The sequence below is a fragment of the Cyprinus carpio genome, chromosome A5 (genome assembly GCF_018340385.1).
Source record: "Cyprinus carpio isolate SPL01 chromosome A5, ASM1834038v1, whole genome shotgun sequence".
Classification (NCBI taxonomy): domain Eukaryota; kingdom Metazoa; phylum Chordata; class Actinopteri; order Cypriniformes; family Cyprinidae; genus Cyprinus; species Cyprinus carpio.
This window is the reverse complement of record NC_056576.1, coordinates 33,780,548-33,902,443: the sequence shown is the minus strand read 5'-3', so window position 1 is coordinate 33,902,443 and position 121,896 is coordinate 33,780,548. Positions and strand designations below refer to the sequence as shown.

At 38.3% G+C, this 121,896-nt stretch overlaps 4 protein-coding genes and 1 long non-coding RNA gene across 12 annotated transcripts; 3 read left to right on the top strand and 2 right to left on the bottom strand.

Annotated features, from left to right (window-relative positions):
• Positions 1-1,217: 1,217 nt before the first annotated feature.
• LOC109088001 (serine/threonine-protein phosphatase 2A 65 kDa regulatory subunit A alpha isoform) lies at positions 1,218-15,391 on the top strand. The gene is made up of 15 exons (XM_042756998.1): positions 1,218-1,376; positions 2,311-2,401; positions 2,520-2,620; positions 2,720-2,952; positions 4,202-4,349; positions 4,570-4,725; positions 5,870-5,984; positions 6,989-7,059; positions 8,015-8,149; positions 12,620-12,793; positions 13,008-13,068; positions 13,250-13,408; positions 13,806-13,962; positions 14,057-14,148; positions 14,349-15,391. The coding sequence occupies exons 1-15, from the start codon at positions 1,299-1,301 to the stop codon at positions 14,363-14,365; spliced, it is 1,788 nt and encodes a 595-aa protein (XP_042612932.1). The 5' UTR covers positions 1,218-1,298; the 3' UTR covers positions 14,366-15,391.
• A 1,909-nt stretch (positions 15,392-17,300) lies between these two features.
• On the bottom strand, positions 17,301-44,812 carry LOC109081286 (serine/threonine-protein kinase SIK2-like). Its single transcript, XM_042756997.1, has 15 exons — positions 44,406-44,812; positions 42,744-42,860; positions 41,766-41,829; positions 38,152-38,313; positions 32,326-32,450; positions 31,385-31,508; positions 30,994-31,220; positions 30,171-30,323; positions 29,648-29,811; positions 25,467-25,678; positions 23,938-24,201; positions 22,143-22,306; positions 21,849-21,968; positions 20,283-20,377; positions 17,301-20,185 (listed from the first exon to the last, which is right to left on the bottom strand). Exons 1-15 carry the CDS (start codon positions 44,541-44,543, stop codon positions 19,750-19,752), a joined length of 2,565 nt encoding a protein of 854 aa, XP_042612931.1. The 5' UTR covers positions 44,544-44,812; the 3' UTR covers positions 17,301-19,749.
• Positions 44,813-46,259: 1,447 nt separating this feature from the next.
• Positions 46,260-63,842, bottom strand: LOC109087945 (layilin-like). Of its 8 annotated transcripts, none has more exons than XM_042756989.1 (11): positions 62,836-63,842; positions 60,097-60,170; positions 53,436-53,495; positions 50,806-51,411; positions 50,337-50,354; positions 49,410-49,707; positions 49,177-49,334; positions 48,672-48,716; positions 47,756-47,842; positions 46,970-47,072; positions 46,260-46,883 (listed from the first exon to the last, which is right to left on the bottom strand). In XM_042756989.1, the coding sequence occupies exons 4-11, from the start codon at positions 50,879-50,881 to the stop codon at positions 46,532-46,534; spliced, it is 1,137 nt and encodes a 378-aa protein (XP_042612923.1). In that variant the 5' UTR covers positions 50,882-51,411; positions 53,436-53,495; positions 60,097-60,170; positions 62,836-63,842; the 3' UTR covers positions 46,260-46,531. The 8 variants fall into 8 exon arrangements, with proteins under 8 accessions (XP_042612923.1, XP_042612925.1, XP_042612928.1 ...); XM_042756991.1 differs by having other exon boundaries at positions 60,097-60,165; XM_042756994.1 differs by lacking the exon at positions 50,337-50,354.
• A 165-nt stretch (positions 63,843-64,007) lies between these two features.
• Positions 64,008-65,468, top strand: btg4 (B-cell translocation gene 4). The gene is made up of 4 exons (XM_019102155.2): positions 64,008-64,375; positions 64,448-64,585; positions 64,698-64,947; positions 65,052-65,468. The coding sequence occupies exons 1-4, from the start codon at positions 64,203-64,205 to the stop codon at positions 65,253-65,255; spliced, it is 765 nt and encodes a 254-aa protein (XP_018957700.1). The 5' UTR covers positions 64,008-64,202; the 3' UTR covers positions 65,256-65,468.
• Positions 65,469-67,251: 1,783 nt separating this feature from the next.
• On the top strand, positions 67,252-69,439 carry LOC122141918. The gene is made up of 2 exons (XR_006158205.1): positions 67,252-67,333; positions 68,894-69,439. It is a non-coding gene; the product is annotated as an uncharacterized LOC122141918 (long non-coding RNA).
• Positions 69,440-121,896: the final 52,457 nt, after the last annotated feature.

The window sequence follows — 121,896 nt, the reverse complement described above, 5'->3', positions numbered from 1 at the left end:
TAAAACGCAAACTAACAAAAGCAGGCCTAGTATGAATAATGGATGTCAGTGTGTTTTAATTGAACACAAATTAGCAACTGAATGCAGAACAGATGGTACAAGACATTTTCTGTGCATATTAAATAACGATTTTCACAGTTCTCATGACCCTATTTCTTCCAAAGTGGGTTTGATTCTTATTATATCTTGTGTTATTTAAGCATTTGCTTGTAGAAATCAAGTTTTCAAATTATGCGTGTAGGGATTGTAATGCACATCAAGAAAAGAAAGACTCTTATTTCAGTTTCACTGATATATATTGTAGTTTTTGTTAATATTTTGAATTAGATTTTATTTTTTATTATAATTTTACTTTTTATTAGTTATTATTTATAATTTTTATAACCATTTGGTATGTTTTTTTTGTTTAATAATAATAATAATAATAATAATAATAATAATAATAATAACAACAGCTCGTGTCATAATAATATTCAATTTATATTTATTTTTAACCGATAATAATAATAATAATAAAATAATAATAATAAAGAGAACAAACAAATGACACACATAATCTTAAACTATGCATAACTACTGAAATAACATCATTCTGGGTCATTCATGACACTGGAAATCAAAGGTCAAGTTGGGTGCAGTGCATCATGGGATACAGCATTTCTTATAGTGTGCAACTCTGGTTACATACTGGATGTTTTAGCAGATGTAAAATAGGTGCATACTGAGCACACTGCTCAGCATACTATTACTGCAGAATAGTAAGTGGTATAATCCTAATTCATTATTTACAAAAAAATTTATAGGAAATGCTTCCTCAACATACTTTCAGCAATAGTGAAACATCAATTATGTATAAATAAAATTTAAAAAAAAAAAACACACAAAAAAACTTTTAATTAAAAATAATGTAAATATAAAGGAAATTGGACCAGGTGTAGAAGTAGGCTACTTGTTTTTCTAGTATTTAGCCCTATGTATATGTTATTAGTCTAGTACCTTGTTAGTGAATCACTCTATTTTGCAGAACATGATTTGTGTTTGTGAATGTCTAGCTGTCTCATTTTCCTATAAGAAGAAGAAGTGTTTGTGAAAGGATTTAAGCTGCCGTTAAAACCAAAAGAATAATAATAAGAAGAAGTGCTGGTGAATAAAGTGACTACAGTCAGTGTGCTGGGCTGCTGGGGTGCGCGCGCATCTCGAGCTCGTGCTCGTGCACTGTTGTTTGTTTGCTGGGGCTGGGCGCAGTGAGAAGAGAAACCCCGTAGCAGGAACTAGCTAAGCAGCCGTTAGCATCCAAGATGGCGGGAGCAGACAGCGACGACTCTCTTTACCCTATTGCCGTGCTAATTGACGAATTAAGAAACGAAGATGTTCAGGTAAACAAAATACTTATTTTAACACCAAGTTTTAGTTTGAGAAATAGACTCGAACGCGTAGAGGCTTGACTGGACAGCAGTAGCTAGCAGCAACCAGTAATGTGGGCCTGTCCAAGTTTAGCCAGCCGGCTAGCAGCGAGAAGACAATTCAGTAATCAAGACACTATATGATCATATATCAAATTCAAAGACAGATAAAGCCACAGACGTGTCGTTTAGCTCACCCAAATGTATTATTAGGTGTGTGTAAAATAACTCTGTTTCGTGTGTAAATACAGTGTGACGCAGAGCAGTTTGTGCGGTTGCTAACACGGCTAACGTTAGTTCTGTGATTTACTGGTATGTCATTGAGCCGCTTAATTACTTAAACAGAGAATCACAATATTTCATTACAAGACGTTTTAAAGCACAGACTAAGTATGACTCAAATATTGAATAGTTTGCAATGTGAACACATTAACGACACACTGACACAGTTTATGTCATTTAAGCGAAAAGCTCATGCAGCAAACGGTAGCGACGAGAAGATAATTCAGTGACACTTCAGATTTATTAGTTATCTTAATTCATATTTAATATATTAAATGTCTATTATATATTTTGTTTAAATTTGAAAAATACACCAATTGGTGATTATTAGCTACAGTCACTATAAGGTGATCTCATACCCCTCTCGTTAAAAACAAAAACAGGGCTGTGCTGCTAATTATAAGACTGGATTCAAGGAATATGAATGAATGGTTTAGTTTTTTTGTCTCAATGGATTGAAAATGTCATTATTCCTTTGGTCTGTCAGCTATCAAACCATCATTTTAGAGTTTATATGTTATAAACATGGATTACTTATACGTTTGGTCCCTCATCAAGTCGGCTGCTTTGCTGTCAAATATAGTGAGACTCTCCTCTTATAGATTTCTTGCTCCTTTCCCTGTAGCTGCGATTGAACAGCATTAAGAAACTGTCCACCATCGCCTTAGCTCTGGGCGTCGAAAGAACACGCACGGAACTTCTGCCTTTCCTCACAGGTAAGCTTATTTTTTTGCTGGCTTATTTCCTATCCAAAATGATTATAACAGATTTGTTTTAGGTGTAGTAAACTGTTCTTGTGCATAACTCTCAATTTCTCATTTTCTGATCGATCAGATACCATCTATGATGAGGATGAAGTACTGCTTGCTCTTGCTGAACAACTGGGGAACTTCACCATGCTGGTTGGAGGACCTGAATATGTGCACTGTCTCCTTGTAAGCTTTTTGACTTGATTTCATACTGAAATTGACTGAATTAAATAATTCTGAGTTTGAATTTGTTTGCTTGTTGACTTGTGTGTTTGTGTTTTTCAGCCCCCTTTGGAGAGTTTGGCTACGGTTGAAGAGACAGTGGTGCGAGACAAGGCAGTGGAGTCCCTGCGGAAGATATCCCATGAGCACTCTCCAGTGGACCTGGAGGTACACTTTGAGCCTCTGGTGAAGCGTTTGGCCAGTGGTGACTGGTTCACATCACGTACCTCTGCCTGTGGACTCTTCAGTGTCTGCTACCCACGAGTTTCCAGTACAGTCAAAGCTGAGATCCGCCAGTAAGTTTAACATATTAATGAAAAGTGTTTTGCTATAAAACTAAATTTTTATTTTGGAAACAGTGATACAATTAAAACAGGATTGTTCACACCAAGAGCACACCGAGAAAGCACTTGAATAAATTAACAAAACAGATTACACTCACTTAACCATTGCTTTTTTTTTTCTTAAAGCCTATATGAATTCCAAATTAACAGTTTTGTTTTTATGGAATATATTGCAGTATTTATTACTGTCTGACTTACCTGTGCACATCTTTTTTTTTTTTTTTTCTTTTTTCTTGTGTCTGTAATCTTTAATCAAACATTCTGCTGAATATGTAAATGTAGTAATAATTTTTTTTAAACACTAATATAATACAGTCACTTAATTTAAATCAGAATAAATTAAAAAATGACAATTAAATAAATGCTGGCATTTAAATAATATAGCTGTTGTAATATATGGTGCTAGATAGGTGGGTGAATCTTAAAGGTAATTTTTAGTAATTACCTTAAACCACAAAAGTGATTCTCATTACTGTTAATTCTGGCAAATATACAAATGTGCTAATAGTTTTTACTGTGTTGTAGTAAAAAGATTAATGTAATGCAATCACTTTATTTAAAAAAACAGAAATAAAAACATATGCAGTGCAAGAAATACTTCCATTAAAATCTTAAGTTTTGATATTTTTTCTTTTGCATTACAGTGATGAGAATTTGGAGTGAAATGTGCTTAGGTGTCATGAAAATAATGTCACAATGAAAAAAAGCTGCTAAAGCAGGCATAATTAACTAAGTGAACTAAATGTATTGCTTTTGATTTCGGAGAAAAACATGATCTGGGCATGTTTTAACAGATTTCATAACATTCACACCAGTATAAATGTATATCAAATGCATTTACACTTTTCACATCACTTTGTTTTCTCGATGTGGCATATTTTTTGTATTAACAATATCAGCAGCTGTAAAACAGGGTTCCAGCTGGCTTATATCGTATTAAGTTTTATACAGAATGTATAACACATTCTGACGTCAGACAGATTTTTGTCTATGGTGTGAATGTGTTCATAGGAATGTATTGCTTAAATGTATTATTTACTGTGCCTGTTATTTACTCTGTGTGAATAACTATTTAGATTAAGCGTAATTATAGTTACAGAGTGTTAATGTTAAAATAACAAATGGAAAGGAAAATCACTACTTCATCGTCTTCATTTTCCGTTTAATTGGAAACGTTAACACATGTATCATCTCTCCTCAGGCACTTCCGTACCCTCTGTTCTGATGATACTCCCATGGTGCGCCGTGCAGCCGCCTCCAAGCTGGGTGAATTTGCCAAAGTGTTGGAGCTGGAGTATGTCAAGAGTGACATCATCTCTCTCTTCACTGCACTGGCATCTGATGAACAGGTCTGGTTTCAGTAATACTCGCTAAAATATACACACTCTAATTCCATCATTACTCAAACCACAGCATAAAGGCTCTGAGCACACGTTGCATGGCAAGACCATTGGAGGCTTGAAAGGTTTTCATTGTGTTTATGTAACTCAGTGCTGGAGTAAGAATTGAATGGTAAAAATCAAAGTGTTTTCCTCTGACATCTGAATGCAAACATTTACATCACTGTAGGACTCTGTTCGTCTCCTGGCTGTGGAGGCCGGCGTCAGTATTGCCACTCTGTTGCCTCAAGAGGATCTGGAAGCACTGGTAATGCCCACTCTGCGCCAGGCAGCAGAAGACAAATCCTGGAGGGTCCGCTACATGGTTGCAGACAAATTCTCTGATGTAAGCCAAAAGCAAATCATGCGTGAACTTAATTATATGTAATTGAATTTTATTGGAAAATCCTAGTGTTTTTTAACAGAATTCCATTTTCATGCAGCTGGGTGGCTCCCACCCATAATTCTCCTCATGGGCATAACTAAATTACAGTTTAAGTTCCGGGTTGGTAGGATTTTGAAAAGTATCTTATGCTCACCAAGACTAATATTGTTAAATATTATTTCAATTGAAAATACCTCTATTCCATTTTATTATCTCTTTTTTTAAATGTGAATTGTGTCTGTGATGGCAAATCTGAATGTTGAACATCATGCATTTTGGTGCTCAAAAAACATTTCTTATCACAGCTAAAAATGGTTTTGCTTTTTAATATCTTTGTGAAAAATATATACATATCTGCAGTCTGTTGAAGCGACTGCTACTCCATGTGTGTGTGTGCCTTACAAGTATTGCGGGCACACACTGCGATCAGCAAATTCGTGTGACAAGGTGACAAGCTTCAATCTCATATTATAAGCTTGGCTTAAAATAATGAACTTGTCAGACTGATAAAAAAAAAAACTACTAAATGTTGTGTGGTTCATGAATGTTGTTTCAGCAGTGGCAGAGCTCTACCACTGAATAGCGCTGGAGCAGTCACTTCTGTGTGATGTGAATTTGTGCATCCTTTAACTTTGTTTTATAGTGCTGATGTTATATAAGCTACCTGGAAACCTCTTCCCTGCTTAGGATCACAGTTTCAGGATGCCACCTCATAAGCGTTCACTGGTCTTTATAATCCTGCTGTGATGCACACTGCTCATTGTTGTGCATCTTGACCTTAATGCAGTTCCTTTGAATATTATTTTGTCATGTCATGGGGATGATTTTGGATTATCCTGAGCCACTTGATATGTTAGATATTTTAAAGGAAACAATGCAGTTATAAACACCTAGCAAAATCCTGGGTTAAAAAGCAATGAGCACAGGCAATTTGACCTGCTTTAGAAATGAGAATGTACCGCATCTCATGAACGGTGCTAGAATAGCCTTGATTGTATCCTAGCATGCACCGGAAGTGCCTTTGTCCTTGAGTCTGCAGGAAACGCTGAAGTGCTACTGTGAAATGGAAATGTGAAGTGACATGCTTGTCTCTGCGAATTTACAGCTGCAGAAGGCTGTGGGTCCAGAAATCACAAAGAATGACCTAGTGCCAGCCTTCCAGAATCTTCTGAAAGACTGTGAGGCTGAGGTTCGCGCTGCTGCTGCAAATAAAGTCAAAGGTGAGAGAAGACGCCAAATCAGCCATGTAATATGTGAAAATACCTCTGCAAATTTGCATAATAGGTATTAATAGGCTAATCGTAGTTAAGATATTTTCAGTAAAATAAGCTGCACAAGTCGCAGGGGTCCGAATTACATTGTTGAGAGAAAAAAACTGATAAAATGCACAAATGTATAAGTCACATTTTATTACATTCAAAAATAATGTGAAATACTGGTAAAAATGTTTTAAACGTATTTTAGTTCCCCTCACTTCACAAGAAATCATCTAAATTGAATGGACACTCAGAATAGAAATTAGAAATATAAATATAGAACATGAATTCTAGTGACGTTTTTATAAACACCAAGCCTAAACATATTTGTTTAAAGTAAAACTGAAACTACCAGTTGGAAATGTGCTGTACAAATAAACTTGGACTCACATTTCTCTCATTTATAGCACAAATTCAAATGTGTGCACTTTGCACATTAGGGTGGGGCCGAAAGACGATGTCATCGTCCAACGCCAATGGCTGACAGACATCACGATGTTGAGCCGGCATCGTGATTCTTTTGACAGTGCCTTGCCACCCATAATTGATTGTTTGCTTCAGCTGCACTACCAAGGGCTGAAATGCTCCAGAAAAGCTCTTTTCATGCTGAGCAAATCAAAATGACCACAGCTGATCACAGTTGGAAGTCAAATGGCTTTGTGTAGCATTGAGAAGATGATTAGCTACACTGATTGAGTTTACAAGTCCTTTTTTTTCCAACTCAGTGATTCTTTTTTTTTTTTTTTTTTTTTCTCTGACATGTTGGAGTTGCAAGCTTCATTTCAGGCTTGATTAGGTTTCACAAAAAAGGGACATGTTGTGAAAAATACTGTAATTTATATACATATTTAGAATTTGCTGTAATTGCCTCTTTCAGTTTTTTGTGTAGTCATTTGCCTTGCTTAAGGAATAAAATATTTAATGTTTGTATTGTGATGACTCTCATTGATCATTTTTCTTGTCCTTAGAATTCTGTGAAAATTTGCCAGAGGACAGTAGAGAGACGATCATCATGACACACATTCTCCCCTGTGTTAAGGTAAAAGCACTTGTCAGCATCTCTGCAATCTGTCCCATTTCAGACTGATCACTTGTGCATCATTGTTCCAGTGCTCATCACATTTAATTGGCGCACAGTTCCAATCCTGGTTCAGTTACTGGCAGATAACTCTCGAGTCAGCATCTGTTCTCTAAGCGTCTAAGACTTAAACAAGATCAGATTAACAGCGTGTCATTGTGTCTGTGCTCTGACCTACTGCCTGCAGCAAAACTAGAATACTTTTCTGCTCTGGATCGCTTTTACTGTATATCAGTCACTGTTTTCTTCTGTGCTTTAAGAAGCATAGTGTTCTGGTGAAAATGCCTGAAACCTCTGTTATCCAGGTTATCTTAGTAGCTAATATATATATTTTTAAAATTGTTTTTGGACATGTCCAACAAAATACCCGTGATGGCCATCAGCATAGATACAAATAAAGAGTTAAAAACAAACTTAAAACAGTAAATCAGTACCAAAACGCAGTCCTTCCCACTGATAGCCAAAAAAGATCTGCCAGTGTTACATTTAAACTTACCATTGTATCCCTACCACTTTTACAGTCACATGGTCTATGTAGTAATCCTCTCTGGTAGGATCAGTAGCAAAATACTCAAGATCCAGTATATACTGATACTAGGGCTGTGCAAATAATCAAATGTGATTTTCATGCACATCTCGTCAGTAAAGCCGGTTCTGTGATTAGTAGTAAATCTCCAGCATGTGCTTTCAGATGGAGCGGCATTTAATACACAGAGCCGTAGTTCACTGACAAGCTATAAATGCAATATCGCGTTCATAATCGCAGGCGAGTCATTGTCGATTATTTGCCCAGCCCTAACTGATACCAGTGAGATCTCACGGTTCATGTAGACTTCAGGTATTACACTTGATTATTTGAGTTGTATTGAAGCATTGATATTCATTGACAATGTGTTTTTTGTTCCTCTGTCAATAGGAACTTGTCTCAGACACTAATCAGCATGTGAAGTCTGCTCTGGCATCAGTCATTATGGGTCTCTCCACCATTTTAGGCAAAGACAACACCATTGAGCACCTGCTTCCCCTTTTCCTGGCCCAGCTCAAAGATGAGGTAAGCCTGCTGTGTTTGTGTGTGTGTGTGAGACAGAGAGAGACAGACAGCACAGGTCTGGCTGAGGTAATTTGCGTCATGTTCCAGTCACAGATGATACTTCTGTGCAACTGCTCACTTTGATCCTGTCGAGGTGAGGCATTGCTAATGCTAGCCTTTTAGTGGAAAGCAGAAAGCATTGAAGTGAGAGATGAATGGATGAGTGCGGCACTATCTCACGTCTCATCTCTTTATTTACTGGGTTTTTTTGTTGCTTGCTGCTGTCTGTATTGCGATCGCTTTTCTTTAAGCTGCTTGGGAGAAGTCTTTGAACATTGTCAGTCACACAGACTACGCGAACTAAATAGAACAAAGCCACCTGGACTGCAGCGTGCATTGATCCATGTTTTAAGACAGGAAGCAGTTTTCTAATCTGTGTTAGTTCTTGCGCTGTTGCTCTGCAAAAAAAAAAAAAAAAATCATGACATATAATTGTCAGCTTGTGAATTCTGATGAAAACTAATTTTGATGCTGTGCAATAATACATTAGTATTTCAGGGGTCAAAATTAATTTTTTCCTTGGTAGCACTGGTGCTCCAAACTTCAAGAAGTTAGGTGCACTAACAACAATTTAGGAGCACCCTCTGAATATTAAGGAGCATCACAACTGCCAGTTGAACAAAAGGGCTGGCAACATCCTAATGATTAAAAGCTTCAACAATTGAACCTGATCCTGAATTCTTTGCCACACACTTGGCCCCTGCCTTGTTAGTGATGCATCGATCTTTCATAGCCAATTCTGATTGCTGATGTTTTAGAAGCGAGTAAGTTGATTCTGATAGAGCAAGAGAAAAATGAGTACATGAGCAAGCTGTTTAAATCCGCTATTACGGTCAGCAACCTTTTTATCACCTCCATTACCAGAAAAATGAGTACATGAGCAAGCTGTTTATTTCCGCTATTACGGTCTGTATCTGTAGCCATTTAAAACAGGCAACCACAGCATTTTAATCATGATCCAAACTAGGGATGTAAATTTTCGATCATTTCCATGATCGATCGCCATTTAAATTAACGATTAATTAATCGATTAATCATTAACCTTAATGCTGCAAAATACATCTATTGCAGCGGCACGCAGTCACCGGTATGACAGCATGTGCAAAAGCCACTCAAAAAAAAAAAACACTTTCTCACTTGAATTAAAGGGGTTTTAGTCTGAATAAAATGCTAGTAGCAGGAGTATAAAATGAATAGATGTGATTTAGATCATTTGATAAAATCAAGAGAGCGCTCCATATGTTTGAGATCATTTTACTTTGTTGACTTTTCTATCCTAGCACGGAGACCGCTGAACGTGCCTCTTTAAATGGTTTCGTGGTGCTCGTTGTTGTATTTTAAAACATTATGGCATTTAAAATAAAATCATCCCAAACATGGGCCTAACTGTGACGCCTGTGGCTGTGCTGCGCAGTCAGAGAGCCACTTCCATTGGCGCTGCTGCAGCAAAACACACTGCTCACATCAAACATTTTTATCGGAGTATTATGACCAGTCCTTAATTTGATCCTGCTGGATCCTGTTCCGGAAAATGTCAGATTTAGAATTTTTGCGTTCCGGTAGGCCTAGTTGTTTTTAAAAATTCAGCATTTACAATGCATTAGATTGTGACAGTGCATGCATACCAGAGGTGCGAGCGCGTTTGGATGTATTTGGAGGTTATTGCTCACGTCTCATTCAGCACCTATCCAAATGTTTCCATATTCGCAATGTATTTGAATGTTAAACTATTTATAATGTAAACTAGGCTTGTACTTTACTTGCATTTGCATATAGACGGAAAAGATCATCCTCTTCACGTAAGAAAAAAACGTCCTTGGCATAACACCCAGTATACTATTACTGTCTATTTAAACTGACCAGTGTAACCTTTTATATGTTTGGTTGACTGTATTTCATTTTGATAATGAACTGCAATGTAAGTTGGAATTGCTAGAATACGTGCACGTGAGGCGCCAGCCCGATCGAAACAGCTGAGACATAAACAACAAAAAAACTTTTTGGCGTAAGATATAATCCACAAAAGTGTTTACTTTCATTTGTGCACACTCACAATAAAAACAGAAGATTTGTTGTCATCCTTTTTTTTTTTTTTTTTTTTACATGAACTTATGGAGTGCTGCCACACTTCTGTTTTATATTCGTTATCTTAATTATTTAAGTCAGATATATATATATTTTTTTTTTTTTTTAAACAAATTGTTATTTTTATGTTAGGCCCATTACTTATAGGCTATAAATTTTCCTTAAAGCATCCCATTTTGTCCCAGGGCTTGAAAACCTGTGCCCTAGGCTAGTTAGGTCCATGCAGAAACTTGTGAACGATGCTCGGCGTCACCGTTTAGTGACATCAGTGAATGCTCCGGGAAAATGTATTGTCTGTGTTGGTCACAGCACCTTTAAATTCCTGTTTTGAATCCAGCATTTATTTATTTACAAATTATAAGCTCTGATTATGACAAGTGTGGTATAAAAGCTTTGTTTATTAGAGGAATAATTTGTTAGCTGGAAAATGTTACATCGCGACCATGCTTTTGGATGCATTCCAGCCCATGGCCTACATTTACGGGCCTTTGTTCTGGTTTGTTGGTTGGTCACGAATTTCCACAAATTAAATAATATTTAGGCATCGTTTCTTTTCCTGAATCCTCACCGTCTAACCCTCTAATTTCGCAGGTTTATTTTATTATCTTTCACTTTTAATCACTGTTTTCGCATCTCTTACTGTGGTAAACATGCGGGAAAGCAAATTAAAGATTTCATGAATTAAGAATTCGTTCGATTTATTAATTTGTTCCCTTATTTCAGTTAAATCATGGGTTAAGGAACAAATTAATGAAACATGAACCGTTGCCACAAATTAATAAGTCATAGGAACGAATTAACAAGTTGATAGCCTTTCTGTCCTGTGTCCCGCAGCCCTGCAAAGCGCACAATATGAAACAATTATCTGGGGAAATGACTGTTACTACATTTCTATTGCTTTCCATGTTGAAGAACTTTGTTGTTTCTATTTTAATGTACTTTTAAAGTTTAAATCACATTAAAAGCTTAATTTGTACATTTATGAATAAATGTTGATGCGTTTATATACCGACCGTCACTCACAGCCGCTCGCACGTGTTTTGCGCATGAGTTGCACACAGCCCAAAAACAGGTTAATCGACCATGATTGCTTTAATTGATTGCATCTCTTATTGACAATTAATCGATCATTGATTAATCGTTGACATCCCTAATCCAAACAAAGATGCTGCATACATGAGCAGTTTCAGATGTAAAATGGTCTGACTTTAGCTTTGTGAAATTATGCTACATAAAACATCTGCACTATGCAAAAACAGCAGGTCTGAATGAAAATGAAGATTCACTCTCTGACAGCAGGTGGCGCTTATGGAACAGCAGCGATAGAGCGTTTCCTTGCTGCACTGCTTTGTTCTTTATATATGCAATATACGGAGGCAAGATGAGAAGAAAATGTCTTTTTAACTTTTCACAAGTCAGTTCCCTTCAGAATACATTCATTTAAACCTTCACCACCAATTCAGTATTTTCAGGACTTTCTATATTTCGCACATAGTGAACAGTGAGCTTGTTCTGCCTGCTACAGTATTTTCTTCTTTTTGCATCCATCTTCAGCGTCTCGGCCCTCTGTTAACGGCCGTTTACAGACTTCATAGTATTTCCACACAAATGTCATTTTGGCAGATGATTTCAATGCAGTTTGTGCAAGTCCAGAACAGAGATCGGCTGAATTAAAACACAAACCGTTCGGTTCCAAGTTAGCTCCCCGTCACGTGACCGACTGCAGCAAAAGGGAGTGATTGACACTAACATAATGAATCTAAGATACGCGTTAAAGTTAATAGCGGACCAGTCACTGTATCGGCTCACAGCAGGCACATACTGTGTAGTAATTCGGGAACGTTTCGCAGAGAAATGAAGACAGGTAGCACCACAACAATCAGGTGCATGTTCGCAGTTTTGAGCTCTGTATTTAATGGTTAACATTTTTGCTGACTGCATTGCATTAGTTTAATGAATCATTTGAACCTTTTGGTGAATCATTTTGAATCAATTACAAATAATCTGCAATTTTATTTGTTGGGAAAATGGAATAAGTTGTAGTATTTTTAGTATTATTTATATACTGTTATAGTATTTATTGTTTGTATTTTAGGTTTTTTTAATTTTACTTAATTTTAGTAATGTGCATTTATCATTTTAAGTTTTCATTTATCTTTTTCTTTAGCGTAAATTTTTGCTTTAGTATTTTATTTAGCTTGAAAATTTCTGCATCTAATATTTTTTTTTTTTCCAATAAAACAACATATTTTTGGTAGTCTTAGTTACTAATGGCATTCAATTGTATTGGTTATTATTTAGCATGTTGTCTCTTATGTTAAAATTTTTGTCATGTCCTTCCTGTAGTGTCCAGAGGTTCGCCTCAACATCATCTCTAACTTAGACTGCGTGAACGAGGTGATTGGAATCCGCCAGCTTTCCCAGTCTTTGCTTCCAGCTATTGTTGAGCTGGCTGAGGATGCCAAATGGCGAGTGCGACTGGCAATCATTGAGTACATGCCCCTTCTGGCTGGACAGCTGGTGAGTCCCGATCGTCAGTGTTCTAGAATGCTTTATCCTGAAATAGGGTTCGGAATGTTCCATTGATCAGTTCTTATTCTTCAGTCTCTCTTAACAGTTTAAAGCATTTAACTAATCATCCTGTTAGTTTATTGCTGCCTTGGCGTCTTGGGTCGTGTAAGCTAATCGAACTGATAAGAGGTATCCTTTTTTTCTCTCTTTCTCATACTTCCAGGGTGTAGAGTTCTTTGACGAGAAGCTCAATTCTCTGTGTATGGCGTGGCTCGTCGATCATGGTAGGTTACTTTTAAGGAAAGCTCATAATTTCGTTTTAAAATGGTCAAAATGTAACAAAAATAGAAATAGCTGTTATACTGTGTTGGAGTCTGTCAGGAAACTAAAACTTTGGTCTCTGTGATCTTCAGTATATGCCATCAGAGAGGCAGCCACCTGTACTTTGGTCTCTGTGATCTTCAGTATATGCCATCAGAGAGGCAGCCACCTGTAACCTGATGAAGCTGGTGGAGAAGTTTGGAGCAGAGTGGGCACAGAACACCATTGTTCCCAAAGTGCTGGGCATGGCTAATGACCCCAACTACCTGCACAGGATGACTACCCTCTTCTGCATTAATGTGAGTCAGAGCTTATCAGCTTTAACAAACAGCCGCTGAGTCACAGAGGAATGTATGGGGCTGCCGCTGATGCACTAGGTGGAAAAGCGCAGTTTGACAAACATTTTGACCTTAAAATATATTAAAATCTGTCTCGTATACTCTTTGTAGAATGATGCATCATCCATGAAATAGTATTTGGCTGCTATCAGTTTTCACGATATTAGATTTAGGGGAAAAAATAATCAAAACAATTAATTTTTACACGATATTACACTACAACTTTACATTTTTACCATAACCATAAACAATTACAATAATAATACAATCTAAAAAAATAAAAAGGGAAAAAAGGGAAAAAATAATCAAAACAATTAATTTTTAACCCCTGAAGTAGCACTGATGTCCCTGTAGTTTTCAAGATGTCGTGTGTGGACAGGAGATTACCACCAAACACATGCTCCCTGTAGTTTTCAAGATGTCTTATTTTAGATGTCCAATGAAAAGTAGCCAGGTAGCCAATGTACGCTTCAATGTGGCCAAATCTCTTCAGAAGATTGGACCTGTGCTGGACAGCAAGTATGTGTTCATCTGCATTTATATAATACTCACATTTCTCTTAATGTGACTCACTTTAGCATTATGTCTCTCATTTTGTATTTTTTGATTATAGCTGTCTGCAGACAGAGGTGAAACCAGTGCTGGAGAAACTGGCATCAGATCAAGACATGGATGTGAAATATTTCGCCCAAGAGGCCATCAGTGGTGAGTTCTGCAACTGCTGCTCTTGAGTGTTGTGCAACTAGTGACGCAAACCAAAAAGCTACCATCATTCTTAAATACCTGCATCGGTGCAAACTGATGACTCACAATTATGTAACACTTAAGTTAAAAAAACAAAAGACTTAAATGTGTTTAATTTAATGTGAAATGTTCTAACATTTCTTTTTGCTCTCTTCCTACAGTTCTTTCCCTGGCCTAATGTACCTTCTTTGCTGAACGCAAGACCCATCTCTCAAGTTGACCTCCATTGTATTTATTGACATCTAGGATCGTCCACTGGACTGTTTATGGAAAAACAATGTGCTCTGTTCCCTCTCAGTAAGAAATGTTTTAGGGATACTTGGCTTCCCAAGTGTTTTGTTCAACTCTTCACCAAACAAACCATCTTGCTCTTTATTCTCACCCCCAATCTTCCCGCTGAGCCCTCTTGCTCTGTTTATCATCACTTGCTAAACCTCAGCCTGGGGTCACATTTAGATGGTGTTTTACTATCTGTGTAACAATATAATGAAGCATCATAGGTTTAGAAAAATAGAGATGTTTGGAGGCATCAGTTGTCCAGATTTAACATCAGTCATCTGATCTGATGGACTGAATCACCTTTGCTCTTAGAGCTGATTTTAAGAATTGACCCATGCATGCGCATAAGCGTGACAGAGGGCCGAATCACTACTGCACCTATCATTTGATTACTGTTCCTGTGCTCTGTCTTACACTGATTGTTGTTGAACCAAGACCCCATAAAGCACTAGGCTCTGATACTGTTCCTCTATTTTCAAAGTGCTTATCCTCTTAAAGGGACCATGACAGATTTCCATCTGCTTCCTGTAACTGTTATAACCGAGGATGGGCATTCCAAAACGGCCCATTTTATCTTCAGAAGGCAAGTGTCTCCATTCTGTGCCATTGACAGTGTTGCACATTTTCTCTTTTTGTTGTGTCCTTTATAATGAATGCATCTGCATGCCTCTTGCACACAGGTTCCATAGATGGTCAGTATATTGAGAAGCTCATTAATTGCAGGGCATCTTAAACTCCCTTCATTAACACATTGCTTTTGCCTGTGATGTTGACTCTCCGATTCTTCTTCAGCTTTAGAGTGCAGTCAGTATAGTAGTATCTTCTGTGTAATGAGTGTCATTAGAATGTGCTTTGGGTTTTATATGAATATGGTCACATTGCCCTTGATGGAAGGGAACTCAATAAAGAACGTTATATAACCCCATTTCACCGTGTGTGGACCTTCTGTAATCCATCAGGTCATATACAGCAGAACGCAATATAGCATGAGGATGTCTAAGCTGGGAGTGGATTTTATTGAAGGAGGCATATCATGAGAAATCAAATTTTCGTCATCTTTGGAAATGAGTTTTTGCAGTAGGTTTTCGTAGTGCACTCAACTCTCAGAACTCAAAACTTCTTTCCTGTCCAGAGGGGAAAAACCTAAACTGCAAAAACTAAACTAAACTGCAAAAGCGACTGGTTGAATTTCTGAAAATGACTCATGTAATTGATTAAAGCAGCTTTTTTGTAATTTCTGTATCTTTTTTTTTTTCCAGCAAGGATGCATTACGCTGGTCAAAATGAACAGTAACAACATAATACGAAGTGCTGTTGTCTTAAAATTGGATTGAATAAATGTGTATCATGGTTTTCACAATAATATTAAGCAGAACAACATATTTAAAAAATTTGTATGAAAAACTTCTTATAAAAAAATCATATTAAATACAATCATATATACAACAAATACACCAAAAACATTTACAAATTTAATAATTTAATATTTTTCAGTATTTCAATGGCAGTGTGAAAGTATATCTATAATGTTTTTAATATTAAGGAGAATTTCCACATACACATGCAAGGTCTAACAGCCTGAGAGAGCCGTCATGGCTTTGAGTGTTTGTTCGACAAGGCTGTTTTCTCTGGAGTCTGAATGGTGGAGCTGCTGCTGTCGTGCCTGCTGATGAACAGTTTACAGCTGGAACATCACGACTCACCTTTTGAGTGTTAGTGCCATTCTGCCCAGATTAATCATCAGGGGAAATTAACCAGCTTTACGCAACACTCCTGTTCATTCAGCAGCTCATTTCACACACAGTGTCTGTTCCCGGGTTTACATGATTTGTGCAAAATTTCTCCATCTTATATTACAATCTAAACCGGTGAAAACATGCCTGCATCATATGACTTAACAGCTTTTTCGTTCTAGGTTCTAAGCTCCAGTTAATGGTATAGTTCACCCAAAAATAAATATTCTGTAATTTTCTCACCCTCATGTAGAGTTTCTTCTGTTGGGCACAAAAGATATTTTTAGGAACGTGGTGACCAAAGAGTTTATGGTAGTCACTGAAAAAAAAAGGTCAGTGGCTACCATAAACGTTTGTTCACCACATTCTTCAAAATATCTTCTTTTGTGTTCAACAGAAAAAAGAAACTCATACAGGTTTGGAACAACTTGGAGAGAAAATAATGACGGAATTTTCATTTTTGAGTGAACTATCTCTTTAAGATCGATCGTGTGACATGCTGACAAGAAATTAAAATACAAGAAACATAAAACTTAATTTTGTTTAATCATTGCTATGACAAAACACATTCGTTATTTGCCTCACACTGAATTTGCAGACAGCAACAGACAGTTCTTCAGTTCTCACTGAAGATTTGCCGCCACTTACTGCTGGTTTTAGTTTTTTATAGTTAATACTTTAGTCTTGTGGTAAGATAATTCTTAATTGCATGAAATTAATGATATCATATGGATTCTGTATGGAGATGTCCATCTATGCTTTACAGACTTAATTCTCAAATTGACCAAAATGTATGGATAACATATTAAAGTTTGGAAAAAATTGTATGAAATCATTTCACTGTGCATTATTATTATTATTATTTTTTTTTTTAAAGATTTGTATAATTTCCAAACCCCTGCCATGATCATGTAACAAAATGAGGGTGAGTAAATGATGACTTTATAAAGAATTTTCATTGTTGCATAAATTATCCCTTAAAACACTGTATTTATGTCTCAAAATTCTATTAAGCAATGGAAGGCCATTATCTTTCTGTGTGTACAGTCAGAACTGAGGTGATGTGATGCGAGACATTTATGAACAAAAATGTCACAAACGTCAAGGAGCATGATCTTTATTTCCCTTTGTGCAAGGAACTCAGCATTTTCAACTGAATATAACAAAATTCATATTGTGATTACATACTGGGAAACATTTTAGCACTGAAAAACAGCTATAACAAAACAGTTCACTTTTCAATGTCGGTATTAATATCAAATCAATAGTCAATAAGGATCTGACTACAAATTCTAAATAGTCACAATAAGATCTTTTTCCTTCAAAGGCATAAAATGACAACACTCACTATCGACACCCAGTTTGAACATCGGAACTAATACTCTAGATATTGCTATATTTTTAAATGGCATATACTAGGACCATGACAACTAGCCTATCTCATGTAGCTGGATGGTTCCAGAACAATCCACATAGTGGACTTCAAAATAGAACCTAAATGGAGACTTTGGTTCAAGGTATCTGTCAAAAGAGGGTGCTTCATACTGCATTTCCAAACAGGAAGTTTTACTTGAAGAATTAAATCTAAAAACAGACATTCTTCAAAAAGGAACAAGAAGAATTGAAAGGCACAACACTTAAGTATCTAAAAAATCAGCTGAACTTCGGTTTTGATTAGTAGTGCACGCTGTGTGAGATCATTGTATGCTTTATACTGTCGATTCTGATTGGTTTAAACCACGTAATGTTTACAGTGGCTCTAAAAGCAAACGTACTGTCAGAAAAACCATGTACTGTAACCTTGTTCATTTCTACTTCTCCAATCCACTCTGAGAAGTCTGAAGTAGGTAGTGTGATTTTGAGGTCGAAACTCTGAATGAACTCTGTTAACTTTAACACGTTGTTTGGTCTTACTGTGTGCAACCATCAGTGCATATTATTCCACAGATGATTTTTTTTATAATCTTTTATCACTGCTCTGCCCGAAACAACTTTACTTTGACTGCTGACATCATCTAGGTCGTGTCCGTTAATGTTTACCAATAGTCAAACAGCTGTTGCAATGTTGTAACACTTTATAATAGTGCTGCAGGAGCCCCAAAACCCAGATTCATCATCACAAAGTCAAAGCATACATTATAACATAAAACAGATCAGTAATACTCCACTCGTGATTTTTTAAGCTTTTACATGTCTTTAAAAAGGTGGGTGCTAACAAGTGGCAGAATGGGACGACAGAGGCTGTCGGGACATTAAACATCACATCGAACATGAAAGATAATCTTTTACAGCCTTGTTGTGCTTATACTTTTACAAACTATTGTAACTCAAATTTTCCAGCTTTATTTTAGATGTTGGGTAAAGAACGAGAGTTAAATTATGATGACGTTTATAGCCTACTTTTAGCTTTTTGCTTCTGGTGATCGTATTCAGGCTGCAAATTTCACAAATGTTATGTTCTTTATTTAACAAAACGTGCAAAAATCTAAGTCTTTTGCTGGTCACAGCGTATTATATGTAATAATCCAAAATCGAATGTAAAAATCTTATTGGCTCTTGTCGAGAGAACCAGGGTGATGCCAATGCTGCATTCACATCATGTCGAATTACTAGATGACAACCTGTGCCGGAACTGTTCACATCCTGAATTATATGTTTCTATGGCAACACTATTAACGCCGAAATGAATCTGTGTAATTTAGTAATCGATAGACAACACCACAATACATAAAATGCCTTATTAATCAACTTTGTTTATTTAGTGGGACATTAGATGCATTTAGCTGTGCTAGCCACATTAAACGGTACTGTATGTTTTTTTTTTTTTTTTTTTTTTGATTATCCTTGCACTATCAAGACATTAACAATTAGTCAATTATAGGAATATTATTAATTATATTAATTATTCATTACTAAACAGAAATATTATGTTCAACTAAATATTACTGCTTAACCATTTTACTGCTGAAGTCGCTGCCATTTTAACTGTTTTTGTGTGATGTTGCAGAGGTCAGGTGGTACAAGTCAGAATCTTTTTATTACGGTAATTCTGACATGGTGTGAATGCACCATAACTTCCGGGTTGGTTTGCAAAATGACATCCTATTGGCAGCACTTTAGATAAATATTTACACATTTCTGTTAACTATCTATTATTTAAAATCACACAATATTAACTGAATCCTTGAGTAGCTACTGATCATTAAATGATGAAACAAACTACTTAAAAAGCACTGAAACTCATAGAACTCTAAAGTATTATACAGGAAAAGTAATATTGCTTTAATACTGATTTTTATACTCTATGGTAGCTGCACTACATTTCATCTGTGCTTACCGAGAAAGAAAAAAAAAGACATTTCAGGTCACAAGCACATCTCACAAACATCTCTGAAAATGAAGTTGTAATGTTCTACCACAGAATCAAGTAAACGTCTGTAGGTTTATAAGATTTGACACAAACCATGGTGTCTTGTTCGTCCCTGAGGGCGTTTTTTTTTTCACCACATCTTATGCCTGAGAGCCAGCCTCAGAGTGCTTTATTTCATGTTTAGTTTACGAGTACACAGCCTTGTGGGGCCTCTACGGTCTCCATCATCTCGCAGTCCAGGAAGGGGGCTTCAGGTGCGGGTTGGGCTGAAAGGCTTTCTGCTTTGCCCGGTGGGAGAGGCGGCTGAGTAGGACTCCACGCGTATAGGGGCTCTGTAGGGAGGGATGGGGTGTAGTTTGTGCGATTGTCTGGTAGCGGAGACCAGTCTGGGAAGCGGGCTGACTTGGGGCTGTATGTCAGGGACAAAGTGCAGGGCTCCAGAAAAGGGGTTAGGTTTTGGGTCCGTGTAAAGGGAGGGCTGGACAAGGGACTGGTGCTGTTCTGGGGGTCTCTGCTGTCCTGGAGAGGGGGGTAAGCATCCTCTGCCAGCTGCATCTGGTGGAAGTAAGCCTGTACCTGAGACTGCTTCTGGAGATACAGCCTTTTCTGCTGCAGTCTGTGCATAGAATTACAAATGAACAGATGTGTCATAACTGAAATTCTTCAGGACAACTTCGGGATATCCATGCATTATGAAGGCAGTTGTTCCTGACCTGTGCTCCTGGAGTTGTTGTTCTAAAGTGCGTGGTGCAGCCTCTTTACAAAACATCTGTCCACTTCCAAGACCACTTGCCAACTGACTGGCCCTCTGAAAAAAAGATAAAAACAACCCATAATCCATTTTGCTGGTCTTGCAGCACGTTATCAGAGTTGCCCTGAAACCTTCCACCTCCCCCAGCTCCACTTGTCTAGATCTGTTATGAGATTTATGTGTGCTTATTAATGCAGTAGCAACATATCTTACATACTCACAGCAGCGTGTCTGTGTATCTGGTGGCAGTAGCATGTCCATATTGCATATTGCATATTTGCTGCTTACTTTTTACATACTCAAACCTGCATAAACTAATCTGGACTTGCAAAGAAATTCACACATTATAGATGGGATTTTCATTGAGGATTATAGGTTATTATGTAATGCTATTTTGGCAGAAATACTATATTTTTTAATTGTTTTGTGATATTTGGGTCAATGATTTGACACTTATTCTTTTGTCTGGATCGGTTCCTTTTTACTGATAGAATAAATTAATACATTCAATGGCTTGAATACACCTTTTCTGTGATTTTTTTTTTTTTGAGGTGTGTAGAGACAAAAATGTAAGGGTGATTCAACTGTGCTGATACTATAATGAAAAAAAAAAAAAAAAAAACAACAGTGAAAAGAATGAAATTATTTAGTTTGACAGTTTTATATTATTATTCCGTTATATGTTAACAAATCTGCTTCTCTGCTGCTTATAAATATTTCAAAATTGTTTATCCTCATAATCATGTGGTCTAACCAACAGGCAGAATCAAGAAGATGAAAAGGAACAGGAAATGAGGCTCTTAAAAATCAGGTAATTTGAGCTTTTCATGATAAGGCAAGATTACTTCAGGTTGTAAAATGTTGTGTGACTCACCAAAAACATAAAAAATACCCTATATCTTGAAAAATCTATTTACAACAATAACTGTATACATATATATGTATGTTTGAATATATTTGTGGTATATGGAGAATATTACACTTTACTTGGTTACACCAAATGACATTTTTAGAATCATTCAAGTTTAACGTCTCTGCTTCCTCCGCAAACTGAGAAGAGCTAGAGCCCCGTCCCCCATCATGTGCACCTTCTACAGAGGCACCATCGAGAGCATCCTGACAGGCTGCATCACTGTGTGGTATGGCGCCTGCAACACGTCCTGCCGGAAGACTCTTCAACGCACAGTGAGAGCAGCTGAGAAGATCATTGGTGTCTCTCTCCCTTCCCTCCAGGACATTTACGGAACCCGTCTCTCTCGCAAAGCCCTCTGCATTGCAGGTGATCCCACACACCCATCACACAGCTTCTTCAGTCTGCTGCCATCAGTCTCCAGGCCAGGACCAGCAGACTGAAGGACAGCTTCATTCATCAGGCTGTCAGAAAGCTGAACTCGCTCCCGAATTTGCCCCCCACTCCCTATTCTGCCCCAGAATATTTCTAAAAGCTTGTCATGTCTGATTTAAACTAGATTTGTAAAAGTTTTTTCTTTTTCTTTATTGTGCTAAATCTTATTTGTAATTGACCCACCTGTAGTCGCTGAACGAGGTACTGTGTCTCCAAACTCTGTCTCCTGGATAGCAGATAAGGGTGCATTTTACCAGTGAATGTCGACGTATCTTTTCCACTTAGAAACTGGCGTCCTTCTCCCTGAAATTTAGAATTTGGTTTCATATCAGCCAAGTCAAATAATAAAAAATTGAGACAAAACCACTCTTTTCAGTATTCTCATACCTATTTTATTTCATATTCAAAGGCAAAATACCAATGCATAAAATGTAAAAAACAAAACAAAACTGAGAACAGCACAATTAGCTATCTGACCTGATGGCTGAACGGGTGGTGAGGCTCTTGGAGCTCTTGGGGACTGATGGTGTGTTTGCCGCCTCCCCCTCCACCATCTCCTAACACTATCTGGGCTTTGTTCAGCTCCAGGAAGCCCTTGGTCCTGGCAATGTTCTGGAGGTGCTGTCTGAATGCCACTAAACCTGTTGGGTTCAATAAATACAACAGACTTTAGAGTCAGATGAACTGGTGGAGATATTCCTGTGACTGCTGCAGGGGTGGTCTGACTCATAGTCTTGACTACTGCTATAATTGGTACAGGAGTGAATCATTGTGATTATTTTCAGCCTTTAAAAGTAGTCATTGTTCGTAAAAGGTCAGATATCATTCAGAATGAGTTTATATTTTTATTTTTATTTTTATCTGCTTACAATAAATCTTCCAAAACACTGATAATGACATGTAAATACATGCCTGCAAGTGATTAAAGCGGTGGTCACGCTAGGTTTTGTGCTCCATTCACATACATGGGAGAACGGATACGGTAGCAGATTTTGTGTCATTTGTTGCATATTATACTACAGAGCTGTTGAATGCTTGAATCCGATTGGTTGACAAACAATTATTTTCAGGGAAACGCACCGGCTAAATTAGTTTCAGGCAGGTCTTGACCACATCACATGTCCATATCACTTCAAGAAATTATTTCAGTTATTTCAAAACCCACAAGGACAAATTCTGTTTTATTATGTACAGAAAGCACATACTCTCTTTCTCCTGTTCTCTCCCATATAAACGCAGACACATATAGTAGTAAAGACACATAATTTGCACAGAAACATGTTGTCAGACCTGCTCTGATTTTATCATTAAAATAGTTTAGCCATTTAAAAGCTGCATGACATTTTTTACTAGCGAGGTATAACAGTGCTGTTCTTGAAGCAGATGAACTTACAGTTTAGCTATTAGTATAGAGGCGCTGCTGCTGAACACTGTTGAGAGACGCACAGACTCAGAGATGTAATTTACACATGCTTAATCTCTCTCTCTCTCTCTAATAACTTCATTATTAACTGCATTAGACTGCTATCAACGGCTCAAGCCTCCTTTACTAGGTCTAAAATGATGTTTAGGAATTAGCAACAGATGCATGGGATGAGATGAGTAGAAATTAGAACGCGGATGAGTGTTTTAAGGACAAAAACCTGATGAATGTCTTGAAATACACCACCTGAAAAATGTCTTGAGGTGTGGTAACCGTAATATAAGTAGAATAATTTACTCCGGTCCATGGAATTATTAGAAAATGACCTGTGCATTTCTATAGTGAAAAGACATTAAACAAATACATGTACAAATACAAATACAATTTTCACCTAATGACCTGTGGGCATAATACAGTGACAAAATACATTTTTAGTCATATCAAAACAGTAGTCATGTGCATGGGTAAATTTTACCCGCTGGCGGTTTTAGGTATACAACAACCCCTAGCAGTTAAAGTGTTTTATCTAAAAAATTTTAACAACGGGGGATTGCAAATAACAAAGTTTTAGTAAAACTCAGTGACTGAGAGACTTGGATATTTTATTGAAAATCTGTTACGTACATTTGAAAAACAGCCATGGGTAAAATTTACCCCGTGGTGGTTCTAGTGTTAAAATATCTTATTTTGTGTCCAACAGAAGAAAGAAACTCAGATTTGTTCAAAGTCATTTCACATGCAGAAATGTAGTGTCCACCCCTTGACACAAAGTTTGAGAGAAAGGTGATTGACTTGACGAAAAACAGAGATGAAAAATGATGTGCACAAGACAACACAAATCATCCTGACCTTGAGTGAGAGATGTGTCTGAAGCCCTTCGCCCCTCTCTGAAACTGACTAGTGAGTGATTATGAGCGTCCTGCCCCTCTGTGTTGAGTGGCTGAAGGGTGGGCTCAGGGGGCTTCATGCTGAGGAAGACTGGAGCTGCGGAGCTGACAGGTGTACTGCTTAATGCTTCCTTTAGAGCTGGATTCTCTTCAGGCAAGCTGAAGTCACTTTGAGTCGAACCCATGCTGTACTCTGAGTCCATGCTCTCGAGAGATGGGTTCAGACCTGCAGAGAGGAGTCAAATGGAAGTAAAAACTGAGTTGGGTGAATACATAAATCTTAGTAACCGAGAACTTTAAGAACGGCAACATAATGCATGGTTTACATTACAATGTAAAACAATAATTCAAGTCTTCCTGACCGCATTCTAGTCCAGACATAAACATAAACACATCTGTTTACCCATGAATTCTCTGAATATGCACTTTACTGTACTGACTACACTTGTTTTAATCAATGGATAAATTAAGCTTGCATTTCTTTGTCTTTTCTTTTTATCTGTTTTTCTTTTTCATTTTGTCTTCTTTTCTTTCTCTTTATTATGTTAAGCACTTTGAATTCCCATTGTGAAGGAAATATTTAGGCAATGCTTTATAAATAAACTTGCATTGACGTAAGTGACATGACACAAACTGTCTACTAAAAAAACCTCACTGTCTGTTAATGTCAGTGGGAAAATGACCATAAGCAGTTTAGCTAGGATGCAATGTTTTTATCCAGAAGTTCATGTGAAATATTCCTCCAGAAAATATAAGGCCGATACAAATGCAGATCCTGTGTTTGAATCCTCATTTTTATTGCATTTGGTAGTATATATATTATACATATTATAAATACTAATATATATATATATATACATATATATATAGAGAGAGAGAGAGAGAGAGAGAGAGAGAGCATTTTATCATTTGTGAATAACTGACACAATGCACTGTCAATGACATTGCAATTAATGCACTGCCAAACACAGTACTGTTCAAAAGTTTGGGGTCAGTAATATTTATGTAAAGAAATTAATACTTTAATTCAATAAGGATTCATTAAATTGATCAAAAGTGTCAGTAAAGACTTAAAAAATCTTAAAAAAAATTCAAATAAATGCTGTTATTCTGAAAAAAAAATTAAACAGCACAACTGTTTTAAACACTGACAATAATCAAAAATGAGCAGCAAATCAGCATATTCGAATGATTTCTGACACTGAAGACTGAAGTAATGGCTGCAGCTTGGCCATCACATGAATAAATTACATTTTATAATATATAATTATAAAATGTTATTTTAAATTGAAATTGTTTTCACAATATTATTTTTTTTTTGTATTTCCATGAATTTTTGGTTCTGTATAGTGATCAAACAAATGCAGTCTCAGTAAGCATAAGAAACTTTCACAGAAATTAAAAAAATCTTACAGACCAAACTTTTAAATAGCGTCTTAAAAACTATAATAGCGTGACCTCACCACACACATTATGAAATGCAGTACTAACCTGTGGTGGGCAGCACAGTAGGTTGGTTGGTGACCTCAGACAGCGTATGGCGGCGCTGACTGAAGCGAGCTGTATGAAAAGCGGCGAGGGGCACAGCATGCTCTTCCTCTGCCTCAATGCCCTCATCAATGGACGTCTCCATAACGTTGCCAGGTAGTGAGCCACTGACTTTGCGAACAACGGCTGGAAGTAGTTCCACCAATAAGCAACCAACCACATAAAAAAAAAAAAAAAAAAAAAAACGTTGGCGAAACTATTTTGGGCTGAAACAGCTCAGCAGTCTTCGGAACATTTTCACTTTGCTTTTTACAGATTCTGACAAGTGAAATCAAAGCTGAAACTGGATGTAACAACTAGATATTCCCAAAGAGGCAGACAAGAATGCTTTGAAATTGATATAAAGTGAAGATTATAAGTGAATAATTTAAACATTCAACATTAAATGTCCATGCATAGCTTCCTTTTTTACCAAAAGATCTATCTGTTGCTACTTCCATTACATCTCAACTTTAAATGTCTGTCTTCCCTTCAAGCAAAGAACACAGTGTATTAGTAATATAGACAACTTTTTTTTGATACTTTTATGGTTCTTTTTTGAGTTTGAAAACCATGGTGACTTTCATTCCATGATAACTTGATAGCAAAAACTTTCATTCCATGTCCTGCATACAGATTCAAAAATCTACTTTCGTGTTGGAAATAATAACAAATCAAGTTTGGAACATTATTATTAATCTAATTTTCATGTAGTCTCATTGGGTCTCATACCTATTACTTTGATAATAATAATTAAATAAAAAGTGTACAGTATTTCTATAAATGGCCAGTATCCTTCAAAATCATTACTAAATGTTCTTATTTTACTTAAATATCAACAAATACAATATATTTGTAGAACAAATATACATTATATGGACAGTTATTCCATTCTACACTTTTGCTCATAAAAATGATCCTCTTTTTTGTAACACTACAATAAGGTTTTCATTGTGAAGAACCTTTAAACGCCAAACTTGAAACTTTTCAATGTACAAAAGATTCTTAAAATTATTAAAATGTTCTTTACACTTAGAAACAACATGCTTCTTTTAAGAAACGTTCACTAAAGCATTGTTTTGGGAACCCACATATTTTTCTTTCTTTCTTTGACATCACTGCAAAAACACCCTTTTGGAACCTTTATTTTTAACAGTGAAGACCATGTCTGTGTCATCTGTTTTTTCATTTATGAGAAATTATGTAATTTTGTTCTGTTAAATGCCCACAGGCGACCCGCAGCTTTCCTGAATTACAATAAGCCAATTGAAATAAGTTTATGAGAGCGTGACCTCAGCATGTTTAAAGAGATCCCTAGATTGCCATCTGTTCAGCTCCACAGGTGCTGAGGCTCAGTGAATGACTTATCACGCGTCCCTTTCTTTATAAACAAACATTTACATTTATTCATTTGGCAGACGGTTTAACAACAGCTTGCAGCCCATTTAAGGACTACTTTTAAAAGTGTGTTTATTCCCTGGGAATCAAGCTCTTGACCTTGCTATTGCAAGCACCAACTGAACAGAAAACACCTGTTGGAGGGCAAATTGGTGTGTATACGGCAGAGTCCCCACCGAATGAGTCAACACTGCATGTCAATTAAAGAACAGTAGCTATGGAGATTGCCTTGCAACAGCCAAGGTGACAAATGTTGTAGTTACACTTCTCACAAGTGGAGTGAACACCCAGCACTGATCACATGGGTGGCCCATCACTGGCACATCAGGGGCATTTACAAACACAGGGCCATGCTGATGTGTAACAGCAGGTCGAAAACCTGACATGCTGGCGTTACTGTAACAACAGGCTGCAAATAACAGGGTGTGTTTTCCCGTGTTCAACAAGGGTGTGCAGCATGAGCAATGTTTCATATCATGGTATGGGTATATTACATAATAGTTCGTTTTGCTGGAAATTTGTAGAAATCTTAATGAAAATAGTTTATATATTAAATAATCATAATAACAATAATTAAATAATTAATTTTATTTAATTTTTACTGTTCTTCTGTCGTAGATTTCTTTCAGCTCTATTCTACTGGTTTTTATTTATTTATTTATTTTTATTTTGATATTTTCTAACAATTCTAATAATCTGTTGTACTTATATATATTTGTGTATATTTTGAAGTATATTCTGTATGTTTGTTTATTATTTATTCATTGATATATAATTTTCCTGTATCTTTGTTATCTCACTGATATAGTGCCCTATATATATTTATTTTCAATTTTTATCCTAATTATTGATTTATTCATTTTTATTTATTATTATTTGTATCTTTTTTTCATACTGGGGTAATTGCTGATTGTTTGTCTTCGATATGTCATGTTTAAACGATGTTAAAACAATAAAAATTTGATAACAAAAAAACTTTACAGTAGCTATAATTGAGAGCTATCAATTTTAACATTTATTAGACTTTAAAAAATAACTTAGTGAACTTAAAACTGTCTTCACATAAACCCATTATAATAAATGTCATATTTAGCTACCTGTGCCCTACAGCAAGTAGGAAATATACATAAATTAAATAAAGCTATGAAACACTAAACTCTAAATTAAATATAGATGAATCCTTAAAGCTCTTTTTTCTTTTGTTCTTTGATTAACAGACATCACAGCAGCTGGTTATTAGGTTATTTTTTGACTGCTTTAAGAGCTGCTGCTGCTGAACATGACGCAGATCTGACACGCATCATATTTTCTCACAAATCTTTATGTTTTGTGACCCACTTCAGCTCTTAAAGTCTCTACTAATGAGCTGACAGCTTGAATCAGGTGTGTTAGATGAGTGAGACAGTGCTGGGCTGCTCCAGGAGAGTTTCTGAAAACCATGCATGCACAGTTTTAAGGCAGCTTTACTTGCCTTTTTTGGTAACTTCATCACTTAACTGATGACATAACTATGACATGGATGCTCATAGTTTCATCTGTGCTTTAATATGATATAGCGCTTTAATATAATACAACGCGCACCACTGTATTTTTGTGTCCAGTTGTAGAGCATGTGCTACGAGCACAGCATAACGGCTGACAGGACAGGAAAATTGGTTTTTACTGACATATGGCCTGACAACATCTCATCTTAGCACAGTTCACTGTTGTCCTACTAAATCTCCTCGTCACCTGTACTTTTTCTGTGCTCGTTTGACTTGCGCCTGGAGCTGAGGTGAAGTTGGACTGTGCCTCTGAAAAGTCTCCTGTTTGATGTGTTTGTAAAGACGTTATGCATCTAAATAAATGCAATTCTTGTCAAAAAAAAAGAGAAAAAGACAGAAACAGCAGTTGTGAGTGGGGTGGCCAACACTTGCTCCACCCCTTCGTTAATTGCTTAAATATTTGTAATGCATTAAACTGAAAAAATTAATCCTATGGATTATATAATTCATTAAAATATAACAGCCACAAACACACACACACACACACACACACACACACACACATATATATACTACATTAGTTCATGGTACATGGTTCATCAAAAATGTGCACTAGGATTTAGGTGAACTCAAAGCTATTAGACTAAAAGCCTCGTAATTGACATCAGTCTTTATATTTTCACATTTCTCTACTGCTCTAAGTGCAAAGCACTTTGATAGCCACGCAAACTTCCACTGTAGAAAAAAGTACAGCAAAATCTCTGCAGGCTGACATATTACTGGTGTCATGCAGAACATAATGTCATATCACCCAGTCCCAGATATAATATATATTCCCTTGTCTCTGTCTGAGTCATTCATTTATGAATGAGTAGCAATAAGTTGAGAAATCTACACTGACGCAAAGCACCAATGGTGACACCAAGCACTGAAATCATAAAGAGCGTTTTTTTATTATTTAATATATACCCAGGTGTTATTTTAGGAGGCTGAAGTGCTGCTGATATACTGCGGGTGAGTAATGAAGAAGAGATCAGGCTGACACGCAGGCAGAGGAACTTCACACGCTGCAGACAAAAGCTCTTATTGCCGTCATACAGCACGCCAATGAGTAACGCTGCTATTTAAAACACGCAGGCAGAGCTTACGAAATATAGCCTCAAACCCAAAAAGAGGATGAGAGATTTCTCTCTGTGCCATAACAATCTATTTAATAACCTTTTCTTGCTCTTTGTTTTGCTGCTCACTTCATCTGAAACATAACTGACCTTGGGAGTGGCCACGTCTTCCTCCATGAGTGTCTGATCTGGGGAAGCAGGGGTTTGTGGGAAGGTAAATGTGTCTGTGGTGGACTGCAACAGAACAGGTGAACGCAGGTGACGTGCTGCCTGCGGCGGGACGCCTGCTTGGGAGGGAACCGCAATGGTCTGTAACAAGAACATGAAGGCATATACCAATAAGCACAATGGTAATAATATCATAGAATTGCAGCTATCATGGCTGTACCTTGGTACTGTTTTAAGTTTTCATAGTCACAGACTTTGTACCATGGTGTTACCATCTGATACTGTTAGAATATGTTGATGAGTCCATAAAAAGCATCCTTAAAGGTCTCAACAATACACCAAAATAGAAAAAGCTTGTTTCTGTGGTTTACGGTCGCAAGCGGTTAAACTGGATGGAAGGATGGCTGGATTACAGATTTTGTTCCTCATGATTCCAATATTTACATTTTTATACCAACGCCATTTCAATATGTCTGGGTAGACTTCACAGATGGGGTTACCTTGACAACAGTCTGCTCAGCGATGGTGCTAGGGCGGCGCTGGCTGGCGTGCAAACGCTGTTCCACAGGGAAACTGCTGCGATGCGCTTTCAACCGCTCCACAAGCAGGTAGTAGATAGCAGCAAAATGGTTATAGCTTTTGTTCTGAAGAGACTGTGACAGGAAAAGCCAGAGTTTTTGAAGAACAAGACAGAAAAGGAAAAAGAACTCTGTCAAATGGCATATTTCTATCAGTATGTTTTGAAAATATTCTGAAGGGCTGTTGTTTGAAATAATCTAATATGCAAATCAGAGGAGAAATCATTTTAGGAAACCCAAACCATTACTAGAGTTCAGAATTGACTAATGAATGTGATTTATACAAGTTTTGTGACAAAACATAAAGAATAATACTATTTTTAATAGTAATTATAAATGTTTATTGCTTTTGTTTTTTACTAAAATATGTAAATATTGCCCAAAATAACACTTAAAACTAATATAAATATATATTAATTTATACATATTATTTTTCACATCTCAAAAGATTTTTAAATGTAGGCTTTCTGAGTAAATTAAAGAATTTTGGGAAATGAGTGATCTTTCACAGAAACAAAATTCCATAGGCGGCTATTGTAAACATTAATTATTACTATCATTTAAAGTATGGAATCATACAGAATTTCTTACAATTTCATTCCAGTTCAGTTTCATTTCAATTGTACTTGCTTTCATTCTCATTTTAATTACAGTTCTACATCCCGTTTGCAACCTTAATTCAAATTCAGTTTAGATGCAAGAAACACATTCTAAATCCTGGCCAAGTAAAAGCTGCTCAACTGACCTCAATGGTCTTCTGCTGGTCGATGCCCAGGCTGTGCATGAGTCGGAGCACCTGCTCACTGTGTTCACCCAAGCCTAATTTGCTCTTACATGCCAGACCCTGTCTATACAGCACGGGCCGCTGGGACGGGACCTCCTGCACCATCCAGCGATGTTCTTTGATCTGACTCAGGGACAAACGCTTGGCTGGATCTAGAACCAACATCTTCCTGATCAGGTGCTCACAGTCTGATAGAGAATATAGGGAATGCAATGAGCTTGAAAGACAAAGACATTTCCTTTTGAAACCACAGAGTAACACTATTTCTAAAAATCTGATTACATAGCATGTAATCCCCAGCACTGTTTGTTGTTTATTCATGACAACTAAAAGGATGGATGAACTTCCTCACCCTCACTCATGAAGTAGGGGATGCGGAAACGGCCCTCCAGGACCCTCTGTCTGAGGACAGGAAGGCTAGGACCATCAAATGGAAGAGTGCCACACACTAACACGTACAAAACCACCCCCATACTCTGCATGACACACACATACACAGAAAATCAATAAATAATCATAAAACTCTTCCTAGAGCTAGCATAAAGGACCACCCACACACAATACAGGATATAATAATTATGTTTTCAATCAACTGAATTACCATTAGTTGTTGACACAATTCTCTGTAATGACTATACTGAGAGGACATAAATCAACAAATGGCAAGAATTTTGACAGCTGTCTATAGTATGTACATATCAGTTTAACGCCATGAGGTCATAACATGCTTTTTTGAACATGGTTCCATTGTAGTACCATGGTTTTGATGTGTACCATGATAATTCCATGTTATTCTTTGGAATACCATATTAAGGCAAATTCAATTTATTTGTAAAGCGCTTTTCATAATACACAGTTGTAAAGCAGCTTCACAGAAAATCATGATGTTAATGTTTATAATATCCTAATATTTTCATGCTTTATAGTTGCATTTAACAGATTAAGAGTTGGACGATAATATAATTTACATTTTGTAACAATACAAGAAATCAAGCAGCTGAGATACTGTATGCTATACTGTATATATATTGGTCTACAGGAATATACTGTATGTATGCAGATAAAGTAGCTACAAAATAATAAAATCAGATATTGAGATTTGCTGTATAATATATCACCATACATGAGTGCACTGTATGTAGAACTGTGTGATAATACAGTTTACATTTTACTGTAACAATGTAAATACCACCGTACATGAATATGGTACTCAAAATACTATTGTACAAGCACAATACAAGTAGTATGGTATATACATAAAAAAATACAGTTACTTTACCACCAAGCTCTTACCCAGATGTCCAGCTGCGGACCCTCATACTGTTGCCCCTCAAACACCTCTGGAGCCGCATACGGGGGGCTTCCACACCAAGTGGTCAGGGGTTCCCCAGGACGGAAGAAGTTTCCAAAGCCAAAATCTACAGCAGATTTGTATAAAAAGTCTATGTCAGCACTCACATTAGTATATTCATCCTCCTTGGCATTAGCAAAATTTTGTGGGCAAGAAAGGTTAATTTTTTTTACACTTCCTTAAGAAAAACTGAGTGGCTCTTTCCCATGCAAAAGCTGCATAAGACATAACTCACTGATTAACCATTTTAGTACAATGCATCATTACAGAAATATACTAGCTACTAATGACTGTTTTACAAATCTAACATGGTCACACTTCTGTTGTTTGAACCATGTTAGTTCACCTATATAGGACTGTTGTTAATGCCATTAACAACACTCTTCAAATATGTGCTGATTGTTGACACGCTAAAATATACAGAACGATATTTGTGTCAAAGAGCATGATCTAGCTATAAGAAACTTTGCTTCTAAGCACAGTTTGAGAGATGTAGTTCCAACCACAGAAGTTTGTTGTTTACTGGAACTGTGTTTTCAGGAAACACAGAATCATCTAACTATATTGCTAATGGAACTTGTGATCATAGATGGCTAATGATGCTTTTGTTAAACGAACCCTTGGTTGGATTGGTATGAGTTATGCAGCAGAATTTAATACTTGGGGTCAGGGGACTCTTCAAATCCCTAGTGTTTATCAAGTAATAGTGCTATGCATCTGATATTGAAGCTAATTACATTTAATCTGACTGGTGCAAACTAATATATGACACAAGTAATTGTACATAAACTGTCCAGATGGCTAAATATTTTCCTGGCTGTGTCAGCTCGCAGGCAAAAAAAAAAATCTTTAGTGAATCAGCACAGGAGGAAATGAGTGTGACGTGACGGGACTGGATGGTGTGACAGCACTGAAGCAGGTGGTACTCGCTGACTGACCACACACAGAGTCTGGGAGGGTCTGCAGCTTCTCACAGACAACCAGCGGTGACGCATTTCCCCTGATCTTTACTCCCGGCAGATAATGGACAAGTTGAATTGTGTAATGTAATCCATATAATTTAAAGATTAATTGATGTACGTCACCACTGATTGACGTAAATTAATGACTGCATGGTGGTGGGGGGGGGGGGAGAATGAACTCATAGGCCGTCTACTGTGAGGGCGTACATAAAACAGGATATTGTGTTTTATGTCTGTGAACACGTAATACAGGAATCTAATTCTAAAAGTAAAACCAACAAAAACCTTGATTAGTTTGAGACTGATTAACTTGTGTAACATATTTTCCGGAAAATAAGTCATCTATATATGCGACTATAAGTTGCACTTGGTCAACATTACATTGTTGAGAGAAGAAAAACACAAATAAGTGTCAGTCTTGTGTCAGTGTCCATCACATTTATTATTACATTCAGCATGTAAAATACCGGTAATAAAAAAATTAACAAACATTAGAAACACTGTAAGTATTTTTGTTTGTTGTTGTCTCATACTTTTAGATACGCTGTTATTTGTAAATGCAACTGCTTATGTTAACTTTTAATATACAGTTTTATCCTGATTAAAGCTAGAATACAGTATGGCAACTGCACGCATGTCCATGTTTAACGCTTCTCATAGCTATATAAAAATAAGTGTATAATTGGAACAGTTCATTGTTTGAGCTGAGCTAAATGAGAGAGAGAGATAGAGAGAGAGAGATGCAGAGCAGGGGGATGCGAGGAACAGGATTAAGAAACTTGTGAATCCATAAGAAGATGGAATCACAATCCACATATGAATAGATTTTTACGTGCACCTCTAGTTTTCTATTCCTCTTCCCTTAAGCAGCGCAGCATTGCCTCGCCCCCTTTGCTGCATGTTCCTGGGGACGGGGTTTATCTGGGTTTGTTACGTCACAAACCTGGGAAGTAACTTGTTGTAGTCCCTACCAGCCATTTTTGTAGAAAAAAAACAACCATAAAATTAGAAAGACGATATCTCCATTTGCTTTGAACTTTCAGCTTTGTAACTTTGCAGATATTGTCTATGTTCAAACAGCAACATTACACACTAACTAAAGTTATAAAAGTGAAATCACAATGAACCACTCCTTTTAAATGTAACGGTATTCAGAACAAGAATGAAAAACTACAAGTATAAAACAAACATAAATTACAGTGGAATTCATTATAAACAACATTTATTATAAATGCCAAAACTAAACAAATTCACTTGAAGCACAATTGAACTTACCAATGTGTGGGAAATGTGTTATACAAATAAACTTGGGCTCACATACTTCACTCATTTAGCTCAAATTCAGATGTGTCTGCTTTGTGCATACTTTGTGCACTTGACATTAATTGCGATATATTCTCATAATCTGGAAAATAAGGTAGTTACGAAGCAAAGTTACTTTAAAGCAAGTCAGTTAACATGGTGGCCATCTTGCCGACACCTACGGACAACATTTTTGATTAAGGGAATAGTCACGTGAGTGGAAAAACTGAGATTTTCGAAACTCAACTTAACTAGTTGCGTCGCGAAATGATTCACTGTTTCGAAGTGCTGAAACACCACATGCTGACTTCACCTGCTGCTCAAAATGGTGCATAAAACACTCCTTTTAAAAACCAATTGCAAAAGTATAGGGCTAATTTATTAAATGTAATCAACAAAAATTTTAATATTATTAAACAGGAAGTGTTTGTAATTGTTTTATTAACTTGTAGGGCTTGTTTTGTGTGTTTTATTGAGGGCTTGGCTAATCAAGCCAATAAGAGAAATGTAACTAGGACTATTCTTTTTGTATTATACAAATGTGTAATTAAAAATATCCATATTATAAAGCTGATCCGAGATCAGGTAAACACTATATAGACACTGATTAATCGGTTAACAGATCGCCCCCTAGTGGCAAACTTTTGAAATTTCGAAAACGTTTTGATACAGATATGACACAACAAAGCCTTGTTTACTAAAATCATGTGATTTGCAAAGGTTTCAAAGCTTAATGAATTAGTGTTTTGAAATTTACAAAACTATTTGTTGAAATTACATTTCAATTACATTAGCGATAAAAGCTGACAATCATGGTATCGTAAATGTTGGTGCTTTACAGCCACAACTGACACAATGGCAACACCCTGTAATGCATTTGCAGTGTCTCTCTTTCAGCTTGGTATGACATAAACACAGACAAACAGTCTGGCACAAGGCTCCATTCTCTGCAGTGACTGGTACTTATGGAGCACAGCATGTTAGAAGCCTCTCTGTCGTCCTCCATTCCACCAGTGTCTTTTGTACCGCAGTCATTATTTTACATCACAACACTACGATTACATGCTTGAAAAGGGCAAAACAAAAGTTGACTGTTTGCATTGCACACGCATGATGTCTAGATAACCTCTGGGAATTTAAATCAGATCAGGTGCAGGTATTTCAGTAAGTTATTTTGTTGATCTGTTACACATGAATTGCATATAATGTTGTTAACCAGGATTTTTTTTTTTTAAATGGACGCTGATGACATCCATAGTAAGGTGGCCTATTACAGATGCAATACCAATAATTTATGTAAAAACAATACTACACATGCAATGTCCACAACACTGAATTAACATTTTGTACAAAATTCACTTAAATTCCAGATTGGTAAACTGAAAATATCCATTATTCTTTGGATATTTCAAGTCGGTCAGCAGATTTAAGAGGGGACACTTTTGTCAAATGTTCAAGCATTCTTGGTTAATGGGTGATAAAGATAATCAAATGGCTAACTAGTGGCAATTTAATCATATCGTTGATATATATCTCCCACTAGTATACATCACATTTCCTCAGATACTCCAAACAACTAATAGTAATCACAAAACTATTATGTAAAATAATAGATTTATTTCCCAAGGCAAGTTTAGCATAAGTTTGCAGCATACAAACAGTTAAGTGAACTGTGTGCTGGTTGAACTGCATGAGTTGTGGTCATTCTAACTTAGGTGTACGTCTTTGTTTGAGGAATGAACTGTGCAACTAAATCAAGTTTGAACTGATGTTACTGAGTAAATATGTATTGCCCTGATAGACTTTGACTACTGTGAGAAAAAGGTCTGATTTAACTTCTGGAATGTATAAGAGCCAGTGAGGAAAGGGCAATGGCACCTTTTATTCTTAGATAAAGCTTAAAATTTGATGCAACTATATTACATTTTAAGCACAAATAATATAAATGAGAAAGCATAAAATTAAATGTCTAATTAATTAACATTTATATAACAATTATAACTAAAACTTTGGGCAAATTCTTTGGACTCTATGTGCATAATCATTGCTAATGTTTGCCCTTGAAATACAAGCTTAAAGTTTAAAAGTGCTATTTCTGTGCTACTAGTTGCACTGAACGGATTTTCTACCCAAACACTCCAACTGCCCCACAGCTACTAAACAGCTTATTACAGATAGTCCTCACGCTATTGGTTGAGCCAAAAGTTGACAAACAGAGCAGTGTTTTGACAGTCAGAGCTTACACTCCTCGTAGAAGTCAACAAATGAGTTGCTTGTAGTTGTTTCTGAATATTAAAGGGGTCATATGATGCGATTTCAATCTTTCCTTTCTCTTTGGAGTGTTACAGTCTCTTGGTGGATAAAGAAGATCTGTAAAGTTGCAAAGACTAAAGTCTCAAATCCAAAGAGATATTCTTTATCAAATTTAAGACTCTGCCACGCCCTCCTAAAACAGCTCGTTCAAACACGTCCCCACATGTCTATGTCACTATGTGGAAATATTTGCGTAATACCGCCCAAATGTTCACACAAAGAAAGAAGGTGTGGTTTCAGTAACCGCAGTTAGTGTTGAAGCAGCCATGTCAGGAAGAGCTGTGTGTATCTAGGCGAAAGCACTTTATTTGGCCTTCCGAAAGTAGATGCATTTAGGAAGCTTTAAGACTACTTACAACAGAACAGCGACGCATTTTATGGACGACCGTTTTATGAACCTAGGAGAGGAGGTAATTCTGACTTTGCTATGACAATCTGCCGCTTCTGAATCAGCTACTGTAAGTATGTTTTGTTATTAGTTTATGTATTTGCTATTAAATGTTCAAATGCGGAGTTTTGCCAATAGTATCTGCTCGTCGCGTTTGTGTGTGTGTGTGTGTGTGAGAGAGAGAGAGAGAGAGAGAGACAGGGTCACACAGTGGAGTCAGGTGTCTTAACCGTCCATGGCTTGTGTACTGCAGACACAATGGAGCTTCATCACTGTATCTGTCACACACCTCTGTTCCCCTTTCGGGCTTGAACTGATGGTAAAAGTAAGGACGTTATTAACTGTCTTTACATTTATTTTGAAAGATGAAGCTAGCGATGATGGAAAGGGGCGTAACATTTCAGGCAAGTGCTTGCAGTGATCGGCCAATCACAATACACTGGGTCAGCTGGCCAATCAGAGCAGACTGTGCTTGTCAGAAGGAGGGACTTTGTAGAAAACGACACGTTTGAGAGGGGTGGGGCATAGAGGAACTACAATAATGTACAGTATTTGAAAAATTATGTGTTTTTTGAACATTAAAGCATGTCAACATATTCTGTTACACCAAATACACAAAATAATGATCTTTAAGAAAGCATCATATGACCCCTTTAAATCAGGATAGAAGAGAGAATTTTGACAGCACGACATTTAAAGCCTTGTGGTGTCACCGACACCTTCTTATAACCTGTCTGTCTGCCACAGCACCATGTTTTCACTCATCAACCCCAGACTGTAAGAAGGAAAGGAACATCTCTTACCTGCTATCTTCATATTCATGTGAGCATCCAGTAACAAGTTCTCAGCCTTCAGGTCTCTGTGAACAATATTGCGTTCGTGGCAGTACTCCACCGCTGAGAGGATCTGCCAGAACTTCCTCCTCGCATCCATCTCACTGAGCCGCCCGCGGCTGGCCAGGTAGTCTGTGTTGCCAGACAGGGATCAGGTGTTATTGGGTCGTCATCTGCACATCCAGGCAACATGTCACAGTCATGAATTTTTCATGAAAATGGTATGCAGATTGTGACAATGAGCAGGGAAGGGGCACGCAAAACATCTGTTTAACAGGGCTGCTCATAGACATCCAAATACAATGTTGGACTTGTCAATATAAAACAGCAAACAAAATCTGTTTGAAGCTGAACAGCTGGGGTTAATCAAATTTATTTGAAATCAACTGAAATGTAAATGTAATATAATTTTAAATTAAAATTATTATTATTATTGCCTTGAGGTCTGTTTGTAAGTTATGTTTGTAAACTTTGTTGTGCCAAACAGTGTCAATTCAAGTTCAGTTTCATATGGTAAAACAAAAAAACAACAACAACAACAACAAAAAAAAAAAACACATGCCATTTTCAGAAAAAGTTAAAATTGAACAGGTTTGTAGACATACAGTACAGTTCATAAGTTTAGGGTTGGTAAGATATGTTCATGTTTTTAAATAAAGTTTCTTACACTCAGCAAGGCTGCATTTATATGATCAAAATTACAGTAAAACAGTAATATTGTGAAAAATTTTAAATAACTGCTTTCTATGTTAATATTTTTAAATTTTAATTTATTCCCTCCAGTGATGCAAAGCTGTTTTTAACAGTCTTATTTCAGTAATATTTTAGAAAGTTTTAATTTTCTAATTTGCCGCTCAAGAAACATTTCTCATTGTTATCAGTGTTAAAAACAGTTTTAAAGAAACTCTGATACAGTTTCTAAAATATCAATAAGCAGTGAAGCGATTTTAAGAAATAATAATTCAAAATTATGCCAAACTACTTAATAAAGTTTTCAGTTAGTTTGCAAAGCAACATATCAAATTTTTCTAAGGTTTTTCATATAATATTTGTATATTATTTTATTTCAGCTTTATTTCAATTAGCACAATTTGGAATAGTTTTAGTTAACAATAACAACACTGGTTCAGAAAGTGATGTTTTAGAAAGTTACAGTATATTTTTTATACTACACTGACCTCTTTTATCTCAAAAGATAAAGGGAAATTTAATTCCTGAAGAGTCCTTTAATAACATTATTTTCTCATGTCCTCTTTCTTACATAGCAGTTGTTTGCTTAATACCTTTTGCCATGTCAGATTGATGTAAATATGCAACCACCAGCTTTTCATGAATTTCAAATCCAACAAAACAACCTGAAGCAAGCAGCTTTTATTCATTCGCTCCAAAAATGAAAGGCCAACCTGTCATCCACAGCCGACCGCACATTCAAAACAGGACCTGACTGTCAGCCATGTCTGCTTCAGATGCGAGCCGAGCGCTGATAAAACAGCAGTCCTCTGACAGGGGCATGGAGATGCCAGCTGCATGCGTATGCATGTGTGCGTCATACGGCCCATGTGTTAGGGACATGTAGGAAACATCAAAGGATGCGCTGTGTATGCGAATGCGAGGCAGTGTGGGATGGTATGATACTGAGTTGACAGATGGCTTCACATCCCTATGGATTGACTATATGACGATGCGTCATTTGCACCCAGCAGGTAGTATAAGGAAACTGAACATCTAATCTGTATCAATCAGTCTCATGATGACGTGTGAAATTTAGAACCTTCTTGCAATAAAAATCTCCAACATCCAGAATGGAGCGAAATATGAAAGAAAATGACTGGTGAGAAGATCTACCATTAAAAACTTTAGAGATCTGAAAAATATAGGTATGATTCAAGTGAAAAGGAGGTGAACAAACGGTTGACAAAAGTTCATATAAAAATGATTGAATCACTTCATTGGATGAATCAGTTAATCTCTACACTTCTGTAGAATTTTATGTGACGAGAACTGTGATATAGAGCAACTTGATGATCATTGGCCTCCTCTCAGGTACAAACCCTCAACAGCTGCAGATACAAAAAGATTAAATGCAAGACGCTCCATGTAGAGAAAGATAACATGTTTGTAATTGTATTCAATTATGATATGAATATTTTGCGGTCTGGGTGGAACCAATCTTATGTTAAGAATTTGACAGCAGTTCTAGTGACCTTTGACCAAAATCATAAATGAGTGACTAGATATTTAGCATTCGAATCAACTTCTAGTACATCTTGTATGTTTAACTGCAACATTTATGCTTAATAAATAAAACTTAAGATGTTGATTAGAAGTCCTATCATGCAAAGTGCTAAAAATCTTAATAGAAAGCAACAACTTAAATTACAGTGAAACATAAATTGAAATAGATTGTCAAAATGCCCAAATAATTGTTTTTATTTAAAACAGTTCATATGTCAGAAAGTCATAACGTCATAAACTCTAATCAGCTTCACACTTCATAGCATTCCAACACTGGCTATTTTCAGAATGCAATACTAGTGTACAGTCTATACTGCAAATACAGTCAAACCGAAATTTATTCAGACACCTTCAACATTTCACACATTATCGTAGTTTATTCGCTTTAGTTTAGAAAAATTCCATAAGCTATTAGACCTGCTCAACTCAAATATACAGATATACTGGTTGATGGACTGTTGAATACATAGGTATGGACTGATTGAGTCATTTATGTTATTCTTCCCTTTGCTGCTACAGTACCTGATGGACTGCTGTTATATATGACTGGTTGAATCATTTGTGTGGTTTCTTCTGTTCTGACATTTATGAGCAGTATTGATTACACACTCATAGTGTAATCATGTGCAATACATCCATTTTGCACTACTTTAAGATGTATAGTAATGTATATGATGTTATTTGTTGTCACAAGTTGAGAACCACAGGGAAACAGTATTCCACATTGTGTGATTGGTTGCATATTGCACAATTTGGCAAATGTAACATTCTGTGCTAATCCACATACGTAGAAAATTCACAGACAAGCATACTGTACACAGCAGTACACATACCGTCAAATACAAGAAGTATATTAACACAATAACTGGAGACGTACTGACAAAATCACAAGGAAGTCTCTGTAAATTATTATCTCATTCCTCGTTTTTGGCAGCAGCTGTCATATCACATTCTTTCACTTGCTTTGTCAAAGGCAACCTTTTGCCCCTTAATGAGGCTATAAATCTCATTCACTGTCTTTCAAGTATGACGGCAGCGTTACTGCATAGGGCTGTTATGAGTGAGATGATTGTTTCTTTGGTCACGTAGCTCTCATCTAAATCACCAGGACCTTTTTCCATTACAGGTGACACCGCTAATCATCACAGCACAAAAAATAGCTTGTGCTCAGCTCAGCCATTAGGCTTTAAGTGAGTGAATCAGGATATAGATGGATGAAATATGTAGAAATGTGGTGTGACCATCTCAATCCACTGCAGGCATGTATTCATTTAACATTGCAGGCTGAATATATGAATCAGAGTGAAATGAACTTTTGTTTGCACATGTATGGAAACAGATGCACTCACCAAAAATCTCTCCATTCCTGGCATATTCTGTCACTAGATAGAGCATATTTTTGGTCTCCATTACCTATTGAAAGAGAAGAGATTCTTATTCATTGCATGAATATGGGATGATTATGGCAATGCAATTAATATCACAAATCATTTCTGAAATCACAAGAGCACAAGCGACTGACAGCATTTTCACCTGTCACAAGTGTTCACGCTTGGCTTTAAGTGAGAAAACAATGCTATACATCCTTTTGTTTGTGTGAGGCAAAGGAGAAAATGGCGACAAGTGATTCACACTTCGTCAATAATATGTTATGGATATTATTTTAGATGCAAAAGTGTAATATTTCATTAAGCTATTATTAGCTACACTGCTGTTCTCTCTTTGTGCATACTAACAAAAGTTCTATAGCATTACTTTGTCTTTTGGACATGTACCATTGTGGTGCATGAAGTACACTGGAGTACCATATTATAATGAAATTATTGTTGTTTTGTTATTCTTTTATTAATGTCCAGAACATTGACTAGTAATGTATATCAGTGCACCTTTGTGTTTCTCTGCTGGTGTTGGACTAATGACCATGTGCTAGATTCCTACAGGTTACTGACTTTCCCAGTTGACTCTGCCAAAGGAACAGTGAGCATTTTTTGAAAGCTCTATGGTTAATACCAGACAGACAGATCACAATATGAGCACTGCCCCTGGTAGAAGTCATGATTGGACTGCTGCTGATGCTGTGTTGTGTAACAGCGCGGGCAGCTGTTGATACTTTCAGCATCCAGGCCCAGAGTGACCCAAAAATCTTACATAACATAACAAGACTAACCCTACAAATCACCCAGACGAAACTACTGGATTAAACAGCAGTCTCATGGGATATGTGCTCATACAGGTGACAAATAAAAATTGCTTGCATGGGCACTTGATGAATTATCACAAATGTATTACAAATACACACAATACACACATGCATGATCATGCAGTACCTGGTAAAGCTTAATGATGTGAGGATGGTCCAGCAACTTCATGATTTCCACTTCCCTGTAGATCTTCTCTAGGTTCACTGCATCTAACTGGGTCTTGTCTATGATCTTAATGGCCACCTGTAATTCAGCAAATGTTAATGTTAGTTATACTGAGCTTTTGTGCATTCTTTATTTTCAGCTACCAGAATAATAAATGAATTAAATTATCCAATGTCGCTGCGTAAAACAATAATAATTGTAGACCTATTAGCTTTCTAAAAATCAAAAGACCACTTAGGCATATGCCATTTTGTATACAATACTTTATAGTTGTAATAAAGTAAAAAAAAAAAAAAATCATTGCTCAGACTGCTGTCTCACGTCTTACTTTACAGCACCTTTTAAAATTATGCAACAGCAACTGGATCTACAGCTGCTCCACTTTTGCTTCTAAGTGAGAACTGGTGGGAAGCTGCATAACTTGTTTGATTTTATCTGACCTGATCTTGACTGCAGCTCTTAGTCACTCTACAACTCAAGTTCAGAGAGTAAACAGACCTTTTTCAAAGCACAACAACAATCTAATACTAATCCAAACTGATGCCTGTGAAACAAAGGGTAGATCCAACTAGTTATTTAACTGTTATTAAATAAAATACACTACGCAATGCACAATTGAAGTATTTCATCTAGGTAAATAACAATCTGAACATGCAAAAAAAAAAAAAAAGTTTCCACTTATGATTCACCACTCTGTCCTAGATATCAAAGGTCAGTGTTGTCTGTTTTGTTTGGATCTATTAAGCCATTCAAAAATATATTAAAAAACCAATTCATATAATTCTTGAAAACACATGTTCTGTGACCAGCATGTTTCTTTTTAATTTTTGAATTAAAATATAAATATATCAAAAAATGGCTAAATGTTTCATTTAAAGGTCATTAAAATTATTAAAAATGTTATACGTAGTTTGGTAATTTAGTAGAAATTTAGTTTTAATGATAATAACATTTCTGTAAAGTCAGTATGTTGATACCAACATGAGGAAGCAATACTGTCATGTGACAAAAATCAGAGGACCTCTTTAGAGCCTTTTTTTAAATTCACATATTTTGACTTTTTTTTATTGCAAGCCACATTTTGTCCAGGGTCAAATGGAGTAACCCTAAGAAAACATAATAATAATAATAATAATAATAATAATAATAATAATAATAAATCATTATATATGTATATATTACATATTATACATCATATGTATACATATACATCAAATTTACTTGCACATTGAGTACATATGTTTTTTATTGCTTTATATTTTATTTTTTTTAGTTGATGGTTACACCACTTGACATTGAAGAAATCGTTTACATTTTTGTTTCGTGCGAAATTGTTTGAACGCTAATAAAAAATGCATGAAATCACCATAAACATAAATATTTGCATTACATATATAAGAACTTAGCACACCTGTTTTAAACTGCATTTTTAAAAATGTTTCTATTTTTCATCTCGCAGATCCCATTTTCACAGACTCAAATACAACTTCCTATTTAGGCTTTTTTAGACATTTTCTATAGCTGTTCTCCTTAAATCATAAAAGTGAAAATGTAATATTTTTTAATTGTACGAGCGCATGCACACAGTGTGTGAGACTGAGCGTGTCTGTGTGTGTTACTCACCTCAGATTTTGTGATGCGATGTCTCGCCAGCTTCACAACTGCAAAATTGCCTTTTCCCAGCGTGCGCTCAATATCATAAAATCCCACGCGAACCGGAGCCCGCTGCGACGGCTTTTGCTCCTGGGCGGCCATGACCATAGTTTTTCTAGTGAACTACTGGATAAAGAGGTGTGTGGATGATTTGGCCACCTTCACCTGCTCTTACAAAGCAATTCAAGTGGCGGGTACAATTATGTTGCTAATGCCAAAGCTAAAATGTAGACGAGCCATATGGGTGCCAAGGGCTCCTGCACATTTCTTCGTTTCTAGAGAAGGGTTCTACATGACTGAAATGAGAGCGCATTCCGCTCTGATGCTCGGCGTGAGGAATGATGTTCTGGCGCTCGAGATGCATTGACGTCAGTGTTGAAGGGATTTTATAAAGGGGCGGATCTCACAGAGCGAACAGCAGCATGTCACCAAGACAACCTTATCCACTGCGTACGTCAATCAGCGGCTATTGCAATCTCTACAAACACTTTCAACTCCGTTGCTTCCATTTGACCTTCAAAAAATGAAATGCATTTTACTGTTTAGAATTACTAAAAAGATCCTGCACGAGACATAAAGAGTGGCACCGACGCCACAAGTAAATATAATTACGGATTTTATATGCATTTGTGCTTCATGCATTTAGATTTTGCTCAATGCGTGAAAATAAACAAATAAACAAACAAACAAACAAACAAATAAATTAAAAATAAATTAAAATCGCAGGCATAGAGAAAGCTCTCTGTACTTGAAATGCAGCTGACATCATTACATTGGAATTTATATTATTTATATATTGGATTTTATTTGTTTGTTTTTTTGTATACCGCAACGTGGACCAAGAAACACTAAAAAGCAGACATATAATAACAACAATAATAACGATAATCATAATAATAACAATTGTTGTTGTTATTTTATAGTTTTGTGACTTAGCAGTAGTGTTTTATTTTATATTTGTACATTTAAACATCTGTATGTATGCGCTCCTAGTGCTTTAAGCATGTAGCCAGAGAGCGACCCCTGCTGTCGAAAACTATAGTATATAGTAAATCTATTTAGTTTCAATTTCATTCGTTTTTTTTATTATTATTAAGGCTTCATTAACATCATTGCATTCACATTCCAATATTTGCATATAAGAAACTTGAAGGATGTTTGATCATTCATTATTTCACAGGAACAGACAGTCTGCGAGAGATTGTCACAGTGTAATTACAGAGCCCCATACAGCACATCCAGTAAAAGCAGCATAACAGGCTCATGCAAACCAACCAGTGAGAGCAAACAAGCTGTCTCATATCCGAGCATCTCATTCTGATTTGTTGAGCAGCTTGTTTGTAACATTGTACCACCTTTGATTGTTCATCCTCCAGAATTTTGCTTTAAAGATGCATTAAAAACTGGTTAATCATAGGAGCCCATAAAAATTAGAATTTTAATATAAATAAAAGAGAGAGAGAAGCAAACTACATTTGATAATCATGTGTGACCTGTAAACTTCAGATGTTGTTGCACTGAAAGTCTGCTTGAGAGTGAATTGATGTTAGATCTGCAGAAATCTGGGATTTAGTTTCTCTCAGGATTATTATTGTTACCTGAAACTAAAATTAAAACCATACTTAAAATAATCATTAACTGGAAGAAAAAAAAACCCTTTAAACTTAAATATCTATTTTAACTTTTTTTTTTCAGCCGAGGCAACATTTCTCATTTTCATTTAAGTACTAAAATAACAAAAACTTAAGGTAAAACTATAAACTAAAACTTAAAAATGATATCAAAATATGTAATAATAATAATAATAATAATAATAATAATAATAATAAAAAAACTACCACAAAATTGCTAAACTTTTAGCTAAAATTGATTGAAATAGAAAATATGAATAAAAATCTAATTCACAATATTAACAAAAACTATATTGGTATATCAACAATGCTAAAATAACACAGTCTCTCATTCATTTAGTACATTTTGGAGTTTTCAAAAATGCCAGAGTCCACACATATCCAGGTCTACTCTGGTAAGACATCAACAGCTATTATCATTTTAGAGGAGAATATGCAGTTAAATGCTAATGTTCGTCTTTCATATCAGTAGCCATATAATTCATCCATCCATCCCTGGTCTCTGTAATATCTCCCGCTTCCACGGCCCTGCAGGGTGTCATACAAATCGTTGGTCACGAAGCCGCTCTCAGTGCTGGCCAGTGTCACAAAACCACTTTCAGTGTCTCTGCCTGCCAGGTTGTCATAATCTCCAGGTGGAGTGTCTGGAGAAGAACCCAAGAAGGAAGTGTTCTTGATGTCAGGCCGAGTGCCAGCCAGGTCTGATTCATGCTGCCTTCGGATGACGTTATAGACGTCAGGGCTTGGGCTGTTGCATCTTTCTCCAGGGGCCCAGTATCCCGGTTCCGTTGGAGGGGTCTCAGTCTGTTGTTTCTTCCTGTATGCATAAATGATGTTACATGCTCTCAAATTGATCAGATTTCAAATGTTTTGATCAGTGAAGTGAGCAGTCAAACAACGCACCTCTTTGTGAACAGCTTAAAGCAGAAAACTCCCGTCGCCACAATCAACAGCAGCAGAAGTGGTATGGTTGGCAGCACAATGTAAGCGATATTAAGAACATTGTCTAAAAAAAAAAAAAAAAAAAAAAAAAAAAACATGCAACAGGAATTTGGTTAGTGTGATCAATAAAGGTCAAAGTTTGGGGTTGGTAAGATTTTTTAAATATTTTTGAAAGAAGTATCTAATGCTCACCAAGGCTGCAGTAATATTGTGGAATTTTTACAATATAAAATGATTATTTTTATTTTAATATATTTGAAAATGCAGTTTATTTCTGTTCCTTCAGAAATCATGCTAATATGAGAAAGATTTTTACATAAAATAAATAAATAAATAAATAAAAAACATACAGTATTCTGAAATATTTTTAGAAAAATTTTTAAACTATATCATGCTAATATGAGAAAGATTTTTACATAAAATAAATAAATAAATAAATAAAAAACATACAGTATTCTGAAAGATTATTGGACTACATTTTATATACTTCTACTTAAATATTTCATGTTTAATTTCATGTGTTTCTTTGTAATTGTGAAATTGACTACCAATTTCTAATTGAAAACTGTTCCACACTATTTATTTTTAATGTATAGTGGAGCCCAAATGTCTGAGACCACAACTGAAGATATGCCTACTAATTCTAACACAATAGAGCTTATTGCAAATTATCAGCATAATCATTTGAATGAATCAAACTTGCATTTGAGATGATCCAAAGAGCCTGTCTGTGAGAACAAGATTCACCTGGAGGTTCAGATACAAGCACCCTCATGCCATCATCCTTCTCTGTGACAGAGGGGTTTCTGCGTATTTTGGGTGTTGGAAGAGCATCTGTAATATATGTGAAATAGGTTTTATGGTATTATCTGGTGTAAGACATTAATATAGAAGCACAACAAACAGAAAAAAAGTATGAAACAAACAAACACGTGCAAATAACCCAATAAATGCAGACTTTCTCATATTCTCACTAAATGGCATAATAAAATGAATCCATCCAACATTGGGCCAGTGGTCCTCAACCTTCTTGACTCCAAGGGCTACAAGGGCTGCTCAAGACAATATTTGACGGTCCTTCCATCTACGCTGATATGTAATATGATTATGTGAATTACACTAAATTTAAAAGTTGTTCCAAACTTGTATAACCAAACAGTTGACAGCAGCCATTGACTTCTATAATATTTTTTCCATACTATGGAAGTCAATGGCTATCGTCAGCTGTTTGGTTACCAACATTCTTCAGAATATCTTTGTTCGTGCTCAACAGAAGAAAGAAACTCATACATGTTTGAAAGAACATAAAGGTGACATCCCTATTGTCATAGAATTAGAACAATTATTAAAACATAAGGGTGACATCCCTATTGTTATAGAATTAGAACAATTATTAAAACATAAAGGTGACATCCCTATTGTCATAGCATTAGAACAATTATTAAAACTTTATAGTTATAGTTGTCCTTGGTGTGCACAGGCCCCCTACTGGTTGAACAACTGCACTGCAGTGAACCACTGCAATAGGTATCCTTATTTTACCAAAAAATTAAAAATAATAATAATCATTTGTTTTAACAAAATAATTTGTACTAATTATGCAGAGGTACTATATTAATATATAAATTAATGACTTTTGTCAAGCACAATATCCCTAGCTTACCTTCAAATGTTCTATTTTCTGCAGGGATGGGTGCTGTAGGTTTATCTGGAACATCACATGAAGACTATGTTATCATATTCTATACAGTTCTTGATGTTCTAGGAAGCTCTAATCAAATATAGCTATAATAGCACTGAAAATAATACTACTAAAATGAACTTTTAAATACTGTAAATGTCCATAAATGTCTCAAGTCTCTATGAGATTCTGCTCTCCAGATATGTGGTCTCTTCTGGAATGTAAGCAAATGTCTTTTGTCTTTTTCATTGTACACCAGATGGAAAACATGAGTGTAATTGCTTCAGAAAATAATAGGAGGTCTCTCTTAACAAAGCTGCACTATTTGAATGTGTCATTCATGTCTGTATAAACAGTGCAGGATGAGTTACAGTATGCTGAAGTTTAATGCTTAGTGTTGGGGTTTGTTCAAATCAATGAGCTACTGCATACCATTTGTGATGTTAACTGACAAAGAGATCAACTGAATAAAACATGCATTCCCAACCTTTGGTGTACTTGCAGATAAAGTTGTTTTTGGTTTCACAATTGTCATCATTCCACTGGAACATATAAGGCCCACCCTGATCCGGAGGAGCAGAGGGCTGATGGTACATCACCACACACACCTCAAACCCACAGGAAGGCTCATCCCAGTGCCAGTTCCTATCGCACCCAAACACAAAACAGTAAGCAAAAGCACCCGCAAAGGAAATGTGTCTAACGTGCCTCTGATCCCACCTGAAGGTTGCTTGGCTTCCATCCAGCCAGTAGTACTGAGAAGGACAGTCTCCGTTTATCTCCTCATGGCCTTGATCCCTACGGAGCCCGATCCAGAAGTCTCCGTCTGATGCTTTCAGTTCATGGATGAAGTTCTCTATCAGTCCCTGCTCAGTCTTAGACTCAATACTGAGAAGATCTCCACCGTCACTCCTGCAGGCTCGACTCGCATCTTCAAAGTTGAGTTTACGCCGAGCATCTTGAAAATAGGCGATTTTATAGCAAGGCTTCTCAGTGCCACGCTTGCATATCTGCTGGCCTGAGAGACACATTAAGACAATGGAATGTAAATTTATTGAAGTCAGGTCAAGTCACCTTTATTTGTATAGTGCTTTATACAATACTGGTTGCGTCAAAGCAGCTTTACAGTGTCAAATGTATGCTTTAAATAAACACATTTTTATTTGGAAAATTAAAAACAAAACAAACGTGTTAGTTTTTCCTTTGGCAAAGTGGAAAATCTAATTTTCTTCATGCACAAAGCCCTTTATTCATAAGTATATATTTAATTATTTTTCTAAAGCATGGGTTTTTCAGACAATCCGCAAATCCAGGGACTCCCTATATATATATATATATATATATATATATATATATATATATATATATATATTATATATATATATATATATATACACACACACACACACACATATAAAATGCTTTCCTTTCACAAAGAACATTAATAACGTTGTGAATAACAGACCCCTTGATGTTCAGTCAGTTGAAAAAGTGCCCAGGGTGTTCCCAGTTAAAGTACCTTTTTCCTCAGAGTGTAGATATTTCAAAATAAAAATAAAATGTAATTATGCTATGATTAAATGGAGTGATGAGATTGAGCTGTCATTTCATTTAGAGAAAGCCATTAGTGTCTGCGGCAGAACATACCTCTGGGCTCGTAAATGTCTGCACCACAGGAAGCATGGACAACACATCGGGTTTACAAGTGGTGAAGAGACAAAACAGCCACTCTTAAAGCATGATCTTAAGTCACTTCCTATATTTAAGCATCTCATTAAAATTAATAAAACAGGAAACGAATGAATCTATCGAGTCTTAAGTATGAGTTACTGAAAAGTGAGTGAAAAAAAAAACAGTTAAAAAACTTATTGCAAAAGCTTTCAACGTATTAGACGTAAAAAAAAACCTTAACATTTCAACGTATTAAAATATAGAAATAGTTCTATAGGCTATTAAAATTATTATTAAGAACCTGGTTGTCAAACTGGTTGATAATACTGACATACTATCTCAGATCTGACTTATTCAGGAAGATTTTCTACAAAATATCATATCTGTAGTTTAATCTTTTAAAATAGTCGAATGCAGCATTTTCTTTCCTAAATGTGTAACTCACCGCTCAGAAGCTTTGACGCGCACGCGGAGACGCTGAATAAAACCAACACGCAGCCACATTTTCTCATCAAATCCATTTTACCACCTTTTATCAAACTTCCATGGGCCTTAAAAGTATCTTCACCAAGACAATGAAAAGCCAAGTAAATAAAAAAAAGTGAACATCCAACAGCAGGAAGGCTTCGTCCAGTAGAGAACCGATCACCTGTCCCGTTATCCTCTGAAATCTTCGTGAACGTCTAGGGAGGCACGCGCGCGCGTGACCGAACACACAGAAGATCATAACACGTCATCAGCTGACAGGAATGAGCACGCCACGGGCTTTTATTTGTAGATCTCAACAAATCATATGAAATATTACAAGGACACAGTGCTCACTGGCCTTAATATTTTAATATCTTAAGTGTTTAAGACAATGATAAACAAATGTAGCGAGTCTAGCTGCATTTTAAGTAAACTTCTTAAACATTTGTCTATTTCCTTTGAAAAAAAGACATTATATTTCAAATTTGTGACTAGTCTTTAATATCATCACTATGTTTACTGGAGCTTCAGAACTTCTTTCTGGTCCTCATCCACAGATGATGAAAGGGTCTAGGGAGCCAGTCTACACAGAACACACAAATGATTTCATGATGTTTTCAAAATCCAATTGGTTTATTATATAAAACATTATCTGAATTTACTTTATAAAAGAAAATGCATTTTATGTTTTGCAGTGTTGTAGGTGAAGCACACAAATTAATCTGAGCATTATAGTAATGTGTCAAGATTCTGCATTTAATTTAATCTTGCTAGAAACCAATCTACTGCACAGGCTAATGAAAGTTTCCCTATGACATTAAATAAAGGATTTTGCAATGATGCATTTATAAGAAAGGAAATTGTTTTGGATAATAGGACAGGTAATCAATGCAGGTTTGTGCTGTCTGTGAGCAGAAAAGATTAGACAGATTTCAGATCAATATCCAAGCCTCAATATAAGACTAAGCTGGTTTTCCAATAACCCTTCATCACTGGGTCTAGAAATCAATTTTAGTAGGCTAGGAATCCATATAATAATGAAAATGTTAGAAACTATCAGTAATTTCCCCCTCTTTCAAACTGACAAACCATTTTCCTCCTTATCAGTTTACCTGTTTAAATGATATTTGGGGGTGAGGGCCTGTGTGCTTTTCCCTTCTATAATTGGATGTGATTTACAGTAGCAGCATCAACGGAATAGACCCCCTTATGCTGTCCACAACAGTAAATTACTATTAAGCACACAATTACTATTACTTTATTGAATGCAGTAATACATTGCACTGTACAATCACCTTTAATTGTAAAAAAATGTATTGCACTGGTATCCATAAGTTGATAAATAGCATAGTTTTTTTTTCACTAGGTTGCCTTTTCTTGGTTTGTTTCGGTAGGAAATCATCTCCTTCTGTTGAGAATATATATTAAAAACAAGGGACTCAAATGTAACAACATGCACATACAATTTGAAATGTTTATAGTAAAAATTTAAATCAGATATGCTCGCAAGGCTACATTTATTTGATGGAAAATACAGTAAAAACTGTTTTATTGCTTTACAATAATTTTAATTATAATCTAATAATTTAATAGATAATAATATTAACATTTAAAATAACTGTTTTCTGTTTTATTATATATTAATATTTTTATACTTTGTTGTCTGCTATATTATATGACACTATCCCAGAAATAATTCTTATATACTGATTTGGTGCTTGAGAAATATTGCTCATCATCATTCTTCTTCTGATTTATTATTAGAAATCTTATTTAACATCATAAATGCCTTTACTGTCACTTTTGATTGACTTAATGCATCCTTGCTGAATAATGTTAATCTAAAAAAAAAAAAAAAACGAGACCCCAAACTTTTGAACAGTGAGTTTTGTACACTGTAAAAAATATTTTTTGAACTTGGTGGTGATTATTGATGTATGTTTAAAAAGAAAATACGATTTCCGTCTTTCTACATCAAAATTTTACATATAATGTGTTATTTGCCATTTCATTTATTTGTGAAATTTACTAGCAATTTCTGAGTGAAAATATTTTCAAACGAAAAAAAGTGAAAGTATATATCTATTAACACTTAACTGTGAAAACTTTTCAGTATCATTAAAAATATAGCTCTGTACATTATACAGCCAAAACTGAGATGCATAACATCACATCCCAGCCCCCAAAATGAATAAACATAACCAAAAACAACTGACTTCGGTGTAGCTTGTATTAGGCTTGTAAAGTACTCAGCAGGGGCTGGATAAAGCACCACCAGCCCATAATCATCTGCTCCCCTGAGAGTCATCAAAGTCTTGAAGAAGCCCACCCCTCCTTTCCTCTCCTCCTCTATAGGGGAGGGTGCCCTAAGAAATGCTGAGGCTCTGGGGAAAAAGTGCTGAGGAAAGGAGAGAGAGCACTCTAATGAATGGGAGAGGAATAAAACACTTGGCTGTCTGAGGAACCCTGTCCTGCAGCATTCAAATATGCAATGGCTGTGTTAGCAGAAGACCCGAGATGAGGCTTAGGCTGATACAAACTGAACGTAGAGACCTGAGAGGATGTTTTAAGCTAATGGGGCCAAGTACTTCCAAGTAAATTTCTTACCTTAATTCGCTCATCCCTCTGCTTATTCAGAAGGGCAATAATCTGGTCTCGTTTCTTGGCCTAACACAAATATGAAATATATAAGTAAATGAAGAACGAAGGTACACTGCATAACAGTTGCTGAAGTATAATACTATAATGAATTTAAAACTATTTAATTACTATTTTTATAATTACTAAATACTGGTGTTATATTAGTTTTATTTATGTATAATTTTATTAATTTGAGTTAGCTATTATTTTTATACTGTCAGTTTTCATTTTAATTTTAGTAACATTTTTTGTAATTTTAATAATTTTTATTATAATTATATTATTATTATTCAGGTTTAATTAATTTTTATCTTAGTTTAAGTCTTGGTTTTTTTTTCCAATTAGTTATTTTAATACTTAAAGGGATAGTTCACCCAAAAATGAAAACGTTCTCATCATTTACTCACCCTCAACTTTTCAAACCTGTATCAGTTTATTTCTTCTGTTGAGAACAAAAGAAGATATTTTGAAGCCATTGACTTCCATAGTTTGAAAAAAACAAAACAATGGAAGTCAATGGCGACCATCAAACAGGTCTGGAACAACTTGAGGGTGAATAAATGAAAACAATTTCATTTTTGGAAGTACTATTCCTTTATTATTAAACTAGAAGAGAAAGGTTGATTTGGCAAACTGTGTTTCATCTAAAATTTCTATTTTATTTTATTTCAGCTTTATTTATAGCTTTAACAAATGTTGTAATGGTTTAGTTTAGTTTAAGACAAATACTAAATATATATATATATATATATATATATATGTATATATATATATATATATATATATATATATATATATATATATATATGTGTCATGTAAATGCACAACCAGGGCACACTGCATATTAGTTACTGAATTTACAGTATCTACCGACACCTACAGTGATGCCCATCTGTAAAAGACAGTGAAGGAAACATACACTTTCATAGAGAGTGAATAGGCAGCAGCTGTCCGAGAATACCAATCGACAGCTGCACTTACTAAATAAGCCTCATAATTTTGATTTAGTACACATAATCTCTGGCTGCACTTATTGTCATTTCATTAAATCCATTACATGCTTGTACACTATAACCATTTTTCAAGCCAAAGTAATTTTATGGCAGGTTAATCAGTTATAATAATGTAATGTAATGTCTCTGTTGATTATTATCACCCAGTGTAAACATCTGCCATATTGCAATCTGCTAAAACATACAATTAAATCATATGGAGTTGTGGAAGAGTACAATGCATCGGCAAAATAACATTAGAGCAGGCTGGAGTATGATTACATTTTCCCACACTGTATTAAACATTACAATAATATAACATAGAAAAATGACTTCAAAACATTTTTAAATTCAGCCTCTTTGACAGTGTAAAGCCATTAAAAAAAAAAAAAAAAAAAAAAAAACTCCAATGTATAACCCTTTGATTCAGAGGGTTTGGGAATGAGGTTAATTAGCTAAGAGTAATCTCATGAAATGGATCTGTCCTCCAGAGGGTCATCCATCTTGGGGTTTCCAGGTTTATTACTCACAGTGGGAAAGCAGACATTACAGGAAGGGAACATGCTATCTTCAGATGCAAGGAGATGAATGACTGACCAGATTGTAAAGAAAACATGAAACACAAGCTTATGTACACTGAACAAAAGTATAAACGCAACACTTTTGTTTTTGTCCCTATTTTCATGAGCTGAACTCAAAGATCTAAGACTTTTTCTATGTACACAAAATGCCTATTTCTTTTAAATATTGTTCACAAATCTGTCTAAATCTATGTTAGTGAGCACTTCTTTGCCGAGATAATCTATCCACCTCCAGCCTTAGGCTGGCCACAATAAAAGGCCAGTCTAAAATGTGCAGTTTTATCACACAGCACAATGCCACAGATGTCACAAATTTTGAGGGAGCGTGCAATTGGCATGCTGACTGCAGGACTGACCACCAGAGCTGTTGCCCATGAATTGAATGTTCATTTCTCTACCATAAGCCGTCTTCAAGGGCGTTTCAGAGAATTTGGCAGTACATCCAACCGGCTTGGGGTTATGGTATGGGCAGGCGTATGTTATGGACAACGAACACTGGTGCATTTTATTGATGCCATTTTGAATGCTCAGAGATACCGTGACCAGATCCTGAGGCCCATTATTGTACCATTCATCCACGACCATCACCTCATGTTGCACTATGATAATGGATGGCCCCATATTGCAAGGATCTGTAAACAATTACTGGAAGCTGAAAACATCCCAGTTCTTGCATGGCCAGCATACTCACCGGACATGTCACCCATTGAGCATGTTTGGGATGCTCTGGATCGGCGTATATGACAGCGTGTTCCAGTTCCTGCCAATATCCAGCAACTTCACACAGCCATTGAAGAGGAAAGGACCAATATTCCACAGGCCACAATCAACAACCTGATCAACTCTATATGAAGGAGATGTGTTGCACTGCATGAGGCAACTGGTGGTCACACCAGATACTGACTGGTTTTCCAACCCCCCCGGACCCCTCAATACAGTAAAACTGTACATTTTGGCCTTTTATTGTGGCCAGCCTAAGGCACACCTGTGCAATAATCATGCTGTCTAATCAGCATCTTGATATGCCACACCTGTGAGGTGGATAGATTATCTCGGCAAAGAAGAAGTGCTCACTAACACAGATTTAGACAGATTTGTGAACAATATTTTAGAGAAATAGGCCTTTTGTATACATAGAAAAAGTCTTAGATCTTTGAGTTCAGCTCATGAAAAATGGGGGCAAAAACAAAAGTGTTGTGTTTATAATTTTGTTCAGTGTGTAATGTGTAATGCTAGAGTACAGCACATGGAGATAGTAAACTGTATTGGGGCAGCTGACAAGCAACAATAGTGTTATGAGGTTTGAAGTACTATAATCTAAAGCTACTTAAGCACAAAAAAATAAATAAAATAAATTAGTATTACTATTATATTTTTATTAATATTTTGATTGAGCTTTTTAATATAGTACATTCAGTTTTCTTTAAAATTTTTCATTACATTTTTACTAGTTTTTATGCATGTGCTTTTGCCATTGTTTTTTTTTTTAGTAATTATTAGTAAAAAAAATATAAGTAATATTACTGCTTTAACTTAAAAAAAGAAAAAATGGAAATGTTGCCTTGGCAATGTGTTTACTTGTTGATTTATTTTCAGGTTTATTTCAATTAACAAAAAATGTCTTAATAGTTTTAGTATTAGTTTTAATAACCCTGCTAAACTTACAGTTTCTTATGATCTCATATTTATCGAGAGACATAATATGTACTTTTATTTATGCCACACTGCAGGCAGCAGAGCCATTTTAAATAAAAGAGGGATGGCAAAAAAGTGATTAAAATGGTAAAAATGTAGAAATAGCAACCAGCTAGAATGACCAAAGACATTTCCATATACATATACAGTGGTATCCTTTTTTTAAAATTGGGAAGTAAACTGAAAATTTTAAAATGTCAAAAAAAGTACTTTTTTTTTCAGTAAAGATATTTTTATATTATAAGATTCTGCACTATCAAGGTGACTAAACAAAATAAAATTGTTACTAGTGTACTCATTTATACAGATGGTCAGATGCACTTTACTACACACTCCAATGAATCTGAAGATCATGCTAGAGAATAACCAGGTTTTATACATATTGTGGAGTTCACACAGCTTGAGTGCTGCTCTCATTAAGGGGGCACATACTAAATACTAAAACATTCTGTTCAGTGGTATACTGATAATATAATCTTCATTAAACAAGAGATTAAAAAATAAAAGGATATTTTTGACATTTGGACACCACTGCATGTAAATGATTTTACCCTTAAATTGTGATACTAATTTAAAACACAAAATTCATGGACACGTCAACTATCATTGAATAATTTCAATGAATTGAAGCTTTGTGTCATTATAATGATCTAAGTCTATGAATAAATACTGAAAATCATATTTAGCATAACCTAATATGGCTCCAAACTTAATGCTCACAATATGCTTAGGTTCTGTGGCAAATTCAGATTCTTTAGTCTGTAAAGCAAAATTACAAGTTTTTTTTTTTTTTTTTTTTTTGCCCCAGCAATGCCAGAAAAGGGACAAATCAATGGTTCCTTATTCTTATACGCAGATGAATTGATCTGCAAGACCAGTGATTTCCTGCTAATCTGATTAGTAGATGTGGTTAGTGCAGTGTTGGGAGAGACAGTAGCTATGCGGAGAGATTTATCACTGCACAAATGTAGGGCTTAAGAGCGGTAAGCAGGCTCTTAAGGATTCTGCCTGCTGGATATAGCATTACAACTGACTCCTCTGTGAGAAATTTTACACAAGTCAGACAGCAATGGAAGCCTTTAAATTAAATCTGCAGACTTATCGGATACCTCTGTTTGAAAGCACTGAAAGTGTACAATCAATCAGCACAATAACTGCCTGGTAATATGAAGCACAGCATATCAGGTGTAGGATGAGTTATGCGGCAAAGTTTAGGGTTATGAGTGTGTTCAGATTCCTGGCATCATAGTATAATTAACATGTTATAGTGATGCTTGCTTTAGCACCATTAAAAACTTTATACTAGAGTTCCATGTTATGTTGTGATCTTAAATGATCTGTGATGCTCCTCAGAGACTCATTTTGCTTATGTGGCTTACTGAGAGCTACTCTAAAACCAGCAGATCCAGCCTGCCAGATCAACACTTAGAAACCCCGCTGATCTCAAATCATCTTTCATTAGAGATCCATAACTGCCCTCCACAGGCTGGCTCATTAGCTCTTTATGCTGCAATGCACTGTATAGAAATAAAGATTTCACAGCAAAGAGAGAATCAAGACAGGGGCCACACATCAGATTTTTTACATGTGCATTTTCAATCCACTAAATTATGCCTCATATCTCAATCTTTCTTATTGTTTTTGCTTCTCAGAAGTGCGAATTACCTTATTAAATCAGGTCCTTTTACTTGACATTCCTACATCTGTAGTGTAGTGTATTGAGCTTGTGGTCCTAGGGATGGTTGCACCAGCTGTACACAAGTTACAACTTAGCCTGTAACTCTACTTATAAACTAAATATCCACGGAAGCGTTCGGAAATAAGTATCGGTTGGAATAAAATAGTAGAACTGCCTCAATATGCTCTTCTTTTACCTTCAATCCTTTAGACATACGATGCTGTTGACATTTACACTCACGTACATATTAAGAGAGAGAAAATAATATGTGAATAAATGTACTTTGTTTCTTTTTTAGCACTTCTTCAACACAGCGTGCCTCTGTGTGCTTTGGTTCGTTCTGCGCTGCATGTGAAATGAAAGTCAGTCGTAATAAATAAATGGCATTTCTTATGTTTTTTGTTCTTTCAGTATTTATTGATCTTTATATTATATTTCAATTACAATTACCTATAGGCTAATGTTATTCATGATTAAGTATCGTTTTTAATGGAAACTTATTTTTACTGTTACATGAGGCAAAAGAAGTTAGAATGAATGATAAATTGAAATTCACAGCATTCTGTTCTGCTTGTGTATTTGAAGGCTTCTATTGGAAAATTTAAGGGAAAGCGTCATATTATGCTAACTTACTTTACGGAGAGCTTATGAACTACTAGCTAGGTCCTGCCTTACGAACAACTAGTGCAACTGAATAATGTATAGACTTAGTTAGAAACTAGTAGTTACTAAGCCTCTAGTGTGGACTCAACGTTCTAATTTAAGTTATAACTTACAAATGGCTGGTGCAACCCTACCCTGACCCTTAAACACCCAGCAACTCTACGACACATCTATGTTGCAACTACCCTAAAGAGCAATCACATTGGGCTGCCCATTACACCACAGCTCCATGTGCTCAAAATATGTAGAGCAAGTGTCACTGTGTTCATAAAAATATAGCACATTTTTAATCAAAGACAAAAGATCAATTCAAATTTTACAGATTAAAATCTCTAAATTTGCATTTTACATTCTACATTTAACATTTTTGTTCAATTTTTCGACCTTTTAACAATCAACTTCACTTTGTGTTCTATAGGCTACCTTTTCCCCATGAGACTTGCATGGATCATTCTTTCTTTTCTTATTTTTCATAGTGCTTCGACTCCTTGTAAAAGTGTTCTTTTGAAAGGATGATTCAAATGCTAAATAAATACATTTATTCTTATAGGATATAAAAGACTTATCAACTTAACTGCACTGACACTATCGGATGAGATCAAAGCTGAACTGAATTCAGCTGAATACAGAAACTATCGTCTTCTGTGGAGCTGCTTTATAGCTGAATTGATTTGTTTTATAATGGACACCTTTTGCAGCAACAACACTTTTATTGAGCTGAACTCAATCAACATGAACTGACTTGAGCTCAATAACAACACTATTGCCTTCTGTAGAACTGATTATGGCTGAATCGAACTTGTTTTATAATCGATGAACTTTACACAGTTATTAAACTGAATTGAAACACCGAACTAGTCTACAAATGGAAAGAAAAAAAAAAAACTTTTATACAAAATATATAAATTATTACTACAAAATAATCATCTTGCACCATTTGCCTAATTACTAAAAACAATAACCTTTTAATGAAATTAAATCAAATTCATAATCATGTTCATGTGCCACTGAGACCTCACCATCTCCATGTATTTCGGTCTCTCCTCTTCCTTTTGCTTCAAGTAAGCATCCTGCTGGATTTCATCATCCTTCTCTACCAAGCAAGCAAACAAACAGGCCAAATCAGATTAAGAAAAATACATTACGTTCACAAACACCTATTTGTGGCTAAAAAAACAACAACAACAACAAAGGATTACTCATCTTTATTTGATTTTATTTCAGTTCTTTTCATGTGCCACCAAAATTTGTTTAACCATATTTAAAGACTTCAACAGGGGTTCTCAAATCTGGCCCTCGAAGTCTGCATTCCTGTTGAGTTTTGTTTTATGATTTTTATTTTATGTTTTTTATAGCTCATTCATACAAGTTTGCAATGACCAGAAGGTGTGTGCTACATGCTCTAAACTAACAGTATTAGTGATTACCAAAATAATTATTTATATTTCTGTAATTTAATCCGCACCAGTATGTGTAAGCTCTTTAGTCACAGCAGTGTTTCTAATGCTAAAATATAATTATTGTTCTAATGACTTTTCGAATTTACTGTTTTACAAGAAAGGCAGAAAAATTGTAAAACACTATTTATTATTATTTTTTTATTCAGACACCCAATTACAGTCATTAACAACAGAGACTGTGGAAAAGTACATAAAAACAATGCCAGCAAAAATACAAGCTGTTATAAAGGCCAAAGAAGCCCATACAAAACAAAGTTATGGTTATGTGTGAATAAAGAGTTTTTTTCAGTTTGTTATTTACCTAATAAATGACAATAAAATCTTTTAAACAAGTTTTTGACAAATTCCTTAAATATTTGTGTTTTCTTTTTATGACAGGTGGTCTAATAAATTTGTTAACAGATTTAGACTGTATTTAATGACTGTAGGGCATCTGAATAAAAAACAAATAATAAAGTGCTTTACTATTTTTTTCTGCCTTTCTTATAAAACAGTAAATTCAAAAATTAATAGATAATAATTATATTTTAGCATTACAAATACTAGCTACTGTGACTAAAGAGCTTGCATAGCCTACTGGTGTGGATTAACCATTACAGAAACATAAAAACTACATTGGGTTGTGGTGGTCTAATAAATTTGTTAAGCACTGTACAATACAATTTTATGCAATACGCGCACGTACTATACATACTGTATGAAGTTTGTGGATTGTTGCAAGACTGTCCAAAACCTCTTTGTCCAGTTCTTCAGTCATAATAATTAGCGAGCTTGCTGTTCTAGCAATGGGTAACCAGAATTGTGTTACGGTTGCCAAGGTGACTAAACGCTTCATATAAACGGAAGTAGACTATGTGAGGAATTACATAAGAAAAGAAGAGGGACAATACATTTGAGATAATTCCATATTTCTGTTCTGATGGAAAAAAAACCTGTTAATTAAATTACTTTTAGTTTCTGTACTATATTAGATGAGACAATTAAACGGACAATATTTACATTAGGCTACTTAATTAAGTAGAACTTAATGTAGTAGATGTTTTGTGAGTAAGACGTATGAATGACCTAATGATTTACAATGAAAATCTGTATAATATCCAAAAACAATACATACTTACACAGTACCCTACATGTTTTCATAAGTAGAATTACCTTATTTTAAAATTAAAATGATATAGGCCTATATTGATAGAGTTTTGTCTTTGCGTAACACTGAGCACTTGCCTACAGTAAATGTTTTTTTTTTTTTTTTTTTTTTTTTACAATTACAAGGTTGTTAACATTATATCAAAATGAATAGGCCTACATCTAAATACATAAAATCCCTTCACGGAAAATGTCAGAAAAAACAACAACATATTTTTAAAGACTTTGAAGTATTTAAAATATACATATACAGAAAATAAATAAAAAATATCGCTAAAACAGACAAATTAGAACAAAGTGTTTCACTTTATTGGATGATGTAGGTATGCATTACAAAAATTACAGCAGCAAAAACAAATAGTTATATAATTGTATGTTGTTTTATAACTGGTCTTCACCTGGTAGTGAGGTTAGTGATTGCTATGAGGATTGTAATCAACTAACTACACTGCCTGATGACCACACAGTATATTCTCTGGCAGGGTCCATTTCCATCATTGTTTTTTTTTTTTTTTTGTTGTTGATGTCTCCTGCAGAACCTACCTGAAGGTTTTTTTTTTTTTTTTTTTGCATCTCACAAAGGCTGGGCTGTAGATTACAAATAGACCAACAGAACGCATTAACGCTGTCAGAAAAACATATCAAATAATTGTATCAGCTATGTGTTTCCTTGTAGGTCATTGTGTTAGCAGTATGGTTAGTGATTGTAGTTTATATAAAACAATCAGCTAACAACACTGCCTACAAACCAACCCCAACAGGTTAATATAAGAGCACACGAATCTGTTGTACCATGTTAACCAAAATAAGTCAGCATAACAATAAATATTTCAAATATGTAGGCTAATTTACATACCCAAGTCGAAGAAATAAGTTATAGCCTATCCACTGATTACTGAGGCATGACAAATAGCCTAATAATAATTTTAGTATTCTAGTGTTAAGTCACCTGACGCAAACACTCTCAGGTTTGTGTTCATCTAGCCACTGTTGTAACGAGCATGCTGACGTCACATGATCTCCAGGTCGGGTTGAACGTACAGTACTGCTTTTTAATTATAGTCTAGATAACTTTACCTGCCAAATAAATCAGTTTATAACTAGTTGCGGACAACGAAAGCACTCCAAACTTTTAAAGTGAGTCAACCTTACCTGAAGAAACTCTTCGGGAGCTCTCTGTGTCGCCCCATTATCTTGCACGGTCCCTCTGCGTTGGATTCCAGCACATTTTGTCTGTATTTATAGCCAGAGCCTATATTGTTCGTTCAAATTCAGCGCCATCCGAGGCGGGAGCCACTTGAGCGCGAACCACGGCGCTCCCCGCTGAAGACACTGGCGCTATTCCTCCAAGAAAAATACCGAGAAGAGCGCCGCACAAAGAGGGAAACGATATCAGCGTAAATACAGTTGAATGCACTTAATTAACTCAAACTAATGAGCTCTTAAGAAAATAAGTTCCTCACAGGTGATACTAATAATTATCCCGCCATGTAATATACTTCTACAAACTCTGTTTATGGTTGTTGCCAAGCAACAGCCACTTAGAATGTGCTTATTTCAACGGCTTCGAACGCTGCTCAATCAATCAAATTTTAGAGTCAGAATGATCAGTTTTATTATTCACAGTAGCCTAATATCTAATGATTAAAATAGTCTATACATTGCTAAGCCGTTACCTGTTATCATTCCTTAGGATGAAAGAAACAAGTCAAGCGTAATGAGGCCCATATCTATGTCAACACTGAAATCTATCTGTGTTGTTAACTGTTGGTAGCCAATGCTGTACAGTGTTTATAGTGGACAATGGTTTTCTGGACTAGGTTACCTAAGAGACCACTTAGTCCACGTGAAGACAGGTCTAGGCTTGCCCAGAGGGACTAGGCAAAAAGAAAACTTATAATGTCCTTGCAGGCCACATTAAGGAACAGGCTTTCTCAATTGTTCTGTAGCTAGACATATTTCTAAATTATGTCTTTGTTTTATTTGTTGTGAACTAGGCCTATTAAATTAATAAATCTCCGGGCCGTTCTAAAAGCAACACATATCATGCTTATAAATGGGAGTGCAGACAGCAATTCACACTCATTTACAATATTTGTCTACAGTATATTGGTTCAGCATGGCATTTAATTCAGGTCACAAATTTTTTTATTTCTTTGGTAGCTCACACAACAGTTAGAAGAACAAACAAATTCCATTTTCTTGAAATAGAGACTATACTTGATTTTGCACATTATTAGCTCCTCCCACAATTTGAAACACCTGTTTAATCTAATTACAGATGAGCACATCTTGAGACTTTTTAAAGGCTGACTGATGTTTAAAAGAGACTGAATTTCTTGTTGTGGTGTTTAAAATGATAGTGCATAGCTGAAGCAAAACAGCAGAGTGGTATTTACTTATTATGCAGCTGTATTAATGAGCTAGCTGTTTGTTTCTATGTGATTTTATTTTAAAAATATTTTTAAAGGGAAAAAAAAAAAAGTCAAACAGCTTGTCCCACATCTCAACATTTAAAAATGAAGGAAGAGATTGCGGCAACCGTGTTTTTCATTGCAAGACTAGCAAAGAAGCATGGTAAACTGGATCGTGTTAAGAGGGAGAAGTTTGCTGTGGAACTAACATCAGTGCTCTTTGAAAGTTACAAAAGTCATTGGTACCCAGAAAACCCAACCAAAGGACAAGCTTTTAGGTGAGTAGCCTGATGCTAGCTTAACAGATCAAATGCTTTATTGGACTAATTCAAGGACTTCTTTAATCTTAGGTGTTTAAGGATGAACAAAGCTCAAGTGAGAGACCCAGTTATTGAGCGTGCTTGTCGGCAGAGTGACATTGTTTATGAGAATCTTGGATTACCAAAGGAAGTGACCATTTGGGTTGATCCAGGAGAGGTGTCATGCCGGTAACACTTGATTTGCTGCCTGTCACTTCAGTGCTTAATCATACTGGTTTTGATGACTTGACTGTGCCACTGTAGTACCTTCCAAAATCTGAATCTGTTCACTTTCTTAAAGGTATGGTGAAAAGTCAACCCCATTTTGTGTTACCCAGTTGGAGGGTCAAAAGAGAGATGGGGAGTTCTCTCGTAGGATAAATAATGCAGTGGAAAGAGCGTCATCGGACTACCACTCTGGAACCTCCTCTGATGAGGAGGGAGGAAACACCAGCATGAGCAGCAGCGTGAGTAGCAGCAACAGCAGCAGTCTTTCTGTTCCAGAACCTAAATGCATCCCAACGGTTTCCAACCCAAACAGTGTCTACCAGGTAACAAATTCCAGATAACTGATCTTCAGTCCCTTTGCATGCCTCTAACACTACTGGTTGCTTAAATTTGCACTATTTTAACTGCTCCTGTTCTCCGTCTATAGTTCAGTGAGTTCGGGCAGCCCCCACCTATGCAGAACTGGGGCACATACCCTAAAAGAAAGCCTTATGCCTCTGAGGGCTACCAGCAGCATTCCTCAGGTGGCCCATACCCACCTCATAAGAGTTTCAAGGGTTATAGGCCCTCCTATGGCTTTTCTGGTCCAAGGGTGGACCGCTATCACTGGGTCAGCAAGAACCGCTCTTAGATTTTATTTTAAAACCAGTGTATTGTTTTGCTGAGCAGCTATGCAGGCATATGTGAGTGTTCTAGAATATAACTTAATTTCTATGTAGAGCTTTAACCAATTATTTATGGAGTCATGTGGCAATGCCATGAAGGCACTTTTTAAGTTCATTTTAATAAATGATTTATTTGTGGAGTGGAGAAGACTTTCTAAATAAAATCTATTTTATTAAAACTTGCTTGTGGAAGTGTTTAGTCTGATGCCACTAGATGGTGACAAATATCCACAATATAATCTCACTTGTGCACTTCCCTTAAGTTCATGACTGCTGACGGATTCTGAATGAGATGGTTTGGTCGTACATGAATGCTTATAATCTCTAAGTTTGCATGGGTTTTTTTTTTTTCCCTCAAATTGTGGTCCAAGTATATTATGCATTGTACTATGTAAGAAAAATGGGGTGTGGTCTGAGTTTTAGTCACTAAAAGTTGACCATTCTTTTAAGAGAACGCTTTGTGAGGTGTGTGTTTTTTTTTTTTTTTTTGGTTACTTAAAAAACACCCACATCCACACACAGTTTGATTTCACAAAAGTATGTTTGAGTTTGTTGTGAGGTGTGTGTGTGTGTGTGGGGTGTTTTTAAAAGCACTTATCAGCATTACCATTCATTTCAAAGGCAGTTGGCTGGCACAGGATGTCCCCGCAAGTAGGCAATTTAAAATCTTCCTTATTTGTGCTGTTCTGTACACCATTTTGTCTGCTGAGCCATAAATGCCATTTTTACCAAACACTCAGAATCCACAGGAAAATGACACCAATGCTAATGAACAATCAGCAAAAAAATAAATTCAGTACAGTTTACTTAAACTGAGCTGAAGGAACGTGTGAAGCCACCACTTTAACAAATTTGTTTACGTGAAGATGATAATGGAATCATGCATTTCAGGCCCCTAAAACAGCATTGTGTAAATTAATGGCCAAAACACAAGATTTTAGTTGAAAACGGTGACATGTAAACAGTCCCTGAATTTCCAACATGCCCCTCATAGGGGTGAGTAAGGGCCAGATTTACTAACAGACTGTGCCTGCACAAACCCTTTACTGTCAGGATTTACTAAAGAAATGCATTTAATGTTAGCGATGAAATGGTGTGGACATTTATTTTTGTGGTTGACCTTATTCCATATACATTATTTGGAGTAGGACGCAAAATTTATCGTAGGAGAGTATTTAATCATTTAATTTGCTAAGGTTTGCAGTAATCATTTTACTGTTACTTGACGTTAAAACATTTCTGTGTTGTTAAAAGTTCTTGTGGTTGTCATATAGTGCTGAAGAGTTGAGCTTGTAGTTGGGTTAGGGGTGTCTGAAGTGAATGAAGTTTTGAATGATTTTTTTTTAACTCTAAGAGCAATAAATGTGTGAATACCAGTGCTATGATAAATGATTTCTTATGCCATTCATACAGAACATGACTTTCAAAGTCATCAGATGTTGTTTCCACACTACACAAATGTCTGTCATTTGCTGATGTCAGTTTCAGTCAAAACAGATGCAGTCTAGGCCGGATATACAAGATTAAAGGCCTGATTTTCACAGTTTTCTTTAGATCGCCAACAAAAGAGTGTCAAAATCAGAGACAAATTTGTGCTTATTCACGTGAGTGACGATTGCATAGTGTGAATTATCAAAGAGAGTGAAACACTGATGCTGCTTATGACTTTCAAACTCATCAGTTTGCTGTTCTTTTCACTCTACACAACTACTGTCAGTGTCATTTCCAGCCAAAACACAACAGGACAGCTCACAGTAAAGTCTAGATATTTAATGCCAGGTATACGCTACATCAGGGGTGTCAAACTCAATTCCTGGAGGGCCGGAGCCCTGCAGAGTTTTGTTCCAACCCTGCTCCAACACACATACCATATAGTTTTCAAATAAGCCTGAAGGATTTGATTAGTTGGATCAGGTGTGTTTAATTAGGGTTGAATCTAAACTCTGCAGGGCTCCGGCCCACCAGGAATTGAATTTGATACCCAATGCGCTACATGATTTTAGGCCCGATTTTCACTTGCTGACCATTTTATGAAGATCATCAGGTAAATCAGTGCTCATTCACGTGAGTGATAATCACATAGTGTCAATTATCAAGTTATCAATCTGAGATAATTGCTTATGCAGATTCAATATCTGGACTTGTCTGTGACTCAGTGTGAAATGTGTTTTGACTGGAATTGTGTAGTGTATGGGCAGCCTAAAAGAAGTGTTTATGCTTTATATCTCTTCAGATATATTTAGTAGGTTAGACCTCTCTACAATACAAATCCTGTGTGGAATGTGTTTCCACTGGAACTGATATCGGTGATGACAGACAGTTGAAAACAACTGACAACTGTGAAATGTGTGTAGTGTATGGGTAGAAACCTGCTAAAAATCTGGGCTACATACATGAAGTGTGTGGGCGGCATTACTTGTTCATTGCATCTGCACTCAAACATGTGCAGTGCTAGCAACATAAAGTCTTTTAACTGTACAACATAACTGAATATTGACCTATAACATCTAATAATTTATTCAAAAACAGATCTGAATGTATTGAAACCTTCTCAGTATAACTGTGCTTCAACTAAAAATGTTTTAGTTTGTCATTTTTTTTTCATAATAATTGTATTTATGTGTTGATTACAAAAAATATGTTTCAGTAGAATATAAATACAAGCCATTATTTTCATGGCTGTCAATAAATACACTTTTGAATGATATTTCAGCATCTGCTTGTAGGAAATTAACTATACAATGCTAACCAGCAAATTTTGACCCCTTGGAGTGGCCCAACATTGCAACATCAGCTCAACTAATGCTGTGAGTTTGGGGCGGGACTTACCAGAAAGGGGTTTCAGTCTACCCAAATCAAAATGGTCATTGTTCTTTTCAAATCTGTGCTTCAAATTTATCATGTCCTTTAAATTCCAAGTCCTGTAGTGTGAAATGTGAAGTGTTTTGACTAGTACTGACATCTGCAATGACAGACAGTTGTGTAGTGTGAAAACAACATCAATCTGACAACTTAGTGGTGTATGGGTGGAAGCCTGCTAAAAATCTGGGTTGCATATGTATAGTGTGTGGACGGCATTATTCATTACATCTGCACTCAAACATGTGCAGTGCTAGCAACATAAAGTCTTTTAACTGTACAACTTAACTGAATATTGAACTAAACAGGTCTATTAATTTATTCCAAAACAGACCTGAATACCTTCTTAACATAACTGAGCCTCAACTAAAAATGTTTTAGTTTGCCATTTTTTCATAATACTTTTTATGTGTTGATTGCAAAAATTATGTTTCATCAGAATATAATATACAAGCCTGTTTATTCATTGTTGACAATGAAGAAAGATACGTTTGAATGGTATTCCGGCATCTGCTTGTAGAAAATGAACTATACAGTGCTACCCAGCAAATCTTGACCCCTTGGAGTGGGCCAACATTGCGACATCAGCTCAACCAATGGTGTGAGTTTGGGGTGGGACTTACCAGAAAGGGGTTTCAGTCTACCCAAAGCATAATGGTCATTGTTCATTTCATTGCTGTTCTTCAGATTTATCATGTACTTAAAATTTGCAAAATGTGGTCTTACTTTCTGCACTAAAATGTAGGTGGAGGCTGCAAATATGTGGATGCCTGAGATGTCTGGTGAATACATCCACTCCACTGTGTGTTTGTACAGTGACCCGAGGTCAACTACAATGGAGTGATTTCCCAATCCTATATCCTCCTCATTCTTCACCTCCTCCCATCCCTTCCTGTCTAACTTTATTAAGAGAGAGGTCAAGAAAAAAAAAAAGAAGAAGAAAAAAAAAAGAGTAGTTTAAGCTCCTAAATATAAAGCTTATGTAACACACCCAGTATGGATTTAAATGAACTTTCTGAATCATTATAATAAGCAAGTGCTGTCCAGTGACAATTGTTTTTCAGTGTGAGTACTTCATCTGGCTCACATCAGTTCATAAGTAAAATGTAAAGCAGTAACATGTAAACTTCTGTTGTCTAAAACAAGATGACTGCATATGAGAGCCCTTATCCTTATGTGCTCAGAAGTATGACTCACTTTCCCTAAAATGGCCCTCATTGTTTAAGAACTATAAACACAATATCTCCAAGCCTCAAATGTATAAAGCAAAATTAAACACATTTAAAAACAACTTATTCAAACATTCATTCTGATTTACACAAAACAGCACACAAAATCATCCAAATACATTGGTACGCTTAATACACATGATTTATTTAAAACAACAGAATCCTGTAAATCTGAACTGAGCGCTGGGACACGGCAGTCAGCTCACATTCTGAAGCACTAAGCTGTGGTACTTGTGCACCTGACTTTAAATAAAAGAAGTAAACAAAGTAAATTCAATTAAAAATGTGAAAACTGTTATTGATCTGAAAAATCCATAAGGATAAAGGTACTTGTTTATGATTTTAGCTGTAATAAATTCTACAAATTAAGGCCTTGTTTCAGACATGCATATGTTTGTGTGTGGAATACTCTCTAGAACATTGGTAATAGGATTTGTTTTATTCCCATGCTAAACAATATTAAACAATTACAGTAAAATGACAAGTATACATAAAATAAGAAGTAATGAAACAAAAATGTCACTAAAAGAGAAAAAGATTCAAATGGTTATATGGTAAAAGGTAGATGTGTTGAGATGTAAAACACTCCAAGTGCAAACATGTCATTCTTTGAGATACAAATTTGAAATACAGAGGTGCAAGCATGAGCATTGTACAGTGCAGACATTATTGTGCAATAGTGAAAGCATTAGGTGAAGGAACATTGCAATCTGTTTTTTTTGGGTACTGTCTACAATTTTGGAGGGGGAAGATTTTTGAGCCTTGTGGAGCTGAATTGCTGAGTGCATTACCATCGAGAAGGCAGGAGTGTTCTGAAGAATAATATTTCACTGGCTAAAGTCAGGGGCACCATACAGCTCCAATAATTCCAAGGACTCAGGAAGAAGGGAGGGGCCTGGGCAGCAAATGCAACTGAGGGGCCCAACAGTTCAGTTTTCAAAGAAAGTGAGGAACTTTCTTAACAGTCATAATATAGTGCAGTGCCCTATTGTTTGTGAAGCAACAGCCACTCTGTTGTTTTTTAACAAAATGTTTTATCATTAATGGTTACACAGTAAATGTGTATATTTAAATAATAATATTTAATTAAACTCAATGTTCTGTAAAAAATATTTCCAAGTGTGGAGTTTAAATTTATTAATCAATCAAGAAAGAAAAAAAAAATGCTGAGGCTGAAAAAAAGCCTAAAAACAAATTGGAAAATTAAAATGAATGTGTGGATTTACACAGAGTAAAAGTAAATGTTATGAAATAACAGATGTCATGTAACCCTCGGCCCATCAGAGATGTTGAGCTTCAAGGACCTTTGGCATGCAAACACATTAGCAGAATATCTCTTTTTTTTTTTCTATTAAGTCATAACCACTGACATGCTGTTTGGTTTAATAGAGGCCATGTGCTTTTGGCCAACAAGATCACATAAGTAATGACCATTTAGAACAGATGGTACATAAAACATACACTATCATCATTCAAAGTTTTTTTTTTTTTTAATTAATATTTTTATTGAGCTAGTATGCATTCAATTGATCAAAAGTGACAGTAAAGACATTTAAAATTAAAAAAAATGTAAATGTTACAAAAGATTAAAAATTGCAGTGACTGAAACATTAAATCACCAAGTTGTGATGCTCCCTGCCAAACTCATCTAAGGGGTGAGAACCAGAAGGACGTAAGTGACATTTTGGGTGAAATGGATATATACACACACACACACACACACACACACACATACAGTGGGTACGGAAAGACCCCCTTAAATTTTTCACTCTTTGTTATATTGCAGCCATTTGCTAAAATCATTTAAGTTCATTTTTTATTCCTCAATGTACACACAGCACCCCATATTGACAGAAAAACACAGAATTGTTGACATTTTTGCACATTTATTAAAAAAGAAAAACTGAAATATCACATGGTCCTAAGTATTCAGACCCTTTGCTCTAATACAGCCATGAGTCTTTTTTGGGAAAGATGCAACAAATTTTTCACACCTGGATTTGGGGATGCTCTGCCATTCCTCTTTGCAGATCCTCTCCAGTTCTGTCAGGTTGGATGGTAAACGTTGGTGGACAGCCATTTTCAGGTCTCTCCAGAAATGCTCAATTGGGTTTAAGTCAGGGCTCTGGCTGGTCCATTCAAGAACAGTCACTGAGTTGCTGTGAAGCCACTCCTTCATTATTTTAGCTGTGTGCTTAGGGTCATTGTCTTGTTGGAAGGTGAACCTTCGGCCCAGTCTGAGGTCCTGAGCACTCTGGAGAAGGTTTTCGTCCAGGATATTCCTGTACTTGCCTGCTTTCATCTTTCCCTCGATTGCAACCAGTCGTCCTGTCCCTGCAGCTGAAAAACACCCCCACAGCATGATGCTGCCACCACCATGCTTCACTGTTGGGACTGTATTGGACAGGTGATGAGTAGTGCCTGGTTTTCTCCACACATACCGCTTAGAATTAAGGCCAGAAAGTTCTTATTTCTTATTTAAAATCTTATTTCTCTGTTTTTTAGCAAACTCCATGCGGGCTTTCATGTGTCTTGCACAGAGGAGAGGCTTCCATCGGGCCAATCTGCCATAAAGCCCCGACTGGTGGAGGGCTGCCGTGATTGTTGACTTTCTACAACTTTCTCCCATCTTTCACTGCATCTCTGGAGCTCAGACACAGTGATCTTTGGGTTCTTCTTTACCTCTCTCACCAAGGCTCTTCTCCCCCGATAGCTCAGTTTGGCCGGATGGCCAGCTCTAGGAAGGGTTCTGATCTTTCCAAACGTCTTCCTTTTAAGGATTATGGAGACCACTGTGCTCTTAGGAACCTTAAGTGCAGCAGAATTTTTTTTGTAACCTTGGCCAGATCTGTGCCTTGCCACAATTCTGTCTCTGAGCTCTTCAGGCAGTTCCTTTGACCTCATGATTCTCATTTGCTCTGACATGCACTGTGAGCTGTAAGGTCTTATATAGACAGGTGTGTGGCTTTCCTAATCAAGTCCAATCAGTATAATCAAACACAGCTGGTCTCAAATGAAGGTGTAGAACCATCTCAAGGATGATCAGAAGAAATGGACAACACCTGTGTTAAATATATGAGTGTCACAGCAAAGGGTCTGAATTCTTAGGACCATGTGATATTTCAGTTTTTCTTTTTTAATAAATCTGTAAAAATGTCAACAATTCTGTTTTTCTGTCAATATGGGGTGCTGTGTGTACATTAATGAGGAAAAATTGAACTTAAATGATTTTAGCAAATTGCTGCAATATAACAAAGAGTGAAAAATTTAAGGGGGTCTGAATACTTCCGTACCCACTGTATATATATATATATATATATATATATATATATATATATATATATATAAATATATATATCAAATGAAAGGTATTGATGGTCTTTCTACTACCAAATGGACACAAGTGAATTCTTAATAATTTTGGAGTTATTCATTAGAAACCAAAAGACTTCAATCTGAACATACTAAGCCAGTTGGTGCTAAAAGGGCGCAACTGCACTTACGCCCCTTTAGCACTGAGAAATGTACTGTGGGTAAAGCCTGTGGATAGCACTTAAAAGTCAAAATGGCCGCCCTATAGTGAAAAAATAGTATACTTAAATACAATTTATTCGTAAATTTATGTGCTTTAGTATAACTAAATATATTTGTGGCACACTATAATTTGGTATACTTTAAGTCTGCTAAATTGGAACAATTAATTTTGTACTAAATGCATTTTAGTTGTGCAAAAGCAGTGCTGAAGTTAAACTAAAGTTGTAATAAATATACTTGTTTGTGCTAAAGTGGAACTATTCCAAGTATACTTAAGTACATTTTAAAATATACGCTCTTTTATTTAATTTTTGAAATGCATAATTCATTTAGCATGAACTTCAAATGTATTTTGGTGACATTACAATTGCAATTAATTTTTTTTTTTTTTTAGTGACTTTAAAATGCATTGCAATGGCATTCAAAGTAAACTTAAAGTGTGCTAATAGCACAATTATTGTGTGCTTCTAATGCAGTAAATTAACTTTTATAAATAATGGCACAACTTAAGAAATTGCTTTTTACTAACACCCCCAGCATACCAGTCAACTTAATTATCCAGAGATCATCAGTGGAACATTGGACACAGATATCTGAACATTGGCTGAAGGAAACACTGTGGACTGGATTCGAACCTGGGTCACTGCCACACAAGTGCACTCGCTTTACCAGATGCGGGACCAAAGCAGATGTGCGCTGTGACAAACTTTTTGGTGCTAAATAGAATCCTTTCTATAAGGTTTTATGAAGAATGTCTAGGTTACATATATTACTCTCATTCCCGGAAGGAAAGAACAGAGATGCTTCCGATCTGAGTATGAAAAAACAGGCCAATGAACATTGGTGAGTGGAATTTGCATGCCTAGCCACTCTTCTGTATACACTCACACTGAGGAGCTGAGACTGCTTCCTGGCCATTTAGCAGTGCAGCCCAAGGTTGTGGCCCTTTCAGTCAGTCACGTTCGATGTTACGTTGACACTGATGTATGGGGTCCCTATGGAAAGTGCCACAATCACTGAACGAGAGTTGGTGATGCAGATGCTGACAAACTCAGGTGTGCCCGGTGACAACTGTCATCCCACATAACCTATGTCATCCAACCTAGCACCCCATTGTGGTGACTTTCGTACCGAGACAGAAAATGAAAAAACGGTGCTCACAGTAAGGAGGGTTGCAGCTGCTGTTCCTTTACATGTTTAATGTTCCCTTGAGCCACCTTTGCACTCTGTTATTTTGTTATTGCGATCAAAGAAGCTTGCTTATATTTATAATTGCTGGAGCTGTCAATTACACAACACAAGTTTATCGGTGACTGTTCTGGACTTTCACCAAAACTCCCATTATAATCAATAATGCCCCTAATGTAGAAAACATTTTCCACATGCAATGCTCATTTCATATGCAAAGATATTACCCACTCATAGCATTGGGTGTTTACATTGAAGTCTTAAGAAGACACTCCCCTTTAAATGAAGTGCAAATCAAAATGCAAATGCAATAAACAGGATGACTACATTTCCCCTTAATTGTTTGTCTTGCTTGAACTTTGTCTCGGCAAAAAGCCAATTACTTAATCACCCAGTAAGGAGTTCTTCTTTAATAAGAAGTACACTCAGTTGTTATCACAAAATAATCCTTAACCGTATAAAAAACGATAATACTAATATATATATTTTTTAAAAAACAAAAATGTTTTTTCTGATAAAAAAGTTGCGATAAAATACACTAGCACAATATATATATTTTTGCATTCCTTTTTAAAAAACAAAATATGTTTTATGTACTTACGAAAACAAAAATGTTTTATGAACCTACCAACTCCAGCTTCAAATGTTCAAAACAATACAAACAACAAAAACCACCATTTTTTTTTTACCACCAAAAAATCAGAAAAATCGCAGAAAAGCGAAAGAAAAATTAAGATTTTCAAAACGACTAGGAGGAAGAGTTCTTTTTTACAACAGTGAATGAAAAGTGTGTATGTCTTATTTGTGAGGTGACTGTGGCAAGGGCAAAGCGGCACAATGTGGAGAGACAATTTATTACGTGTCATAAAAGCTTCCATGCCAACTACATGGGGGAAGCTGTGGCATAATGGTTAGAGATTTGGACTTGTAACCTGAAGGTCGCAGGTTCGAAACTCGGTGCTGGCAGGAGTTGTAGGTGGGATGGAGTGAATGAACAGGGCTCTCTTCTACCCTCAATACCCATGGCTGAAGTTCCTTTGAGCAAGGCACCGAACCCCCAGTTGCTCCCCGGGCGTTGCATATATAGCTGCCCACTGCTCCGGGTGTGTGTTCACTTCTTACTGCAGTGTGTGTGCACTTGGATGGGATAAATGCATAGCACCAATTCTGAATATGGGTTACCATACTTGGCAAATGTCATGACTTTACCCGCCTGGAAGCATACTACGGGCAGAGAAACCTTGTGAGTTAAAGGCGGCTTTGGGCAAACAGCAGTCTTTTTTCACGAAGCCGGCAGAAAGGTCACAAAAAGCAACTGAAGCTTCATTTAGAGCTGCACATTTTTTGATAAAGAACAAAAAGGCCTTTTCATATGGAGAGGTGTTAAAAGGAGCAATGATGATAATTGCAAACATTATGTTCAAAGATGAAAAGAATGGTCCCGATGTAATTTCCACTCTCTCCGATGTCCGAGAACTAGTAGACATTACACGCATTGCTGAACAACTAAGTACAACATTCAGCTTGGATGCTGGACAGTTGGAAATTGAAATACTAACACTGCAAAATGACCTCCACCTCAAAGTTAATTTGAGTGAACCAAACTTTTGGTGCCTTGTGGACACAGAAAAGTACAGAGGTGTATGCACAGCAGCTATGACATTTGCCTGCCTTTTTGGTTCAACCTTTTTCTGTGAATCAGCCTTTTCTGACATGAACTTCATCAAGAACAAACAGTGAACACGCCTCACTCATGCACTTCTACAAGTCTCAATCAGAGTTGCAGTGTCAAATTATACCCCAGATTAAAATTCGCTGGTGAACTGCATGCAATGACAAGCTTCCTACTAAGAAACATTTAAAGACAAAGAAAGAGATAACAGATGTTTTCAGTGAAACACCATGGCAACAGTACACTCAAATATTGTAGAAAAATGTGAACCATTGATTGAGAAATAAATAATGTTGCATATTAAAATATATTTGTGTTTCCTACCATGGTAAATCATTTTTAATAATTATTGGGAGGGATTATTAACATTAACATGTCATCAGACAGTCTCTTAACGTATGAATATTTATTATTAATAATAATATCATTAAAGGTGAACCATGCAACTATGTTATTCAGGAAGTTTGTATCAAACAAGTAGCCCTTCATATCACTCAGTACCCTTGAAGTAGCTTTTCGTTTCAAAAAGGTTGGTGACCCCTGCTATAGTGCATTCAGAATTTTTTTCCCTTCAGTTTTTTCCCCAATTTTGTTATGCTGTAGACTTATCATAAAATGCAGCAATTTGAATGTCATCCGTTTGGTTATATAATGATTAAGAAAACAATTACATGTACTCCAAGGAATGTGCATGTATGGCCCCATATGTTGGAATATAATACACATCTGGAACAGCTTTAGGATTGGAAGGAATTCGATTACAATCCTAAAGGAACAGACACTCCCCATTCTCATGGATATCCAATAGCATTACATAAATGTGGGAGGAGATTTTGGAAGGTGAGGTTATGTAACTTTTCAATTTAACAATGTATAAAAACACCCTTTTTTGTTTAATGACTTTTGGTCAAAAAAAAAAAAATCATCAGGAGTGTTAAGGGACTGACTTTTAGATGATGTTCTGAGTGTATCAAGCAGGTCTTGTCATTTTTAAAAATAAAGGTTCGTTACTGGCATCCATGAGGAACCTTAAACATCCCTGAAACCTTTCCATTGCACAAAAATTTCTTTAAAGTGGAAAAATGTTCTTCAGATTATATAATGTTCTTTACACTAAGAAAAAAAGGTTCTTTTAAGGACTGTTCACTGAAAGAACACCCCCCCCATTATTTTTAAGTATGTATGCTTTTACATAGAATTGTGGCCTATTAAACACCAGTAAAACTGATCTCCGACCACAGCATACAATTTATCAAGCTGAGACTATAACAGAGTGACAGCAGACATGAAATATGTCCCTCCTTTACATCCATTCACATAGAAATTCTTTCTCACTATTAGATGCCAGAAAATTGAGTCTGTAACAAGAAACTCATTTGTTGCTTACCAGAGCTACCAGAACTATCTGACCTGTGATCTCATATCACAAATTTCTATGACCTCAATTATGTGCACTGTGATGAAAAATTTTAGACAAAGAGACTATTTTTAAGGATGAAATGACATTTAATAAAAGTTGATGTAGTGATGTTAAAAAATACAGACTTGAGTATAATATTCACACACACACACACACACACACACACACACACACACACACACACACACACACACACACACACACACACACACACACACACACACATAAACATAAATGGAGAAAACAATGAATACATAAATTCAGAAAAACATAAGCCATTTGCCAGTTACATTTTCCATGTAAATATTTAATATAGTAGCTGTGTGATTACAGTACTTTGCATTCATCGCACTGAACATTGTACTTGTGTGATTAACCAAAAGTAAATTATGTGTGAAAATAAAATGAAAAGGATTTAACCATAAATATAATATTATATATATATATATATATATATATATATATATATATATATATATATATATATATATATATAAAGCTATTTTAATAAGTTTCAAACTTGAGTTTTCTATATTTTTCAAAATCCATTTTTTTTTTAACAAATCAAATATATATTTCTGTAGCTCTTTAGTTTCTCAACATTGCATTAACCCCAAAATAAAAGCAACATTGTGCGGCTATCATTGCTTATTTGATTTTCAAATCCCAGCTGGTCTTCATCATCTCTAGAGTTGAGCAGTGCAGTTCATAGTTTGCAGTGTTGTTCGGAAAGCAAGGACCAAATAAAAGAAAAGAAAAAGAAGAAGAAGAAAATCCAAGCACAATTGGAATTTTCAGTTATGTTGCTTGATACAGTTATGTTGCTTGAATTTTTTAGTTTTTAATCATCAACATTACAATCACCATAATTAAACCAATCAGTCCCAACACCAGTGAAGCAATATTCAGGTTCTTTGCAATCCTGGAGGACTCTTGAGCTCTTCCAGCATCTCCAAATGAATTAGCATGGTCTACCTACAATAAAAATAATATTAATATTATAATAATTAATATTAATAAAGTACAGAATATTGTGATTTTCATTTATTTATAAGAGCTGTAAATAAAATAAATTGTAAGTGACTTACTCTGCATGAGTAGATGATTGCTACAACCCCAAGTGGCAAACAGCAACAAAAAGTGTTGAAGATGGACCAGGCAAGATATGTTGGCTCATTCCTGCGGGATGTATGCATTTTTCCAAGCTCCATCGATTTTGTTTCCAAACAGGTCAAGCTTCAGGATCAGATTCATTGCAGGGTGGGTCAAGACACTGGTTTAAATAGGGTGGGTTGCTGTCAGAAAGAGAGAGAAAAAGAGAGAGAGAGAGAGAGAGAGAGAGAGAGAGAGGAGGAAGACAGAGAGAGAGAGAGAGAGAGAGAGAGAAAGAGAGAAGAAGAGAGGGGCAACATTTTTTTCCCCTCATTGTACTTACAGATCATATAAGGTTACTTATCAAGCTGTGCCTAGTATCCTGAATTGAGCCTGGAACCCTGAAAATCAGTTTTCAAAAAATGTTTTGAACCCTGAAAAAGTTTTCAGCTGATAGTATAAATTTCAATATATTTATATAAAGAGAAAGTTCTTATAAAGTTCCAAACTAACTGATCTAAAGACATTTCACTCTCCCCATCCAGAGAGCAACTTAAATGTAAAAACTGCAGCTTACTCAAAAATAGTAGTGAGGGGGGTTGAGATAAAATGTATGAACTGTACTAGATGCTCTTTTTTCATGTCTGCATGTCTGCTTTGTGGAAGGAACAGACCGGAAAGAAAATGACCAGACCGAAAAATGATCCCATCCATAAAAAAATTCAGAGTTATATGAGCAGTTGTTTTTGCTTAAAAAAGTTACATGTAGGATGAATTTCTTCCCATATTTCCTTCTGAAAATTTAAAAATATAGCTTCTATTGTTTGAAAATTTCTGTTGGCTTTAGGCTTAATATACGTATATATATATATATATATATATATATATATATATATATATATATATATATATATATATATATATATATATATGATATATGATATATATGTAAATAAAGCAGGTAACTGGCAATAAGGACCTATAATATTATGGTAGAGGGGTCTAAGTGTTTTGTTGTTGTTTTACATCTATATGTGACCCGGGAACACAAAACCGGTCATAAGGGTAATTTTTTTTTAAGTTTGGCTTTATACATAAATAAATAAGCTTTCCATTGATGTATGGTTTGTTAGGACAGGACAATATTTGGCCGAGATACAACTATTTGAAAATCTTGAATCTGAGAGTGCAAAAAAAAATCGAAATATTGAGAAAATCACCTTTAAAGTTGTCCAAATGAAATTCTAGCAATGCATATTACAAATAAAAAATTAAGTTTTGATATATTTACAGTAGAAAATTTACAAAATATCTTCATGGAATATGATCTTTACTTAATATCCTAATCATTTTTGGCATAAAAGAAAAATCAATAATTTTGACCCATACAGTGTATTTTTGCCTATTGCTACAAATATACCCCAGCGACTTAAGACTGGTTTTGTGGTCCAGGGTCACATATTTAGATGACTGATTGTGGCAGGTTTCAAACAGGAAGGAGAGAAAATAACAAGGGGAATGCAAATAATTTGTTGAAAGTTTCTGCCTAAAAAGAGCCGCTTCGTATAAGTTAATAAATATTATATTCCTACCCACAGAATATTTTAAACAAGCATACTTTCAGTCACTAATAAAGAAACCAACCTTTAATCTCATGCTCAAATGAATCATTTCAAGCCATTTATGTTAAAAATGTTTTTCACCTTATTGGCTGCAACAGATTAGGCAGCTTGCTTCTGTCTGTCTGGCTGTATCACTGTTTCTAGTTATTAATGCTACTTTCAATACTATAGATCAGTGGTTCCAACTTTTTGTCTTTGAAGTCCCCATCTGATAATGTAAAATTGGTATTAAATACAACCCATAAGTAAAATTAAACACAGGTGCAGTTCTAGGGTGACTGGATATCTGGGGGTTAGCATATGTGTCAGAATAGACACTGTAAGTTTAAAAGGTACCTTGGCTAATTGGTGTAATGCAGAATCTGTGGGATTGGGATCCATATGCAGCTTTATTAACAATAATGCACATGGTGCAAACAGAGGTCAGTCACCGCTAAAAGATATATACAAGGCAATACAGAGGCATAGTCACAAAAGTCACAAATTGTCAGGGCAGACAGCAAACGGTTCAGAGAATATTCAGGTAAACAAGGCACAGTAACAATGGCAGGCAACAACGGGTCAAAATAGGGTCCAGAGTCATATACTAAGGAAGCAGTACACAGGAAGAACATTCAGAATTGTTCAGAAAACAAGACTTCACAATGAGTGTGTGCGTGAGTGGCTTAAATAGTCTGATCAAGTGTGGGAGTAATCAGCTCCAGGTATGGGGTTATGGGAAATGTAGTCCATGAGTGGAATTAGTAATCAGGTGATGGAGCACTCTGGTGGTGATCAGAGGGACCCACAGAAGAAAATATGTTCCATACTGTAAAAAAAAGGCTATGTCTATTAGCAATGGATTTCATAAAAGTATGCTTTTTATGAAAATACCAGATAGGGCTTAAATAACACAGATAAACAATACATTGTCTCAGTCCAGTGTTTATTGTCTTTGTTTAATCATTCAAAATGCTTCTATCTTCTGTTTCCTCAGTTTCAGGATAGCAAAGCCTTTGTCCATATTAGGGATTTCCTGGAGTGTCATGAGTTCTATTACTTCTGTGATGCATGTGTGGATTTTCTGCACAATGGTGCACTCCGGTTTCCAGAATGAAACAGACATTAAATGTGTTTATAGCGCTAATGGCTAAACCATCCTGTTTTGGGTATTTTTTTTTTTTAAAGTTTGCTTAAAATTTGGCGCTGGAATCGTACAAAAAAACAAACAAACAAAAAAACAACAACAATACCCAACCCTAGCTATGCCAATTTTTCTCTATTGTCTTCTCTGCCAAGTGATGGGCATCCCGAGGTAGCTAGGAATTACACAAGCTTCAGTCTGGATACAACTCTTACAAAGATCTGAGATGAATGAACATCTGAGAAGAGATGATTGATGCCAACCCCTCAGAGGATCTCAGGTGACGCCAACCCTGAACCAACATACAGAAACTACCAAATTTTGCTGTAAGTTTGATTGCAACATAATAATTGCTGTTAATACTGTTCACTGTTTGTTTGAATACATGTCATTAACTAACTGCATGATTTTTACTGTACATTCCTGCCATATGGACATCACTTTGACAGTCACAACTACTCCTAAATAGCCTATAATGTAGACACTTACAATTTCTGTGAAGCTGTTTTGCAACGATTTGTATTGTGAAAAGTGCTATACAAATAAACGTGAATTAAATTGTATTGAATAAAATGTTAGCTTGGGCTGATACCTCTGTAGACAGTCAATAGATGGCCGCTAGATCTGGGTCTGGTTAAGTCTTCTGTAGTGCAGAATCTGGTCAAAACTGGGTAAACATACACTAAGGAAGCAGTACACAAGAAAGAACACTCAAAATTGTTGGCCAAAGCAAAACAAGACTTCACAAAGAGTGTGTGTGAGAGTGGCTAAAATAGTCCATGGAATGAGGATCAGGTGTGTAGCTCCAGGTATGTAGTAGTCCATGGGTGTGTCTCAATCAGTTCCCTAGCTCCTGAGCTCGTAAATCAGTTATCGTGTACACAAATTCAGTCACTGGTAAGTTCCCTGGCTCACTGCACATTGGGACAGTGATTACTCAATTGCCAGTGACATGCTACGTACAACGTCAACGGACAACATTGTAGAACGTCATTGCTGGAATTAATCAACAACAGGCAGGACCGATTTCTTTTTTATATTATTTTTATTCTCTTTAAACACATCATTTTGTTACATGTTCTTTCAACATGTCAGCCGAATATTAATTATAAATGTTAACTAAATGTGTTCATTAGCTGACTACCAACAATGCTCCCTAATTTTTGCGGTGCATTGTGGGATTTTTCAGGAAGAGAACATTCCATTGCACTGGAAGGATTTTGCGATTGAGATCAGTGATCAGTGCCCTGACTACTCAACTAGGGAGCTGATTGAGATTCACCCCATGAATGGAGTAAGTTCTCAGGTGATGGAGCTCTCTGCTGGTGATTGGAGGGAGCCACAGAGCCTTGATTCGTGACAATTGGCTATATTATTTAATGAATGAATTAAGTTATTTATTTATTATTTTTAATTTAGAACCAAGTACAATTAAACATGCAGGGCTCTATACACTTATATTTTTTAGGAAGCTCTTATTTACACTGCACTTACAAATTGCATAAATAATGTTATGAGATTAATATTTTAAAGGGGTCATATGATGCTGCTAAAAAGAACATTATTTTGTGTATTTGGTGTAATGAAATGTGTTTATGTGGTTTAAGGTCAAAAAAACACATTATTTTCCACATACTGTACATTATTGTTTCTCCTCTATGCCCCGCCTTCTGATATGCCTCAATTTTCACAAGGCTCATCTCTCTGAAAAGCGAGGTGTGCTGTGATTGGCCGAATGCCTGAAGTGTGAGACGGAAATGTTACGCCTCTTAACATATTGTGAAGCCTTGTCGGGCTGGAGTGACGAGACAAAAACATAAAACCCATTATAAACGTGATATAAACATGATTTCTAGTCGTGTTTTCTTTTGGAAGGCAAAAACAAAGTAGTTTCGCTTTCTCAACGGAACAACGTCACACACGTCACACACTTGAGTGAGGAAAGGCTGGAGGCCTAGAGTGAGCCGCGGTCTAGAGTAAGCCGCGGCCGGCTTGAGTGAGCTGAGGCGGGCGGCTTGAGAAGGGTGCGGCAGGCGGATTCTACGAAGGAGCGTACCTTGGTCTTGCAGCAACCACATGTGACGACCCCGGGCTGGACGCCGCCTCGTCCACGGTGAATGCTGATTCAGCGACACACATGACAAAGTTGATATATTCCCTCAAAGAAAAGCACGGATCAGCTCCAGACATGACGAAGTGGCTATCGTCCTCTTTTGGAAGGCCAAACAAAGTAGTTTCACTTTCACAGTGAAACACACAGCATCTATACAACATGGCAGCGGCGGCAACAACAATACCACAACAAGAATAAAAGGTACGCCTTGTTTCTTTGCGTGAACATCTGGGCGGCGTTATGCAAATCTTCTCACATACTGATGTAGATATGTGGGGGTGTGTTAGAACGAGCCGTTTCAGGGGGGCGTGGATGAGTCTCCACTTTTATAAAGAATATCTCTTTGGATTTGAGACTTGAGTCTTTGCAACTTCACAGATTTTCTTTATTCACCAAGAGCTTGTAAGACTCCAAAGAGAAAGGAAAATTTGAAATCGCATCATATGACCCCTTTAAATATTAAATTTGGAAAACAGAAATATGAAATTTCAGAAAATTAGAATGAAGAATTAGAATTTTTAAATATGAAACTAAAATTGCAAGCTGGTGGCGGCATGCCCCTGTATAATGAATGAGTCGTTGAGTAATTTTTTTCAGTTGATTCATTAAAAACAGCAGATTAATGTCACGTAACGCACACAGACAGGTAGATCCAAATGCAGTGTTTATTAAAGGGTAATCCAAAATCATAAACAGTCCAGGCAGGGGTCAAAACCAAACATAAACAGTCCAAAACACGAAACACGAACATCCACTAGGGAACCAGGAAAAAGCAGGGTGACATGCAACAAGGACTCCGTAACAATGACAGAAACAACCAGGGTATTTATAGACAGGTGCAAACAAGGTAAGTGGTGACAGCTGAACACAATGAACAGTGATGAACAGATAAGGCTAGTGGGAAATGTAGTTCTGAAGGAGGTGACAACAATGGGAAGTGAGACCTCTAGTGGCCACCCAGGGAGACACAGAACAGACCCGTGACACTACCCCCCCCTCTAAGGAGCAGCTTCCAGATGCTCCTCAGAACAAAATAAACACAAAACAAAGAGACCAGGAGGGAGGTGGACTGGTGGAGGCAGAACAGGGGGGGAGGGATGGCGGGCCAGGCCCGTGTAGGGGAACTTGGACCGGCAGCGATGGCTCCCCTGGTAGCCCAGGTGGCTCGGTCAGATCAGGGGGCCATGGTGGACCCGAAAGTTCAGGGGACCACGAGGGACCAGGCAGTTCAGGTGGCCACGGTGGACCCGAAAGTTCAGGGGACCACGAGGGACCAGGCAGTTCAGGTGGCCACGGTGGACCCGAAAGTTCAGGGGACCACGAGGGGCCAGGCAGTTCAGGGGGCCACGGTGGATCAGTCCATTCCCGTTGTGCAGACGGCCAGGTAGGAATTCGCCATTTGAGTGGCCCGAACGGAACCTGCCAATCGGGGGAGCCAGTAAGGAGCAGGCTGTGGCGATGGCCAGGTCACGGCATTGGGAACGGCATCGGGAACGGCCTCAGACAAGGGCACCGCCTCGGGAACGGCCTTGGACACGGGTATCGCCTCCGGAACCATCTCGGGCCCCGCATCGGCCTCCGGAACAGCATCGGGGCACCGCCTCGGGAATGGCCTCAGGAACGGCATCGGACAAGGACACCGCCTCAGGAACGGCATCGGACAAGGACACCGCCTCGGGAACGACCTCGGCATCGGGCACCGCCTCGGGAACGGTCTCAGGAACGGCCTCAGGAACGGCCTCAGGAACGGCATTGGACAAGGACACCACCTCGGGAACGGCCTCGGGCACGACCTCGGGCTCCGCCTCGGAAACGGCCTCGGGCTCGACCTCGGACAAGGACACCGCCTCGGGAACGGCCTGCGCATCGGGCACCGCCTCGGGAACGACCTCGGCCTGCGCATCGGGCACCGCCTCGGGAACGACCTCGGCCTGCGCATCGGGCACCGCCTCGGGAACGACCTCGGCCTGCGCATCGGTCACCGCCTCAGGAACGACCTCGGCCTGCGCATCGGGCACCGCCTCGGGAACGCCCTCGGCCTGCGCATCGGGCACCGCCTCGGTATCTGGAACCAACTCGGGCACCGCCTCGGCCTCCGGAACAGCATCGGGCACCGCCTCGGCCTCCGGAACAGCATCGGGCACCGCTTCGGCATCGGGCACAGCCTCGGCATCGGGCACAGCCTCGGGCACCGCCTCGACCTGCGGAACAGCATCGGTCACTGCCTCGACCTCCGGAACGGCATCGGTCACCGCCTCGGCATCGGGCACAGCCTCGGCATCGGGCACAGCCTCGGGCACCGCCTCGACCTGCGGAACAACATCGGGCACCGCCTCGACCTCCGGAACAGCCTCGGTCATTACATCGGGAACCGTCTCTGGCACCGTCTCTGGCACGGCCTCGGCATCGGGCACCGCCTCGGCCATTGCATCGGGAACTGCCTCGACCACCGCCTCGGGCACCGCCTCGGTCATTGCATCGGGCACCGCATCGGGAACCGCATCGGGCACCGCCTCGGCATCGGGCACCGCCTCGGGAACCGCATCGGGCACCTCCTCGGCATCGGGCACCACCTCGGGCACCGCCTCGGCAACGGGCACCGCCTCGGCATCGGGCACTGCCTCGGCATCGGACATTGCATCGGGAACCGCCTCGGCCACCGCATCAGGCACCGCCTCGGCATCGGGCACCGCCTCGGCATCGGACATTGCATCGGGAACCACCTCGGCCACCGCAACAGGCACCGCCTCGGCATCGGGGACCGCCTCGGCATCGGGGACCGCCTCGGCCACCGCATCAGGCACCGCCTCGGCATCGGGCACCGCCTCGGCATCGGGCACCGCCTCGGCATCGGACATTGCATCGGGAACCTTGGACACGTCCACCTGGACGACAGCGGCCTGCTCGGGAACGTCCTCCTGGACGGCAGCGGCCTGCTCGGGACTCTGGACGGCAGCGGCCTGCTCGGGAACGTCCTCCTGGACGGCAGCGGCCTGCTCGGGAACGTCCTCCTGGACGGCAGCGGCCTGCTCGGGAACGTCCTCCTGGACGGCAGCGGCCTGCTCGGGAACGTCCTCCTGGACGGCAGCGGCCTGCTCGGGAACGTCCTCCGGGCTTTGAGGAACGGCTGACGCCTGTCTCCTCCTCCTGCGGCCTCTATGATGACGTGCCGGGGGCTCCTTGACGGAAGACTCAGGCGTTGAGTCAACCATCTTGTCTGCCAACACAGGTGTAGATTCGACCATCCTGTGCAGTGGTGCTGGGCTGGTGGTCATCTCGTGCTGTGGTGCTGGGCTGGCGGCCATCTTGTGCTGTGGCGCTGGGCTGGCGGCCATCTTGTGCTGTGGTGCTGCACTGGTGGCCATCTTGGCCATTGGCGCTGGCTCAGCGGCCGTGGTGTGAACACTCCCGGGAAACTCTGGGATCTGGCACATCCTGGAAAAGTAACTTAAAACTGTCTCCGCGGCCATCTTGTGCTGTGGCGCTGGGCTGGCGGCCATCTTGTGCTGTGGCGCTGGGCTGGCGGCCATCTTGTGCTGTGGCGCTGGGCTGGCGCTCTTGTGCTGTGGCGCTGGATCAGCCGATGTATCCCACCGAGCACGATGGTGCAAGTAATTAGTAAAACCCCAAAAGTCCAGGATCTCCAGCCCCATCATCTCCCATTGAGGCAAAGGATCATCTAGGCAATTGTTGAATAAGTCTTTCAGTGCTGCATCATTATAACCTAGCCCGACAGCCATGGTCCAAAACACTTGCGCCAGGCCACCCACCTCACTCCCCCTTTGACGAAGGGTGGTTAAGTTCCGGAATCTCCCCCTCCGTTCCTCCATGGTGGCTGGGCAACAGATTCGAAATCCCACACCGCTGGATCTAGGCATGACGGAGTCCTTCTGTCACGTAACGCACACAGACAGGTAGATCCAAATGCAGTGTTTATTAAAGGGTAATCCAAAATCATAAACAGTCCAGGCAGGGGTCAAAACCAAACATAAACAGTCCAAAACACGAAACACGAACATCCACTAGGGAACCAGGAAAAAGCAGGGTGACATGCAACAAGGACTCCGTAACAATGACAGAAACAACCAGGGTATTTATAGACAGGTGCAAACAAGGTAAGTGGTGACAGCTGAACACAATGAACAGTGATGAACAGATAAGGCTAGTGGGAAATGTAGTTCTGAAGGAGGTGACAACAAGGGGAAGTGAGACCTCTAGTGGGCACCCAGGGAGACACAGAACAGACCCGTGACAATTAATTCAGGAATTAAGTAAAACAATGAGAACTTGGTGATGATGTGTACAAGGCATGGTAATAAAAACAATCAGAGCTTTACTGAAAACATTCAGCGCTTTAGCCCCCTTAGCCCACCACTAGTACCGTCCCTGATTAAACATAATTCAAATTTAATTGATTTTTTTTGTTTAATTATTATAATTCAATGTAATTTTATCGTATTTATTTAATATTTAATTTTATTTTGTTCATGATAAATTGTATTTACTATCTCTTATCTTAAGCAGAACAACTGGGGCTGCTAATATTTATTAGATCAGGTAAAAAAAATTGTGCAATCTGGCCTTCCTTCAGTTGGACCTTTAATAAAGAGAACACACTCATGTGAGGGAAGAGTTCAGAGGAGAGTGGATGGTGAAATAACAGGTCACATGCAGACAAGTTGTGCATTATTTATACAAAGAAACAAATTTACTGTAAACAGACACATCCATAATTCGAATCTCCCTTTCCACCATATCCCAAAGGTGCTCTATTGGATTGAAATCTGGTGACTGTGGCGAACATTTCAGTTTAGTGAACTAGTTGTAATTTTCAAGAAACCAGTCTGAGATGGTTTGAGCTTTGTGACATGATGATGGCATGCTATCCTGCTGGAAGCAGCCATTACAAGATGGGTACACTGTGGTTATAAAGGGATGGATGGAATCAGCAACAAAGCTTGGGTAGGCTGTGGTGTTTAAACTATGCTAATTTGGCATTAAGGGGCCCAAAATTTGCCAAGAAAATATCCCCACACCATTACACCACCATCATCCTGAACCACTGAAACAAGACAGGATGGATCCATGCTTCAATATTTTCCCTGACCCTATCAACCCAATGTCGCAGCAGAAATTGAGACTTAGGCACCTTTTTTCCCAATGTTCTATTGTCCAGTTTTGGTGAGCCTGTACAACTGTAGCCTCAGTTTCCTGTTCTTAGCTGACAGGAGTGTCATCCCGTGTGGTCCAATGTGTTTTGTGTTCAGAGATGCTCTTCTGCATACGGTCATTGCAATGAGTGGTTATTTGAGTTACTGTTGCCTTTCTAGCAGCTCGATCCACTCTGGCCATTCTCCTACCTCAGACCTTTCTCTGTAAAAGCTAGAGATGGGTGTGTGTGAAAATCCAAGTAGACTGGCAGTTTTTGAAATACTCAGACCAGGCCGTCTGGCACCAGCAACGATGCCACCTTCAAAGTCACTCAAATCACCTTTCTTCTGATCGATTTGTACTTAAGCAGATCGTCTTGACCATGCCTACATGTCTAAATTCATTGAGTTGCTGTCATGTTATTGGTTGATAAGATATTTGCATTAACAAGCAGTTAAACAGGTTTACTTAAGAAAGTTGCCAGTGAGTGAATTTTATTTGTAATAATGGGCTGTGCTATCCAAGTCACTCCAGGAGGGGGCACAAGAACCTTACCTTTAAATCCCTTAAACGGTCAAAATAGCCAATATTCTTCCATGCACCCACTATTTGCTTCCTTTACAGCATTAATTTGTTATCCCGTGATAAAATTAAATAAGGTTATTTTAACATACAATGTATAACCTTTAAAAAAAAAAAAAAAAAAAAAAAAACTCTCACATTGGACCTTGAGCAAGTGAAAGCTGAAAATCAAAGAAGAATAGCAGAGAATTCATGTATTATACATGTAATATTCAGCTCTGCAGTTCAATGGGATGTTCCTGAAGAATGGCACTGCAGGAATCTAAAGCATGCTCTGTTATAGATATATGTGCTATGCCATATTGTTTTGTGTCAGTCTGACAATGAATCTATTATTTATGTAGCAAATTCTTTTTGGTACAAAGTCTTTATTGAAAGCAACCCGCTCTTTAAATAACTAACGTTTAGATAACTGGTTTCAAAGTTGTGTGAAAGTTTTAGGCCAGTTTTGCCTTAAGGCACACTAATTCTCAGTGATGGTTCAAGATGAGTAGCATTGGAACAGTGTGTCTTTTCCACCAAAAATAAACTGAAGCACAAGGCATACTGGGTCCTAACAGTTGCTCTGTGCACTTAAAAGAAATGTCTTTCTACGGATACGTATCCAGCTGTTTTGTATGTAGGCTACAGCAGCATTCTAGACATGCAAGAGGTATTACAGGTTCAGTCCTTCTGAAACCTTGCCCTTCTGAAGGCTGTCCTTAAGTCTGTTAGATTGTGATTTGATGCTCCGGCAGGCGCTACACATGCATCAATCACGGACAAACAGACTTAAGGACAGCTTCTTTCCCAGAGCAATAATTACACTGAACATGCACATGCACTGAACCCCCAGCTTACTCAATGAAATATGTGTATTATATGTGTATGATTCTAGTGCAATCTCTATTTTTTTTCTTAGTGCAATGTTTTCTATATCTTTATTCCTTCAGTGCAGTGCAGCATTATATTCCAGTGCAATATCTTTACTTTTTTAGTGAAATGTTTTTATATCCCCCTTCCTTCAGTGCAATGTGAAATCCTTCTACTCGGAGCCAGAAGTGTACCTCATATCAGTGCAATAATTATTTTAACAAGCCATAACTTTCTAGTTATTTATTTTTATATACAAGCATTTCTTTCTATTCCATTCTCTTTATTCTCTTAGTCCTAGTTTAAATATATTTTACTTGTACATCTCTCTGTATTATATAATTTCTTTTTAATTATATGTAATTGTATTGTTAAATACTGTCAATCTTTTTTACAAGTGTTTTACAACTATGAATTATTCTATAAATTATTTTATAGAGTTTTATTTTTTCTTATTCTTGTTACCAGTAATGTACATTAAAGTGTTTTATTTTGTTACATTTTCTGATATTTAATGTTTATGTATTATTATTTTAGTGTTATTTGTGTTACACTGATGATGTTGTGTGTATGACTCTCTACACAATCTATATAGGAGCTTTCGCCATTTTTTAAGGACAGGTTACTTTAAAATAAACTCTGATTTATTATCTGGCTTTATTTTCATGGAAGTTATAAGTATATTTTAAGGTAAAATTCAGATTGGTATAGGTATATTGGTATATTGAAATAACAAATATACACCACATCAAAATTATAAAATATAAATGCACCAAAATAACCAAATACATGCCATCCCAAAGAAGCACAAAGTCACTTTTACGGACTTTTAAATTAAATGTTCCCTCCTGGTGGAATGACCTGCCCAACTCAATCCGAGCAGCTGAGTCCTTAGCCATTTTCAAGAATCGCCTTAAAACACATCTCTTCCATCTTTATTTGACCCTCTAACTTTTTCCCTCACTATTCTAATTCTATAAAAAAAAAAAAAAAATGTAACTACAGTGCCTTTCTAATCTTTTTGTATCCTATCTATTTTTATTTTCATTAATTATACAATTATAAAAAAGACCTCTATCACTAGCTTGCTCTATTCTTTTTCTATTCTATCTGTTTTCTTTTTATTTATTATATTATTTAAAAGCCCTTGCTACGTATACTGTGTTTAGGCTAACTGAGACTTGTTATAGCACTTATATATCATTGCTCTTTTGTTGTTTTTGATTGCTTCCATTGTCCTCATTTGTAAGTCGCTTTGGATAAAAGCGTCTGCTAAATGACTAAATGTAAATGTAAATGTAAATACATAAGTTGTAAAATATACATGCACCAATATGCCCCACTGTACCTGAAACATTGTTGTCATAATTTTTACAGCAAACTTCTGGCAACTACAGCTGTTTGTTTTACCATAAATGCATGGAGTAGAAATAGTTTTGGGGGCTCCTCCGTTAACCTTGAAAAAATTTGTTTCATTTATTCATAATCAAAACAAAACAATACCCATTGATGCCTGAAGTCAAGATGACGAAACCTAAAGCGAAAAAATATGACCAATCCACCACCATGGATGAGCAGTCAGGAGACAAGCAAACACTGACTGCACATGCAGCTAGTGCTACTGTTAATAATGAGACCATGGTCTTATTCCCTGTTTTGGCAGCAATCCAAGCATCTCTCCAAGCTATGGATAAGTTGATGAATGACAAATTTAACTCTATTGAAAATACTTTATTGCAGATGCAAGCATCACTTTCTGAAACTATCTTCCATATCTCCGAACTGGAGGGCGCTAGAGTCGAACAGGACAGACACATTTCTGAGCTAGAGGCTCTCTGCCAGCATGTTGTTGCTGCCAATAAAGGCAACACGCCAAGGGCTGCTCCCACTGACAAAATAAAAAAAAATTGTGGGGCTACATGGGAAAGTGGAAAGAAAATGGTCACCCAACTGAAATAGCATGAATCCACCATTACCGTGTTAATGACCAAATCCTGAGGTAACAATCATTCTACAGTCTGAGGGTCTGTGGATCTCTATATATCCTGATTTGACAGTGGAGGTGTTGTCACAGCACCGCAACTTTGATGGAGTTAAAAAGAATTAAAGGAGGCTGGTGTCAGATATGGACTTCTGTTCCCTGTGCGTCTTATTGTCACTCACGGATCGGAAAAGAGAATCTTTAATTCTATCGAGAATGCCAAAGCATTTTCCCCATCTTGACTTCTTATGCACGCACACTTGATCTGGACAGTATTCACAGCTGCTCTAAGCATATGGAGCCTGTAAGTGAATACGCTCTTGTTCATGCTCTGCTATACAGAGCAGTAACCAAGGTTCTCGGACGTGCACGCTCACTAAGACCAAGACTTTTGACTCTATATATTCTTCTGCAGGATCATGGTTCTGGCATTTTGCTGTGCACATACTCAAAAGCTATTATTGACTTCATGCCAAAGTTTGAAATGACTAGTTTTGTTAGTTTGTTTAAGTGTCGAGGGTGGAGGAGGAGCCATTTTTAGTCCTTATTGCTCAAGCAGACTTGCAGCTCCATGGTTCATATGGGGTTTGTTTTTTCTACTCCACTTTGTTTGGGGAAGCAGATGAGAAGGAGGGGGAGGATGCTGAGTTTTTTTCTTTTCATGATTATGTGTTAAGTGCTGTCATGTCTATTGTCCTGTTTATTGTAATAACTCCAGTTCCACACAGTCATCAAAACAAATCTGAGGCTCATCTACACTGGTACATAATATGTAATCCTCAAACTTTTATGTTACCTTAGCCAGCTGGAAGGTATGAGGCATCAATAACCAGGTTAAAAGGTTCAAAGATTTTTCTTATTTGAAGTCAATCTCTGCTGATATCATATTTTTGCAAGAAACAGATATTAAGCATAATGAACAAAGGCTCCTAAGGTGTTACTGGTTTTCACAGCTATTCCTAACAAAATAATGAATAATAATCACATAACAAATAATTTCAATCAAAATTTTAATCATATATCTACTATTTGCGATCCTAATGGTCGATATGTGATAGTCTCTGGTTTAATTTTTTCTGTACATATTATGTTATTGAATATATATGGACCAAATTATGACAACTCATTATTTGGCGGTGACTTTAACCTGGTTTTAGATCCCATTTTGGACAGGACTCTTACCCGTTCTATGGGTCACCTGCCCAAATACACCACCACCCTTAAAAAATTAGTTAACTCACTTATTTGGAGGTTAAAACACCTGACTGATAGGAATACACTTTTTTTCTCTCATGTTCATAGCTCGTACTCTAGAATAGATTTTTTTTCCTGGCCGAATTTAAGGTGCCTCATGTGTAACACAATTAAACATCCTAACAGCATAATCTCAGACCATTTTGCTTGAAATAAAGTATAATTATAGCTGCTTATTCAATCTGACATTACTCTTTGATTCTCATTTTTCCTAATGTGTCACAGAATGGCTAGATGACTATCTTATGTTTAATGATACAGGGCAAGTGTCCGATTCAATGCTTTAGGAGTTATTTAAGGCTGTATTATGGGACACATCATTTCATATGAATCTGGCTTAAAAAAAAACAAAGGAAAACATGCCTGTCAGTAATTGAAGCTTGTCTTAATCAACTTGGACATTTACATGCAGATTCCACGGATCCTGATGTGCTCAAAGAGATTGCAGCATTAAAACTAGTGTATAATTAAATTATTTCCAACCAAGTTAATAATATGCTAAAAATAAAACAAAAGCAATTTGAGCTAGGAGACAAACCAGATAGGCACAACAGCTGAGACGCATTCAAGCTAATAGAGCTATTCATCAAATTAGGAAAAAGGATGGAACCCTAATGATGAACCACAGAGACATCAATGAATGTTTCAAGGAATTTTATGAGGCTTTGTATGAAACCTGGACTTCCATTGCCACTACAGCCCTTTCCCGATTTCTTCAATCACCACATCTCCCCAAATTAGATCAAGCAGATTGCTATGCCTATAATGCAGATATAACATTAGACTAAATATTCGAAGCCATCAAATCTTTCCCTAGCAGTAAGGCGCCTGGACCTGATGGCTTCAGAATTGAATTTTACAAGAAATATTCTCAGAAACTTGCTCCTCTGATGCTAAGTTTATTTAACCTTTCTATTGACAATCAAGAATTTTCACAGTCAATTAGACCATCATATATCTCTTTGTGCTGACGACATTATTCTTTACTTACTCGATCTGAACAGAGTGTTACAAACTACTCTCATTCAAACTACTCTTTTCTGTGCTTTTTGCGACACCTGTACCACCCATAAAAGTGGCCAGCAAAAATTTTATACTTAGCAGCTCTCTCAAAATATTGGTGTCAGGTCCGGAAAGTGTTTAAGTTGCCATCTACCACACTGTCCACCCCTATCACTTACAAACATGACTTTAATCCATCACTCACTGACTCCTGAAAATGAATGGTTACCGTAAGAGACTTGTGCATGGATGGTAAAATTGCTACATTTCCACCATCAAATTTCTTTTTAGATATCTACAGCTGAGAAATTATGTTTGCACGTCTATCTCTCACTTTGAACTACTAACAGATGAAAATGAAATATATAAATTACTCTCTGCCTCTCCTGATGTCTCTAACTTAATTTCCCATTTTATGAATGTTTTACAAGTCAGTCCGACATATCTACCTTATATCTGAAAGATTCCTGGGAAAAGGATTTACGCATTCAGAAAACCGATTAGGACTGGATAAAGAGTATAATATAATAATAATATTATAGTAGTACAATATAAGGTAGTACATAGACTTCATTATTCTAGGATTAAGCTTAACAAATTCTACCCCTCCATCTCTTCTAACTGTAACAAATGTGAATAGGCTTAGGGCTCCCTGGGACATCTCTTATGGTCATGCCAGAAACTTTGAGTTTTGGAGCAAAATGTTCAGATTCTACTCTATTGAGGCTTATTCTTGTGACCTCTCCCCTGACCCAGCTATTGCTGTTTACAGGCTGGTCTGACTCTCTTTGTGGTTTTGGATATCAAAATCAGAAAGCTGTCCAATATGGAATGGAATTGTAGCTAAAAAATTCATCCTTTGTCTATGGAAAAATACATCAAAACCACTTTGCATTTAGAGAGACTTAGACACAACCTTAACCGTTCTGTTATGATTTAATTTCAAAATAAAAATACAACATCAATAAATAAATACAAATAGTTTTTTAGTTTTTTTAACTGATCTGTGTTGCTTTAATGTCAAAATAAAAATATAACCTCAATAAATAAATAAAAATATTTCTTGCAATATATCTTGACAAGACTTATGACTATCAGCATAAATTCTGATCCACTTTGCAGCTTTTTCATTAGAGAATAGCCCTCTTATATAGTATGAGACTGACTGACTTGCAAATTGACCAACAGCAGTATGTTTTGTTTTTACATTGGTTTTAAGGGAGCTTTTAAATTAAATGCATTTGAGCATTTGAATGAAAATACGAATTTACAGTATTTTATTTGCTTATAGATAAGCAGAAATACATAAAGCACTACAGAACTCTGTTTCAGACACCCACTTTTCACAAAGAAAAAAGCAAGCAAGATTTGTATTTAATCAAAATACAAGTAATCTATCATTTGAAAATAAAAATATACATACCAAATTATCTTGTCAGTGAGTTCAGTAAAGTTTCAGAAAAAGTATAAAAGTATAAAATTTCATTGTATTGTCCCCCATATTTCATTATTGTAAAATGCGACAAGCCTAAAAGGTACAAAAGTAACTAAGCTAGCAAGTAAATCCACAAGTTCTACAGCAGCACATATATTTGGTAACTGTCTTATAAAGACATTCATTGAACAACACTGAGTACCATAGCAGGTTCTTTCTTTGGGTTAATGGTCATGAGGAAAGTAAAAAGACCACAAAAACAGACATATTAAACAAATATCATTCCTTTCTTTATTTCAGGTAAATCTTTAAGCATAAAAGGTTCATGGGTGTAGGCTACAGGACTTTACAAACAGACATATTAAACAAATATCATTCCTTTCTTTATTTCAATGTGCAGCAGTTTTTTTCCACATAGTCTAATGCCCTTTTCACATAAATAAATGTTCTCTAATCCAAACTGTTGCATTTCTTAAATAGAGTAATGAAATTGACATTTGACTTCTACTCAGCCAACAGCAAGAAGGCTCTCAAATTAATAAATAACAAACAAACTTTCCATCATTTTGTAGGATATATAGATGACCAAATAAATTTAACAGCTGTGGTGGTAGTGGTGGTTATCTCAAACTACCTTTCCATCTTGCATCCTTCCATTTAATACAGTAATCAGCTTCATTTTCAATGGTTTTGTGCTCAGGAAGCTGCACAAAAAGTATCATAAAGAGCGTGAGAGCTAGACACCACTCAAATAAATAAGCATGTGGATATGGCAAAAAAATCAAAATAATCCTTTCCCAATGTAAATGTAACTCCCTGCGAATTAATGCAGCCTCCTCATCTACACGATTCTGTAAAAAAGGACATGATGTTCTTGTCACTTTCACAGTGTCTACATGATGGAGATATGTGCAATGAATGAATGTACCAACACTGCATGAACACTTATGATTTTTTTGTCTTGTTTTTTCCATTGAAAATATCAAAGGATTCTTAAATTAAGATGCATTTGCTACATAAGAAAAATGACATGAGGTATTTCCACTAATAATATTATTCTACTTTTAAGTAAAATACACTCAATTTAGATTCCAAAATACTCATTAAGAAAAGCAAAATCTTGTTTTTAAGTAAAATACACTCATTTTCCAAAATACTCATTAAGCATTAAGATTATTTTTTAAACATTGCTTGTTTTAAGTAAAAGCACACTCATGGTATTTGAGATTCCAAAATGGGCTTGACTTATGAAACGGGCCTTTGGTCAAAACCATTTTTACTTAACCTCCTTTCTGAAAGGGCCTTTGGTCTCAAGAGAATTTGTCACACAGTTTGCTTGCATCTAAAAACTGTCATAGGTTGTATTTATAGGCATATCAAGCCTGTTGATGAAGCGTCTTGCCTTATTTGAGAATGGCATGACATATTTGACATACCTGTAGTATTTCTGTATTGTAATTACTCAAATACAATCTCTTAGTAAAAGCATTAATCTTATTGGTTGGCCAGTTGTTTGCACAGTTTGATGAAGAAGAGATTAGAATATTTCTCTGTAAAAAAATAAAAACAATCTGTTGCACTGACGGCATGTAAACATTTGTGTCGGTCTGAACAAACACATTAACAGCTGTAAATTTAAATTAAAATGTTCAATGTAATAAATTTTCATACTGAGCATTCATCTTGGTGTGACAGACCTTATCGTTATATAGATAATTTGTGTGTGTGTGTGTTCCACAGAAGAAAGTCATATAGGTTTGGAATGACATGAGTGTGTGATGATAATGATGGTGATGTTGGTGGTGGTGGTGGTGATTTTTTTTGGTTGAACTATTCCTTTGAAGGGTGTAAAACAAGTCAGTCAGATCTGAGAACTGCCATTTTGTGTGCAATACTCATTAGATTTTTTGTGAATAGATTTTAGATGGTCCATTTGCTTTATGTTTGAGGCTGAGATTAATTGAACGCCAGTGCAATTTCACTGAAGAAAAAAAAGTGATGTGACATACAACCACGTATGGTGGCCCATACTCAGAATTCGTGCTCTGCATTTAACCCATCCAAAGTGCACACACACAGAAGTGAACACACACACATCCTGAGCAGTGGGCAGCCATTTATGAGCAGTTGGGGGTTCGGTGCCTTGCTCAAGGGCACCCTCAGTCGTGGTATTGCCGGCCCGAGACTTGAACCCACAACCTTAAGGCTAGGAGTCAAACTCTCGAACCACTAGGCCACGACTTCCCCAATTGGACTAGAATCAGAAAAACTGTCAAGTTTACATTCTGTGTTCAGGTCTATTATACTGTTAATCATCTCTGATCCATTTTTAGTCCATGTTTCCTCTGTTTAGTTCTGTTTAGTTTTTGATTATGCCCTAGTTTGTCTCCTCAATTACTGATTAGTCCTTGTGTGTTGTAACTGTCACAAGTCGGTCAGGCTCACCACCCAGCCAATCACAACGCACCTCACCAATACTAACAGCAGCACCTGTTCACAATCACCTCATCAATCACCACCACATATAGCAGCACCTCAGTCGTTCTCGTAGCAATTACCTCACCTCTCCAGCTCACTTGCCACATATAACCTCTTTGTCGGATTCTTAACGTGTTTCCCACGATCCTGCCATATGGATCCCTAAGCCAATATCCAAACCAAACGATTCCAAATGCCATATGCCAATCACCAGATCCTCCTGACTCTCTCCTGACCTGCTACTCATCAGATTCATATACATACCCGCTTTTAAAATAAACCTGTTGATATTTTACCTTCTGTCCCTGAGTCCGTTTGTTACAGAAGATCGGACCCATACAGAGGATGAGCAAACTGGACACTTTCCAAGAGCTGGTGAATTCGTTACGGCGAGTATTGCAACCAACCATCCCGCCACCAGTTTCTACGGCCCGGCCTCAACCAGCACAAAAATCCACGTTCTTATTCTCCCCCTCGAGTGGTGTATTTAAGCCCGGTTGTTTGATCAGCGCCCTATGCTGGCGTGGCGGAAGAATGCAACGGGTTTCTTCTTCAGTGTTCTCTCGCAATACACACCCAGCCTCAGCTATATTCCTCAGAGCAAGCTAAAATAGGTTTTGTGATCTTGTCCCGCACTTCAGTGGTTTGAAACAATCTGGTCGCAGGCTGGTCCCACCACACAATCCTTTCGTATATTTCATCACACACTTCCGGGAGGTATTTGGCACTACAAGGGATCATCACTCTGTACGCATCAATTGGTGAGCAACTATACCAACTCAAACAGGACAAACTGTCTATGCATGAATATACCCTGCAGTTTAGAACTCTTGCAGCAGCCAGCGGATGGAATGAGGCATCTTTGATCACAGCGTTTTGCCAAGGTCTAGAACCCCGACTCCGCCTCCAGATGGCATCATTCGATGACTCGCAGGGTCTAGAAAGTTTTATCCAACAAGCCATCAGATGTTCCAACCCCCTAAAATCCAGCAACGCTCAACACCCACCATAAAACCAAAAAACAACATACCACACACCCAAAACCATAATCATCCTAACACTGACCCAGAACCCATGCAGACAGATAGCAACCGTCTGACACCCACTGAACATTGAAGAAGAATGACCCAAGCTTTATGCCTCTACTGTGGCGCGAATGGGCATCACATCATGGCCTGTCCTCCTTGACCTGTGATGAGTTGTCTGTGCCCAACACCCATTAAAATGAATCCACTCACCACTACTGCCCATCTTACTGCTGCCCACAACACTCTTCCAGTTAGCACCCTCCCTGACTCGGGGTCAGCCGGGAACTTCATCTCGGACAACCTCTGCCGCCAGCTCCACCTACCGATCTCCAGCACTGAAACCACCTACCAAATAATCTCCATCACAGGCAAACCGCTGAACCGAAGGAATGTCCGTTCATGTGTGGGTCCAGTCCATCTGACACTCAGCTTGTTGAGGAGCTTGGAATCCATCAAGCTCCTCATCCTCGAAGGCTCCACAGCAGATATAATTCCGGGTCGACCCTGGCTGGTGCAGCATAACCCAATAATTTCATGGACCTCTGGTGAGATCTTACAGTGGGGTGATCAGTGTTTCCCTTCATGCTTTCCCAATCGTCCAACTCCAGTGAAGTCACCCCAACAAAACTTACCCTTAAATACCACCTCCATTGAATGTTCTCCTGAGAAAGGTTCTGTCAACATTCCCTCCTGCTACCAAGAATTCCATGATGTCTTCTGCCCTCACAAAGCCTCACAACTGCCTCACCGCTCCTGGGACTGTGCGATTGATCTGATTCCGGGTGAGCCAGTGCCTTGTGCAAAGATCTACCCTCTCTCAATTCCAGAACAGAAGGCCATGGAGGAGTATGCGGAGGAAGCTCTCAAACAAGGCTACATTCTCCCGTCCAACTCCCCTGCCGCTTCAAGTTTCTTCTTTGTGGCGAAAAAGGACGGAGGCTTGCGGCCCTGTATAGATTATTGTGCACTTAACCAAATTACTGTCAAGTTCCGGTATCCTCTTCCCCTTATCCCAGTGGCACTTGAACAACTCAGAGGAGCCACCATATTCTCCAAACTAGACTTACGCAGTGCATACAATCTCATCCGCCTACGCAAGGGAGATGAATGGAAGACAGCATTCGTGACCCCTACTGGCCACTATGAATACAGGGTCATGCCGTATGGCCTAGTTAACAACCCCTCCATCTTCCAGGACTTCATGCACGCAGTGCTCCGGGAGTACCTCAACCGCTTTGTCATTGTGTATATTGACGACATCCTCCTTTACTCCCGGAGCCTGGAAGAACATCGGGTGCATGTAAGGCCCATCCTATCTAATCTCAGACAATTCCAACTCTTCCTCAAAGCCGAAAAAGTGCTCCTTCCACCAATCGTCAGTGCACTTCCTGGGGTATATAATCAGTGAATCAGGAATCCACATGGACGAGGGGAAGATAGAAGCAATCACCTACTGGCCTCAACCCTCTACAGTCAAAGAACTCCAACGCTTCCTAGGTTTTGCAAATTTCTACCGCCGCTTTATAAAGAACTACAGTACCATCACTAGTCCCATCACCAACCTCCTACGCAATAAGCCCAAGTCTCTGTCCCGGACTCCAGCCGCCACTGAAGCCTTCACCAACCTAAAGCAAGCCTTCACAACCGCTCCCCTTCTAGTTCACCCAGACCCTGAACTCCCATTCGTAGTGGAAGTGGATGCGTCTACCACCGGAGTGGGAGCGGTTCTCTCCCAACAGCAGGGCTCTCCTCCTTGACTCCATCCATGCGCCTTCTTCTCACGGAAGCTCAGCCCGGCAGAGAGGAAATACGACATTGGGAATCAGGAACTGCTGGCTATCAAGTTAGCATTAGAGGAGCGGTGACATTGGCTAGAGGGCGCGGCTCATCCATTCACCATACTTACAGATCATAAGAACCTACAATACCTTAGAGAAGCAAAACGCCTAAATCCCCGCCAATCTACATCACAACTCTCAATCTCCAAAAGACCCAATCCCCTAAAGAAAAACAACTCTTAAAACCAATCCCAAATACACTGTCCTAACTCCATGCTCCCAAAGACGGTACGGATGAGCCTGAAAATATAATCCCTACTCAACTCATTTCTAGCCCTATTCAATGGACATTAACCGCCAGTCATGGTGGAAGCTCCTCCTGCTGCTCCGCAGGGCTGCCCCCCTGGACGCCAGTATGTTCCATGGACCCAACGCACTCCACTCATTCTAACCACTCATACCTCCTTAGGCACTGGCCACCCTGGGGCTGACGCAATTTTCTCACTGCTAAAAGACCGCTTCTGGTGGCCCATCATGGCAGGAGACGTGAGACGGTTTGTCAGAGGGTGTACCAAGTGTCCCCAAGAGTCCCCGTCATCTTCCAATCGGCAAAGTGCATCCACTACCCATCCGCAACCGTCCCCGGACACACTTAGGAGTGGATTTCATTACGGATCTGCCTCCTTCTGACGGTAACACTTGTATCCTGGTAATAGTCGATAGATTCTCTAAATTCTCCCATCTCATTCCCCTACAGGGTTTACCCACAGCCTTGGAGACAGCAGAACTCCTCTTTAATTGAGTGTTTCGCCAGTTTGGCCTCCCCGAGGACACTGTGTCGGACCGTGGACCCCAATTAATTTCCCGGGTATGGAAGGCCTTTTTCTCCCTCCTAAGTGTGACCGTAAGTCTCTCCTCTGGGTACCATCCTCAATCCAATGGTCAAACAGAATGAAAGATACAAGAGGTAGGACGATTCCTCAGAACCTTCTGCCATGGTCACCAGAACTCCTGGAACCAGTTTCCTGGGCTGGGCCGAGTACGCCCAGAACTCACTTCGTCATCCATCTACGGGTCTCACACCATTCCAATGCGTTCTCGGGTACCAGCCCCCTCTCTTCCCCTGGTCAGGGGACCACTCCAACGTTTCCTGCTGTCGATTACTGGTTCCGAGAGAGTGAGAGAGTCTGGGACGAAGCTCATCACCATCTCCAACGGGCAGTGTGCAGGCAGAAGACGGCAGCCGACCTTTGCAGAGCACCTACTCCGACTTACCAACCGGGACAGAAGGTATGGCTGTCCACGAGGGACATCAGACTGCACCTGCCCTGCCGGGAACTCAGTTCCAGATTCGTTGGCCCCTTCACCATTCTGGAACAGATCAATCCCATCACTTACAAACTCCAACTTCCTCCACAATACAGAATTCACCCAATGTTCCATGTGTCACTGCTTAAACCTTTTTCACTCTCCTGTTTCCACAGAGCCTAACCAGACAGAGGAACCCCCTCTCCCGTTACTCCTGGAGGAAGGATCCATCTACAAGGTCAAGGAAATTCTGGAATCCCGGCGGCGTGGTTGCAGACTGGAGTATTTAGTGGACTGGGAAGGATATGGCCCAGAGGAGCGCTCCTGGGTTCCTAGAGACGATAGGTTCTTGATCCCACACTCCTAGAGGAATTCCACACAGCACATCCAGATCGTCCAGCTCCTCGGGGCAGAGGGAGACCACCACGTCATCGGGGTGTTTGGACCTCAGGAGCGAGCCATGGAGGAGGGTGTACTGTCACAAGTCGGTCAGGCTCACCACCCAGCCAATCACAACGCACCACCTCACCTGAATACTAATCAGCAGCACCTGTTCACAATTACCTCATCAGCTCACCACCACATATAAGCACACATCTCAGTCACTCAGTTGTCAGATCTCGTAGCTACTACACGGAACCTCTCCAGTAATTAGCTACTTGCATTGACTCTCTAAACTAACCTCTTTGTCAACCCGATTCTCCTAGACCCCTGTGTTTTCCCAGTGATAACCCCGAGGTGTGTGCAATGGATTCTCCATTCTGGTCACCCCACCTGCCATATGGAGTAAGCCAATATCCAACCAAGATCCAAACCCTGCTCACCAGATCCTCCTGACTCTCTCACCTGCTACTCATCAGATTCATATACATACCCGCTTTTAAAATAAACCTGTTGATATTTTACCTTCTGTCCCTCAGTCCGTTTGTTACAGTAACTGAGGCTTGTTCATTATTTCATTCTGTTCAGTGTATTTAAACCCTCTGTTTGTTTCAGTTCATTGTCTGTTTTCATCATAGCATTGATGGTTTGCTGTGTTTTGAGTTGGTTGTTAGTTTTCGCTTTAAAACTATGAATTACACTAGAATTCTTTTTTTGGATTTGATAAATATACCGCTGCAGTTAGATTCTGCCTAAAACTACTCCTTGTTTCCACAACCTGCACTTGTGACAAAAACAACAAGATGCAATGAAAACTAAATTATACATTCCATACCAGATAAAACACCATGGAAAACAAAGGAGTCTGCAAAATTTTAGATTAGGAACACTATTCTTAACTAATTGCTTATTATTATGCATATTACTAGCATATTGGCTGTTTATTGGTACTTATAAAGCACATATTAATATCTTATTCTGAATGACCATATTCTATATCCCTTAACCCTACCCCATCTCTAAATAACTACTACAACAACTACCTTACTATCAATAAGCAGTAATTAGGAGTTTACGAGTTCCACACCCCTTTCACCTGAGGCATCGTCCCATAACCGTTCTCGCATGCTCCTAATATGTTACTACATATAATCTAACACAGGAGGGTTAGACAGTTAGAGAGTACGGTTTATTCCATGGAAAAAACGGTAAACCCAGGTGTTGAGGCTAAGACCTGTGCTGCAGGAAACACTCATCAAATTTACTTGTCACTTGCACTTCCTGCCTTTCTTGTGGCCAGTTAATATTAAGTTTGGCCACAGCACGAGTCAACACATCGACCAGCTCCTCATGTGCGTGTGAATTCAGTGGCGAGCTCTCTGCAATTTCACCCGCCTCGATGCTGAACACATCTAATTTCTCAGAATCAGACAGCTCAAACATTGGTTTCTCCTCCCGTGTGGATTGAGAAAATCGGAACTGTCAGACGTGGACTGAGAATGTCCCGCAGCAGTCTTGAGCCCTCCTTACAGATCCATTTGCGAGCCCACACTGCTTAATCTGTCCACTCGCCATGATAATATACACTCACCAGGCACTCAACTTTGCCATTTGCGGAAGTCATCCAGTCGCTCGCGGGCATCCATCAGGAACACCACCAAGTGCTGCTTGACATGCGACATGACCAGGAGTGTTGTTTCCGCACCCTGGTACAGGCACAACAGGAGAACCGTGAGCTGTTCTGGAGCTGGATGGACCAGGAGATGCGGGCAGGGGGCCACCTTCATGAAATCCAGTGACGCCAGCTCATGTGCCCCTGAACAAGATGGGGCCGCAAGATGATCCAGAGGCATTTATTGACCTGATCGAGAAATCAGAAGAAGCCTGTGGATGGCCAAAGGAGCACTCATGCCCCTGCTCTCAGGGGAGGCACAGGTTGTGGCCCAACAGCTGCCCATCCAGAACCTCCTGGTCTTCGCCGACCTGAAGCGAGCCATCCTACAGTGGGTCGGCTTAAGTCAGTGATTCCGGTCGCTGGATCTGGGCGAGAGTGGCCGGCCCTTCGTGTTGGCTCAACAGCTCCGGGACGCCTGCCGCAAATGGCTACTGGCCTGGGGAGGTGACATCAAGCAAATCCTCGACCATGTGGTGCTGGAGCAGTTTATCGGCCATCTCCCGAGGAAGACGGCAGAATGGGTCCAGTGCCACCACCCGGCGTTGCTAGACCTGGGCGGGGCTGCCCAGCGCAGGCACCGCTTTAATGCCATTCTCTCCACTCTGTCCCACGTTAGTCCCTTGACCCACTTCCTGCCACTAGGGCAGCGGGGAAGTCTGGGCCAGCCTGTTGGTGTAGTGGGGACCCAGGGCATTTCATAGATCGGTGCCCATTAATGGAGATGGACTATGCAACCTTATACCTGGAAGCAGCTGGCGCTGTACCAAATTTCAGTGAAAATTAAGCGGGGGTACACTGTTCTCAAAACTTTGGAGTCGATCAAGGTTTTTGTGGCATCTTCTCCTGAAACCATCGAAAAGAACTTAAATTACAGCTCGAGGCATTGATCATAAGCAGCATAAGAGCAATACATCAGTCGAATCTGTACAGGGTCTACTTTTATTTGTGGAAGAATGAACTGTAACAAAACTTTTTATTTATAAAATTTATAAAATACAGAAAACAAACAGGGTGCGTTGTCTGCCACCTTGGCTCTGCGTGATCTTCATTTAGAAACTTGTCATTAAAATGAACTGGGGAAGAATGAACTGTAACTCAGTGAAATACTCAACAAAGTGACAAAGAAAATCTATAGAAAGCTTGTCTACTTTTAAACTAAGGTGGGAATGGCAAATATTCTGTGATAAAGTAATCTGATGTAAACAAGTAAATGGAGAAAACAACGCGATGTCCAGTCTTTCACGTCTCCCTTCATTGAGAACGACCACGCACGTGCTGAGTGTGCTGTTGATATTATCAGTATACAACGTGGAGCTTGCAACGTGTAAACGCCCACATGACAGCAAAAAAAGCAGCGCAACAAGAAGACATGCTGAGAGTTATTTTACTTTTATTTTATAATACCGGTACATAATTCACCCCAAGAAGACATGCTGAGAGGAATAAGATTTGGATTACCTCCGAAAAAAGAATGAAGCGGCTTGATCTAGCAGAGATCATAAACATGAGTAAGTCTTTATTATTATTATTATTATTATTATTATTATTATTATTATTATTATTAATCTACTTGTATTAGTTTTCACATAACATGTACACATTTTACTAGTTAGACTTTTTCCAAACTTTAACTCCAAACTATAACTCCTGACTCCTGTCCTTCAGAGCACATAAACAATATACACTTTGGAAATGCTAGGTATGTGATGTTCATTTATATATTTCAACATGACACAATACCAGTCAAAAGCTATTGAACAGTAAGATGTTTCATGTTTTTGTAAATAACTGAACTTCTGCTCTCCAAGCATGTATTTATTTGATCCAAAATACATAGTTGCATTTGCTAAAGCAGTAATATTGTGAAATATTTTTGCTATTTAAAATAACTGCTTTCTATTTGAATATATTTTAAAATTTACTTTATTCCTGTGGTCAAAGTTAAATTTTCAGCATCATTACTCCAGTCTTACTCCAAGTGTAACTATATACTCTATACCATTCAAAAGTCATAGAAATTAAAACTTTTATTTAGCACACACGTGATGATAAATGCAATAATCATGTTACAAACAATGCCTTTCAATCAATCAAAAAAAAAAAATAAATAAATCATACCTATCTCCAACAAAAATAATAATAATAAAAAAAAAACAAAAAAAAAATAATAATAATAATAATAAATGTTTTTTTTTTAGTAGCGAATCAGAACATTAGAATGATTTCTGAAAGATCGTGTGACTGGAGTAAAGATGCTAAAAATTCAGCTTTGAAAGTCAGCTTTGATTGTTCCTAATAAACTGTTAAACTGCACTCGCAAGTGAATCTCAAGTTATTCTGTGGGATAATTAAATATATTCTAAATAAACTACAAACATAAAAATATATACATTTATTTTGTCCTTACATTGTTTCTTGTAACTATTCCCTCTCAGTCACACACTTGACTGAAAGGCTCATTATATGCAGATCATTTTGCGGGCCTTTGTCTCCTCAGGTGTAAATCACACTTATATTCATGGTCAATCACGCCTACTCGTATATACCCTTTCGAAACAAAAAGTGTTTTAGAAAATGTAAATCAATCTATTGTTTTCTGTGAGTGAGTAAACAAGATGATCATTTTGAAGCAAAAATTCTGGGCTACAAGCTCCAGGTTTGACAGTCTTGTGAACAAATGTTCTGCATGTGTTTTATGACCTTATATCAGTAACTTCAAAATTGTAGTTCCTTTTCAGTTGGTCACGTTCGATGTTACATCAGAAAGAGACTGACGAATGGGGTCTCGCCCGAGAGACTCGAGTGGTAACAAAATGAGCCAATGGTACACAGTGTACCTTGGTCTGCGGGATTTGCATCATGAGCTCCACCCCGCTGTGTGGGTATATAAGGGGCTGCAAGCAACTGGGTTGTGTTCTGTGCTTTTTACTGAGTGTTTTCAAAATGAGTCAGCTGTGTTGGTCTGACGGTGTTCAGGGTTGATCAAGATATGCCTTCAGCTCTTCCCCTGAGCCACCACCTGAAAGAGCTCGAGTTTTGGGTTGTGTCACGTGTCTTTTTAAAGATGCTTTCAGCCCGTGTGTTTCTGGGTGTGGATCGATACTGCGTTCGTGGATGACTCATGTTCAGCACGCTGAGACTTGCGGGGACATGACCATCGGGAGGTACGTCGTTAAGATCGAGACTTGATTTCCTTAAAAGGTATAGAGTCCACTCTGCCACACCCCGATCTAGCTCCTCTTCTCGTAAGAGGGCTACTTCGGCTGGTGGCCAGGGTGATCTGAGGGTTGCCATGTGGGCTTCCCTGAGGAGCCAGCCTCCTAGGTCCACACCCACTCACAAACGCTGCAGCCGATTGAGTTTCCGGATGAGTTTGCTGGACCCTCTCATCAGGTTCCTGGCATCTCATTCGGGGCTCAGGAGGAAGACAAAATGTTGATCGCTGCATCATAAGACAGGCTTGAGTCCTCGGGAGATGAGGATTCAGCTGTGTTGCCTCCCTCGGGAGTGCCAGCGTTGCCTGCACTGCTACCGACCTCGCTCTCTGGGTGATGAAGGTCACTGTGCACTCTTTGGGTCAGGTGATGTCCACTTTGGTGGTCCAGGAGCGCCACCTATGGCTAAACCTGGCAGACATGAGGGAGTCTGATCGGATTCAGCTCCTCAACTCCCCGGTCTCCCAGGCTGGCCTCTTCAGCAACGTGGTGGAGAATTTTGCCCAGCATTTCTCTGCCGCCCAGAAGCAGTCTGAGGCCATCAAGCATATTCTGCCCTGGTGGCCCACTGCTTCCACCACACTGCTGCCATCTCAGCCACCTCAGCCTGGTCGTTGCCTAGGGTGCCCCCCTGTGGCGTCCTCCACTCCCGCTCGGCCACAGCAGCAGCCTCCCCCCGGTCGCAGTGAGGAGATGGCCGCAGAAGGGCAGCGCAGCCCGTCTCTGCCCCCAATCCTGCCAAGCGTCAGGCCTAGCGACGTTTCTAAGACATGCGACCCGGAGTTGGGGATGTCAGCTCTTCAGGAGATGGTAGCAGGACCACTCTTTCCCCCGGAGGAGGGCCGGGGGAGAATCCTTTGTTCTCATTTTCTTTTTGTTCCACCACTGGCCCCACTAGGTCGCTTTGTGCCATTCACATCCCAGGCAGGCTCAATCGTGCAGCCGACGAGCTCTCAAGTCAGCAGTCTCGCCCAGGGGAATAGAGACTCCACCCCCAGTTGGTTCAGCTGATTTGGGAATGCTTCGGAGATGCTCAGGTAGACCTGTTTGCCTGTCCAGAGAATTCCCACTGCCAGTTGTTTTACTCACTGACCGAGGGCACACTTGGCATTGACGCTCTGGCGCACAGCTGGCTGCTGGACCTGCGCAAATATGCATTTCCCCCAGTGAGCCTTCTTGCACAGACGTTGTGCAAGATCAGGGAGGACGAAGAGCAGGTCCTCATGGTTGGGCCTTATTGGCCTGGCCGGACCTGGTACCCCAAATTTGTACTCCTCACGACAGCCCCTCCCTGGCCAATTCCTCTGAGGAAGGACCTTCTTTCTGGCACCCACATCTCGATCTTTGGAAACTACATGTGTGGGTTCTGGATGGTGTCAGGTATAGGCCCTCACTCGTTCTGGCCTCACGACAGGGTGCTATCACTCACACGGATCACTGGAAGACCCCAGACTGGGACCCCATTCGTCAGTCTCTTTCTGACGTAACATTGAATGTGACTGACTGAAAGGGAACGTCTAGGTTACGTGTAAAACCCTGATTCCCTGAAAGAGGGAACGGAGATGTTACGTCCCTTTGCCACATCGCTGGCTCGGCTCCTCAGCAAAGTCTTGAATGCGAGTTACTTACGCTGCTCCTTATATTCCTACACAACGGGGCGAAGTTTGCGATGCAAATCCCGCAGACCAAGGTACACTGTGTACCATTGGCTCGTTTTGTTACAATTCGAAGGTGATTGGGCTCTCGGACGAGACCCCATTCATCAGTCTCTTTCTGACGTAATGTCTCCGTTCCCTCCTTCAGGGAACGAGGGTTACATATGTAACCTAGACGTTTTTCACTAACCACGCATAAACATTGTTTTCTCAAAAACACAATCATGTACATACATGCTATTTACATATTATGGCAGCCCAGTTTGTACTGAATACAGTGTTGTCAGACTTTAGCCATGTATATGTTTATAAGCAACTGAAAAAAGCACAAAAGTCAGGGCATGTCAAAACTTCTCCAGGCCCCCAAAACCCCCTTAGACCTCAGAGGGTTAATCTCCTGAGTGGGAATGCCAAAAGAGATTCTCACTGATCAAGGCACGGCGTTCATGTCACATACATTACACAAGCTGTACAAATGGTTGGGCATTAAGTCGATTCGTCCACCCACAAATGGACGGGCTGTTGGAACGATTTAATCGCACATTAAAAACCATGATTTGGAAGTTAGTTCACGAGGATGCTAAAAATTGGGATAAGTGGCTGGATTTGAGCTTTTCTATGGATGGCCCGCAAGCTTTTCTAGGATGGCAGCCCCGTGGGGCTGCTCTATGGACGGCAGCCCTGTGGGAACTGGGAGAGTTCTTGTATTGCTTCACAAAGCCGAAATCTAAATACACTACCTGTGGCAAGGACCCTGAGAACAACTCCACACCTTGGGGCAGCTGTCGATGGAGGTAATTTGTTACTGAGAGGGGATAGGCAAAGCTCAAATATATAACAGGGAGCCAGACTCAAAAATTTGTACCGGGCGGAAAGTCAGTGTATTGCTTCCTACGTCTAGTGAGCAAATTAGGATCACCAAGTTGCAAGCCCAGTAATGTACACAAGGCGAATTGGAGATTTAATTATGAGGTAATTTTCGTACAAAGCCTGGGCGGAACCAACATCAAATTTACCACATCAACCTCCTCAGGTTTGGTGGAGCAAGGCCGGCCGAGTAATAGAAAAAAAGGTTGTTAAGAAAGAACTTATAGCCAATGCTATAAATCCCCTAACAGAGCGAACCAACCTAATACAAATCCATTTTCAAAATTCGATGAAAATGACAAATTGAATGATCCGTACAGCTCCATGTGGATTCTGTTTGGATTATGGTAAGGTGAATGCTGTGTCGAAATTCGATGCAATTGACGAATTGCTTGATCGGCTGGGTACAGCTCGATTTTATTCGACACTGGATTTGACAAAAGGATATTGGCAGATCCCCTTATCTCCATTATCCAAAGAAAAAAACAGCCTTCACAACGCCGTTTGGATTACACCAGTTTGTTACGCTTCCTTTTGGGTTGTTCGGGGGACCGGCCACGTTTCAGCGCCTCATGGACAAAATCTTAAGGTCACATGCTGCATGTGCCGCTGCCTATCTTGATGATAAGACTGGCACCAGAATATGAAGTACATGTGTGCTGTGCTGGGGGCGCTGAGGAGGGCTGGGCTAACGGCCAACCCAAAGAAGTGTGTGATTGGGCATGTGGAGGTCCGGTATCTGGGTAGGTGGGCAGGTGCATCCCCAAATTAATAAGACCGCAGCGGTTGCAACTTGCCGGAGCCCTAAGACCAAAAAGGAGGTGAGGCAGTTCCTGGGGCTGGCGGGATATTATAGAAGGTTTGTACCTAATTATTAGGACCTCACCAGCCCGCTGACTGACCTCACTAAAAAGAAAGCACCAGATCTGGTACAGTGGACGGAGCTGTGTCAATAGGCTTTTACCCAGGTAAAGGCTGCCCTGTGTGGCGGACGGCTGTTACACTCTCCTTACTTTGGTTTGAAAAAGAGAAAATATCCAGTTAGTGAACGAAAATGCCTTGTTGATGTCAGAGGTCAGAGGAGAATGGACAGACTGGATCCAAGTGATAGAAAGGCAACAGTAATTCAAATAACCACTCGTTGCAACCAAGGTATGCAGAATACCATCTCTGAACGCACAACACGTTGAACCCTGAAGCTGATGGGCTACAGCAGCAGAAGACCACACCGGGTGCCACTCCTGTCAGCTAAGAACAGGAAACGGAGGCTACAATTCACACAGGCTCACCAAAATTGGACAATAGAAGATTGGAAAAACGTTGCCTTGTCTGATGTGTCTCAATTTCTGCTGTGTCATTCAGATGGTAGGGTCAGATTTGGCGTAAAGAACATGAAAGCACGGATCCATCCTGCCTCATCTCAACGGTTCAGGCTGGTGGTGGTGGTGTAATGGTGTGGAGGATATTTTCTTGGCAAACTCTGGGCCCTTTAGTACCAATTGAGCACTGTTTAAATGCCACAGCCTACCTGAGTATTGTTGATGACCATGTCCATCCCTTTATGACTACAGTGTACCCATCTTCTGATGGCTCTTCCAGCAGGATAATGCACCACTTCACAAAGCTCAGATCCTCTCAGACTGGTTTCTTGAACATGGCAATGAGTTCACTTTACTCAAATGGCCTCCACAGTTACCAGATCTCAATCCAAAAGAGCAGCTTTGGGATGTGGTGGAACGGGAGATTTGCATCATGGAGATTTAGCCGACAAATCTGCATCAACTGTGTGATGCTATTGCCGACAAAATCTCTGCAGAAATGTTTCCAACCTGTGTCTATGCCATCATAGAATCAATTGGACAAAAGGGGGTCAAAAAGGTCCTAATAAAGTGGCCAGTGAGACCATGCCGTCACAACACCAAATAAGACACATTATGACACAGAGTGCTTGCCGAAGAACAAAAAGCTGACTCTATTGTGTCCCTTTGTAGCTTCCGACCATGCCGTCACATGTTACTATGATGCAACACTAATCAGGATTGGAATAGTTTCATTCATGCTTCAGACGCGCTACACTGAAGTGGTTCCCCAAAGTGTCGTTACCGACGGAGTGTGAGTTCCTTTCGAGGGGGCACTCTTAGTTAATAGTGAGTATGTGTTAATTTAAAGTGTTTCCAAGGAATCTTATACATTTGTTATATACAGTCTTATTATACTAAACAAAGAAGATATGCAAATAATAAGCGAACTAGGAAGTAAATAGGAACAACAAACAGATTGGTTTTTAAAATAAGAGTTCAAATGTATAATGACAGCTTTACCCAACTTCCCCCATTATTTCAGACAGCTGAAGACATATTTTTTACTGTAGTTTATAAAGCAGTAAGTTTCTCTCACACCTGTCAGCATCACCCATGGCAACTTTTGTTTCAGACTTCCAGCAGCATAACAAGACGTGCATCATCACTGGAGTGTAGAAAACAGCTCAAAAAGATGAGCTACAACTTCCCATCTCACATTTCTCTCTGCTTCTTTGCAGAGTGAAATTAAGTTTGCCATGATGGAACAGAAGAGCCCTTGCATGAAGTCTAGTGGTACATATATCCTTACAACAAGCATGTAAGACATAGCCTGGGATCACAAACCTCACTTCATCTACAAAGCACAGACTTGTTATTTATTTTTTAATTTGCCATATAAGCCTCGTTTTTCGGTTATTGAATGCAAGTCAGTAAAGGACCAGTTTTCATTTTTTTTGAGGAAATACAGCTCCATTTAACCATAGAATATTTAATTGAAATCTGGACTATTAAGAACTGTTGAGGTTTGAGTTGCTGTGACCCTTGCATACCAAAAATGAGGTATCCAAGTTTGACCCCTGTGCTTTCTATTGCTGGAGAAAGCTGATGTAATATGCTTGTTTATACTTCTTGTGCAGGTGATATATATCATATGTGACAGTTTCCCTCTTCTGTATGATGACATATGGTCCCTGGCACTTTACCACATGCTTGCTAGATATGGATAGCAAGAGTAAGAATTAGTGGTGCACTGTTCAGGAAATCTCAGTCAGATATCAATCACTGATTAGTATAACACTTAGATCATCCAAAACCAATTTTTTAAAGGGTCATGAAACACATTCAGACAAAAACATTCAAACAAAAACATCCCATCTCCAAATTCCCATACAAAATAATTATCAGACAAATAATATTTGTTAAAAACAGTCCACACTGCAGTGATACGCTTAAAAAATATCAGTGATACTCCCATCTTGGCATTTTTTTTTTTTTTACATCTTTGCAGAACAACTTTAACTGGTGAATTATCTCCTGAACATATTGCACAATGCAATTTTCAGCAGTCTTTTCAGGTGTGGCATCTTAGCTTCCTCAGAATATTCTTGCAGGTTTGATTATTGAATTGAAGGGCTAGTCCATTGACCTGGCAGTTGCATTGCCTGGGGCAAATAGCTGAAGTCTGCTGGTCCTGACCTGGAGACTCCGCAGTCTCCTCCCTGATGGCAGCAGCCTGAAGAAGCTGTGTGTCGTGGGGGGTGGGATCACCTGCAATGCAGAGGGCTTTGCGGGTGAGATGGGTTTCGTAAATGTCTTGGAGGAAGGGGAGAGAGAGACACCAATGATCTTCTGCTCTCACTATGCGTTGAAGGACTTGCGGCAGGACGTGTTGCAGGCGCCATACCACACAGTGAAGCAGCTCGTCAGAATGCTCTCGATGGTGCCTCTCCAGAAGGTGCACATGATGGGGGCCGGGGCTCTCTCTCTTCTCAGTTTGTGGAGGAAGTAGAGACGCTGCTGTGCTTTCTTGGCCAGTGCTGGGGTATTGTCAGTCCAGGAGAGGTTCTCTGTGATGTGCACACCCAGGAACTTGGTGCTGCTCACTCTCTCCACAGTCACACCATTGACAGTCAGAGGAGCATGCAGAGTCTCAACAATCTCCTTTGTCTTCTCCACATTCAGAGAGAGATTGTTGTCACTGCACCACCCAGCCAGGCGGCTCACCTCGCTCCTGTAGTTTGTCTCATCTCTGTTGCTAATGAGACCCACCACAGTCGTGTTATCCACAAACTTGATGAAGAGGTTGGAGTTGTTTGATGGTGTGCAGTCGTGGGTCAGTAGAGTGAAGAGGAGGGGGCTCAGCACACATCCTTGGGGGGCCCCAGTGTTCAGTGTGATGGTGCTGGATGGTGCTGGTGTTGCTGCTGACCCGTACTGCCTGAGGTCTTCCAGTCAGAATGTCCAACAGCAAGTTGTACAGTGAAGTGTTGAGCCCCAGTTGGACCAGTTTGTGAATGAGCTGTTGAGAGATGATTGTGTTGAATGCTGAACTGAAGTGTCTCTGCTGTCAATGAAACTATGGGCTATTAACCTGGAGTACTGTATCTTAGCCTCTCTGATGCCGCGGGATAGGTTGGGCCTAGCTGTCTTCAGGCCCACCTCATCTCCACCTCTGAAGGCAGCGTTCCACATCTTCAGGAGTCTGTAGACCTCCCCTGTCATCCACGGCTTCCACTTGGTGATGTAGGCAGTAGCAGTCTGAAGGTAATCCTGAAGGAGAGTAATCCTGAAGGTCTGTGGTGTATGTGGCAGCCAACCCATAAATTCTGTGGTGTATGTGGCAGCCTGCTTATACATATTCCAGTCAGTCTTGCAGAGCCTCTGATGACCCTTCCAGCCACACTTGTATCTGTTTGTGAACTGGTATATATTTATTGTCCAAAGAGCGTACATTAGCCAGTACGATGGGGGAGTTGACTTGCTTGTGTGGTATACACAATACCATACCCCATACACCCCCGCTCACACCCCTTCCTCCTCCTCCCACCCACCCTGCTTGTGGCGCCTCCACTGTGGGCAAGATGCAGTAGTGGGGGTCGGTGATGGTGTAGGCCTCAGGAGCAGACAGAGATCCTGCAGTTCTTCAGCGTGCACAGAGTTTAACTCTAAAAATCTGGTTCTGTCGACATCGAGCAGAAACTCACGATTGTATGTGCGCTTAAAGATAGGTAGATGTGACGAAGACGTACAAAAACACTGCGACTCGCAAGACAAAAAAGACGAAAAAAACGTTCTGACGGGAGAGAGAGAAGCCACAGCGTGTGCACACGATGCCATCATGCATTTGACATGCATAGGGTGACCAAACGTGCCATTTTCCCAGGACATGTCCTGGCCAGGATTTCTATATTGCCTAAAATATCTAGGTTTTGGCTTTGGTTTCCTGTTTTCATGCTTAATGAAGGTAATGATTGTTTGACCAATAACATGCAGACATTGTACATAACCGACCAATCATGGTGCGTGAGAAGGTGGGATCTACAGAGAATAATAAAAACAATTAAAAAAAAAACACATATAAGTGTTCGACTTAAAGCAGCACTGAGCATACCGATCGGTGTATGACATCAAAGTACCGTGAGAACGATTCAAAAGCAGTACTTTGTCATACAACAATTGGTCTGCGCAGTGCAAACAATTTTAGGCCTGGCCAGGATGTCTCCTGGGAAAATGGCACGTTTGGTCACCCTAGACATGCTTTCATTACTTCAGAGGTGAAATTTGTCCCTTTGAAAGTGAGAATCTCCTCTTGTATTCCACTCTATTCAGTAGTTTTCATAGCTGGTCCTGGAACCCCACAACTCGGCACATTTTGTATGTCTCCCTTATTCAACACACCAGATTTGGGTCATCAGCTCATTGAGAGAACTCAGTGAACTGAACTATGTGTGTCAGATAAGAAAGGCATACAAAAAATGCATTTTGAATATCTCCTATATCTAACACACCTGATTGAACTCATTAGTAGAGACTCCAAGGCCTAAACTGGGTATGGGAGTAAGGGAGATATCCAATAAGGGAGATATCCAAAATGTGCAGTGTTGGGGGTCCTACAGGACAGGTTTGAGAGGCTCTGCTCACTGCTGCTACCGATGATCTTGGACAGGGGTGTCCAAACCTGTTACTGGAGAGCCACTATCCTGCAGAGTTCAGCTTCATTTCAAAGTGAAGACTTCATTTCAAAGTCTTCAGACTCACTGGAAACTTCCATGTCTGACCAACAAACAACACTGATTTTATGACAAACTATGGTGCAATAGATCTGCATGTTAATGTACATGACCAGTAAAAACATGAACTGATATAAAGGTATGTCTTCTGGTGGCAAAGGTGACATTGTCTATGCAAGCAGAAGCATTTAATTACACCTGAACAAGTAAATTAAGTACTTAAAGCAAAGCTACTACAAAAAATGCAGAGGTACGCAGGGAAGGAGACCAGAGGCAGTTTTTAAAAAAAGATGTCAATAGAGGAGAGGGTTCACTTTGTTCGATAAGCTGCTTTTGTGGGAAAACAGCTTATCATTTAATGAATCTACAGCCTGTTGGTAATCTTCAACATGCTTGCCATTAATCATTTCTTTTGGATCAATCTATTTTTAGAGCTTACACACAAAAAATGCTGTTTTTATAAGGAAGGTCAAAGACAATGCCAAACGTGGGATTCACTTCACGGCACTTCCTTCAGTGTTTTGATCATCACTCTGAATCCGATCTAGATGTAGTCTTTTGACGTTTTCTCAGCGTTTTTAAGCTTTTTTTTTTATCAGCTTTCTCAGTGAAACTTACATTCAAATGTTGATAAAAAATTTTTTTATGAAGTTACAATAAAACATTTATTTTCTATTTGCATTTTTCTTTTCTGTTTTTTCTTATGACATTTTGCATGTTCAGGTATTCATAAATTTAAGTTCCAAATGCAGGTTCAGGAGGAGCCTAAACATCCAGTCCCGTCAATCATTGCTACAACCACATACAAGCAGCAGTCAGTGCTCTGTTCCAGCAGCAATTCTTCAGTCATCTCTCCACCTCCCCTTCTCCTTTTCTAATTCCTTCTCTTTTTCCTCTTTTCTAAAAAAAAAAAAAAAAAAAAAAACACTGGCAGGGAAAGAGTTAATAGAAAGTCAGTTCATATAAAAAAACTTTCATTATATTAGTTATCTTAAATTTTCATACCATGACTGCTGAGGTAGTAACATTTATGATGTAGCCATGCACACTTACTATACTGTCTCATAGTGTTTAAGGCTGAGAAAGACTCCAGCCTTGAAGCCTTTAGAAGGACTGGTCTAGGAAGGACACAACCTTAAAAGACCTTTTTGACATGGTATCTCCAAATAAGAAGATCATCTCTGCAGGTGTGTTGGACTAGGTTGGAGCGAAACTTTTCACCAAAGTGGCCCTCCAAGAGCAGAACTGGCCACCTTGCTCTAAAATGTTAAAGACATTGTTTAACTTTGTACTCTACTGATGATTTTCAAAAGACCCAGCAGTGATTCTTGCAGTTCCGAAAGCAGTGTAGGCGAGTCCACATAGGACCTATGCATTGGCAGATACTGCCTGAAACACATGGCTCCTCAGCAAAGTTGCCAGACTGCAAAGGACCCTGTGAAGACCCATCTGACCCAGCAACTGAGTCCATGCTCTAAGGACCCTCTTGGCACAACAGAAGTCAAGCATCCTCCAGGCCAGCTTATTGATTGCTACCGGAATGCAACTCTGTGGCCTCCCCACTGCACGCAATCTGCATCACCAGTGGAAGATATCTCTACTGGACTGATCACCCGACCATGTAGAACGTGAATATAAACTTACCAAACCTCTTTCCCGAAGACCTTGGCTTAGTTTATACCTGCATCCTATGTTTTCAAACTTGCTTAAATAACATTTTTCCTGGGGTCAGCGTTACAAATAATAGCTACATTATTTGTAGCTTTCAAAGATTGTTCAAGACAGAGGTTATCCTGTTTGGCTCCAAATCGCAGATTGACAAATACAGTGCATTTTGGGGCATCTTCAGTCGAATAATCACTCCTATGTTAAAAATCTGGGGGTCATCTTTGATTCAGATCTGAAGTTTGACAAACAAATAAATTCGGTGGTCAGGGCCAGCTTTTTCCAGCTAAAGCGACTTCGAAAGTTAAAGCACCTTCTTACTTTTAGGGATTTGGAGACCGTTACGTTCTGTTTTACTATGTGTGTATTTTGCTCTGCTTGTGAAGCACTTTGGCCAACATTTGTGTTGTTTAAAGGTGCCATATAAATAAACTTTGACCTTGACCTTGAAAGATAAATAAGCAGTTATTTATCAGCAGTTATTTTTTTCAGAGTCATTAAGTGGTTTTCAATAAGAAGTACTACCACAGAATTCTCTTCTATTGCTACTGTACATTTAGCTCAATAGCATTGCATTTATCCATTCTGTGTTCACTCCATTTATTTGTTTCTACCCTTTTTTTAGTATCTTCCTTCTTGTTTAGTCATCTATTATCTATTAGCAGTGCAAATTAATTTTTTGGTATCACTACTAGTTGTTGTATTTACTCTTGCATATCTATTGATAATAAATATCACTAATCTTATTACAACCTAATATGTAATCTTATTACAACCTTACTACAATCTGAATTCCCACCGATCTTTCAGATAAATTAGTTGACCAACTCCCTCCAGGTCATGAATCTCAAATTTTTGAACAGTCTCTGTGGGAAACGTTCTCATGTTACTAAATTAACAATCCTTGACTGGTGCTCTGACTGAGTGAGAATTGGTCATCTGATATACTCATAACCGCACCTTAAGTGAAGTGGGACCCAAAAACCATAACTTCATTGGTGACATAAGTCTGCTTCACTATAGTAGATTCCTTTAACTAGTGATAGGTTTTAGTCGAGTCTCTCCAGGGGGTGTTGCTGATTTTCTGAAGTATGTCTCAGGGAAAATGTCAAACTTCATCATCACTGCTGACTTCAGATTGTTGTTGGTTCAGGATGACTTCTTGAACATGAATTTGGCTAGTGCAGTTTAGTTCCCTTTAGTCACACTACCTTCACCTAATACACATTTTCTTAGGTTTTGCTACCTCTTGTTCAGATGTCTTGTTCAGTCAATATATTCTAGCATTACATTGTGATCGAACTGTAATGGAAACCATCCAGCCTTTAAATGTGTATCCTGTAATAATTTACTGAGCTTAAAAAACAAAACAAAAAAACTTTCTGTTAGTATAGAAAGATATTAATAATTGGTTTTAGAAAATATATTGAACATATACTTAATTTTTCATTGGCATTTTTTTGTAAACATAAACCTCACTATGCTAAAAAAAAACTCCACAAACAAATAACAAATGTTTGTACCAAATATTTCATAGTCTTAAATATTTCAATCTTAAATTCTTAACTCATTTTCACATAGGTTGTACAGAACGTAAAACAACACAGTGGACACCATTAGCATGTGCCACATGTTTAACATGATTATGTAAAACTGGAATTAATTCATTAATTACCTTAGCATTATTAAAACTCCTGGGATATTTGTCACAGAAAATAATTTAGTACCGTTTCACTGCAGGATTTCGATAAATGATCAACTGTGATTCATTGATTTAAATCAGAAATGTTCTTTAAAAAATATAACACTTAAAATCTAGTGAATTCTATTGTAATAATTAGGAATAAAATATGAGGGAAGCTTGTACAGATCAGACCACAGGGGCAATAAGGAGAAAGATCAACATGCTGCCTCAATTTTATGTGATCAGACAGATTGTGACTGTGAGCATAAATCAGATTAGGCAGGTTCTGTTTCTCCCCCTCTCTGTAGTCTCATTAGATGCTGAAGCATTCATGTCATTTAAAGTTTGAGGGCCATTCTTTACACTTGACAGGATGCCTGTCTCCAAATCTTCAGGCCACATAACATTGCTATCAAGCAAAATGGCTAACAGCAGATTTACTAATCATCTAAGGGCATTTAAAACATAATATAGCCCGCTGATGGCACTGTTTACTTGTCCAAGCTGTCTGTGTGGTTTTAGTGTGCAACTCTCTAATAGAATTATGCTAATCAGGTAACAGTGCAAGCCCAATTAATTTATGCTGATTGCAGTTTGCATCCTGCATCCTGCATTATTTTGTGTATTTGGTATAATAAAATGTTTATGTGGGTTAAGGCTCAAAAAACACATTATTTTCCAAATAATGTACATTATTGTTTCTACTCTATGCCCCCCCTTTCTGCAACGCATAGTTTTTTACAAAGCTCATCGGTCTGAAAAGTGAGGTGTGTTCTGATTGGCCAACTATCCAGTGCTTTATGATTGGCCGAATGCCACAAGCGTGTGACGGTGTAACCACACTGGGTAGTACATTAATGTTAGCTCAAATGATATATAGGGAATTTTAATAATTAATCAGGAATATGATTAATATATATATCTCATGTAACAGTTACATTAAAATTATTGAAGATGAAAAATAGGTCAATTGTATATATCAATAACTCATTACAAGGCACTGTAATTTACTCATTAATATGTCAATATTCCATTCTTCATATCAATTAACGTGATATCTTTTACTGGGAATTAATGCAAATCAAACAGTGGTTTGTCCAGCAAACGGCCGTAAGATTAATTTATCAACTTTCAATAAAGTTATCACTTCCTTATAATTCCAGGAAGAATAGTTTCTGGCCATGAAACCATTCTCCCGTCCTTATAAAATTTAGGTTACTGAAAAGAAACAAATAAGCTTTGAAGCTAAGATCAAACATTTCATTGACTTCGTAATGTGAGCATTTTAGACATAAGCAATCATGAATATATATTGGCTTTTAATAATTGAACTAATAATACATCAAACTACGATTCACACAGAGTAAATATATGCGTATAAAATTAATACAAACAGTAAAACAAATACAATACAAAACGAATAAAAAATGAGAGAGAGAGAGAGAGTGAAAGGGTGAGCGAGAGAAGGTGAGAGAGAAATAGGCTAGATCATATGGGATGATCGCGCAGTATGGCAAAATCACATACAGTAAACTTTTGAAAGACAACAAGGAATCAGATCACCTTGAAAAAGGGAATAGACAACCTTGAGCAGCGTTTAAATCTCTATAGGAAATAATACTTGCATGTGGGTATCTTTGTGCCTGCTAAAGACGAGCGTGCGTGTGTCATCTGTTGGAGCTGGGCGTGTTCTCTCGTGTCTTCCGGGGCGAGCAGACAGTCAATACATTTAGAATACATTTACTTTCCTTGTTCCTTACAAGAATTCCTAGCGAGCTGGGCCTTTTCTGTTTCACCCAGTTGGGTAATAAAGTTTTACGACCTGGTCAGGAATTTAAACCCAGCCATGCTGGCACCAGGCCGGTCATTCAGCTTGCGGAGAGTTTTGATTTACCTGCATGAGTTCAGGGGCTAAAAGCTTTGGGTTTTAGCCAAGGAATGTGCATTGTTTTTAGATTCAACGAGCCATGATTCATTAATTCAGAACCAATGAATGAATGAACTGCTCATACGCTACACGGAAATGTTACGCCCCTTGTCATACTGTGTTTTTATGCATTGCATTGCATCGCGCAAACATAAAACCATGTCTGCATTTGTGATCGGAGAAACGACAAACAACCAGCTCTACTCTACACCAGCAGTTCTCAATTCCAGTCCCCGCTCCCCCCAGCTCTGCATATTTTGCATGTCCCTCTTTGTTAACACACCTGATTCAGATAATCAGCTCGTTAGAAGTGAGCTCCGTGCATGAACTGTGTTCTCATTGACATGGTCCCTACACAGTGTTCATTGCTCCCTACTCCCTGAGCAGAAGAAATCTGTTGAAGTTTACCTCACTTTGGAACATTCATTCACGGATTTGCGCTGCGCAATGTCTTCACACACGGACAAGTGACATCATATACCTCTGTAAATAAATACAATTTAAATTCACGTCTCGCACATTTCAATTTACTTTGAATGGAACATATACATTTGCTTCGAACTGGAATCATGGCGGAATATCCTGTGATGTCCACTTCGCACTCCTACTACCTAATAAAACAAAAAAAAGAAATAGAAAAAAAAAACAAACATACAAAATGTGCTGAGCAGGGAGTGCGAGGACTGGAATTGAGAATCTCTGCTCCACACTGCTCAAAACTTGGGTTTGAATCATCAGTGGCAAATCCTTTTCAAATGTAAATGTACTTACAGACTGTGAGTCAGAAACGCCAGCATTGTAGTCTT

Coding starts and splice junctions, on each gene's coding strand:
- LOC109088001 (XM_042756998.1), top strand. CDS start 1,299: ATGGCGGGAGCAGACAGCGACGACTCTCTTTACCCTATTGCCGTGCTA. Junction 2,621..2,719: donor AATATGTGCACTGTCTCCTT/GTAAGCTTTTTG, acceptor TGTGTTTTTCAG/CCCCCTTTGGAGAGTTTGGC. Junction 8,150..12,619: donor TGGCCCAGCTCAAAGATGAG/GTAAGCCTGCTG, acceptor TCCTTCCTGTAG/TGTCCAGAGGTTCGCCTCAA.
- LOC109087945 (XM_042756989.1), bottom strand. CDS start 50,881: ATGGATTTGATGAGAAAATGTGGCTGCGTGTTGGTTTTATTCAGCGTC. Junction 49,335..49,409: donor GGAAGCCAAGCAACCTTCAG/GTGGGATCAGAG, acceptor TGGGTGCGATAG/GAACTGGCACTGGGATGAGC. Junction 47,073..47,755: donor GCTTGTATCTGAACCTCCAG/GTGAATCTTGTT, acceptor TTTTTTTTTTAG/ACAATGTTCTTAATATCGCT.
- LOC109081286 (XM_042756997.1), bottom strand. CDS start 44,543: ATGGTCATGGCCGCCCAGGAGCAAAAGCCGTCGCAGCGGGCTCCGGTT. Junction 42,861..44,405: donor ATCGCATCACAAAATCTGAG/GTGAGTAACACA, acceptor GCTGAATTACAG/GTGGCCATTAAGATCATAGA. Junction 29,812..30,170: donor CTGAGCAGACTGTTGTCAAG/GTAACCCCATCT, acceptor TTCTTGTTACAG/ACCATTGCGGTTCCCTCCCA.
- btg4 (XM_019102155.2), top strand. CDS start 64,203: ATGAAGGAAGAGATTGCGGCAACCGTGTTTTTCATTGCAAGACTAGCA. Junction 64,586..64,697: donor CCAGGAGAGGTGTCATGCCG/GTAACACTTGAT, acceptor ACTTTCTTAAAG/GTATGGTGAAAAGTCAACCC. Junction 64,948..65,051: donor ACCCAAACAGTGTCTACCAG/GTAACAAATTCC, acceptor CTCCGTCTATAG/TTCAGTGAGTTCGGGCAGCC.